The sequence below is a fragment of the Copadichromis virginalis genome, linkage group LG11, assembly GCF_057382275.1.
Source record: "Copadichromis virginalis isolate Kocher_CV1m ecotype Utaka linkage group LG11, C_Virginalis_male_GT1.1, whole genome shotgun sequence".
Classification (NCBI taxonomy): Eukaryota; Metazoa; Chordata; class Actinopteri; order Cichliformes; family Cichlidae; genus Copadichromis; species Copadichromis virginalis.
In genome coordinates, this window is record NC_140628.1 from 28,812,784 (window position 1) to 28,956,962 (window position 144,179).

At 38.3% G+C, this 144,179-nt stretch overlaps 1 protein-coding gene across 2 annotated transcripts; it reads left to right on the forward strand.

The window, feature by feature from the left end:
* The first annotated feature begins 18,645 nt into the window (after positions 1–18,645).
* On the forward strand, positions 18,646–115,613 carry grik3 (glutamate ionotropic receptor kainate type subunit 3). Of its 2 annotated transcripts, none has more exons than XM_085471877.1 (16): positions 18,646–19,489; positions 76,309–76,482; positions 76,670–76,927; positions 77,018–77,199; positions 80,070–80,123; positions 82,642–82,812; positions 83,405–83,548; positions 87,722–87,829; positions 89,839–89,952; positions 92,524–92,727; positions 97,786–98,009; positions 102,514–102,632; positions 107,873–108,114; positions 110,897–111,122; positions 111,370–111,620; positions 112,311–115,613. In XM_085471877.1, the coding sequence occupies exons 1-16, from the start codon at positions 19,375–19,377 to the stop codon at positions 112,674–112,676; spliced, it is 2,952 nt and encodes a 983-aa protein (XP_085328003.1). In that variant the 5' UTR covers positions 18,646–19,374; the 3' UTR covers positions 112,677–115,613. The 2 variants fall into 2 exon arrangements, with proteins under 2 accessions (XP_085328003.1, XP_085328004.1); XM_085471878.1 differs by having other exon boundaries at positions 107,897–108,114.
* Positions 115,614–144,179: the final 28,566 nt, after the last annotated feature.

Genomic DNA, 144,179 nt, shown 5'->3' on the forward strand with positions numbered 1-144,179 from the left:
GCAAAGAGACTTCATCTTATCCAGCTTTTGTTTGGTTACTCTTCTCTTCATCACCATGTAACACACTGAGCGAGCAACTGAAGACAGTAAAAAGTAATGTAAAAAGTTTGCAATGCTCACTATTGTTTGAGCTTCTGTTAACCTCCCTGGTGTGTTCCTAGACAGTTTGGGATATTTGCTTTCCTTGTGAACTTTACATTGTGGATGTTTACTAGCCAAAGCAAAGGCTTACTTTTGTTTATTTTTCCTGGCTCCTGCCTGCCTCACAGGATTTTTGTTAAATTCATCTAAACAAGGACATGCATGTGTGCCTAAATATTTTATCAAAACGACAGGGTAAACGTAACAGCATCATCACTTGCTATTTTCCTTGACAAAATAGAAATGATGAACTATACTCTAAAGACAGCCACGTAGTCTTCAATTAGCATTCACCACTGATGTGCAGGCAAGCAAGGATACAATCTTAGAGACTTGAAGGTCTTTTCCTTGGAATTTTCCAGACTTCATATGTAGAACAGGAAAGGAGAAAGGCAACATGAGCTTGTGAGTCGGCATTGGTGGTAATGCACCACTCTATGTGTGCAGTGATCCAAAACAGGGAAGGGATTAGATCAGGAAGTGAAAGTATAAGTGCTCCTTGCAAAGCTTTACAATGAAAGCCTGAGGTTTGACAGAGCTGCGCAATTTTTATACTTGTCAGAGTTTGTACCAGATGCATGACATGTAAATTGAACTGGCAACAAAACACAGCCAGTAGGCAAAGAAGGCAACTGAGGTCTGAAGTTATCCTAAAATATCTAGTAGTATTACAGAGAATAGATTTGGAATGAGAGCGCCTCTGTGGCTGCCCAAGGAGCTCTATTAATCTCCACAAAAAATGTTGGGGAGGGTTGAAATTCCAGCCTCACTTGTCTAACATTGCCAGTGGCAGTCAAAAAATCAATAAGTCCAAAATAAGACCGCTGTTCCACAAAAACCTCCATGATTACTCCCACGTCACCAATAACTTCTGCAAACACTGTCCTTAGACACCCTGCCTTTGATAATATGATATAAATTCCAAAATGGGCCACAACTGAACATGCAGTATTTTTAGAGACAAGTCCTCTCTTCAAAACATTGTTTTCATCATCAACAAGTTTCCTGTGGAATTTCTTGAAATATGCTGTAATACAAGGAGAATATAAGTATTACACATCCAGCCATTAACAGGTGACGTGTGTCTTTTTTTAGTAGGGTCTTGTGGCAGTAGGACGACTTGGTCTTGAGCTGAGCTGTTGTAGTCACACCACATTGTGCAGAACTGAGGCAGGTGTGGTTTTTATCATGCATATGTTAGCTGGCAAAACCTCTAAAGTAGAATTCTGTGGGAGGAATACCGCTGGCAGAGAGAGGTGGCAGCAGTTCAAACAATGTGGAAGAATAAAAACCTCAGCACCTTTAATGATCAACAGAAGTTACACAACTCCATCTCCTACCTGAAATATATAACTTAAATGTAGATTAGAGGTTTTCAGGGCATCATTTTGTGACAGGTTCAAATTTTTACCTCATACCCATGCCCGCTTTCTTTCAACCTACCCTTTGCAACATTTATTTTATCCATCCCAGAATGACTTTCAGCATATCAAGAGAAGACACCTTTTTCAGTTCATGTGGTTGAAAGGTCCATGGCAAGAAGTAAAAGTAATAAAGTGAGAATTTTCAGGTCACAAAAAGGTGAGTTGCACCCATTACTCAAAAACCTGCCTTTCATCTGTAATGGATTTCATCCAATTTGATTTCTGAACATAGAGGTAACGTACTTGCAGAAAGAAGCCCTTCATCTACAAAACACAGTTTGAAGCGTCAAAACCTGATGTTTACAATCTCGTTTCAGACAGCTAACATTTTTATTTGTCTTTTTTATTGTGAAACTTGGCATTACTGTACTGGAAATCGGTGTGCCATCACAGGTTGACCAATTTTCCCCAATCAAACAACAAAACTGGATGAGTTATGCATTTTCACAAAGGTTTTCCAAAGAGTAAAGATGTGTTTTCCTTCCAAAAAACATCAAATATACTTTTACAGACAAACATAACAAAGATTTGATAAATATGAAAGGGATATTCCCATTACTTGACACTTTTCCAGCTAATACAGAAAGAAATCCTCACAGAAATCCGCTTCATGTGAAAACTGAATGCTTACAATCATCAAAACATTAAAGCTTAGGAGATTTTTTATGCATTCATGGTCTCACCTAATCTCCGGTTTTTAAGACAGGGAGCACGATTAGCAAGTGTTCCAAAATACTGATTAAAGTGATCTGATACAGACATGCATTTCTGCCTGATATCTAATGATTGGCTGATCCAAAAGAAAATGGACATTATTTATTCTTTTTGCTAATGCAGTTTTAACATGCAAAGTAAAGACTGTAGATGTAGATTGGGAGGTAAGTGGATTACTGCTGTAGTTGGTACTCAGCCAGGCTTGGTGATGTTTTAAAATTACAAAATTGATGGAAAACAAAAACACCACTTAATACTTTATATATTTTTTTAGTTTGATATTAGATTTCTGATTTTGGAATGCAATAATTTGAAATAAAAATAATTTGGAGGTCACTGGAGATAAATATTTCAGTGCTGGGACTTCAAAAGTTTAGCAAACCTAAAATGACTAATTATACTTTTCAAGCATTGAATAGACAAACACTGCTCTGGAGAGGGCTTAACAACTGTCAGTTAAAACAACCTGGTACAAGTCCTTTTCTTTTGTTATAGTAAGAAAACTGATATTTACACAGAAGCTGCCTCTCCTTGAGAGTCCCGCCCAATGCTTCCCTATCCAGCATTCAATGGAAAAACAATCTGGGGAGGGGGGAGGGAATTGAGAGATTGATAGGCATGCAGTTCTGATCACTCAACCAACAGAAGCTCACTTTACTGGTTCTGTGCTTTATGCACATTTGTGTTTATGAAATTGCAATTGATTGTTTCAATTACATGCACGGCTGAACCATAACGTTGTCACAATTGATGTGCTACTCGGAGTCAACCTTCATGAAAATCGCTCAAGTTGTGAGTGGTTTTTCTTAAAGTATTGTTTTTTTTAGAGTATTTTTCATCATATCCCAATGCAGGTTGATGGGATGCAGGCTCTGAATGAGACAATGGTGGTAAATAGTGAAGATGTCTCATACAGTAAGCTTTAGCCTGCTGACCCTAATCACTGAGAATAAGCTTTAGGTAGTAACCATCAGAAAAGATCATGAGAAAAATGGGTTAAAAGTAGGGCTCTTGGTAGGCTGGCGAGGCTTGTTCCACATAACACTGTAAGAATCTCAGTGATCTGAAGGGACCTTGAAGAAATAGTGAACTGCCTCCAAACTGAAGTAAAAGCTGCATACTGCAATGCAGTTAGACTCTCGCTGGAGAGACTATATTTTTATAGAAAGCTCAGTGCAGTACATAAACACTGAATCCTCAAGCTGAATCATCAATGTCATTGACTGATTAAGTAGCTTTTAAAGTCTGAGCAAATCTCACTGGTGATTACTAGTGAGCAGCACTGTTGGCTAATTCAGACAGCATGTGAAGTATCTGTTAAAAGCTCATGGAAAAGTCTCTCAAACAAATATGATGCTGTGAACTTACTTGCTTTAGGATCTGAATCTGCATTATCTTATCTGTAGAAGTTATTTTTAATGTTGGGGGGATATGAAAAATAACAATAACAACTCTCAGTGTCAGTGTGCTGTTTATTCCTTGTTCATATCATAGTTTACGTTTGTAGAGACAACTGCAGTTGTTTCAGGTGTGCAGCCAACTTCCTGTTTCAAGCGTCATCATTTTTATTTTTTTTTATTTTTTTTGCCTGACTAAAAAATCAAATGTATTTAAATTATCTAGTGAAAAGCAAAACACTCATCAGACAATAGTTGATGGTTTCGAGATTACACTTCCTCTTCATATAGACTGTTAACCTCCACACACAAAGCCCACTCATAGTTGGTAAATAGAATTCCAACTACAAATGGAAAAACGGAAAGGTTCTAGTAACAAGTATTTTCCCTTCCCACAGATTCTTCATATTCAAATGTGGATATCTGTTTATACAGATTATTACAAGCCTGGCTGGGATGCGGACCAAAAATATAGATGGATAGCTTTATTTGGCGTTGGGTGATTTAGATCAAGTGTCCTATGCATAATAACTTTAAAGTCCTTTTGGTAAGTGCTTTTCCAAATGCTGCTGTTGTCATTTTATTGCTCTCTGCAGAGTGGATGATGCCGTTTGGGTAAAGCAGTGCCATCCCTCCTGAAATTAAGGATGAATAACAGCTTGAAAAGACAAATGTTTAGTTTTGTCTCTCCCCACTGTGCTAAAATAGGTGCTGCTGGGCTTTGTGTGATTGCACTGTTAAATGCAATCACTGCACCCTGTAAAAGACCACACACAACATTATGCATAGCCAACAATAGGAAGGCAAATAGAAATACATTTTAAAATAACAATAGACTGTATTTTTTAACTCTGTCAAGTAACCCGCTGTTAATTACTACCACTGCACCTGTGTTTGATTACTGTCTACTGTAAATAATCTCTAAATTCACAGATCAGGCTTAACAAAGAAATCTTTATAAGGAGAACAGTTCATCTATCCAACCAGAGTAGGAATAGTGAATATATTGGACTGCTGGCACAGTATAAGAGGTAGTGTATACCCTGTACTGCTCACCTTATTTTCAGATTGACAGTATAATGCGCAGTTTTAAAATGAATTGGCTTTATTTTTTTGTGTATGGCATTTTACCATTTGCAAAAAATGCCCATAAACTCCCTCCACCTCCAACTCTGTAACCTCACCAAAATGTTGTGGTGGGACAATAGAGCTCTTTCACAGGAGCATTTTGACAGGAAATAGTAAGTAAACAATGGTGTTACTAATCACACTAATCAAAGCTCTGAACCTGAATAGAACAGCACTTGGCCGTGCTAAAATTGCTGAAGGTCTATTAAGTGATACAAAAAAGTAACAAATTTTATAACTAACATTGGTTTGTATACTTTTTGTTATCTGTGTGTTTGTTTGTTCATTAATTAGTTTTATTCATTTGGTCTAACAGAAGACTACAGTTTGAACAAAATGAAACATAGCCAGACTTTCTTTGTGTTAGCTTGGTGGACAAAACCTAAAACCCCACTTGTAGAAAACGAGTATCACGACAGGGTTTCTCTATTAAGCTGGCTTTCTCTTTCAGACTGTCCCCACTCACATAAAAAGAGAAGTTTCAAAAGTCATATGACTTTTTTTTCCATACGTAATGATCCCTACGAGCGCCACCTATTGCAATCAGAGGCGCTATAAGTTGATGATAATATTAGAATGGTGACTGAAAAGCTATAAAGTACATTAAAAAAACCTTTGAAGTGCAGCATTAATCTCTCACTAGACAAGAGATTAATGCATCTGAAAATCTTTATTCTTGGATTTAGTGGAAAGAGAAGTAAAATAAACACTTTAATTCAAGTTAATTATTTCATGCAAGTTAATTATTTTATGCTAAGTGTGCTCTGATTGCTGATCGCTGTTTATTTTGAAGGTGATGGTTGAGGATTAGAGCTCTGAAGCTTTATACTTTAATGTTTGTGCACATAAAGATTCAATTTTCTACCCAAAGTCTAATAAAGGAGGACATGGAAATCTTCTTCAGATCAAACTGAAATTCATTTTATTGAATGAACAGGTATTGTTGGTGTGTGTTCCTGCTGTCTAGTTGCTACAATTTGAGCAGTAATCTAGTTAGCAGCAGATTACAATTGAGTATGCCATTTATGCATTTTCTGCATTACCAAATGAACACACACACATTCCTCTGACAATGCAATTAGTTTGTGCTTTACAGAGTGGTGGCTTAACAATTTCACATATAAAATTGATTCCCCTGGTAGAGAATATATTTTGCTTGAAACATGTCATAAATGGAAGTGTCAGGTAAAATGTGTTGCTTCCAGCTGCTTTTAAACTGAAACTATGAACTTAACCTGACCACGTTATCTGTTCAGCATCAGTTACCATAGTGATTTAGCTAGACTAAAAGGGAGACACTTCTGTGAAAAAGAAACTACGAGTTTAACCTCGACACAGCTTGCTAAGCCATTCATCTCAGTTCACCAGAAAGGCCTCCTGGGTAACCTGATGTCTCACTTGCTGTTCTATTTCTTTTACATATTTGTAGTAAACTAAAAAAAATCTGGAATATTATATGCACCTCACAGGTAAAATAAAAAACTAATTGTCTCCTCATTCCTCATTTGTTCTTTCCCACAGCATATAACTCCCCTTCTTCACCCAAAGTCTTTCAATTTACTCAGGCAGCACTAAGGTGTTGATTGAAATTTCATTGACTCCACACAAATCCCTGGGCTCTAATCCTCATAATTCTGGCATATTGTATTGTTGTTAACCACTCACCGCCTGGTAAATACAAATCCTTCCACCTTTCACTTTCTAGTCCATGGATAATTGCTGTAACTTCTCCTCAGAAGCATTCCCATGGGGAGTACCAAGAAGCACATGTGAAACAAACACAGTTGCGCTTGTCACTGTGATACAGAGATTCAGTATACTGGAGATCGCCTGGCATGGAAAGAAGAGGTCTGCCATCATCGACAGAGCAGACACAGTGGCTAATTAGACCTTTGCAACCTCCCAGTGGTGAAACACTTAAGAGTTGAAATTCTAATCTTTAAGGCTATTCCCTGCTGAAGCCAAAGCTTGTTATTTAACAAAATGGAGATTGCTTACTTACAGCTGGATCTCTTTGAGTAGATGCCATAATATATATTATTTTAATAAAAACAAGGAAAACTGATCAATAGAGACAAAATGTATGGCCGTAATCGAAATGACTTTCCTGTCTGAGTATTGGTCAATCCAATGAGCATTGTCAAACAAATCCTTTTTCTGCTGGCAAATACAAACAGTTGTAGTCAATCATGATCATTAATTAGAAGTTAATAGGCCTTGACCTTATTAAGTTAAAAGACACCACTTATTCAAAGATTTAAGGGAGTGTGTGGATACATTTGAGCCTGTATACTTTTAAAGTTGTGTGGATTAAAGAAAATCTAAAATAAATTCAAGCTCATTAAAGATGTATGCTGTGCAATCATTCCTCCCTTGAACAAGAACAGTTCAAAGAAATCATTAAACACCCCAATTTACCATGACACTCATGCACATGATGAATGCAAGTAAACTTCTGACCACAACTGTAGGTCAAATGCATCAGAGGGCATCGGAGGGCAGGCCCATTGGAAAGGGATTAAGGAACTTGCCACTGTCACCAAAAGAAGTCACTGGCTGTAGCTGAAATGAAAGGACATATTATAGGCTGCTGATTACCACATCGTATAACAAACCCAGGTCTGACTAGCCTGTGGCATGATGAAATGGTCAGAACCATCATCAAAGTCACCCCCACATCGAAGACATCTCCAAGTCTCCTCGACAATTATCATTAGGATATTGTGTTTCTAAGTTTTAAACATTACAGCTAATGTCAGTACAGGTATATCGGTACATCTCTAATGTTATTTTGTTTTATATCTTTATATCTATCCTTAGAGGTATGGAATCCAGATTGTAAAATGCAAAAATCTGGGACTAACAGATATGCACGTCTGAACTGAGTTTTCAAGTCATTAGGTAGCTTGAAAACTTGGATGCATCACTGATAATTCACTAGGAATACACCAGTCACTGTGTAAAAGGCCAGACATAAAAACAGCCAGTACTTCTCAAATAGACAGAGCAAAAGAGAAGTAAAAACTTCACATTCGTACATTAACTGAACCCAGTCATGACCTACAACAGGGTAAAACAGGTTATCAGTGGGTTAGCTCATATTTTAGACTGTCAGGGGTTCCTCACTAGCACTTTTCCAGCATTTAGATGCATCTCTTCATATATTTATGTGTCATTCACACATTGGATGACTTGTCTAACATTTTAGATAAAAGGGTTCACATTGTCTGTCTTGCTGAAAGAGCAAGAGAGGCCGCATGCGTGCATTTATGTGCGTCTCTGGCTTGTGCACCTGTGTGCTACAGAGAGAGAAAGCACACAGTCTGTGGCTGAGAAAATCATGCCTGATGAGTAAAATCATAAATACAGTCATTTATGTTACAGTATTGTTGATTCAGATCACTGTTCACTGCAGACCAAAAATAACCTTCAAGCCACTGGACAACCAGAACTGGTGTTCCCGATAGCCAATCTGCCACTACACGCCACCAGTTTCTTTAGTTGGACAGAGCTTGATTTGCCTTCTTGGACTTAACAAGTAAGAATCAATTATTTTTTAGCAAACAAAATATAATTGTATATCATGTGTCTCTGTGTCAATCATTATGTAACCCCACCGATTTTATCTCACCAATCCTTACGGATATTCCAAACCACAGGAGTAGCCTAGAGGCAAACAGTCATAAACCATCAATCAATATACAATGGCTTATTAATTAATGATTGGTCAAATGTTAGCACATTATCCTGTCATAACTGTTTGCTTGCACACTTCTATATAAGGCAGTTCTGCAAAATTACTGGATCTTGGCAATCGATAAAAACTGCATTCTAGCTGTCCACTGAGCTCAATCAACGTCAAACTGTAACCACGCTGGTATGTGAAAAATTATTTGACTAAAGCACTTTTGATGCTTTCGGCTCCACGCAGATAACATCGCATGCAGTGATCCACAAGATTGAGTCAGAGTGAAACTGACTCCTGTAACTCAATATGTAAATGTCAGCCAGGCAAGGTTCACTTGTAGCAATTATCCATGTACAAGATCTTTGATTAAGCCAGCACGGTGCAGTGTACATTGATTGAGAGAGTACATTTCTAAACGGCTGCTGTCTCTCATGATACTTTTTTCCTTACCCAACTCACTGATTACTAGGAGGTGTGGTGGTCATTCTTCCGGTGCACTGATGTATAAGTCAGTTAGCCTTTAAATAGGTGTTTTATATCTGAACAAGAGCACACTTTATAATCATCAACTTTTAAATATCTAAAAGATTTTCTGTGAAAAAACACCTTGATAGCAAATGTAAAACAGAATGTAAGATTTTTAAAGTTAATGTTGGCATCTCATTACACCTTTATGGTTCCATCTTCATCTTATCTCATCAGATGCAGTCCAAAGGTCTTTTTAATTCTCGCTAGAAAATTGGTTGAAAATCATATGAAATATTAATAAGGTGTAAAAATAGCATATTTGTGAGCTAGTTCTTTCCTTTCTTTACACCCTATCTGATAAAATATCAAACTAATCAAGCTCCTCTTGTAACATTTTTAATTGGAAGCAGTCCGCCGGCTACACGGCTTCACAATGTGAGCTGCATAATAAAAACGATTAAATGCTGATATTTATTTAAAATTTTGAATATATATACACACAAAGAGAGTGAAGAAGTGAGATTTTGCTTTCTACTTCCTAAAAAAAGATAAAGATATATATTTTAGCTCTTGATTTGTCAGTCGAAGCTGGTTGTGAAGCAATCACACCTCGGCATGTTCCTTGACTCAAGTGTGACAAGCGGGACTTGCCCAACATGAAACTGTGAGTGACATGCTGCTGGTTGGTATGTGCTTCACTTCACACTTATATGCTCCTGCAATGATGGACAGCACACACACACACATTCATCTCCACGGGGAGAGATGTTCCAGACATAGGCCATACAAGACATAAATGATCCACGGTGCCCGAAGAATATGTTACAGTGAGTTGATTCATTCACGTTGTCAGCAATCTATCTCTGTTATTCTCTTGCTTCAAAGGAGAGACTTCAGCTCCCCTGCTGCCTTTCAGCTTCTGTAAGCATTCCATGGCTTTGCTGCACATGATTTTGAAATTGCTTATCAAACACAACACAAAGGATTATCCCTGACTCACATCAACAAATAACATGGCGTGAGTTTATCTTATAAGATTAATAAACATGTTTTCACGATTTAGAGAAGTTAGACTTGTACAACACCAGTGAATGTAATTGTGCACGACTCCAGCAGTGATATTAATGCAGGAGAGCATGTGCACTTTGTAACATAATTAAAAGTTGTCCAGGGGAAGGGACTGCTGCAGGGTGCAATTACTCATAACTGCCAATGTGATAACATGAAAGTCTGCAAATTTCTATATTGTGCACAAATTTAAGCATGTTTCAAATTGGTGAGACACTTTCTTTCACAGGTTGTGTGAACGCGTGCGTGCACGTGTCAGATTAGGATCTATGGGTTTACACAACATCCATCACACATACACACATGTGAATGAATGGACTGTTTAAGCTGCTATCCTGTCTGACCCTTGTGCAGTGTCTGTTAACTTGACCAGTATTATCCATTATCATATTGTAATATGATTACCTTTACATCACATTCAGCGACCCTCATAGCCACTCTAGACATTCAAAACTAGGTGGCGAGTAAGCCCATTGTACTCTTGATTCATGACAAGCTTACAGCTGTCACCTCATCATGCCTAACATTAAAGCTAAATCAATAAAAGCTTACATGCCCAGCAAACACTTGTACTTTCATGATAGCCATTTCATGTTGTTGCAGATTTTTTTAACGGGCCATTGATTTGGCAGACGCAAACAAAAACAAGGTGGAATTGCATTTTCAACCGTTTATAATGTAGTTTTGAAGCCACTAAGCTTGTCTGGGTTGGATGCTGCATATAATTAATGTCTCATTGTTTGTGTTAGACAGGGTCATTGAGGTTAATTGAGTCTTACTTCAAAATACTGGCTGGGAGCCACACGTGCAGTCTTTACTGTATATTCATTTTAATTAATATAAAAGGAGTAGGCAGCAAGCTTTGCCAAGACTAATGATGGGCAAATGCTGTGTAAACAACAACAAAGGCTGGCCCTGTTCAGCTGCCTGTGCAATATTAGCAGACATAGCGTCTAATCGTACTGTGGCTGTCACCACTGCTCTCTTTCCGTCGCTGATAGATGGGCTACTCGAGTGAACTGAGTAGAGAGTAAAGATAACCTCCCAAACAAAGCCTTGTGGGTACTGGATGCTGGAGCGCTTGCAACGCACGCCACGATACCAAGCTCTCACACTGCATCTCTTTGAAGCACACTCTGGAGCAAGTAAACACGCTTTAAGGGTGCTTTGTAGATGACCTTTCTGTAACTCTTAACTAAAATACCAATAATTAGCCATATGTTTATATGCGCATTCTAAACTTAAACGCCTGATACATTGCAGTTTGCACGGATTCAAGTCCACCTCTCAGGACGAAAATCAGCGTTAGTGAGCATTCATCTTTTTCCATTATCCAAAAAGTATTCACTCTTGTTCACTATCACTTTAGAGTGACACTGTTGCCAACTGAATTGATCTGACAAGTAAAGAAGCTTCAACTTAAGAAAAAAAAAGCAGTTTTTGATAGTCAATGCATCACTTGATTCTTTTATCGAGATAAACGGTTATGATCTCTTGTAGGTACCTGCACTGTTGACTAACAGAGAAATAATCATGCATTTTTTGACTGCTTCTATCACCAGACATTTTCCTGTTATGTTTTTATTAATTATTATTTTTTCCTAGATCATCTGTGACATTTCACCCTATTTTACCCACATCTCTGCAAATCTCTATGGCTACGTTCACACTGCAGGCGAAAGCGCATCAAATCCGATTTTTTGACCCTATGCGACCCATATCCGATCATGGTATGACACTGTGAACGGCACAAATCCGATATTTTCAAATCCAATCTGGGTCACTTTCGTATGTGGTACTGAAACCAATACATATCCGATGTTTTAGAAAGCGACTGCTGTTTGAACGGTCATGTCGCATTAAATCCGTCTTTTACGTCACTGACACAAGACAGATGCCAATTATCAGCGCCGGAGAAGCGCCCAAGAAGACATCGCGAACACTTCCTGGCCAAAAATTGGAATTGAGCATTAACACCTGCAGTGTGAACGTAGCCTTTGTAAGGAAGGTGCAGCATTGCCTCATTTGCTGAGATGAACAGCAGACTTTCTAGGCTTGGGAGCCGACTTTGAATATTACTTGACTCTATATAACATCTTCTACAGTGTTGTAAACTGCAGGTTCTAACGTTTGGCACTTTTATTTGACCCTTAGTGGTAATACTTGCAAAATGTTTTGAGAGTGCCCTATAAAACCTGATGAACTACTGTTCTGAACCCTCTATATTTTTCTTTTATATAGCTAACAGTAGTTTTCACACAGAACAGTTGGGACTTTTTGGATATTGAAAAGTAGGAAGAAAATAGGATTTGGATAATCCTCTCTACACAGTGTCAGCAGTATCTCAGGAACATGAGCTCTAGCGGTGTAAGTCTACCAAGGATTTGATTGTTGCTTGTGGTGTTGACTGCTTCAAGCTCCAGTGCTCCACTGGATGGGAAATTATAATACAGTTCAGTAAAGTTAAAAATAAATAACGTGTAAAAACATGAGTAAACCTGAACATCTGGAAAAATCAAAAACATTTGGGGACTAATTTCTGTAGTTTTTAAAAAGAAACAAGATTTCAGGCTTCATTTTTAAAATATTTGTAAGTCTGAAAACTGTATATTTTGTTCAGATTTTATGGTGCCTTCACAGATGTGCAAATGATGCACCCTACGTGTATAAATGACTTCAGGCTGAGAGAAAATTTGGTCTTTCTGGATATTGATTTGCATAGCACGCTAACCTGGTATCATGGCAAAACATTTAATAGACACAGCGGTCCACAGTGTCCATTTCACGCTTTTCTTCTACAAAATGTTAAATGAACATGCAGAAAATGTGTTTCCAGCAGCAGGAGATATCAGGTACACAAAGCAACAATCAGTTTTTAAATTTCTGCATGACCTTTTGACCTTAACTCTAACCTTGGATTACATACATGCTGGTAACAGGAAAGTACATTTATAGGTTTGTAAAGTTTATTCAGGTGTTGTTGTTGTTGTTTTTTTAATTTGGATCATTTTTTTTAATTTTTAAATTGTTACATATTGATGAAAGGTGAAATATAGGGGCAACCTCAAACAGATGAGAGGACAGTATCTTACAATTTCTGATTAAATCTCATCTAACTATTTTACATAGTTTTAACATTTAAAAACTGAAGTATTTTGTAAATGGTAGCCAGTCAGCTATTTTGGTGAATTAATTGGATTCAGTACATCAGAATCCACCTGGTGACTTCTGAAAAATTGTTTTCTTGTGATATACGACTTAACATTGTATTATGTTTTTATTTACATATATATTTCATTTTACACAGCAACCCTACATTTTTCAAAAATGATTTATATAAATCTGCACAAATGTAAATGTTTACCCCATAGCTTCTAAGAATATACTGTGTTTAACAGCTACACGGTGTCAGATGAAACACTAAAAACTCAAAAACCATTACATCCACAGCATGGCACTGACCATACAAATAAAACAAACTCAGCATAAGAAAATGCAACACCCTGATGCTGACAGCATTCTGATGACAGCCGGAGTGTAGGCCCAGAATTGGTGATGCATACAGTGTACATAGGGTCAAGTGTAATCACAGAGAGTTTTACGAGAAAATTAATCTCTCCTTGATTGCACTCTATAGGTTTTCTAAGAGAAGTTGTCAAGTGTGATTGTAACTCTCCAGTTTGCTATCTTGACCTTAAAGGTCTCCTTGAATATCAAGGACCATTCACATGAAAACTAAATCACTCTGGGTTTTGTTATTGTTTGTAGACCAGTTTTTAGGCTCTATCCTGGCGACAACTCTGCCCACAGGCTTTAAGCGGTGTGGTCTTTTTTATATGTTTATCCCATCCTCGTCAATATCATGTCTCTCAGATACCTTAAGAGAATTTCTTCACACTTAACACAAACATTTACTTGAATTCAAATGTGAACTAATATCGTGGTCAAAGGTCAAGGTCAACCGCACACAACACATTTTGGGCAATAACTTAAGAATTCATGGAGTAATTAAGACATACTTTACACAAATGTCCAGCTGGATGAATAATGCCATTCTGCAACCCTAAAAATAGAGTGACTCTGCTCACACTGAGCAAAAACATTCTCTGATTTAAATTTGGCCACCATCCCAGGCTCTTGCTTCATGTGTATGCATGCTGCGTCTCCTCCCCTGTGTCAAAACTGCATCTGCACCTTAAATTTTGTTTGGGGAAAAGGGAAAGAAGTATTCAGAAGAAAAAAATTGAAATTAAGGCATGTGGTGAGAAAAGATTGTGTTAGGTTGGCCACAAAACCCAGGAGGTTACAGTAGAACTGTGCTGGTAGTCTGGCCCTGGTGGATGAATTCATGGCTACGAATGTTGGAAGAAAAAAAATACTACGCTCCTGGCTATTTTCCTCACTTCATGCACAACCCTTGGTCATGGACAGTGCAGACTCTTCCACTGAAAACTGTTTGGCTTTGTAGCAAGAGATTCAGCTTTCATCACAACAAGCTTGTATCAACATGCAGAATGGGACAGTTTGGCAGGGAAGCTGATCTTTGCTCTTTGTGCAAGCTTGAGATTCATGGTGAAATATATGTGTTCCCCCAAGTGGGTCAGAATCAGGCTTTGAGCAGGAGGACTGGAGGCTTTCCATAGATGCATCAATCTGACTTATGCAACCTTGAATTTATATCAGGTAATGTTTTTTTGCCCTCCCCGTGAGGAGTTGGGAAATTTCTTGTCCCATTTTGTAGATTAAAAGCGTCAATGTATGTAACTGTGCAGCAGAAAATTCTAGTCATCTTTGTAGCCACAACATTCATCATGCTTTTACTGAGCCTAAGCTTCAAATGTAGAGGTGTCAATTTAAAGGTCATGAAACTGTGGTATTTGTTTTTCTTTTTTCTTTTACACATTCATACTGCTTCACAATCGTAAGCTGGCATTCAGTATTTATTGAAGATAGATGATGGGGACAGTAAGGATGATAACACTAATAATTCAATTGATAAATCAGGTTGGTCAGGAATCTATTATTACCCTGTGCCTTTCTCATCTATAACCAGTGGCTGAACCCCGCTAGCAGTCATTTCCCATCTCACAGACTGTCTGGATGACTGATCAGGGTTGTGATTGTCTCCCTTCTCCCCAACACACCACCGCCACATACGTCAGCAGCAGCACATACGTCTTGAGCAGTCCGTAACTCGAAGCCAGAGTACTCTAAAGCTCCAGTAAATGTTGCAATCAACGCATGAATTGGGCCAATTCCTCATAACCTTGTCTTCACATGGCACCTCACCTTGAATTGTAAGAGTGTGAGACCCTAACAAGAGTTAAATCTGTCAGCAAAGCAGCTCTATTGTTCTAGTATGGTTGAACAGGGGAAACGGACTTACAGTTGTCTGTCTCCCCACAAAAGCTGCACGGGCATTGTTGACCTGATATGATGGGCTTGCCACAAACCACGGGAGCAGTATGTGCAATCAACAGTCAGTTGACATTCCACCCTATTTCATGAATCTTTTCTGATCTCTGGTTTTCATTATTAGGTTTATTTTTTATTTATTTTAGAGTCTATGTAGACACTTCATAATACACAAATGTGAAATTGCGCTCACAGGTGTACTTTCTTCCACTTCCACTGAAAGCCCAAGTACAGAATATTCATTCCCAAACATGCTTCTGTGTCTTCAAAACCATTTTTGATTTGTCACTATCTTTTCTTCACGAGATCAATACCACTCCCTCATAGTTTGAAAAGTTGACTTTGTGGACTTTTGGTGAAACAATTATCTTTTCTTTCAACAAAGCCAAAGCTTCTCCTTCAAAAAAAGCAAATCCCATCAAAAAGACTTCAAAAGGCAGCTAATTTATAACCACATTCAACTTAGCGATGAGTTCCAATTGACCATTGCTGAGGGGAGATGTTCGATCTTCAGTATTATGTTCAGTCTGGTGGCAGAGTTCTTTATAGGGTTTTTTTTTTCTAAGGAGAAAAGCAAAATCAATCATGAAAAAGCTACACATGACTCATTGTTAAGGCTCAATCAAAGCAGCCGCAATTTCTCCAAATAATTATGAACAATCTCACATCTTGGATTGCACATCTTTTCTAGCCAATAACAGAGTCGTGTAAATTGACCGTCCTTTCTTCTCTCTGAAAATCTTCACAAAAATAAACAAAATGTGTGCTGATCAATCCAGTAACATAAGTGCACCTCCTGTCAATGTCTCCAGCTTTACAATAGAGACTTGATGCTTGGAGCCATTAGTTATGACCAACTTGCCAGATGAGGAATTGATCGTTGGCAGGTTGTAAATGCAACAGCAATCATTTCTTAAAGAAAATAAAAATGACCCACTGTGTTGCCATATATGGATGTACGACTTGCTTAAAAAGCGTCAACTTAAACTACTATTAATTTACTCTGAGAGTGAAGTTATTTCAATGGTGGTTGTTACTATACATTTCACTCCTTAACAAAATGCCACTTTTTAAAAATTTCAGCATGAAGTCTGTTCAAACATACAAATGTTTCCAAGTGTGTGCAACTGCTTTTTGAACTGTATTTTGATGAATGCTCTCCTGCTGTGATGACTGACATAAAAGTTTAAAATTGCTGGACCTGTTTTTACATGTGTTTAAGTGGATTTTAAATGTAGATGAAAATATTTTGCCTTTATAAATTTAATTTCATCAAGGACATCTATGTGAGTGTGGTACTTTCACCAGTTTTACGTATCTGAGAAAAAAAGAGTTGCTAGTCCACCCGGAGGTTAAGCTTTCAACAAGTCTACAGGTTTTACATGTGATTCTGTTCTACTCTAAAACCGGATACTTGAAGTATATTTTTATTTGAATGCTTGTGTACTTTAATTTACTGATGTAGGATTTTGAATTTTTGACTTGTTATGGTGTATTTTTACATCAACACTTTTACATAAATAGCAGATTTGCCTCTTCCTCCACCCTGGATTAAAAAGTTCAACATAAAATGAAAAACGTGGCTGTGTATGACAAATTTGGAGCATTTCTGTTCACTCCCTTTGTGTTAATAAAGTGTATTCCTAGTACTTTTAATATGGGAGGAATATTGTAACCTAATGGCACTTCTTACAATGACAGGGAGACAAAACTGATGGTGGTATGAAGATTTACTGCCAGCTGCAGTAAGAAACAGACACAACTGATATCTGGTTGCCACAACTTCTGAAAGTGTGGAAAACTGACTGAAATATGCATTTTATATTTTAAATTGAGTATTTGTCAAAATGGGGATCTCCCCTGCTCTCGGGCCTGAATCAGCCGAAGTGATTGAGAGCACAGACCGCCATCTCTCTATAGAGGGCACCCACAGACCCAGAATGTCTTGTTTGCTAGAGCTGTGTACATTTTGTATTTGAAAGAGCAGCAAGTCAATGAATCTCGATAATGCGAGAGCCGGGCCACATAACTCACGTTGATAGTCCTTACATTGTGCCAAGAGGCGATAAATCTGCTCTGTGAGACATGAATATGCAGTGGCAGTCAGTTTGGCTTGTTCTTGCTTGCATGCCCCGTAATGCACAGTTTATTCCTCTCCCCCATTCCAAGCAGAAAAATAAAACCAATGAGCCACAGCACTATCTCATCAACAGCTTTCATTAAGCATAAAAGAGTAGCGGTGCATTTTTAAAAACATGCTTAATAGTTGCAAATCATTAATGTTAAAACAAAATATCAATTCATTTTTTTTCCCAGTATTGACTTGTCAGAAATCAAGCTTAAAAATATAATTTGATTCCCTTAATGTCAGATCCTAGTAAACGTTTCTAGGAAACGACACATCTATCCATGTAGCTATTCATTTTAAAGTAAAACATATATTTATATATGATTAATCAACTAAAAGCATGTTTAATTTAAACAGTTTTATTTTAATCCTGGAGAGCTTTAGCTTTAATCTTCTAAAACTTATAAGGTTAAGTTGCCTGTTTCAGTAAGGCATAACTCAACAAGTAAAATGTGTAATTTAAGCAGCAAATTCCATACATCTAGGCTGTCCAGGCTGTGGAGAATGAGACATAATAAGCACTCTGCTTATGTATATGCATGTGACCTGCAGTTTATGGTTGACGGCTCTGTTTGGGTTTTTTTTTCTTCTTCTTTTAATGGCAGGCAGGCGTCAAACAGTTGGGGGATTAATGCACTCACGGACACTGACAGAACGTCTCCAATAACAACGATAAAAAAAGAAGCCTGCTTTGTGAGTGGTCCAATCCTCACTTGGCACTTATTTCTTTCATGCTAATAATTTATCCTATTCACAGTGCTCTAGGCAGCTGGATGTTTTTTCTTCTTTTTACTTGGGGCAAAGAAGTATATTGCAATTTCTATCTAATTTCTATCTAAGTGTCTGAAAAAAGACAAGAAGCTCCAACAACAACAGATCGCAATAAGACAAACCCAAAAATACTGTATAATAAAAATGAGAAGATATTAAGAATACCATAATGTACGTGTACACAGCATTTGGGACAAGCAGTGAATCAAGTGATCATTCGGATCCCTCTCACCTCCATAAAACACTTCTTGGACATAGTTGACAACTATGCGTAAGGACGCGTGCCTCTAGTGGCACCGTGGAAGGAGGCTCGTCAGACGCACGCTGATGCACAGCTTTCAGCACTACCTTTCCATCCAGCACAAACTGGAAGATTTGTAAAATCAACACTGTTTAACGGGGGTCCCTTTGAGCAGATTGGACGTTCTTCGATAACCAGCCCTGTGCAATCACCGTGCGCAACTGGAGCGGAGCGTCACGGAGCTGCTTTCCTCCACTGTGTTCTGAACTGTTAGCGTTAATGGAATGAAAGACTGGAGTGACTAAACTCCAACAAGCATTTTATTTCGTGCCACTTAAGTGTATTGAAAATCCTCTGCGCTTTTTCTCTGTTTGGCTTTCGGACGGCAGAATCGTCCGAGACGACCCAAAGTTCCGCAGGCGCAGTTCTCCTCTTCAACAGAGGTGTTGGAGTCCGGCTCGGCTGTTGCCGTGGTACTTGCCAGCAGACAGATAGCATCGTCGGTAGGAGGGGATAAAGAGACTCCTGCAAGCTAATTGTTGCAGCCTGCGTTCGCAGGTGTTTCGCTGATCTGCTTGTGAGGGACTGGCGGCTTCATCCTGATCGGGTCGCTTTTAGACTTGTGAGAAACAGAAAAAAAGAAACCCCGGGAGAATGTTGCACCAAGTACAATGAGCGCTGATTTGTCGCAGACTCCAAAATCCATATATGCTCCGTCGAATTCAGTTTTGATGAGCAATTTTGACTCGTCTTTGGAATTTTAAAAAAGTGGATCCCGCGACTTTACAACCATGCGAAATACTTGGCTGTTCCCCCGGAGTGCGATTAGGGATTACTGGACATGGCTGATTGCATGTCTCTTTTGGATTCAGTACTCTTACGGGATGCCTCATGTTATTCGAATAGGTAAGTTGTCCACGGTTACATTTGCACACACACGTTTGTACTCTAACCCTGAAAGTTGATGCCTATTCAGTGCATTTCAGCGTTCCGCTTTCTCCGCGACAGCAAATAGTTTTTGTAGTAAATAAACAGTCGCTTTCATTTACCGCTCTCCACAGCCGGGTCGGATGTAAATATTAGATTTACTTATACGACGTGCAAATGGTAAGCAACAAGAGAGAAGTGCATTAAAGCGCACGCTGCCAGTAATATCGAGAAACACTCGGAAACCATGCAATGAAATATTGTGGGTTAGTGTGACCTCTATGCACCCTGCTTTGTCTGTTACATTTGCTACAGCCAGCATGTTGAGTCACCAGCTAAATAAGGCTCATTGCCATGCCTTCTGGAAGTAAGTTTTTAAAGACAGTCTGTCAAATTAAAGAACATAGTTATAAATCAGAAAAAACAAGCTCCATCCAAAAGTTTAATATCGTCTTATATAATATATTAAGGGGACAAGGATGTTCCCACAATATCAGTCAAATCACAGAGTAACACGCTTACTATATATAAACAGTAGCATTTTCAGGTAAATCTTGGTTACTTCATTTATCTACACCGACGGACCCTAAAAAAATGAAGCCAGGTGTCTGGTGGCTTTGTCTTTTTCTCATCACTCACAGTGGAACAATGTGCGAATTGTCATCCGGAGCTGGCAATGCGCTGAAACGTTTTGCGCGGCCAAGAGACAGAAACAGAATGAAGATCAATACGTTTTTTTGTCACAAGGCAAATCGTTTTTGACATTTGGCAGAGTGCAGTGCAGGACAATTACTCAAAATGGCACTGGTCCACATTAACATACCATTACAACAGCCTGAGTACAGGGAGTGAGAGCATCTTCCAGCTGTAAATGATGGGCGAAAGTGGAATAATGTTACAAACAGGGATAGCCCATGTGTTACACAGTAACAGCGGGTGAATTGCCTTAATAAACCAGTTGTCTCTTTCTATGACATATCTACAAATCATCAACATCCCACAGTGATTTTGTAATTCATAATTCCTGGCGAGCACTGTGGGTGGTCCCTGAAAAGCTACATTTAAAATAAAGTTATCAGACTCCAACATGAAGATGTATAGCAGCAGTTTATTGCACAATAACCTTGAGTGAACGCTGTTGACCTTCTGCATATTTAATGTGCTTTTTGAATTAAAGCCAAAGAAACACGATGCATACACTCAAGATGTGTGGAATAATGTTTACTGCTGAACATAATATGAAGATATCGGGCAGGCCTGTGTACCTGTGATTGACTACAGTGTTGTGAGGAGCCATGACTCCTGACATCACACTTTATGGACTTTGGTGATGTATTAGAAACTGCATAAATCCTCAGGCTCGCTTTCTTCTGCTCTAACCTGAAATTTTTTGGTTAAAGGGCATTTTTCCCTCTTATTTCTTTATCTATTTATTTATTTTTATCTTGACAGCAGCTCAATTGAAGACCCGAAATAGACTTGACAGCCTTTTATTTTTAAAAATGTCAAAGTGCTGACAAATTTACCCTGAAATGTGCTACAGTCCTACTATTGCTTTTTATAGAATCTATCATAGCTTCCAGTGCAGGATCAGTTTAGTTGCATGTTTTTTTTATGTTTCATAAGAGTAGAGACATACAGGAAATTGAGAATTTACCCGAATGCCAAAAATAGGGGAAGAAAAAAATCGAAAGGCTCATCTCTCTATAGGATCTTTTAAAACTGAATTTGTATGCATGATAGCTATGTGTGTATTCATGTAATTTGTTTACCTTACAGACAAATATTTGAAAGGTAAAGAAAAGAAAATATATCTCACCATATTTACATTGTGTAATTTTATTCATCATAGTAGCTGGAGTGTATGCAGCCTGCGTGTATTATTGTAAACATACCGCATTGTTCTCGGGGACAGAATGTTGGGTATTGTACAGAACAATTTATTTAGGAATGAGCGCTTTTTTAGAGCTGATGTGCAGCAGACCTGTTTTCCCTGTTTTTTCCTCTCTTTTTTTGCAATTTGATACTTGGTTTGGAAGTCTGTGCACGCACTCTGTGTCACAGCCACTCCACTAAAACCAACAGAGGGCTCTCTTATAGTCAGTGCAGGGTAGCTAATGTTGCTCCTCAACACTGGTTACCAACATAAGCGAACCAGTGAAATTCATCGAGGTGGGCGGTGGTATTTGAGCATGATACTCTCTGTCTGTGCTGTGTCTGCTCTTGGTTAGGTGGCCTGCAGTTCTCCAAGTACACCATCTGGGTAATGGTGGGCATCCAAGGTAGAGTTGTTGCCATTGATTTTAGTGCTTTTACAGTGCATTGCTCTAAGTTGAGGCCAGATGGTCGCTCCGTCTCATTCAGCAGCTTCTATTTGTTGGAGGGAATAAAAGACTACTCCTCCTGTATTTGTCCTCTTACATGCTGTGCTCGTCTTTAGTCTCCCTCTGCTTGCTTTTCATAATTCTTTTTCTCTTTCTGACGTGTTTTGCAATCTCTCATCTCATCTAGGGACCATTTCAGTTGATGATGCAATGTTTTTATAATAAAGACAAAAGTGCTCAAGGATGCGAGTGCAGTATTTTTTTCCGCCTCGCTCCAAAGATAATGTGCGTCCTTAGATAATTTGCATGTTTGCCAACATGGAAAAAGATGGTATACAAATGATTTTATTGGATATGGTAGCAGCTCTTTATGCCTTATTCTGTAGCCCGAGTGCGCGGCATTCTGTCTGCAATTTGCTAATGCTCTACACACACTGCTTTCTTCCCAAGACAGGGATCGCCAGATTTGAAAATGTGTTCAGATGAAAATATATTCATAGCGTTCTTGAATTATAATATATCTACCAGTGAAGCATACAGTAATGACAGATTAATATACGTTGTCTCTTTCATCTGCGGATTGATGAAACTAATTTATCATTTGTTGTCTCTTTTTTTCTCTCACTGAGATTATTCACTGCCTGACAGGGATTTATTGAATAATCAATTACTTTATCTACCTAATACTTAAAGCACTTAATCAGTGTCAGTTAATCAATCTCTTTCATGATTTCGTGTTGATTTCATTTCCTCGGCTCCACAACACCTGGTCACATGCATTTTTCACTTAGGTTTCCTAAAATGCTTTGGGCAGGCAAGACTCCAAATTTAATTATTGCCTGGGAAACAGCCCTGACATTAAAGCTCCGCAGCACTTGAAGCTGTATGCAATGTGACCACTCCGAAACTTGAGTGGGATAAATCGGGTTTGTGGTCACCACTTTTGGTTGAATTCTCCAAACACAGAGCCACTTCAATTTCTTGTCGTTATCCCTGCACCAGCAGCAGAGAGAGACTGAGAAGTTTTCATGTGATTAACTCTTCTAGCGAGCTATAGAGTGTGCAGTCTCCTCTCGCACGCTCCCTGAGATCCTTTTTCGCTTGGGGTCTGTGTAAATGTCTCATCTGAAATGACTCAGACATATTTCAAGAGAGCGCAGAAAACCGTAATGGCACTTTGCAATTCTACTTTTAACAAAGTCAAATCCAAAAGAAGGGCTTGTATCGAGAATTACCCAAAGGAGTGTTGCAGAGAATTAAAAAGTGTTTGGTAATGAAAAAGAACAATAAGGAGATATTGCATCAAAATATGTATCAAATTAAGATGGCCATCAGTTGCTGAGTGGGAATGAATATTTCATTTTCATCTAAATTTAATCCCTCCCTAGACGCAGAGAGAGGGAGGAAGCAGGGAATAAGTAGCCTGCTGGCGGAGACTTGGGGCTGGGAGTTGTTGTGGTGAATATGAACAAAGGCTTGTAGAGGTCACAGAAGAATTGGATACAGAGAGTAGCTTCTTTGATGTGTAATTCCATTATCTGTTAGTGAAAGCAGAGATTGAAATGGGAGGAATACAGCGGTTGTTTTACCTGCAGTAACACACACCCCTTCATCCGCTTGTATAAACATGGATGGATAAACGGACTGCAAAAGAAATAGCAGAGGCCTATTTTCAGTGTCTTACACTCTCGGGCATCTGTATCTTAGCTTACACACACGTGCGCGAACGCACGGACACACACCATATAAACCCATATTCTATCCACAACATTTTCTAAAACATATGTCTGGTCTCACTGGGGCTCTTGTACACAATCCAATTCCATTCTCTCTGTCAGCACACTCGTGGCTCATCATTAGCTTCAATCTCGCTGATGAGAAACGGCAGATGTTCGTTTTGTTGAGCAGAGTACCCGTTTCTGAACGTGCTGCCTTCTCTTCGTGTCTGTGATCCTGTTTCACCGCTTTAGAAGGAAACATGCTTCCACAAACAAACATGTGCTCCAAGCGTGCCGTAATCTCTCTCTTCTGACATGCAGAGCACGTTTTTAAGAGAAGTCATTGACGGCAGTAATCATGTATTAAACATACAGCACGAGTTCAAGTCAGAGAATATTTGGTAAATGGTATGTGTGTGTGATTTTATGTCAAAGACAAGGTGCAACGAATGCATAATGCTACGAAATGTGTTCACAGTGTGTATTCTGATCACATTAACAAGAGTGAACTGCAAAGGAAGTGCAGGTACTTAGCCCTATGTTCAGTCACACACAGTAATGATCATCCAATAATTCAAGCCACTAGGGGCTAATAGAGTGGATCTACCAAACAGTAAGATAATCCTGTGACACAGCAGGGCCCTATCTAGCCCCAGCTAGCTTAGCCTAGCTGCTGCTCACACACCAGATGGTGTTTTCATATCATACTACAAAGTGGGTGCTCCACAGTGAAAAGTCTGCTGCAAGCATATGCTTCTGCCTATTGAAATAAATAAGCCGGCGAGTTCCTTATGGCTATAAATTTCCTCATTTTTATTCAAAATGTGTCGCAAACACTTAAATGTTATATGTGTGTTTGATGTTAACTTGCAGTTTAATGTTAAAAATCACTGGTTGTCATTTGTAATCTTTTATGGATAAAACATAGGGGTCAGTGCACCCGAATTACCAAAAAGCTAACAAATAAAAAAAAAGATTCTTATTTATCGCTGGATTATTTCTGGATTAAAATATTAGAATGATGTACTGTAAAATGTAAATTATACTTGAAGAAAAAAAAGCAAAAGGAAGAAAAAGATGTGCCGCTCGCCTACAGTTTAAGGGTATAACAAGCAAACGGTGACCTTGTATTCTTACACTGAATTATAAAGATTATTTGACGACCATATAAATATTCCTGTTAGTGTATAATATCAGGCTACTTCCCAGAATAATTTCCCATTAGGGAATAAATGTCATCTCTTATAAATTTTACACAGCTTCTCAGGTTTGTTGTAGTTCAATAGTAGCTTTTCTCGATATGTAGCACCTAAGAATAGTCGGGAACCTCTGATGTCAGTGTCTTTCTTAGCTTACTGCTAAACTCTACTATCCATACCAGCATGGCAGTTGTGTTGGCAGGTGCGTTGCGTAACTGTTACGCTGAAACTTACACCTATCTAACCACTTTATTGCTGAAAGCAGCAACTTAATTAACCCTGTCGGCATGCACTTCACATTGGCTACATGGATTTAATGGTACTTCTTACTACACACTCGAGCTGATCATTTCCCGCAACGCTGCACCTACGTAGCACAGGGGTTAGACTGAGGCGTAGTGATACAAGAGCATCATTACAAGTCAGGTTTCTGCTGCTCTCATCAGCTAATGTAGGGATCTTGAACTGGTACTTTGAAGCACTCACCTTCAGGGGCTGCCCTGCCCCCCCCTGTTAATTTGGATGATAAACCTTTTTAAAAACTCATCACTGAACTCGGTGTCGAGGTGTCAATCAAAGAGAATAACTTGACTGATTTTTTTCCTTCAATTTGCCTGATTTCGCCTGTGGGCTCCTCGGGGACTCAATGTCACTGTAGCACGATGTGTGCTTTTTGGACTTGACAGTGTTTTGAAATTCATGGCATGTCAATGTTGGCTATTTCCTTGTGAATGTTTCTGTACCAAGGCAATGAATTAAATTTCATGCTCTAGCCATTTGTCTTTATTATGTGCCCTTGTCCTTTCCATTTGACTCTTCAATCTCAGCCCTCCTCGGGGCTCTGCTGGAAAAAGTCGAATAACAACATCAAAACTGTTTGAGGAGAGAGCTTGATCACAGGGCATTTCACTTTCAGGGTCATGCTGGTAATAAAACATAGTTAATTAGAATGATCTTGTTGGAGGTAATTCGGTGATTATTTTTTTTTATATTTCAGCACGGGGAGCAATTTGTCTTCACTGTTCCAGACAGACTGTATATGTTTGCAAGCCACGCACACGCCATAGGCACACAAAATACTGCAGGAGGCGGAGGAAAGGGAAAAAGAATGAGGGTGGCTACATAGATGAAGCTAGGGGACTCTTATTTAGCTGGTTAATTAGCTTGAACCTTTTGATCCCAATTTTAAAACTCACCACAATGCAATGCTGGCTTCTTTTGTGTGCTGCCCCAAGCCAGATAAAACGCAGCTTTATTCTTGTGCCTTTTTAACACCAAGGCTTTCACCAGAGCTGTATTAGCTTTGCTTTCCCTTCCTCCAAGAGCGTCATCCTTATCTGTTCCCAGACGCTCTGTGTAAAACCTGGTCACCTCTGACACCTCAGTTACATACAGTTATGCACACGTATTGCAATAACAAGACCTTTTCTTCCCGCAGCTTTAAAGCAATCAGAATTTGACAGTGGAGGTATCAGCCACATTGCACAGGTTTAAATCCTATTTGACTTGGGCTAAGGACAATGAATGGAGGGTGACACTGTTTCATTCTGCCCTTTTAATCAAGCTCTCATTGTTATAGGTGCACTGCAAATGTCAGGTCTTGGTTGTGTGATTCCCTCAAATTGCTGTTCCATGACTGTAGGGAGACGTGAGTGCACGAGCACATGTTTAGGAGGGGGAGAGAGTGAGAGAAAAAGAGGAAGTGTGAGTGTGTGCATGACAAGGGGATGTATAAGGGGAGCTGGCATAGAGTCCCTGGAGCGTAGGGGTAGAGCAGGAGTTACTAATCAACTGTGAGAGAGCAGGCTAGAGAAGACTCACCCTCTATTTCCCCCCAGATAGAAAGTGAAGGAACAGATAAGACAAACCTCTTCAGGCCAAAAACACTACAAATGAATGGCTATCACCAAAAATATCTTCGGGGGGGGGGGGCAGAAATCCTTTCCTTCACACTCTGCCTCACACATCTGTTTTCACCCCTTTCCTTTTCATCCCAGCAATAACAAATGCGAGGACTACCACTACAACTGCATAAGACTCAGGGGTTACCTCGCTAGCCCCTCTACTCATCCCTCCACTGATGGATAGCCAGGAGGTTGGAAGCCAATGTCGATTTAGTTAACACAGCCAATACCCAGAAGATTCCACACAGCACTCGCACTGCGTGCAGGCGAGACAATCTGGGATAGTCTGTCCTCCGTCTCAGCAAGTGTTTTACCGGCTGCCGATCTACTGTCCAGGTCGCCCCCGGAGAACAGTGTGGTTAACCGCAAAAATGTTCCCCTGTGACTCATCTGAAGACAGCTTGTCTGCATGTGACCAACCTCAGATATATGGAATGAGACAGAGATTATCATTGACAGGAAAGAGAATGAGAGACTGTGGGTGTTTTGAGGCTGGCAGGACGTTTTAGGAAAGCTATTAGTGATGCTTGTATGAATTGCAGCTTTTAATGTAAAGCCAAAAAAAACCCTAGCAACTATCTGTCCCTGAGGGTTTTTTTTATACCCTTTTAGATGAGGTTTGAGAAGTACAGATGGCTGTCATAGTAACCACTTAGTTGGCGATCTAGATTGATTAGTGTAGATTATAGCTTGTGATTAAGCAGCAGGGTTTTTGTTCAAATCAATTCTCTATCACAGAGAGTTAATGAAGAATTAGGCTTCTGATTGTTCCTAAATCATGTTTTTCAGTTTCAAGTGCTTCTGTTTTTAGCCTCAAATATTGTTTTCCTCTCTTCAGTGTTGCTGTTGCACTGTCATTGCATCCGCAGTCAGTGTTATTTATATCAGGTTAAGAAGTTTGTTGATGTTTTTTGATGTTGATGTTGCAGCATCTTCTAACTACAGGACATTCCACTTTTTGCTTTAAGAAATTTCATCTGCTTTTGCCCCCCTAAACTTTCCTGCTTAGTGGTTACAGTGTTTAAGAAAATGCTGCTTAATATCCCATCCGAATCCTCAATGTCAGAGTTATGTTTTGACTCGTATAGAGAAATAAAACAGAATTAGTTCAGTGAAAGATTTCTAATTTCTGAATAAAATCAGACAAACTGCCAGCTATGTTCCTAATTGCTTTTCACCAAGACTGAATATAATACCATGGAATTTGCCTGCTCCAAAATAATCTGCAATCAGGAAGCATTATCTGGTTTGATGAAAAGGATCAATTGAAGTAATGCTGCAATAATCATATGCAAATTTAATGAGGCATCTGCAGTGTATTAGTCTGATTATTTTCACTGCTAAAGCAAACAATGCATGTCCTTCTTGCCTGCCATTTTAGTCAGAAATGGCATAAAAACATTAGCGCTGAATAAGATTAGCAGTTTTTAAAGCACAGTTACAATTTCTATTTACTATGTAAAATGTTGCATTTGCCTCTATGCGTTTGCTAAAAATGGCATCAATCCTCAATTAAATGTTGCTTGTAATTTTAGTCCATGGCATCTACATGTAAAAACTGGGACTTGGAGAAGAAAAAAAGAACAATTTACTTTAATAACATGTCTAGGGTTACAAATCTAAGCTTACAAATTTAAACTGTAACACTGTTTAGAAATGTCAATGTTACAAATGTCTTGTAAAGTCTATTCTAATATCACAAACCGTAGGGAAGTGGGAATGATGATGGCAATAAAGATATGCAACTATGATGAGGCTTTTATGTCTCTTGCCTTCCTTTTCTTTTAATTCCTGACAAATACGTATATAAATAATTTTTGTTTAAACAGCCAAACTGCGATTGCAGACATTTGCCTCTCCCATTTACACCAATATGTTTTTTCAGCTATATTGTTGCTAATAATTTTCAGAAGATTGACCACATTAAAAAAATAATTGGCTGCATGCTGGCATCAGAGATTTAATGTTCAGTTAATATCCTGCTCAGCCTCTGTCTGCACTGCTCACATATGGAGCGTATTGTCTGCCAGAGTGACAATTCTTTTAAATGTGGTCAGGTCCATTTAAATTAAATAAATCGATTTAAAATGTGCTAGTTCCTTCTTGTCAAATGTGCATATTCCGACATATATGAAAATTTGAGATTAGATGGAAAATTGTGTGTTATTTTCTATCGGGACCTGGTGCAGCACAATCCACAGGTTTATATTATCTACTAGTCTGTAACATAGCTTGAGCTCCTCATCAATATTCTAACTAAGCACAGTCAGAGGCGACAGGATGAGCGTGTGTGTGCGCCAATGATTTTTTGAGTGGTGGCTATTAGTGAAGGGAAGCCTCTCCAGCCACTGTTAATCTTGAAACAGGACAGGAGGAGCTATTACCTCCAATTATGTGGTGTGGTGAATTTTACAAGTGCGAGTCCCATCTAGCTGTACGACAGGGCTCCAGTTTTTTGTTTTAATTACACATACCATAGTTAAAGGGACCCCAGTCTTCCCCTTTTCTGGTCCTCTTTCTTGTCTTCTTCTTTCCCTCATCTTCTCGTCCTTATGAAAAGATTAAAATTACCACTTAAATCTTGTTCTTTTTAAGGTGGGTAAAATAAAGCTTATAAGTCGCATTCATCGCTTCACTTCTCTTTTTCACCAGACAAAAACTTTAACATATGCTCATTGTGGTAATTCCTTGCCAGAGTAAAATGAGAACTCCCTTCTCTCACCTTTTTGACCCATACACCTTCTGTCTCCTTAGCACACTGTATTACAAGATTTGCATTTCAATTTGCAAGCCCAATCATCAGGATCTTATAAGCCTGCTGGTTGGAAAGCAATTGAGCCTCATTCAATCTGCTCCCTTCGTGTTTCCAATCCATTCATGATTTTTTAAAGATATTAAATGGCTTGAAAAAAATCTCTTGCAGAACCAAAAGTTTCTTGGTCTTTCGTTTCTTTTGTCTTTTTTCCTAACCGTTGATTGCACCCTCCAGCCACCTTTGCTTCCATCCAGTACTTCCCTGGTCATCTGTGCACCTTGATTTGAGAGTCGAAGGTTTGGGGTGGGGGTGGAACTAACATGGAAATAAGCTGGTGATTGCCTTCCTTCCAATGTGGTGATGGAATGGATGCTTGAGTGATCGTGCCCCTTGAGCCCCTCCTTGGTGGCTGATTAGCTGTGGAGCCCTGGAGATCCAGAGTGACACACTGGCTCATCAGACTCTACTCAGCTTGTCAGGGACCACCTTGATTACATGGTGCTTCATAATTGTTCCTCATTCGGCTTCAGTGTCCAGTGTGGTGCAAGCTCATCATCATATGAGAGAATGCACCATATGAAGCTTGACATTTCTTATTGCTGGTCAAAGAAGAAAAAGTTCAAAAAAATGCCATCCAGCCAGGACATATGTGTTGCTAACATACGACAATGTTCTTTAGGGCTTTGACTGCATTGTCTCAGAGTCCTGATCTCTCAGTTACAAAAGATAATCAATGGAAAATGAAAAGTCTATCCAGATGCCGGTAAAAATAAAGCATTGTTATTCTAACTGATGCAAGGTTGCACTACACTGCAATCGCAGAAGAGGTTTATGTGAAGGAGTGCTTGCTCCAGATACTGGTCCCTTTCTGCCAACACCAGCGATGGCAAATGGGCCTGGTGTAATGTCTTTTTTAGTAAGGCAATTGAAAAAGAAGAGAGTCATCATGGCATTTATAATCACTGAGTTGGTAGACATGATTGAAAGTTAAAGCAGTCAGAACTGAGAACTCGAAGGACTCTGACCCGGGTTATTGATTCATATGGCTTATGTGGGTGAACTGCCCGAGGTGTGAAACTCATCAAATCATAGACTGTATTAATTATTTTTATGTTCTGGCATTAGCCTCAGGTGACACTTGAATTCCTTAAAGTTGAGAGTTATGCCCACGCAACAGCAATCAAGCTGTAATTCCTTGGCCAAGTCTAGTATGAAGCATGTGCAGGGCATAGTTCACAATCCTGATGGCCTGAGGAAAAGAGCTTTTTCTTTGAGCGTAGAAGCAGATAGTCTGTCGCTGTGGTTTATAATCCTACTAGTTGCGGCTCTGTAGCGTCAAGAGTGTAGATGCAATGGTACACTCCACTTGGCTGAACAAACTACTTTCTCCATGATCTTAGGCAGAGCAGTTTGATTGATTTTGCTGGCATTCAGTAAGAAGTTGTTGACCTTGCATCACAGTGTTATGTCCCCCATCTCTTCCAGGCCTACCTAGAATTGTTGGTAATCCTGCCAATCAAAACTGTGTTAACTTGAGAATGGATTCTGAGCTGATCCTGCCGCAACATTTATCGGTGTACAAATATTGCAGCAAAAGAGCAAGTAGATAACTTTGGGGGCCACCTGTTTTAAGGCATTTGGAGGTGTTGTATATTTTCTGATAGTATTAGAAAAGGGTATATTTTAACCCAAACCATGATCTTCAAATACTTTCTGTACTCAACCCTAAGTACTTGTGCCTAATTGAGATAAAAAAAATTGTAAAATGTCAATTAAATGTTGAAATTGTCCCAGTTAAGGCAGGAAGTCCAGTCTACTGGTGTAAAGGGGGGTGTTTTTGTGCTACAAGTGCTGCTATCTCACCCTCCTCGTAACAGACTTTTTTATCATTTTAAAGTGGAAGTTATGTTGTTTGATTAAATAACAAGATATGGTTCAGAAAAAAATAGCATGGTAATACTCAAAAGATCATTTGTTCAGAGGACTTATGGTTAACCCCAGGCCCATTAATGGGCTGTTGCATGCTTTGGTTGCTGAACCGAAAGATTAGACTTTACATATTCGTCTTAAGCTAAACATTGCATCCCATGCATCAGACAGCTCTGTTACTCTGGTTATGCTTTCAGCTCCCTCGGACCCTTGCTCTGCCTCTGGGGACAGACACAGCAGGACTGCTGTGTTCCCACATTGCGAGTTTTGATTCAGCAGATAGCTGGCATGACCTCCAGTCACTCAGCCCACTCAACCAAGATACATGAAATGACATATCCGTTGTTTTGGCTCCTGGAAGCTATTGTCCATGTTCAAGTCACAAATGGCAAATATGGAGTATGACTTGAAATGTGATAGATGGCTTCGTGTTTTGTAGAATAACTTGCTGACTATTTTTGATGTGTGCAATGGCATTTAAGACCATGCCACTTTATATCTTATTTCTGTGACCACATGCTTGTTCATGTCGAAACTCTTCCTTTACTCCCCAGTTGGCTTTTTGCAGCTGTCAATCTTTGGAAAAATTCACTTGCTAACATTTGCCAGTGTCCTTTCCTTGGTTTATTTCCTGTCATCATTTTTCCTATAGCAAAAGTAATTGCAGAGTTGTGCCTTACCACTGCAGTTGCTTTTTCTTGATCACCTGGCTTTCTGTGAACTTTTATCTTTGATGGTACATTTGCTTCATTCATCTATTATAATTTAGGTGATTTAAGCGGCTCTACATTTACTAGATGTGGAGTATAATACATCCTTTACTTATAGTGCCGCAGCTCCGAAATATGAAAAAAGGCCTCGGTATAAGGGTGATAGACTTCACAGTGCTTGAAGAGGCTTGTATTGAAAAGTAAAACCACCATGACACTCAGTGCAACCATTTACATAAGAAGCACAGCTGCAGCAGATGACTGAGTCCTAACATGATTGATTTGTTCAGTCAAAACATAAAAACCAGTCAAGGTGTTTGCCATCCACTAAAGACAGAATATCTGCTTCATCAGGTGTCCCTGAAGAACTCTGTAACCATGGTATAAATGATATGTGGGTTTATATCACTTTTTAAATGGATGTCTGTGTTTACATATTTCTGAGTGGTCACAGGAAAGATAATAAAGATACATTAAGTGATAGCATGACGTTTTTTCCCCCCAAACCGACTATGCAATTATTTTGATCACGTCACTGATGCATAGGAATCATTTTAACTGCTTTTTTCTGCATTTTGTTGTCCTTTTCATTTGATCTCTGCTCAGTTATTTTTACATAGGAGCACTTCACAACGTAACTCTTCTCAGGGCATGGTATATTGTATGATAAAGATAGAAACCTTTTGTGAAAAAACATTACATTACTTGTCAGTGCTATTTATTTAGCAGAGCAAGTGACCAAGCTAAGTGTTTCTCACTAGTGATTTTGATGAAAATATATATATATATTTTTTTTAATCTGAAACATTTTAATGCTTGCTATAGAAATGCACCATTGCTGTATATGGTCTTCATTCTAGATTGTTCTGAGGGCATATTAAGGAGAAACGTATGTCTTACGTCCTACACATTTTGCATTGTCAACAAGATGGAATAAAGAGAAACATATAGACTAACTGGTCAAGGTCAGAGGTTTATACAGCGATATCTGTCAGCCAGAGCTATAATTTTGGTAACCAGGGAAATGTCAGGAAAGCTTGTTGCGTGTCTTCTGGTTGGAGCACATGTGAAGTACTGTACCATTCGTCACCTTACTTCACTGCTAATGAAAGATATTGGAGGTTATTGTTTTTCCTGTTCAGAAAATGTAACTTAAAGGTTAAACCATTATTTGGGAACTTTAGGCTAAGAATACACTGATTGGATTAAATTGTGGCAATAAAGGATTCCTGACTACATTACCTTTATATTATAACAGGTCATTCTTACAAAGTCAGTGGCGACTGAAGCTTGGAGAGATCCTATCTACTTGCAGGTCACACATTAAATAGTATTGTTTGTGCTTGGTACTGCATGTCAAAATGAATGTGCTAAATAAAAAAAACACAACAGGATTATATCAGATGTGAAGGTGCATTATTGCTATATTAGATTCTTTGGCCAATCTCTTTCCTCTTGGAGGTCATCAATGTGGAAATGATTTACTACTGCTCAGTGGTGGAAGTCCACCAAAGCTGATCAATGCATGAAAAATGGGGCCGATTATTTCTTTGCTTAGTATCAACATTTTATGTGCACATGTGCAATTCTCAGATCTACATTGTCAAGTAAGGTAAAATTAACTTGAACATGCCATCCTACAGTTTATACCAAAGAAAAATGTGCATGGCTCTCATTTCCATGACTAATCTACAAGTGAAGTCTGTGTGATAACATAATTAATGGTTCATGGAAATGTGGACTCTACTGTTAGTCAGTGGCAGACTCTTAAGTGCACGCTGTAACATGAGCAAGAAAAACACAGAGTAAGAAAGACATACTCTCTAAAAGAAAAGCAATGGACTGGAGAGTTGAGACAGTCTATTCATCTAGTACCAGCAGTGATGGAGTCTCCTCCTAAATCTGACTCAGTTATTTTACACTCATACTCGGGGTGCAGGCCACCCGAGACCAAGAGAAATGTAACAGCTGCCTTGCTGCTCTGTCTGGCATTCTTACAACCCTTTCTGTTAGAGCCCCTATGCATCTCTAGTCTACAGCCAGAGGGATAGTGCAGGTGGGTCCATCATTTCTCTGTGCACCAGTTTTCCCACTCTCCCATTTGCACTACGCAAAATGGGTGTGACTCTGCAGCCCTCTACTTCCCTGGACAGACAGGATGTTGAAGAAAGACAGTTTTTCCAGTTTTTGCCTTCACCTCTTAATGCCACACTGCCGTTCCGTCAATATAACCAAGAGGGGCGATGGAGGAGGAAATAACCTCAGTCCTCAGGAAGGAAGCAAGGAATAATGACAGTCCTTCAGTTGATGGCACAGATGGGCTTTGTCTACAGTGTTTGCCACTGTGTAGCCAATTGCATTGCATTAAAGTTCAAATAAAAATGCTTTTTTTTAAAGCACAGTGTACATCAGTAATAAAATAAAATTTCAACATTTAAATTTAATCTTATCTTGCAGCTCTACATGAAAGCATTGCCATTGGGCTAATTCGTTGAGGGCTAATTGATCACTGATTGAGGCTGATATCATTTAAATTAATTGATGTTAGTGTTTTTTAATCTCATGTTGTGCTTGAATTCTGTATATCTTGGTATCATTATGGAAATATATGTTTTCTTAAATACTGAAGGTAATGCCTCTTGAATGATACTTCATAAATGAGCACAGAGTGGCTGTTACTGCTTACATCACTCATTTGATGTGTTTTATATGTACTGAAAAAGGCAGCAGGTCAATAAGGTTGCAGGAAGCTATGGAAAGAGTGATTGTTTTTCCATAACCTATATTTAAATGCATCAGACTATCTTACAGTTCTGATCAGACTAGTCACTAAAAAAGTGAGAAATCTCTGCCGTGGCGGATGCTTGATGTTTTTCAACCATTGTTGTGTAATCAGATTGCTTTATATGTATAAATACCTAGTGTTTTTAGCATCACAAAAATGATCTGAACTTCCATTGTTAAAGGGTGAAACGTTACCCCCAAGTCCACTGTCTATTCTCAGTGTATTTCTTCTGTATTGGCTTAACAATATGTAATGTCTCTCAGCGCTGCACAGTTTCCTGGTTATGCGTCACAGCTGGAGACAGAGACACTCACCTCAGTTCAAAGTACGGTATGTAATTTTGTTGACAAGCTGTAGCTGGGTGCTGGGGAGTATGCTTGGGAAGACATTTTCTGTATTCCCTCTCGGAAAAATCTGTATCCTGACAGTTTTTCAGTGTTCTGTGCGAAGATCTTTTAAGTGGAGCATCTAGATATGGTTGAAAATGTAAGCTGTGTTAACGATAGAGCCAACATAATTAACTGCTTATGTACTTATGACTACTTACCACATGACGTTAACTTGTCCGCCAGTGTGGATGTGAGACAATCATGGTGACAAAGTAGGATCTAGTGAATAAGGCCCCAGTCACCCAGGCCTTGATACTGGTCTGCAACCACTGGCAACCGCTGGTCTTGAAGTAAAAATTAATATTTCCAACTGGTGGCAAGTGGTTGCTGGAGGTTGATGCAGCTCTGAGCCACAACTTTTACTTCGGTAGTAAACCTTCTCCACTTCCAATTTCTGTTGCACTTTCTCAAGTTTTACTATAGCTATGCTAATGGTTAGCAGAGGTGTGGACTCGAGTCACATGACTTGGACTCGAGTCAGACTCGAGTCATTAATTTTATGACTTTAGACTTGACTTGAAAAAATGTTCTAAGACTTGTGACTTGACTTGGACTTTTACACCAATGACCTGGGACTTGAATTGGACTTGAACCGGTTTACTTGAAAAGACTTGATATTTCACCCCAAATATAAAATTTAACATACATATTATATAGAGATTGAAAATGTGACGTCATTCAGGGGTAAAACCGCAAAGGATTCTGGGAACTCGTGGCAAGAGGTACTAGCGCACGCAGGCTTTCAATTGAAATCACAGCGATAAAAAAGAAACACAAAAATGTCAAGAAGCTGTTGTATTATTAACTGCAATAGCCGGTCGCATGACAGCCACGGGAAGCCGACGGGTAAAGAGATCGGTTGTTATCGGATTACGTCGTTGAAGAGAAATTGTTCGAGCCATGTTTCCGAAGTAACAAAGAGGCGACGGGTGGCCTGGATTGCAGCCATTCAAAGACCAAATATAACGTCCCAGAACACTCCAGCTCACAGGTTAGTCTGCTCCAAGCATTCCCACAAAGGTCAGTCTTCTGTTGTAGTTAATGCGTCATTTTCATAACATAATTGGTGATATAGGTTACAAGCAAGTCTGGCGCTGAACAGAAATTGTCGCTCCTTTGTTTGTTGTGCATAAATAGTGAATTGTCCTGACACAATATTGCATTTCGCTTCTGTTATTATGGTACATTGACAAAACCATATACTTTTATTCACAGGATAAAACAGGTTTTTTGTATCACTAATTGCCCAGTACGATTACAGCATACAATATTATTGTCACTGCTACATTTCTGTGATGCTACCAGAAATTATTTCCACTGCTAATTAATTACCGTTGAGCTTAAAGGTCCTATTAATAAACGGTTAACGATTGTGTATTTATGAAGACGATTTGTGAGACTGGTAAACTTATGATATGTACGATGGTCTTTCGTTCTACACAGTGCATTTCAAGGTCCTGCACCCATCCGTCGGTAAACTGTACCTGGGCTTGTTGCAGTGACCTGAAGTTACTACTTTGGCACGACACCGGTCCTACAACCGCATCCAAGAATAACATGCAGCTTAGAACTGTCAGTGAAAATTATCCTTGGAGCTAGGTTTAATTGAGCTGCATTTTAAAGAGGTGCAATTTCACAATTTGTGTATATTTTCCAAGTTCACTATTTTGTCATGTGTTGAGAAAAACACAGATTTAAAAATTACATGGTCTAATATTTACATTTAGCATAACTGCAACATTATTTTTTCGTTTTTTTCTTTTTAAAGACTCGAAAGGACTTGAAATTCAAAATTTCAGACTTGTGACTTTACTCGGACTTTTACACCAGTGACTTGAGACTCGACCTCTGACTTGCCTGACATTACTTGAGACTTGACTTGAGACTTGAGGATAAAGACTTGAGACTTACTTGAGACTTGCAAAACAATGACTTGGTCCCACCTCTGATGGTTAGTGAGTATCGCCACACAAACATGAAAAACTATAGGCAACCATGGCAATCCGCTAGCAACCAAAACATTTGGTCAACTGATTTCAACCAGCAACAACCAGTAACATCCAGGAACCACTGCCAGTCAGCTTGGGAATACATATTTTTTTCTAGCAATCCATGTTTGTATCATGTCCAATATAGTGGAGAACTCTTGAAATGTGCGCAAGACATCATGTAAAAAACCTCAAGAATGACATTAAAGTTGTAGCGTTAATGGGTACCCTGTTGAAGGTATCGAGTTGATAGAACCTCAATACCTTAAAAAAGATTAGTATTTGAGATAGTTGTATTTCAGCTTCAGAGATGGCCTTTTGTCATGTAAACAATGAGGTGTACTTGTGTTGAAAATCAGAAAAAATGCTATATATATTTCTTGTTCATGTTTTTTTCTGGACGTAGTGCATTATTCATCTTCGATGCTCCTTGGTTGCTCATTAGCTTTTGTAATGGTAAAATACTAGTGATCAAAACTGGTTGTTCATACGTCTGTGAAGGTTCTCAGTCATCCAGGTCATCGTAGTCTAAGGAGCTTGGAAAGAAAAGCGTCTGGACTTCTTTAAGTTGCTTGAAGACGTTTCACCTCTCATCCGAGAAGCTTCTTCAGTTCTAGGGTCAAATAGTGGAGAGTCCCAGATTTAAACCCCGTTGGAGTTTCCCCCCCCAAAGGACCCCCTGATGATCCTCTACCTAATCACATGAGCCAAGGTGTGAAAACGGGTGTGGGTCACAATCAGCCAAGATTTCGGGTGAGCTCATTGTGAAATCTAGCCCCACCCTATCATGTGATTTCCTGAGGTCAGATGGCCCAGGGTGTGAGTGGGTGTTAAGGCGTCTGGGAAGGGATCTCAAAACTGGATTATAGATGGCAGACAGTTGGTGTCGTAAGTCACCGCCTCTGTTCAAAGATGGTCGCCATTTATGTCCACTGTGAGCGACCATCTTTGACCATCTGTGAGCGACCATCTTTGAACAGAGGCGGTATCTTACAACACCAACTGAGAGAGGATCATCAGGGGGTCCTTTTGTCCCTCTTTGGGGGCATACTTCCACGGGGTTTAAATCTGGGACTCTCCACCATTTGACCCTAGAACTGAAGAAGCTTCTCGGATGAGAGGTGAAACGTCTTCAAGCAACTTAAAGAAGTCCAAACGCTTTTCTCTCCAAGCTCCTTAGACCGGTTGTTCATACATTCACCAGTTATTTCACAACTGCATTGTATTGATTTGCGATTCTACTACATGTACTGTAGGCAGGTTCAAACGTGCACAAGGAGAGGACCTTCACGAAAAGATCATCAAAATTAACCACCACTAACAAAATAGAAACACCATAGGACAATTCATTGTTCTAGAGATGTACTGCATTTTGTGCTTTGAAAAAATATTTGTCATACCACTGGTCCTTGCTTTTATCTGCTTGCTTTTATTTAATTCAGTTTCAGCTATAGTATGGTAGTTTTTTTTTAGGATTTTTTGAGTGAGAGATGGATGGATGTATTGGATGGAGTGAGATACAATATTCTTCTTGCTATATCAGGGACCTTGTGATTGCTAACCTGGCTACCCTCATCTTTGGGCCTTGTGAATGCTAAACAGCAAACACTGCCTGATGGTAATGACTTGCATTATGGCCTTGGTCCGTCAAAGGCAAAAGATCGATGTTGATGCACATATTATATTGCTCTACTTAGTGTTTTGCCAAACACATTTTAATTTCACAAACTCTCTGGAGTAACAATGGAATCAATAAGGTTTCCTGCTGGCACTGTGATTAAGTTCTCCACCGGCTTGGGATACAACACTCTTTAGGTCAGGGAGCCAATTGTTTTCTACACAGAATTTGGTTCAGGTGCAAAGTCAGTGCTATGGCTACTCGTTATTAAGTTGTTGTATTTCAGCATCTTTTAAAGCAAGTCCTACTTTTTAGCCCTTCGACCTTTTCCAGATTAGACAATGTTCACTTTGTTATTCTGTTCATATCTAACAGAGTGTAAACATTATAGGTTGAGCGTATGTTTTATTAGTGTAATTACACTCACTATTTGAGACTGCATGTCTCCACCTTCAATTAAATTTCTGCCAGTGTATCTGCAAATGTAATAAGTGCAAAGTTTGCTCAAGTAAAAGTGATACTACTCCCCTCTTTGCTTTTTCGTTAATTAACAAAAGATGTGCCTTACGTTCCCTCACATTACCTCAAGGATGTCATGGTCTTTGTTGAATTGAAAAAGCGTGTCTGTAAATTTGCTACCAAGTTGGCTGTCAGCATTGAACATAATGTTAATGTGAAGGGAAACTCAGGAAATTATGCTTAATTCAGTGCTGTGTTGCTATTAACTGTCCATCTATTTGTTCCATTCATTCCTATATTGTGCAGACTACTAACCACACACACACACGCACACGCACACACACACTCTGATAAGACCTTTGTTTTCCAGGCCACATTCTATCACATCAGGCAACGATGAATATGAGACAAGTCATCCATTATAAGAATTTGATTGGTTTTGTAGTGGCAAATATCATGGCACCATTTCATCCCCACACCATGGACATTCACATCCCTACAGCAACAGACACATATCCAGACACAGCGTTGCCCAGCCCATCCTTTTTCATAATTTTCTTGTCAAGCATAGCAGCCAGTGCAACGTGAGAAGGAATGCACCAAGTAAACAGCAGACAGAGTCTAGCTGTATCTCTGCAATGGAGCAATTACCTATCAGTGAGGGAATGCACATTGCTGCGTTCCAGAACTCTAGTTCAACAGAATCAAAAGGAATCTTCAAATAAGCTATTAAAATTTGATTACTAGTATTTTTGCAGTCTGGTTTAACCCAGACCATTTTTAGCCTTAATATTAATTCCCACTGTATCCTCAAAGCCTCTTTTATATACATAGATTTTAATGCATTGCCTGATGATATAGATATAATCCTCATGGTCATGACACAGTCATAAGTTTAGAAACTACAGTAGGCTAACTGATGCTGTCTTTTTGGTTGTCTGTGTTTTGTGGGTTCCAGCTGAATGTTTCGAAGCTTGTCATTTTTACTCTTGTCTTTATTAAGGTGAGTGAGAATATAGCTCAAGATGGGGATGGCTGTCATGCAGAAGACTTAAGAGCAGAGCAAGCTGTGTGGCATAGTAAGAATCTGTGGCACAGGGAATCATATGGTTAGAGCATCATTAACACAAGGAACAAAATAAGCTCAAGAATTTGTCTAGCTACGGTGGTGGGTAATGGAAAAATCTGTCAAAGACAGATAGGAAATTCAGCAGGTAGTGCAGAACCAAAAGGAAGTATGGTCAAGGACACACAAGAGACACAAACAGACAAATAACAGGACAAAAAAGGGCTCCTTTGAACTATACTCCTCCCGGTTGATCAGATATTGGAGGGCATAGCCCTGGCAGCACGTAAACAGTATGTTTCTAACTGTATATGCAGACTAAGTAATAGATAGTGGAGGAATTTCCAGCATTGCATAATGTACTGAAAGACAAATGATTTAACTGGGGGTCATGGAAAGACTCGTGAATACAGATGGTTTAGGAAGCTGACGTTTGACATTTGAAGGACTAATGATCTTATTCGTGAAGAGTAAAACTGGCAAATCTAAGGAAGTGCTGCAGCTGTTTCTAGATAGAGGGTCTTGGACACACAGCTACTGATTTCTTTCTCGGTCTGTCTTAGCCTGCCCACTTTCATTAATATAATCCAGCAATATGACAGAGCTTGCATAAGCCATGCATTTAGGTCCTCCTGCGTCTCTCCTGCAGCTGGTTGTCTAGCTTGATAGCCAGCTAAACAACAGTCCAGAGACAGCTCTTTTATCATAATGCATGTAAAATACACACCCAGCAAAGATTCACCATTGTGCTCAAACTCAGCTAGAATCCCAAGCTCTTCAGAATAGTGGGGACTATTAGATATTAAACAGTCTTTTAACAACTTCACAACTGCACATAGCATGATCAAATACTTCCTTCTTAAACTCACAATAGATACAGCATCAGCCCAATTTAAAGGGTACTGGTAAGTGGCATCTGGTCACACAGATGAAACTACTACCTCTGCATTTTCCTAAATCCCCAAAATAAGGTTTAGATGGTGTGGTAGACAATTTTCTAAAGTTGGGTTATGGAGGAGTAGGGGCCTGAATGGAAATCAGCTGTTAGCAATTGTTGCCTCTGTGCCTATAGACTGAACATGAGGCCCTGGAGAAACTGATGAATGAATGGGGAGGGTGCAATGAATGGGAATTACTTCCTGAGAGTCAGACACTGCTGGGCCACTGGGTCCTTGTGGCCAGATTGTTCTGTTAATTGGCTATAACAAGTGGACCCCAATGCAGCACAGTAATTAAAAATAGTTTAAGGAGTTTATAGTAAAACTGAACTCTTTTTGTTGTAAAAGCATGCACATGTATCGTTATAGATACTCCTATTTAAATGTGATAGGAATTGCATACTGTATAACTGATGGTATGAACCTGGGATTACTAATCTAACCATGTATTGCAGAGCAACAGCCCACAAGTCAAGAAGCAAGTATGAAACATACTGTCAGGATTTTAGTCAAAACAGATCAATATGGAAAATGACAAAATGGTGTTGAAGATGAGAAGGATGGAGTTAGAAACCATGTAGCAGTTTTTTATATTACCTTTCCAGTGTGAAACACAGACTGGGAAGCATGGAAGCTCTCTGGTGTTCAGTTTGTGGAGACCACTGTACTGGTAAGGGGAAAAAAAGAATTATTAAATGTAATAGTATGTAGGAGAGAGAAAAGCAATGAATAAATAAGAGGTTATATAGTGGTGCAATTCAAATCAGCCTTGGATTCAATTTGTCGATAGAATGGTAATAGGAAGGCCAGAAAGGAGGCAGAAAATGGCATGTGATTTCCCCTGCTCGCTTGCATCACACCATGCTAATTTGTGTTTCATGCTCTACAAATGCAAGCATGAAAAGAAAACCTTGGTGTGCAATTAGATTTTTTGTTGTTGTTTTAAATACTTTTTTATTTATTTGTTTATTAAGTTACCTTTAAAATATTCAACCAAAGGCTAGTTTTTGTAATAATCACAAGAGCTGTGCAGCTGTTAGGTAGTCTTTCACAAAAACTACTTTCAGTCCAAGTGGTGGCTCACGTTTCATTTCCATGATGTCTCCGTAGCCTTGTGGCTCTCTTCAAAGACCACAAAAAGTGTATGAATAAGAAAGGCACAGTGTAAATGGTCCTCCTAATGACTCTCAGCAGGACTACTCGTTGTGTCTTTTATGAGCCAGGAAGAAAGGCGCGCATCATTATACAGTGCCCATCTGAAATCCACCAGCAGCATGATGCTCAACAAAAAGAATCCCCTCCTGGCAAATCGGGCGTAATGGGACACATTAGCGTATCGTTAGCCTGTTAGCATGCCTGGAGGTCACTTGCTGCCAAATTCCCGCTGCTCTAGAAAAAGAAAAGCTGACTCTAGACGTCTGTTCATTCATTTGTGAACAGATAAAACACTAGCGTTCTTACGAGATACTAAAAACGTTTTCAAGATTCAGTAAGGATAGCAATTAATATGTGAATTCAAACCTAACAACAGGGATATCTTAGCTCATCAGAGAATGATATTCATAGACGGTTTAAGCGCTGATTCTATTGTAGCAGCTGTGCTCAAATGAATGCTAAGAAAATTTCCAGTATGCATTAGGAGTAAATGACCTGTATTTGCATAGCGCTTTACACATCCAGTCATCCACCCATTCACACACACATTTACACACTGGTGATGGCAAGCTACAGTGTAGCCACAGCCACCCTGGGGCGCACTGACAGAGGCGAGGCTGCCGGACACTGGCGCCACCGGGCCCTCTGACCACCACCAGTAGGAAACGGGGGAAGTGTCTTGCCCAAGGACACAATGACCGAGACTGTCCAAGCCGGGGCTCAAACCGGCAACCTTCCGATTACAAGACGAACTCCCAACTCTTGAGCCACGATCGCCCCAATATAGTAAATACAGTACCTTGTCGCTCACTTGAAATACATTCAACATCCTTTTGAGTCTTTGGCAATAATGTTAGGTCATAAAAAAAGGAGGAGAAAAATTTTAGTTTTACCAAGTAATTTGCTTTTTTTCCACTCGATCTCTTCTTAGATTTTGGAGGGCGTATAAGAATATGTGCTTATTTAAAATGGCACTGTTACAAAACACAAGAACATATTAAGATAAGATAAGATAAGATAACCTTTATTAGTCCCACACTTGGGAAATTTGTTTTGTCACAGCAGGAAGTGGACAGTGCAAAAGTTATGAGGCAAAAATTAGAATACAATAAGAATAAATACAGTACACAACTGTACAGAATAGAATAAAATAAAATACTATATACAGTAGAATAAAATAAAATAAATATACAATAAGATAAAAATAGAATACAAATACAAATACTATATACAACTGAGTAAAAATACAACGATGACAGAAAGGATTATTGCACTTAGTATTAATTAATTATTACAGCTGAATTAATGATAGGAAAATGATTTAAATTTGCAGTTGCTACCAGAGAGTTCACCTACAATACTGTTTCTCCTTGTCATGAGGAGATACATATCCTCATTCTGTTTATAATTGCATTATAAGACAGTTAATAGCCCAATGAACTTAATGTCACTGAGGTAGACTACATGACATCAAGGCAGAGATTAATAGGCAGATTAAAGGAAAGCACAGCTGATGATTAAGATGATTGGGGAGAAAGATGGATGACTATGGTCAGGAAGAGTTTAATAAAGAGAGGGGAAAACACGAGGGCTGTGACTGTGGCTATTCACGTGGTGCCATCTGTTGCCCACTTTACAGTGCCCTCTTGATGGGATTTAAAACCAAAATATATCAAAGATTTGCATCACCTTCAAAACACACCATCACAGGATCAATGTATTCTGCATCACAGGAAAATGAATCTTAGATAGTAAAAAATGACCTTCTAGATCCTGCAGCACTATCAACAGTACGCAGAGGCTTCGATTTTCTAGAAATGATAAGTGACATTTCAATGCATCACTGTGCAATCTAGTTAGGGGCAAAAGGTGGGAGATGGGGGAATTGTAAGGCTAAGAAGTGCAGGGGCTAGTCAGCAAATAATGGGAAAGTCATCTGTGAGAGATGACTATCAATTAACGGCACTTAAAGCACTAATGATCAGCAAAGGGTTCCTAATGAGAATATGTGAAGGTGGGATCACATCTCTGGAAGTCAAGTGCAGTGTTAAGATTCCAGCAGTACGCTGAAAGCCATGGCTACACACAGTCCCACTCATCACACTATCAAGGTCATTAGATGGTGTAATCAACTTAGCTAGCATTGTTTCAGGGAGAGACAAAGTTACTTTGTTTTAAAGCAGCGACAGGAAACCATGCGCCATGGTACAGCAGGTGATTACGCTAATTAGTTCCTTCTGTCAGCTAGAAGGCATGCTAATCAGTGAAATCGCCCTGTGCAGTGTTTGGGTGAAATGAAAACCTGCACACTGTGGGCTATTCCCTGTCACACGGTTGCTTATCCCTGTGTTACAATAGAGAACTAGAGACTGTGAGCTCAGCCAGACTGCTTCAAAATCTAGGCTACAGAGTTAAGAAGTTTCAAATAATTAGCTGAAACAATTACAGTTACATGAAATGTACGGGGAAGACTTTTATTAAGCAGTAATTATTTATTAAAATGCCTGTAAGACAATATGCCGTGTACCACGAAATGAAAAATAAACACCAGTTGTGATTTCTTTTAAGTAATATAACCGTTAGATATTTTCAAGGATGCATTTTCTGCTTTATGCGTATGTTTTAAGCTTTAACAAATTAACTTGCACTTGCTAATACAAAACCGCCTAACAGCAAGCAAATACAAATGCCCCTCAGCTCAGCGGCACCATCACTGCCCATACCCTAGAGTTTTGTTAGCATTGTGTCCAGTTTACATCTATCTGCAGCATCTTATGGTACTCCCCATATCACCTGCTGGGAAATGTGAGGGTAAGCAGCAGGTGTGTCTGGGCCATTTCCAGTGTTGTTGTTAATTTTAGATTTTGAAAGTCCCATTCTGTCCCCCTTCACCTGTGCCTTTGTAATGCATGATGGAGCATCACTATTGTGTCAAAATAGCAATTCTTACCTTTATTTATTTGTTGATTAAATTCTTTTGGGAAGTTAAAGATGCAGGGATGCAAATTAGATGAGTGGGGCGGGCTGGGAATGAAGATTGTGTTGATTTTTTTTTTTTTTTTTTGGGGGGGGGGGGGGGGGGGGGTAGTTTTTTTATTTACTAATTTTTATCCTATTCCCATTTTTTCCCATGTGAACATGTGTGCATTGTCCTCACCAAAACCCCACGTCTACAAGACCACTTACCTTCAAAGAGGGCAAAACACACCACAATGAATCCAGAATCTGATTGTTTCTCAAGCAAGAACAGAGAAACAACATGCAGTGAGGACACCCCCACTCCTATCAGGGCCACTAGGGCCTGAACATCAACACACCGAGTGGCCACATGACTGTAACTTACAGCGAAGACCAAGCTGAAAGTGAACACGTGTGTTGAGCCAGTAACAGGCAAGAGAGGCCAGTGCCCAAGGCCCCAGCAAGACCCAACAAAGGCCAGACAACACATTCTGGTCCCACCCAGGCAGCTCAGACAGCCAGACAAAGGAGCCTACTGCACTCCAGGAGCTGAGGGACAGTGAACCGATCCAAAGCCCCCAGTGGCACAGGCTGACCCAGCTCCACTGGGCGGCCACCCGATCCCCCAAACCCCCCTCTCTATCCCGCAACAGAGCAAAAGGCGCCCATGCTGCCTTGGATGGCTGGACACACAAGCCAGGCACACCTCCCTCTGGGGGCACTGCACAGTTAGCACAGTGCAGGGGGTAAAAACAAAAGAAAGAGAAGGGTAAAGGGTAAATGAGAGATTGTTCAGTGTAGCCAGAAATATTTTAATGCACCATGACTGAATGAATGACACTGAGGGAGTTGTACCTTCATGATGCCACAAGTCAATTCACAAATTCAACATTGTTTTCTGTGAAACACACGGCAAGGCTTAGTTTCTAAGTTTGAGGTCCATAGTGGAATAATAGAGCTCACCGTTGTTGCAGACATGAACAAATAGTATTTCAAATGACACATCTGTGAAGTCTGCCTGAAAGGCACATGTGTAGTTGTGGAAGAGTCATTTAAAACTGAAACCTAGCATACTCATGGCTGCAGAAACTATAATTCACATGCAAGTGGTCAGAATGGGAGTTCCAGGGAGTGATTTGAAAATAATGGAAACTGTCTGGACATGTCCAGGAAGGTGGCCTTGAATGGGAGGTTGGCCAAATCTTTTCATTTTTTACGTACCTGTTCTTGTTAATTTTTTAGCTACCACAGACAGCCATTTTGCCATCACCAGGTACGAATGGAGCAGAATACAAATCCAGTATTAATCAGAATACAAAACAGGGTTTTGTTTTGTTTTTTAGTTAAAGAGGAAGAGAAAAGTCAAGCAGCTGCTGTTTGTCTGAATACAGAGACTGCCACTGAGAGAGCACAGATTGGAAAGCAGTAGCAAATACCGATTAAACTGTAGCACACTGCTCTACAATTATTTATTTAATTATTTATTTTACCTTAACTGTTTTTTCAAAGATATTTTTTTTATTATGTCTGTTGTTTTCTGGAAATATTTTAAGTAGACTTTGTTGCATCAGGAACAGGAGACCTACATTAGCTCTAGCTACTAGCTCCTTCACCAACACACTTTGCAAGCCTGTTGCCGATATCATACTGAATGTTAGTTTCTCAGTAATGATTGTGATTATATTTGGGTTTAGGAAACCCATAAATCAAAATTGCATTCAGATATTTACATTATAATAGCTCATTGATGAACATTTGGATTTGTGTTTAATCTTTTAAAACTGAAAATGTATATTTATATATATTTTTTGCGTCAGTGTCCAATGTTACAAACAGTGGGATCACTGCATATCCCTAATAAGACGATTTTTTTAACAGTACTATAGTATGTTAATTATTTATATGACCACATGTATCATTTAAAACTTCATCTTGCAGCTCATAAAGTGAGCAGGTCTAATGCACATAAAAAAACAACAACTCAAGCAAAGGAAAAGCGTGAACTGAGCTCAGCTTCAGAAAGAAAATATTGTTTGGGGTGGAAAGACCATGATACTGCTGACATTGCACACTCTCAAGCACCTCCAGGTATTTTATTATCTCCGTGGCAACCGGTTCACTGATGACCCCCATTACATACCCGGCACAGAGGTCAGGCACACACTGTGTCAAATAAAATGTATTTCCTGACAATCTCAAGAAGCCACATAGAAAGAAAATGGAGATGCAGGTGCAGTTTTACATAGTGTTATTTATAAAGCCTGTCTTTAAATATTATGCACAGTTGTAAAATAGCATGCAGATTTTCTTTTTTTTAAAAATCTATTTCTCATTGTTTACCTGAGCAAATAAATAAATGTATATGTAATCAGACAACAAAGGGTATGGTAGTACTGGTTTTGTTAAATTAATTAAAAAATGACAAAAGCAATGTGGGGTGTATAGTTATATTTTAGAAACCAACCCAATTTATGTGTAGTTGAGGTGAAAAATATTTAGTTTTATGTTTATAACCAATATACCAATATATCACTGTATTTATATTAATGGCAAGACTGTAGTACGGAGAACTGTATATTTGTTCTTGTAAGTCTAGCAGGCCAAACACTGCAACACATTCTGTCATCTCTCAGAGTTGATAGAACATGCTTTGTTTGCAACAGTCAACATGAACAACCTCTACAGAGTGTAGGGTTGGCACACAACCATAAGGAATGCACATGGAGTCAAGTTTGATAGGTGGACATTTGGTTCACCTCACATAGTGACATTAAAAGTATGTTTCATGGATGGAACTATGGTAGAGTACATGCTTTATACACACAGTTGCTCTGAAGCACACAGTTCACAAAACCTGAAGTTATGACCTATGATGCACAGTCATAACTCAATTACTTTGCAGTTAATGGAGTATTGAAAGAAGCAATATACATATATATACGTAATAAACCTGTACAATGAGCCATCTTGACAGGTTACATAAAAATTTAAAGGGTAAACAACACAACAGGAACAAACCACAACCTAAATGTAACCAACTAACTGCAGAATATGAGCCTTGTGATCATGTGATATTTTTGTTTTCTGTTTTATTTATTTAACAGGGACAGTGCAGTTTAACATAGTCCAAGTACAAAACATGAAACTGATGTAATGCACAGAAGTTTATAGCTATTGCTAATTTTCAACCACTGTCCCTTGTTGGGCTTAGAATCACAATACATACATACATACTTACAATAAAACACACATTTTCATAAAACCAAAATACATCATAAATACAACTACAATTAATAGACAATAAATTTAAAACAACAACAACACCAAAAAATCTGTAATTAATACATATTAGTGGGTGCAAATGTTCTTCAGTGTGGAACAACTTTTTACTTGTGGTGGTACAAACACCATTGGTGACACACAATGTGACACTCCTGAGTCCTAAGTACTTTGTAGTGTTGTGTCAGAAGCTTTCTAATAGTCAACTTTTCTAGGCTGCTGTTTTTTTTCCTGAATTTAGAGATAAAGTGTTTTTCCAGATTCTCCAACTGCAGCCTTTGTCAAGTTCATGATTGACTTTATTGTTGTTATATCCAAAACTGTCTTCTTCTGTGGATCGGACACCTTAAGTGCAGTGGCCAGCTCGGTTTCGCAGTCATTAAAGTGCAATATCTTCTATCCAAGTACACGATTCAAGGCACTGAAATGCACTCTCTGTAGCTCAGTTTTGTCACTTCCCCTTGATCTGATTGTTTCTTCAGCTATATACGTGGTGTGTTTTGCTTTGGTTTTATAGGAACAGTGGTTTATGTGCCAGTGGTACTTTCTGTGTCCCAGAGTGTCAGTCCATTTAAAAGATCCATTGCTTCTTCTTGTTCTAGCTGCATAGTCAAATAGCAGGAGAAGCACCAGTGACAAGGTTGGTGTGACAAAAAAATAGAGTCATGAGGGAAATAAAAATGAAAAGACTATTTCACTGTAATACATACCTTGTGAAGCAACTTTGCTCTGATATCTCTCCTAAATTTGCTCTGATCTCTGATTTGCATCTTGAGGCTTGTGTAAGTTGTGTTTTGACAGATCAGCTTGACAGTTTGACACAGCTGGAGGACACGGGATAAGAAAAGCCCACCGCTTCCTCCAATCAAAAAATACTTCTAATATAGGCATCTGGTTGGGAACTAGTGACTCTATGACAAAAATATAATTAGAAGTGCTGTTTTTTTTCTTTACTGTGATAGGGTGAAAACATGAATAACCTCTTTTTGTTCCAAAGAGACATGAGGGGATGCTTCTCAAGGTTGATTTGCATAAGCCCATCCACTCCCAAATCATCGGGGCAAGTGTCAGACTCCACTAGCTGCTTAAACCTGAGAGCATCCGTGTCCTGAGTGCTATCATTACGTTCATCACCGCAGCCAGTCAGGATCAGGTGCAGTGGTAACTAGACTTATATTTGCCAAATCATTAGCTTGAGTTCCTACTATGACTGACTGCACATATTGCTGCTGTTCCAAACCATATTCTGATGTCTACTATTGGCCAACTTGCACTTCAGTAGCAAGTTAGCATCGATTCATTTGAAAACCAGTCCCATTCACCTAACAACCTCTGTTACCCATCATGTAACAGAGGCTAACTGGCTTGCCATTAAGTGACGATTGTTGTTTTTTTCAATTCGCTAGGCTATACAGGGTTTGTGATCATAAACTGTACATGGTTGTCAGAAAAGAACTGCTAAATTGAAGTTGTTTATCTTTTATTTTGCATTCCCCTGTTAGCCCCTTTATTAACAATTTGTATGATTTCAGTTCAATTTAATAATAACATTTCTCAATGTTATTTTCCAAGAGTGGCGATCGTGGCTCAGGAGTTGGGAATTCGCCTTGTAATCGGAAGGTTGCCGGTTTGAGCCCCAGCTTAGACAGTCTCTGTCGTTGTGTCCTTGGGCAAGACACTTCACCCGTTGCCTACTGGTGGGCCCGGTGGCGCCAGTGTCCGGCAGCCTCGCCTCTGTCAGTGCGCCCCAGGGTGGCTGTAGCTACAATTTAGCTTGCCATCACCAGTGTGTGAATGGGTGGATGACTGGTTGTGTAAAGCGCTTTGGGGTCCTTAGGGACTAGAAAAGCGCTATACAAATACAGGCCATTTACCATTTACCAAAGTAATTGGAGTATGTCTGTGAAGGTTTTCAGTCAATAATCAAGTAATTGGAGATTTTATCATCTACAGCGCATAATATTAAATTCAATTTATTATTAAGTTGCTATATCCACAAATGCATATTAGAGAAAAAGGAGTGTATGTGAAAATATCGATGAAATGTTGCAAGATTCCATTTTTTAAAATGTATTAATTGTTTTGTAAAGGTCTTACTTATTCCAGCAAAACAATGCCAAAGTACATTTTGCACATAAGTATAACTAAACAGACACGTCTGCCTTTTAGGCCTTTCAGCCACTGAAAAGATTTTAAACATTATGAAAACAAAAAAATATATGACAGACGAGTCACCAAAATGCAGCCGAAAATCCAGAAACAAACAAACAGAAACATTTTTAATTTCTTCCTCAAGGAAGAATTTAAAAATGTTTAAAACTGCAGCATATGGGTTCCACAGTTTCTACACCCTTAAAAAGTGCATAAATGAAGAGGTGATGCAATGTCTTGGTAAACTTTCCCACGTTCCAGCTTTTTGGAAAAAAAAGCTTGCATCAAATCAACACGACCATATTTGTGTACTTCTCAAAAACAACGCAGAAAGCTGTATAACCCTAGCCATTCCTCAGTACAGGGGTAAATTAAATAATTTACACGGCATCCTCTTTTTCTCTTTTCTTTTCTTTTTTTTTTTTGAAAACATGAAGTAGAAAGGCTTATCTAAGTACTGGCATCACTTAAAGGAGTTTGTTAACAAGACCACTACTGTTAACAAGTGTAACCACCTTTGACAAAAATAGAAAGTGAGATTTTTGTGCATGGCAGAAACTGTAATTTTTCAACTGTGAATATCATTTTAATGGAGGTATTATTCACCCCATTTCCCTTGGCAGAGTAAAAGTGTGACTGAGTATGTCTGTGTCATTTGGCCATGTGGGTGTTTTGGAATAGAGTGTGAGCTTTCACATATCTTGCAGGTTATTTTTTCCAATCACTCAACTGTGTTAAGGAAATGGGGAAAACATATGCTGTACATCAGCTATTATAGATTTTTTTCACATTAAATTATTTTTAAAATGCCCTCTATAGTTGACAATGGATGGCGTCTCTCTTGAACTGCAAAATAAAGTCATGCCTGCCTGTGTACTTAATACTAAAAAAACAAACAAACCCCAAAACAAAACAGTTTTCTGTGGAGTTCATTTAATATATTTTTTTCCACTACTGTTAGTTTCCTACCTGTGACTATTTTAACAAAAGACAAAGCATATCAAATTCTTCTATGCTTTTGGATTAAAGTCACACTGCATTGAACTGAGGTAAATGATTGATAATTCAACAAACAGTATACTGGCAGAAAGGAAAAAAGACTCTGGCTCTTGCACTATAAAAACTAACACTTTATCTCCCCAGAAGCACTACGCATATTAGCCCTCAGTTAAAATAACCACTGTATATGGAGCGGCTAACCTATAGCGTCACAAATTATCACTGGTGTGCTCAAATGTTTGTCTCTTACCTAATCAATTGCCCGTCTGCTAAACCTTTAGTGCTCATGAGAGCAGTTTATATTCTATGAAGTACACTTGAGGATAAGTACTGACAGTGTAAACTTAACTTTTTCAATTTTTAACTGACTAATGTTTTTTAGAGCAAAGATATAGCAACTTTAAATCCAACTGTTGTTTTTCATTGTTGTTCATTAGTGAAGTCAACATTTAGTTGCTTTACAGAAGCTTTAAATGACTAACAGGGCTCCAGAGGTACCATACATGTACAGCAAACTGAGTCCTGGCGCCTACTTGATGATCTCAGGAGAAGTCTCTAGCACCTTCCCACACCTGCCAGGGAGAGGCCTTCCTGTGGTTGCCTCTCCTCTTCCTCCTCCCACTAGCAGCAGGGCAGGCGGTAATTAATTTCCACATTTTAACTGGGAGGCAAAACGCTAGCATCCTGGGACTGAGGCGCACGCCACCAGCCTACATTCAGGATTCATGGGATTAGGATAATTAGCCCCCGGAAGAGTGGGCAGACAGATGGAGAGAGAAGATGGTGGCACCTCGTGGCCGGGGAGGCTGATCCCCCCCAGTTTTTTCTTCTGTCTTATGGAAGCAAAGAAGCTGTAAACAATAGTTTTCGAACTTAGTAAAATCTAAACACAAACAGATTGCTAAATACTTTTGCCACAAAGCATTTTTTTTTTCTCCCCGAGAACATATGGTTTCAGAAAGATTTCAATCTAAATTCCTCTGCTGTGGGAAACTGCTGACTAGTTGCAAACATGCAAAGGAGGCAGTGAATCTGTGCATGTCTGTATGTGGGAACAAATGTAAGGAATCCCTGTTATCTTTCAAAATGGTGCCTGCTAATGTGCGTGATGGTTGGGCAGGGTGTTTTGACAGCATCTCTGCTCTCTGCTCTGCTGGTCTCCAGGATCTCTCTGTCTCTTAATGAAAAAAGAGAGTGGACTTGTTGCAAGTCACTGGTGCAGAAAACAGATTAACTCAGCTGGGTTGTATAACAAAAGCATCACCTCAAGTGGTGGACATGAGCAGACACAGTATAAGAAGGGTGGATAACAGGAGTGAAGTTGATGCAATGTACAGCATTGTAGTATATGACCCTAATAGACATAGACATAAACTGTGTTTGGAAAATGTGGAGGCTGTGCTATATTTGAACTCTTAATATTGGGTATTGTTTTCAAATGACGAGACTACCTGCATAATGCTGCATAATGGCTTATTTTTCTTGGTCACACTCCTCTTTTAGTCAATCCAGATGTCTTTAGGCAGCATAACAGGTTATGTCGTGGTCACGGTTTATATACGCATAGGTAAATATTGCTGGGTTTAGCCCATTTATCAGAGTTAGTCAGCACTAAAAGTGTTTGGATTTTTTGGGATCAGTTCAACCTACAGGCGATTCTGACGGTTCATGTAACATGGCTTAATGTCACAGAGGAAATAAATGTGTGACAACTGAAAAGGAGTTAATAGCACCTCTCGACATTACGGCAGAAATGAAGCAGGAAGAAAATCTGTCAAACAACCTAGAGTTATGGCTGTCACAGACGATGAGCTCAACAGCACAGTCTGAAAAATACATTGGGCCCTAGAGCTTTATATGGAGGATAGGACTGATAAAATGTACTGTAGATAAGTGATAAGTTTGAATATTTTTGATATAAATATCTTTTTTCCATTCATTACATGTACTGGGCCAACCCCCTTCTGAAATGAGGCGTTTTTAGTCCCATTGCCACAGGTGTAAAAAAATCAAGCACCGAGCCATGTAGTCTGTCTTTACAAATGTTGGTGAAAGAACGAGTCAAAGTTGTCAGTTGACTCACTAACTGCAGACTTCCAAACCTTATCTGGCATTAACATCAGCACAAAAACTGTGCTCCAGGAGCTTCATTACATAGGTTTCTGAGCAGGTCCTGTAGGTTTGAGGTATAAGATATAGAATAGCATACAAGGGATAACATTATACACATACAGTACAGCATACACAGGCTTTGTCTTTGCCTCCACATTCTCCCCTAGTGTACTGTAGCAGCATCACTGGCAATACTAATGTTACATGGCTCCCAATATGTGTATGTCCTAATGAGTTCTACCACTGGCTGACAGCTTTGGTCATATCTTTTCTTTCTGACTGTGTTTCTGTGCTTTGCGCTCCCCCTCCCTATTAAAAGCACTGGGAAAAAAATAAGTGACAGTTAGCTCCAGAGACTCCAGCGCAGTGGTGCAGCATGTCTGTAGCTGGCATCTGACAGACCACAATAGGGGGCCTGCGGTTGTGAATAGGCTGGAGTAGCAGGGGGTGTGGTGGGCTGGCAGTGAAGGAGGGGAGCCAGCAGTACAGTGAAGCCTTTTGACAGGTAGACAGCAGGTGTGAGTAAAAAAGATATACTTGTACCTGTGCAGAATGGGCTGTATCACTCCAAGTGTTTCTGCCATCACTTTTTTTTTTCCTTTTCGGTTGGCTGTTTTTAAAACTGTGGCATTCAGTCGGCAGCTGCTACTCTCTTTGTTCGTTTCATGTAAAGCAATAAATCTCTCCTTTCTTCCTATTTTAGTTATGTGCTTTGTAGATTTCAAGTTGCACTTTTAAAATGTCAGAGAAAGGGTTTGTTTTTTAACAGTAATTACAGTGACCTGGTGCAATAACTCCTCAGTCTTTCAACTTTCAACAACTTTTTTTTGTGTGTGTGTGGAAAAAGCAGTGAATAAAAAAGCTGCCTTTGAGGTCACTTCATTGAAGTGTTACTCTTTCCACTCTGTAGACTGTTATAATTAGAGAACACTCTATAGTTAACAGCATCACATGAATTAGTTCCTGCCACATCTGAATCCCAATCAAACTGACCTTCACTTTTACATGAACTCATACGTAAAAGCAGCCACCTCTGTGTACGGTCACAATAGTGTTTGTAAGTTGATCTTAAACTGATATTATTTATTTTATAAACAGTAGCTCAATGGTTTAGGTCTTTAGTCATATATTTAATTTTGACAGACAATAAATATATTATCCTTTCATTTGTTGAATTTGTTGATTTGTTGAATTCTTTTGTTGCGGAGGAATGTTTATAAAAGCAAATCAATTCTGTTGTGTGTATCAAATGTCATACTGTAATTCACAAGAGACAACAAAGCTAGATGTGGGTCACCTGGAGTAGAGACAGGTGGCTAGTGAGCAAGCTAAACGTCTTTGTATCTCTGTAGGTTCAGAGGAAACAAAAGTAGAATGGTCCTCCATGTGTGCAATAGATTAAAGCCAAATAAAGTTACAGAACAACATGCTCACAGCTAAATTTTATCAGTACATATTGCAAAAACATGATCATTTAATATCCTGTGTATCATACCAATCATAAATCTCTTCCAGGGAGACGAGCAACATCTAGAGCACATGCATCATTTTATATGCTCCAGTCTAAACTTAGCTTTTTTCATCTTTTGGGAAATGAATACAGACTGGCTCTTTGTCTTAACAACAGCACCTGGCAGAGAGAACAACTCTGTAGATTTTGCACGGTAGACCAATACTTGAAAGAAGAATAATTATGTCCAAATTACCTGGTAAGCAATCATTTAATTCTCCTTGTCACATTGAATAAGGATTAATTTGCAGGCAAATATTACACAATGAATTATTGAATAACTCATCTCCCAAGCCAAATTAATCTTGAGGACTGATGGTGTGGATATAACCTGTGATCGGAGTAACATTTCATGAGTCATTGCTGGTGTGCTACGCGATCACGAGGGCATTACCAAGTGATGACTTGATTTCGACTGACTGTCCCCGTTTGGATCTAGGTTATATAAACAAACGGGGGACATGAGATCGGGAGTAGACGGAATTACAATCGCACTGAGCTCTTTAATTAAGTATGTTAACGGATTATGACAGTGCCTGAAACATTACGCATCACATGTAATGACTCATGAACCATTCCTTTCTGATTCCTCCAGACACCCAAAATGATTTAGCACGGTGTCCTCTAAAAGTTGAGTGAGGCTCCCTTGATGTCTGGGATTGGGACTCGGTGATGCACAAACAGCTACGCCACTGTAAAACGTGATTTTCTGCAGTCTGTCATCCCCCCTCAGAAAACTGTAATATGGACAAGGTAGAGTAGGTCATAAGTTTCTTCAAACACCATAGTGCTTCAGGCTGACTCTGCTTTGAATGACAAAATAGGTCCTTGACTTCATCCGCTCACTGGCTTTACAGCATCTCTTTTTTCACGTTTGAAGCACTGGCGTTGAAGTGACTGTTACTAAACTAGTGCTGTGTGAAAGTCCTTAAGGAAGCAAGTGTATTACAGTTGTTTCTCTGTGTGATAGTCACTTGCCTCGCCATGCTCTTGGCTCTCTTTAGGTCAGGCATTATGTTTGCTTTCGGCTCTTGATCCCATAAGCACCCTTGAGATTGGCCAGGCGGGTGCAGTAGTTGCCTCCTGGCATATGGCCTTTATTATACTCTGTTAGATTGGCAAAAGAAAACAACTGCACTTTTTGCTTTATGTGTAAGAGGCTATGGGGCTATAGGGAGGGGTCTCAGCAGTTGTTCAAGGGTGTCAGCAATATACCCAGCAGCATTGTTCAGGCTCAAACTGCACAAACTCTCCCTAAGAAATTACATATACTCTTTGCTACTAATATTTTCTGCCAAATATGTTTTCAGGGGTCTTTGTTTTGCTTGTATGGTGCATCCACACAGGGAACCAAATGCACAAATGTCAGCATGCCTGCAGTGCAATTCGCATGCTGCTTGTGGTTTAGTTGCACAATTTAAAAAGAGCTTTTTTTTGAAGAAAGGAATTCATCTGACATGATTTGCTTTACTTCTAACAGAAGCGCTATAGGCCTCATTCACTTATCGCTGCAAAAACTGCACACAAAAACTTACCATTGGATTCATCAAATGTGCGCACCACCCAGTTACGTTGATGTGCTCATCAGAATCACCGTAAAATTAGTTTGTACTCCCCACCTGCAGTCTGCGTACTGCCCTACCCCCTTTTTTCCTTATAAGAAAAAGCAGCCTGTAAAAAATAAAAGCAATGTCCGACTGCACTGATGAATCCAGATGTCACAGAAATATAAAAATAAAAAATTAACCGCTGTGCTGAATATTGTTTCCACTGAGACACTCACTGTCTCAATAATTGCCATCATATCAGCTTTGACATCAAACCTGATATGATGAAAAACATCTATATCATCCAGGATCCAGGAGCAAATCTTTATTTTTTTAAAGAATAATAAGATAAAAAAAAAAAAAGATGCCTATTAGAAAATATATACAAAATTAAAGCCTTTACCATTTCAGTTAGATGTAAAAAAAATATATATATATATTATTGTTGAACTTAATTTTAACTATGAGAGTTTGTGGCTTGTAGTGCTTTGAAAAACTGTTAATAATATAAAAAATATTATTATTGTGTTATTATTATTAATATTATGATAATATTATCATATTAAAGTGACTGAAAAAATTACTTGGATGAGTGATGAAATGTTTCACCCACTGAAAACGTAACATCCAGAACAGAATCAGCTTCATAGCAATTATGATACTACTACTTGTATTAATAAAAAAGGTAATTATTATGTTTAAAGCTTAATGTGTATTTAAATTTAATAAGACAGACAGACATGACTTCATTATTTATTTGTATGCATGTCTGAGGCACTTCTAAATTAGCTGGTAGACTACAAACTAATTCAAGTTAGAAAATATTGATGAATCCCACATTTGTGAGTAACACTGCATTGTTTTTAAATGAGACACAATGCTTTTTGACTGCAAATTTACCTACAACAGATTTGTTTGAGTATTTAAACATTTTCACATTTCTTCACATATATGTAGATTCTTGGTCAGGGTCACTCATGTCCTGATATTTGAATGAACTGTGCAACATAAACGTCATTTTTTTTACTTGCAGCAAATACATTTGAATAAATGACTCGTTTCCTAAACCTAACCATATATCTGTGGTAGCTAAACCTAAAAGTAAACAGCAGGCTAAGTTCAGTTAAACACTGAGTGAAATTTGAGTTAAATTAAGGGAAAATTAACCGTGGAGTCCATGGTAGTTTTTTTCTTCTTCTGCTAAACAGTGTATTTTGCAAAGTATATTTTTATAGTGTTTCTAAATGTGGGAAACAGGTTTGAGAATTGCCATTCATTTGGGGGGAGCACTGTGGAGTTTCCCATGGCAACTGTTTTTCGTTAGGTTGTTTATTTAACTTCTTTGTGTCGCTCTGGAGTGTGTGTATTTTCATGTCAAATCTGCCTGATTATTTATAAAAACCTTAATTTAGATTTCAGTAATATTCACCGATAGACATTTTGTATTTCACTGGAGAAGCTGCAGCCTCCTAAGTTAAATAATGAAAGAAAAAACGTTCTTTTCAAGATGTAATAGGAGCTACAAAAAAGCTTGAATATGTGAAAGGAATGTATGGGATTAAAAACATGACCTTGACTTGACACCAACCCACCTGTGTTGTTGTGGTCAGAGAGAAATTGCAGCATGTGCAGTTATTTTTGAAACCTTTTATTAGTAAAAGCCCCACAAGAAAAGCTGTTAGCTCGGTGGTTTCAGTGGGTAATGAACTTGTCAGCTCTGAGGTTTTAGAGTTTGTTGGCTTTGTCGTTTTCTGTTATTATTCAATTCAGCACCTTGGTCACACTTCTCCCCCTTCTGATTTCTCAAGTCTCCACTTGGCCGCTTGTTTTGCACGAGGAACACATTTTAGCTTCTCTCTGTGGACCCAAGGTATCGAATTGCCTCTCTTTCAAAATAAATAATCTGCCCCCATAATGCCCCTACTGTGTATTCCAACAAATGCTAAACAGCCGAAATGCTGTTCTAGCAAAGGGATTTTCTGTTCTTTTTCAACAGCCCAACAGTAGTATTAGACCTGCCAGATAAAAGCACTGAGACCTGACTGCACAAGATGGTGAGGTGAGTATGAGGTATGGATTTGCCTAAGTCCTTTCTCACTCCATCTGAGATTTCTTGCCTTTTTCATTTGGCAGAGGAAAATGCCATCGGCTCAGGTAGCACACATTTCTCTGTAGTGGGTGGGAAGAAGTTTTTCTGATAGCCCATATGGCCTTGTAATATTTTGCAGCAGTTTCTGGGACAAAAGGAGTATAGCATCCAATTATATAACGCCCGATGTAATAACTTCTTAATCAGGTAGTAACATTGGGCTTGAACAACACAATGTCTCACAATTTCAGAATAAAATGAGCTAGGCTGAAATAACCTCAACAAGCTGTAGATATTTCCTCAGGTTTGAAATCAAGAAATTCAATGTTGACAATATTTTCAAAGCTGGTAAATAGGCTTTAAACTCTACAGTAATATTACAGCTCCTTTATCATTATAAATAAAAAGTGGCAACATGACAACCTCCCTTAGTGTGGTCAGTTGGCAAGCGTGCCAGTCCCGAGTCGCTTAGAGTAATGTGCACTGATTTGACTGTCTGAGCATAAGAGGCGGTGCAAATTTAAACAAGAGAACCAATTAAAGACCATGCTTCCAATCTGAAACCATACTGCCAAATGAAAGTAGCCCGTGATGACAAAGAAACAGCTTCTTGGACGCCGTCCTATCCTGGTGTCGCATTCAACTTCCTGTTCCAGCAGCTTCGCTGACCTGCACTGTCTCTCTCTCTAACACACACACACAGATATAGTAACCAGCATTTTGATTAGTAACTGTAATTTAATTCCATAATATAATCGTGAATACAGACTTGTGATCTAATAATTTCGCTCTCTAACTCTTCCAGTACATTTGGCCTCATTTTAAGTAACATCTTTAAATTTAAAAGGAATTCATTTTTATTAAAATTTGTAACATTTGGTGTGCTAGAATGTAAGACATGTAATTGTTAATGTCAATGTTTAACATTTTACAAACCAAACCAATAATCAGACAATCAGGAAAGGAACACCACGGCTTCTTTTTTATTTCAAAACATAATTTATAGTTGGTGAAATAAGGACGTAAGAAGCTGTCACTCACATAAGAAACATTGTTTGCACTGATGATAGACAGCCCTGTTGCAGGGTTCGCTGCATGATGAAAATAACAGTGTGGTGGCAGTTTTAGTAAGAGCTATAGGATTAATATTTGAAATATTACAAACTTAAAGAGCTTAAATGCTCTCTACAAAGTGTTTCCCATAATCTTGATCTTGTTTAATTATGATTCCATTAGTTTAACAGAAACTGTACTGTAAACGATCATATCAACCACTCTTGTACCAGTAAATACAGACTAAATCAGGATTCCACTGCTGCCAGGTCAGTATTTCCACTGTATTTTTGGGTCAGTGATCAGACATGATGCACAGCCTGTTGTATAGGCAATTCACATCGTGCACATGTTATGTGTTCTTTTAACAACAAAGTGTCGGATGATTGTCAGTACTCCACATGGAGCTGCTCTAGCAGGGTGCCTTGTGCATGTCAGGGATCAAAGCAAATAGTGAAGACAATTTATGCTGTGCAGCCTGTGTGACCATTGCTCAGTGGGCGAGTAGGGAGGAAGTGATGTGAGAAAGGAAGTTGTGGTACTGTGAAGATGTTGGCAGAAAGACAGTGGTGTTGTTAGGCTGCCCGTTACCTTTTAACTCTGCTGATGTCACTGCAAAGCTCTCCCACCTTGAAGCATTGATCAAATATTGCCTGTGTATTGTGTGAAAAATATGAGGGCACCACACTGTTCTTAGTTTAAAAATGTAAACATTTAATGGAAAGCTTGAGCTTTGGTCATCTGGGAATTGTTTGGATGTATCACACAATGTTATGTGAGAGCTGTAATAGCAAGGCTTTTCAAATATTGCTGTGGCATGATGAACTGTCCTCAATTTTAGATAACTTGAGTGACCTTCAGGTTAAAATGTGATAGAGACTTAAAGTGAAGCTGCATTAAAATATCTGATTTACGTCCTTTGAAGTTAGTATGCTAGAGGACTCCAAAATAAATACACCATGCCCATATAGCTGACAATCTGATATTTCTGATTAACTTAATGGAGAAAAACAAACAAAAAAAAAATCATACATTTTCCAGAGGATTGCCCGTGGTCTTTATCAGTGCCTGTATAATGAAACACGTAGTTAATGGGTTTGTTTAAAATGGTCTAATGGTGTTCTTGGTCTGTGTCCAAAGATACTCAGAAAAGCAATACAGGAATAATTTTAGACATTTAACTTTAGGCCGTATATTTTTGTCAAGGGCACTGATCTCATTAGAATTATTCCCATATGCCACAGACTGACGTTTCTTTTGTGCTTTGGCTTTTTGACTCACAAGTGTTTGCTTTGATTTCGATTTCACTGCAATCGGTGGTGCGAGGGAACTTGGCACTATGAACAAAGATCAGTGATGAGACTCGTTGCACCTGTCAGAGCTGACCAGATCAGGTAATGAGGAAAGTCCCTCAGGATGTTAACGAAGCCATTAAGCACTCATGTGTGAAACTGCGAGGAAACCGGTGTGTTAAATCGTAGCAACCAAATTAAAATTCACTGCACATGGCACTGAAATGTAAATATCCTGCCTTTGCAAGGATGAGCTGGCCTCTTTCTTCGTGCTCTAATCGGCTTTGAAAAGACGGTGCAAAGTGCTTAGGAATAATGCTTGTGCTCTGTGATAAAAAAGGCAGCTTTTATTATAAACCTACAATAGTCGAGCCATGTTTGAAAAAGAACTAAAATAAAAGCTTTGTGCATTTTGCATTTAGAATAAATGCCTGTCATTCTGGATTTAACATGTATGCAACAGTTTGCTCGCACGGTATCTCTTAGTTATCGGTGTTTCATTGCAGAGGATGATAAAAAAAAATCAATGGCTGAAACTGCACATCGATACTTTTTCACCAAACAGAAGCAGAGATTATAAAAATAAAATTAATAAACCTCACTAGCATTATTTGTTTCATGAAACTGCACAACTTGCCACTGAGAATGTGTTTACAAGAGAAACTTCATGTAGGCTGTCAATCACATCGCGCACTCAAACAAGTTGATTTACATACAGTCATGAGGGAAATGTGCTTTGAAGCGCATAATTAAGGCGATATTTTTAGAGGGTTTTTTTACAGTTATGAAATTTTAATATGATGAGAGTTATATTTGACCTGTAATACTCTAAATTTAGATTCTATAAATGCTGAAAATGCCACTCAGAATGTATAAGTTAATATCCCTCGGTTCACTGGTCCTTCGCATCTGTTGCTCCTTGCTCTCTGCTAATCCCCATGAGTACATATCCCACTGTACACGCCCTGAGGGGAATAATCTCAAACCTCATACCACCAGAAGATTTGGAGAACGTGGATAAATCATGTGCCTAGGGCTTCAATTCAGATGTGTTAAGATTGGTCTTGTTCCACAGGATGCATACACTCTAACAGACACAGTGAACTTGAATTTCGATTTGAGTGCCTCCTGTCCCAGAAACTAGCCAGAGGTGTCCCATATGATCTGACCCGCACCTCCTACTCATTTGTCTGCATTAACTTTGCATGTGTGGTCCGTCCAATCTAAAGTGGGGCAGATTTATATTTAGACGCACCTGCAGCCTGACTTTGAAAAGCAGGGTGACTCTTGTCTTCAGACCCTAGTCGAAATCACAGCTCTAGACCAATATGGGTTTATTGCAAATATTGGCTTTGACTGCTACTTTCGCATAAGTTGCGCTGCAATCAAATTCCTTTTTTTTTTCTTTATTGAATAAAAATGCAATAAAGTATGTCATAGATGTTTATTGCATTTTGGAGAAGTAAAGCAAGAGATTATAAAAAGATACTTACATCCTGCTTTCATTATGCCACTGGTAAAAGACACTAATTTCTGTGGGTGGATGGGTGGGTGAATGACGATAATAGCACTGTCAAAGAGTTTTATATGAAGCTGAACTCAAACTCGTGTTCTCATTATGTTAAGCATTAAAGCAACTAAGTGGTTGTCAAAGCTTCATGGTAATAAGGTGGCCTAAATTAAACAATTCCTTTTCATTTTACTATGGACTTTGAAGCAGCTTGCAGGGATAAACACAGGCCTTGATATTAATTGCGCCGTCAGTTGCAAAATCAATGTCAATTACAAAGCGCAATTTTTGTTACCCAGAGTAGTTCTCTAACCTTCCACTGTGGAAAACTATACATCTAACCCCGTGGTGTTTTTAACCCTAAGGATAAGTCAACTGGTCTGCAACAGGTTTGTGACAGTAACAGTAAAATGTACCTTCAAAGTGCCGCTAATGAAAATGAAGCCCCGGAGCCCCAAAGTGACCAGACACAAAGAATATGAACATAAAACACCACAGTGAAGCCTTGAGGTGGAAAGTTATCACGTTCAGCCTTCCCTGCTGCTCTTTTGCTGACGCTCATCACTTTATATTGATTTTAACATGAAATATAGTATGATGGAAGCTGTGTGAGAATAAAAAGTGATTGTGTTTGTGCGGTGGAGAGCATGGCATGCATATATAAAGAATGCAAGAGGCTACATTTGTGATGGAATACGATCAATAGAAAGGGAGGTGGTGGGGGGTAGATGAGTAATAGAGGCTAAGAAGGTTTCAGCTGTTCATATTATATCAGAAATGCTTTTACAACTCTGGAAAGGTAACAGGCTAGACTGATTTAAGGTAATGCTCTGTCCTTAGGAGTCCCAGGCAACAAATGTAAAATACCATCATCACATTTTAAGGTATCTTCTGTACCAGGAATTGGTTCCTGTAGGTTTTTGATTGGTACATTGTTGCAACATGCCAACCCCAAACACACACACACACCTTGCTTAGAAAGTGATTACGTTGAAATGAATTTCAAGACTGTGTTTTTGTCACACACTGCTGTCGTCTGCCTGAACACTGTCTCACTCTGCTGCAGCGGTTGTTGAAATACTGTTGAAATCACTCTATTTTGCTTGCCTGGCAGGTAGAGCCCCCTTACTTCCACACTTACTGAGATTCTTTTTTAAAGCAATCAAACTGAGAAAGGAAATTTAGCTATGTGGTTATGGGTACACAGCCTGTATTTCCAGATCTAATTCTAAACAAGTGGCACTCCACTGACCTGCAAAGGCAAATCCTTATACATGTATAATACCTGCTTGTTTGCATTGCGTAGCAATATTCACAACTCCATGAATGCTACTGATGACATACAGCTATTGAAAAAAAAACAACAGAAAAAGCTGGAGAGGGCAAAGACAGGCAGTGGAATAAGTATGGGGTTTGTGTATAAGCTGGTGTATGTGAAGCAGCATTCCCTAGGCTCAGCATCATATTGCAGTCAGGATAAACAGATTAGTGTAGGTAAAGAAAAGGCTCAAACACAATAATATAGCTAAAGTGCAGCTATTATTTTTGTATTACACAGGTCTATCAGCATTTTCATCTGTGACCAGTTGAACAGACACAGCAGTGTTTGTACTGTATTTTGCACTCAGAAAAGAGGAGGCAGCCAAAGCTTCCTGGTGAGTAAGCTTGTTTAGGGTCACGATCAAATTGCTTATTGACAAATTTAGCAAAGGATATAAAAGTAGCCACATTCTGTATTTATCTTTACGTAAGTCAACTTTAAAAACACACACACAAAAACACACTTTCAAAAACTGCATTCACAGTGTGGCGCTTTTTGTGCTGTTGGCCACCTTAGCATCCCACTGTGACAAAATGCCAAGGCTGCAGGTCTGCGTAGTTTCTGCCACCATATGTGGACAAAGAGTGGCTGTGGGTGAGGAGATGGATGGGGTAGGGAAGGTGATGGACACAGGTAGCTTGGCACAGCTCAAAGCCTACATCCACCTGGCATTAGTTACCATTGTCTCAGTCCCTGTTTTTCTGGCATAGCCTTTGATTGAACTGGCTGTGAGGTGAGGATTTGGCATGGGGAAGGTTTTACCTCCATGATAACAATAGACCACAGACAGGGGAGGTGGCTGTTTGTATCGTGCATTGTGGAACAGCATTGTCTAATGGAGGTTCACTGTGCATTGTGCAGCGTTTCTGGAAAAGGATTTGCAGTTTGTAAAAGGGCATCTGAGCCCCGCTGCTCGGTTTGGCTAATCAATTCAGTGTCCTCGCTGGGTTGTCCCACAATTGTCCTCATGCAGTATGAGGCAGTTTCTCTTTGCTAAAGAACCTAATTGACACAGCCAAGATTTTATAGCACGCAGGGAGAACCATATATCCATTACTTTTAGTTTGGTTTAAAGGGAGGGGAAAAAAATGGTATTTTCATTGCAAGCACGCCCCAGCACCCCTAATCATGACCAGGGTGCCCTGTACGGTGCAGAGCACAGGCTCCCGCCCTGACGGATTATCCGGTGTGAATGTTTGGGAATGATAATGAGATCAAAACACCTCACTAAGCTGGAAAGAGAGGGTGGAGACTGGAGAGGGAGAAAGCTAGCAGGAGCAAGCAGGGAAGAAGGTGAGCGATAGCTGCGATAAATTGCAGAAGCAGAACCACTTGAGCATAAAATTAGATTTTACAAATGTGTTGTTACCTGACAGTTCTCTGACAGAGGAGATATCACAACATTATAGGGCTGCATGAGTACTACTAATCGTATCAAATAAATATGAATGCCTCTCAGCTGTGATAGAGCTGGAAGGGGATTCAATGTGGACAGTGATTTACAGGGAGAAATAACATAATTAAAGCAGCCTTTCTCATTATGGACTCAAACATTAGAAGCCCAAATTCAATTTATATGGTAATATACAGTATTGTGCTGTGTGAGAGCTGTACATGTTATTGCATATTTGTCCAAATGTTTTGACACTTAAAACATGAATCTTTTTAAATCTTTTCTAAATTCAAAGATTCAAGATTTCTCGTCTTGATTTAAAAAAAAAATGAATGAAAAATGTTTCTATATGATACAGCTTCAAAACATCATGGGCAATATATATATATGAGGATACTAGAAACTGCATCCTTTACCTGCCATCACTGCCTGATATGTAAACATCATAAGAACTTTTCATGTAGTCATTTGGTGAAACGTATGGAGGACGCTATTGCCTTTTAATAGTTAAATTGATTCAATTTCACAAATCATACTATGTGCAAAGAAATATAAACACGCATTCTACATAATGCCATTTGACAAAATAATTGTTTATAAGTGGTGGTTACAATAGTAAGTTAAATGCATCATTAAGGCAACAATGGAGTCTGAATGACTCAGTTTGAATGACAAATAGAAGCTCTAATTCAAGTCGGCTTCACAGAGACACAACGTGTGTGTGAGAGACGAATCACAGAAACAAGCTTTATTTACAGTATGCTTCAAGGAGAAAGAGTCTATGAGTGTCAACCCATTGCAATATAAATAAATATAATGAGAGTTTTCTATCCCCGAGGTGATAAATCTGTGGGGAAATATTTTACCGCATGTTTATTGCATGACATTACAAACAGATAAAGATTATCTTAGCCATTACAATCCAAAGGTCTTCACAGTCGCTGAATAATAATGAATAATAATCCATCAGACATTAAAGTCTACAATTTAGTTTCAGTTTTTATTCGTTTTAGGTTAGCTGCTATTTTCAAAGAGAGTTAAAGCCCTGCTGTCAGATTTACATATATTTTTAAAATCTTTTAAACAATGTCAGATATTAATCCAAATTTTGATTTCATCTTAAAATATCTGTTTTTAAACACCAGGAATTTTATACATCTTGCTGTGTCGTTGTTATAGTACCTGCTACTTTCACTAGTATCTCAAATACTGTGGCAAGTAAAACAAACGTACTGTTGTGGTTTTAAAAAAAAAAGCAAAAATATTACCAGCTCAGTGGCAGAGTTGCTAATTTTTTCAAGGTTAACAGGTTGATAGGCTAATATTACTATTGTTCTTTGATGTCAAGTTTTATTTACTTACATTTTATCCAGTCTTTCTTTTGCAGAAGCTTTTTATTTTAATGATTTTAGCACACAGACAAAAAATGACAAACTTTTATTTTATTTTCTACATTATGACTTACAGTTCTCTGTGTATTAGTATTATTTTTATTAACGGTAACCAGTGTTGGTCAAGTTACTTGAAAAAAGTAATCAGTAACTAATTACTGATTACTTCCCCAAAAAAGTAATCCCGTTACTTTACTGATTACTTATTTTCAAAAGTAATTAATTACTTAGTTACTTAGTTACTTTTTAAAAACACGATTTACAACCTGAATAGGTGATAAAGCGATAGATCTTTCAGCCCAATTCTACTTTTTCTGCATAATCCATCATACAAAATGTAATCAAATGGAAAAGTCTCTTTTTTTTAAACTTGTTTTTATTAGTTTTAATCTTTTAACTTTATGCATCAAGCAAAAATTAAATTATATGCAACATTCTCTGACTGGAAGAAATTAGTTTAACATTTAAACCTATTTTCTGCACATTCCAGCACATAAAATAAAATATTTTTTGTATTTACACTCAGTCTTTCAAATAGATGCAAGTAAAACACAGCAGAAAATAAATAAAGTCAAAGACTAGCGGTCCTTTTGCTCTATTTTCACCTGTAAAGCAGGAGTGGGTTAGGCGGAGGTTTACCCTGGTGCAGGTGTGCCGCAGCGGTCAGTGGAAGAATCCGCGAGTTTCTCTCTGAGTTTTCCATTACATCGTTGCCCACGAGCTTATTTAGGGTGTTTTTCGGTGTAAAAAGAAGTTTTCTTCCCACGCACAACGGACGCTAATGTTTTTGTCACTTTTTATGGAATCAAACTCAAAGTAAGGTCAGTACTTCCACGCTTTAAACGCTGCATGCTCATACTCTCTCCAGCACTCAATATATTATCCATTGTTGATCTGCGCACAGCTGTTGTCACGAACGTCGCACTCGCTTACGTCACTGTCATGAGACATTCTCGCAAAAAGAATCACGGTTTTAGTAACGCAGTAACGCAGCGTTCCTACGGAAAAGTAACGGTAATCTAATTACCGTTTTTGCAATAGTAATCCCTTACTTTACTCGTTACTTGAAAAAAGTAATCAGATTACGTAACAGACATGAATAAATAAGAGTATAAAGCCACTGATAACTAGAAGTGTTGTGATCCATATCATCTTCCTTTAAACCTAACTCCATAACTGTTGCTGTTGCTGGAGATAAATAATTAGTGGCCAAGTTTAACAGATGTTTCAGATAACATTTTAATAGCTAATTTGTCTTTTGCAGTGTTACACTGTGTCACTTGTGGCATTTTGCACTTAATGTGCGTGCCACTCACATGCACATCACTATCAATTACGCTCATCAGTTTTAATTCAACACTATCAACAGTAATTACTTTTAAAATTGAACTGTCGACATGTTGTTTAGCACAATAAAGAGCCTCAATAGTCGATATTCTTCCGTTTCTCTGCTGCAAACATTTAAACCTTTTGTTAATTTGGTGAGTTTGTTAATAATTACTTTATCGACAGTTCTGTAAAATAACTTACACCACTTATTTCTGATAAAGATTAGAGAGGGACTAGCGCATTAGTGGAAAAAGTAGGGAAACAGATTGAGAGGGTTGCTGATGAACTGCTGCACTGACACACATGCTCACACTAACACCTACAGGTGATCTAAAGTCTGATTCACTTGAAAGCCATTTGTTTGGACTGCGAGAGGAACCCTGAGCAGTGAGGTTAAACCCAAGTGAGCATGCAGAGGAGAACCATAGCTAAGATCAAACCCAAAACTGTCTTGCTGTGAGGTGACTTTGCTAACTAATGAGCCAACATGCTGCCAGACATCATTAATTAACAAGCGCCCTTAATTTCCTCTCGTGATACTCATCATTGATTAAATGTAACAGATTCCTGGCCTGATTTATTTATTTATTTTCTGAATTGTGTGTTATAAAATGGAGCTTTGGCTAAGTTAACAACTGGTCTTGGTATTGTGTAACAGTTGGCCTCTAGTGTTTTTTGTTTCTCATAATTATGAACGAACATGTTCTTCCTCAAATTGGCTGCATTTCTGAATGTTCATGATGAATTGTGTGTGTTTTCTTTATGCTGGTCATTGTTTGCTGCCACCATTGTGAAAATGAGTGTTGCGGCACATCCAGGGAGACAGGAAGCTATTCACAGGGAGATTGGGAATCCCACCAGTGAAGAGAAAGTACAAAAGAGCAACTCTCAGAAATCCAGTGGGCGAGCGCACATGTATCCAAGAGCATAATGAACTAGTCTCATTGTTTGGGTTTCTGCATTGGTTTGTATGTAAGCAAGGGATTTTATTTTAACAAGCACAACATATCCTGCAATATGGTCTTCATCCTACAATCATTTCTATGTTCTACTATTTCTACAATGGTATAACATCGAGAGTGAATACACAGTAGACTAACCTTCTTTACTTATTCATTTTAAGATTAGTTTGATTTGGGATCAGGGAAATTAATTTAAATAATATCAACTTAATATGATTATAGATAAGGTTAGTAGGTGCCTGCCTAGACCTGTTCAGTGTTTTTTTTTTTTTTTCGTTTTTTTTTTTCATTCTAAACAATAATAAATAGCAACCAGGATTATTTAAAAATCCTCCCGCAGTGCATGTGAATACATTCCTGGAGTCAAAACCCCATGAACCTTGAAAATTGAGCTCTCTAACATGTCTTTAACCTTCTAGTTTGTCATCTATTCCTAAGTTTAACTGGGTACCGGTTACTTACTGTAACTGCTAAGGTTTTACCTCTGTAGTTAAAAGATTCTGTACACACACATCTGAAAGGGAAAAATGTGTGTTGTTTAAAGATAAAAAAAATCCTAGTGACATTTCAGTTAAAAGTAAAACTTTGTGATAACTGGAGAAAAATGCATCTAAGCCTTTGGTTGTTTTCTGCAAAAAGACATGAACACTGATGTTAATTTTGCACTGCAAACAAATCTGACCCCAGTCACTAAAAGAATGAAATTACATTAACACACAACAACACAAAAGTGTGTCCAAGTAGTCCAGCTTTATCAGATGTGGGGAAATTGGTGCAGTCGGTAGAAACACGTTACACTCAAAACGATTTTACTGCCAAACTGGACAATGTGAAACTTCCACTTAAAAAATTGGCAAAATGCATCAAACCAAAACGAAAAATAGAAAGCAGACCTCTTTTAATGTATTTGTTTTGGCAGACTGTTATTCTTCCACTTATATCACATTATTAAAGTCAATAAATGCAGTAGATGATGAAAATATGTCTTTTCAGTGGAACCCAGATGACAACTAAGCTGGTTTGCAGGCAGTCTGCCACAACACAACAGCAGAGGGTGGGTTTATGCTTGTGCATTTGCCCACATTGTTTGTGGGCACATAACATGTGTGGCTTTCATGCTACAACATTGATTTTTGCAAGGGCATGTACAGCTAAAATGTGAAACCTCTGATTCTGACACTGCACAGCATGTCTCTGTCAGATCCTTTAGGCCCTGCAGAAGCCGCTGTACCCATAGCTTCTGTTTATGATTAATTCCTGAGCTGTTTTTGCATAAAGGCCAAACGATTAAACGCTTACGTTTATTTTTTTAGTCATCAAGCCCACAACAACCACCAGTCACTAGGGAAAAAAAATGTGCATTCCCTGACTGGCTGCCGAGTGGTTTCTGGAGGTTACTGGAAGTTGCTAGTGCTGCACTGAAAACCTGTTTGCTCAATAGCAGATTGCTGCAGACACACCAGAAATGGAGAGCCTCCACCTTCAAAGTAAGAGATGGACCTTTTGAAACATGTTGGTGGCAACGGTAACGCACAACTTTTACTTTGATGGCAAACATTTTCTGTTCAGCTGAACTGAATTTTCCTTCAGTGGTCTTTAAAAGGATTTGGACCTATTATAACATAATCTCTTTTAATAAGATAAAAATGTTGCTTGTTGCAATAGAAGCTAATAAGAATCTGTAACTTAAGGAAGCTATTAGAAAATAACTTTCACACAGTGCCACTAATCGATGGGAATTAATAAGAATATAAGTGATTCAGATTCCATTATCGATATCACTTATTGATTTGATTCCTTTATTGATTCTCATTGGCTCCGTTTTGAGAGTCACCACCATTGCTAAGCAGCAGTAAAGAAATTACATTCGTCTAAATTAACTGCATGCTGCGGATCAAACGTTTGTGCGTTTTTGTTGAGGTATTTCCCCTCTTCGCTGTGATTACTGTTACTCAAAAAATTCATTTGATACACATAACACACAGAACACTTTTCTTAAAAGTAATGCAGTACGTTACTCCTGGGAAAAAGTAATTTGTTATACTACTTGTTACATAACTTTCATGTTGCCCTGTTAAATAGCTGAAACACATTATCTCATAATGACCATTTCCTAACATAAACCCGAGGCTACAACCCCACACATCAACACAAATCCCTAATGAGGACACGCATCTCCAAGATCTTGCTCTTGGTAGAATACAAAGCTGACCGCACAAAGCAAAGATGAAAACCAGACAGATGAAAACTGACTGCTCATCTGCTTGTTACCTGTTGAAGTTCAGGGTCTGGCTGCTGGGGTAGGCATTCACTTAGCTTTCACTCTGGGTTCTTGGCTAGCTTAGCATTAGCATGCTGTCTTGGCAGGTAGTAGCAAAGAACCGAAGTTGTGTTACCAGTTTGGTGCGGTTGTTTATGTCCTGGATGCAGTTTACCACTTTACTATTTAGCTGGTCCTTTTGTGCAATAAAAATAAATGTCTATATCCACGCTCTAGACTGCGTAACTATTTATGCCCTGACATGCAAAATGAAATCAGCTTATTGTAGCGCAAGTACAAGAACCGATAAGTGGGATCAATAGGCAGGCAAGAAATTGGACTACCAGACAAGTACAAGAACCGGTTCTCAGTTCCCATCTCTAGCGCCACAGATGAAACACTGTCAATCCCTAAACTTGCTTTATTTTTACTTTTTCAGCACCACTGCTAGTTATGCTTGTTTTTGCTTTCAATACACCACTAAGTTTGGGTGATCTAGTGCCATGTGCATTTTGCAATTTAAGTTTGAATCACTAGCTACAAATACATAATCTTGTGGCTTTTCAGTGCAGCTGATCCACAAAGTCCTCAAAGGACAAATTATGGAAACAGCTGCAATTAGTAGCTGATTTATATATTGTGATAGGACCTTAGAGACTAATTAAAGGCTTTTGTGTTCTTGTCTATTGGAGACATGCTAATTTGAAGCCTTTTGACTGAGAATCACAAGAACAAGTCTGAAATTCATGCATCTCAATTTGCACACGCCCACTGCAATAACGAACATTCAGTGTAGTTGTTAAAATGGGAACTTGCAAACATGTCCCTAATATTCGGATGCCTGCATCATTAGAGTAAATTCTGTATGATGCTAAAAAGAACTGCTTGTCCCTTATCTGATGGAGTTGTGGGAGGTCTTGTGCATTAAACCTTGTTATTGTGGTTATGGTAGATTTCTGAAAACGGGCAAAACAAATTATCTTCTGGATTTTCCTTCCAAGGAGCAGGTTTTCCCCTGTTTATTAAATTTGTTAGAGTGCTTCTGAGCAATGCACATTTTATCTTCTTTACAGTCAAATTACTATATACTCCAGCAATTACTTAATGTACTCTAATGAGATTTCCCCATGAAATGGAAGGATTCATTTATTTTAATGTGACGCATTCTACCGGGTAGGTTTATGCATCACATCCCCTTGCAACTCACTGAAACTTTGTCTCATAACTAGTAAGATGAGCTTGGCTTTCAGAACTGCCACTCTGGCCACAGTAACAGAACTATATAATTGTGTGATCCAGGCACTGGGGATCTTTTCAGGGGCATCAGTGGGTCACAGGTACCATTTCTAAGCTAAGCTCTCTGCAGCCAGGTATTCTCTAGGATTAGTAAAATACCTTGTAAAAACAAGCTGGCAGGCAGCATTTGTGTGATAGACGAAGGGAATCCAAAATCTCAAACACATGCTGCAGAAAAAAATATGAGGTAAAATGAAATGTATCGCTTTGTATTCTTGGCCCACTGGCTGAAATCAGCGATGTTGCAATATACCGGTATGGGCGACAACTGGAAAATACAAAATGAAAAATTGCTATGAATAATTGATTTTCAAAGAAATAATTGGTACTGGAAAAAAAGCATATGATAACATCGTAAATCATTCAGTGTCATTATGGTTATGGTTGCAGACTCAGTTTGCAGTTTATCACAGCTCTTTTTTCAGTAACTACTCTTCTGCACCATCAGCCTGTCTATGCAAGTTATTAACAACATTCATTTTTCTCCTACACATTGGAACAAAATTAGTTCCAGTAACAAAGCCAGTACGCTAAACTGGACCACTTACACTACATTTGCTCTGCTGCAGTCAGGCTGTTGTTACATTGCTGCGTGAAGCACCCAAGATGGGCAACTGTTAACGACTTTTAATTTGATTACTGATTTTCTTTTTATTTGCTCTTGCTACGTCTCCCGCTCTCTCCATTCCAAGTGTTCTGAGCATATGCTAGCTGCTTCATTAATCTGTGCTACTGTGTCTACATTTTATGGATGGACTGAGTCCCTGCAGTCTGATATATATTTACACTACCATTCAAAATCTTCTTCTTATTTAATGATTTTTCTCTATTTTTACTACTTTCTATATTGTAGATACGCACTGAAGAAATCAAATATATGATGCAAGATATATGAAATTATGTAGCAAAGAAAAAATTGATAAATAACTCTAAATGTGTCTTTTATTTTATATTTTAAATAAAAAACATTAAATAAGAAGGTGTTTCCAGACTTTTGACTGGTAGCATGGGGGACTCAGTCAGTAAGAATTTGAAAAAAATAAAATAAAATGTAAAAATTTTAAAAAAGCTATAATTATGATATGAATTTTAAGTGCAAATCAGAGATCATGACAGCCCTAGGTGGCCAATTTTAAACTTTGTTGTATTTATTTGTTCAGTGCACTGTTAATAAATATTAATATTAATGTCATGTTGTGAATGTTGTAATGTATGTGAATTGAATAACGTATTTATTGGTAAAAGTATTTCACTGTTCAGCCCTCGTACTGAATGCTAATCATTGTGTTTTTGAATCTGTAAACTGGAATTTAACTATTCACAAAATCTGTTTACTATTGTCAGACTTCGTATCTTCAACACTGGTTAATAGTCCCTTATTAACTGGATATCTTAAGGGGTTTGACATTAGCACGGACAAATCCAGCAGCTTAAAGAAATCCACTAAGGTATATTATTTTAATACAAGCATGAAATAGAGATGTATAAAAGTACAATAAAAGAATAGGAGGAAAATAATTAGGCACTTTCAAATGCTCTGCGGCATCACACTAACACAAAGCAATTTGTTGTTCCTCCTATCATTTCCTGATTGAATTGGAGCGTTAACATAGACTGGGAGTGATTATTAACTGATATCAATATGAGCCTGAGCCTTGACTCATACACCCTATTAATATGCAGCAGAAAATACTTTAAAGGCATCCTCTATTGGTGTTTAGACGTGTGTGATCCCGGTGTTTAAAAAAAGCAAAAAAAGACCTGGTTTTGAAAGGTTGTCTGTATATCTGAGATAATGGGCATAAAGTTAAACTTAAGCACTGACATTTGTAACTTTTGATGGTGGTGAGCATTTTTTTTGTTCCAGAATTGACAGAAGATGGCAGAGACTTTTCGCTTTGTTACTGAAATGGATAATATGATGAGAGTGGAGGTGGAGGAGCCATTGTCTCCATAAGCTGATGTTCCTGCAGGCATCTTTGAAGAAGCTGTCTAAACTGTCTTCTTTAAGGCTGTAGCCGAGACACGAAGGGACTTTGCTGTCTTACATTTGACAGTTCATGTTTGTTACTGTACCAATTACATATAAATTGAAACGCTTAAACTATTTAACATTAGATACGGCATGCGTCAGCTTGGAGGGGTGTTGAAATAATGTTTTAATGAATCCCAGTTAATGGAACGCAAAACACAAATATTAACTTAATAAAATGAGTTTACAACAGAAAGACTCCAGCACCAGCTTTTTTGTTATTTCTAATTGTGTATTATACAAGGAGTAGTGAAAAGGTGGATGAAAGAGGGATTTCAGCTTCAGTCTATCATGTACATCTAGGCTGCCATAGCCTGCTCTCCTTCAAAGCTAGGATATCGTTCCCCCTCTGCCAGCATCAAAGATCTTAGAATACCTTAATTGCCCATATCTCCAGATCCACTTTTTTGCTGGGAAAAACATTGCACAGTTTACAGTGCATGAGAGTAAATTTACATTGGGTGTATAATTTTACGTAGCAAACTGTGATTTGTGCAGGTGATGAATGCAAAACATAATTAAGTTCTGAACAACTCCCACTTTTCTACTCCTTTAATTTCAAAGGTGAACATTAAAGAAACATTTATCTTTACTTCTGCCACTTAACAGAATACAAAATAAAACCCATTGGTTGATAATGCATGTTACTAAAGGCAGAAGCTCTTTCTACATTTACAACCAGTTTTCAGGGGACTGGTATTAATTTTTAATTGAATGATTATATTTTTTTTTCTTTTTTAACATGTTTTGACACCAAAAATCCATCCTGATTCTATCAATCATATCAAGAAAAAAGGTATTCCAAAATAAACAAAAAATACATAATATACAGTAGTGGATGTAGTACAGGATTACCTGTCTGATACACCACCGTCTAAAGCAATACTGGACTTTGATGTTCATACAGACATGTTTGCAACTTTAGAGCAGTGGTCCTGGCCATCTGAAAATGGGAAAAATGCTTTCCTTTGAATTGTATGTAAAAGAAGAGTGCCCAAGTCCAGTTATCTGCACCAACAATGTGGTATTCGGGCGAAATAAAAGGATATCTTAATGGAGAGACAAGAGCCTGAGATATTCTGCTGCCCTGATGAAACAGCCAAACACACACACACACCTTAAATCCATTATGGCTTTGGACTTCAAACAGATATTGGGTTTTTTGCCCATTTCCTAAAAATGGAGAGAGTTGCTCCATGTTTGCTGAACAAAATTTTATATCTCACATAATGTGCACTTCTCCCATCAGTATGCGTCCTAATATTTTCTCCATTTAGTCCTACCTTAATTTGTGTCTGTCTTCCTGCTGTTGTTTTTTGATTAGATTTCAGACCAGTTGTTGTGGTGCTTACCCGTCTCTCCTTTTTTGTTTTTCAGGTGGAATTTTCGAACAAACAGACGGACCTGTTTCGCTCGTCAGTGCGGAGGAACTTGCCTTTAAATTTGCAGTCAATAACATAAACAGAAACAGGACTTTGTTACCAAACACAACATTAACTTATGACATACAGAGGATTAATATCTATGACAGCTTTGAGGCATCAAGAAAAGGTGAGTAACTTGTCTCACATTTATTCAAGGATTGTGACCACAGTGTGGATGAAGGCAGGAATCTGGTTTGTCACACTGTCATTAACTTCATATTAATCTGTGTTTTTGATTTGAGAATTCCCAAATTCTGCTGTGACAGGACATAAGTGAGGTTCTTCTCAAGCTCTTGTCCCTTTCTCCTCTTCAGCTTGTGACCAGCTGTCTTTAGGCGTAGTTGCAATATTTGGGCCCTCACATAGTTCATCATCGAATGCCGTGCAGTCCATCTGCAATGCACTGGAAGTGCCGCATATCCAAGTGCGGTGGAAACATCACCCTATGGACAACAGAGACACCTTTTATGCCAATTTATACCCAGATTACTCATCTTTAAGCTATGCTATCCTGGACCTGGTGCAGTTTCTCAAATGGAAAACAGCTACAGTTGTATATGATGATAGCACAGGTAAACAGACTGGTATATTATAACATGTTACTTCAGTTACTTGGGGTATATGTTATATGATCATTTTTGTACTGTTTCTTGTCTGATAAGGTCTTATAAGACTACAGGAGCTGATAATGGCCCCGTCTAGGTATAACATCCGACTAAAGATCCGCCAGCTTCCTCTCGACACGCAGGATACAAGGCCTCTTCTCAAAGAAATGAAGAGAAGTCGGGAGTTCCGGATCATCTTTGACTGCAGCCACCACATGGCAGCACAGATTCTCAAACAGGTTAGTGTATTTATAAATGGTCCTACTGTCAGATCTCGGAATGGGTAGAGAAATGAAAGGATGTGGTCCTGTTCAATATATTAATTCCCATCAGATTGGTTTTGATTTAAGTTACAGAGGATTACACATGGGACCGGGATTGAAGAACAGTAACAGAAAATGCACCACTAAAAATAAGACAGCAGCAAGCTGCTAGGGAGTATGGGGATTTCCGCAATTACATTATTTCTTTTTTACATCAGTGTGATTCTTGTGCCCAGATCGCTGGTGCTGGTTCCAAAAGGGAAGCACAAAATGGACACAGCACTGCTAAAGTGCTCGTCCAAAATTTGGAACCGCTGATATGAGAGAGACTACAGGAATTTCATCAGCGAATGAAGCCCACAAATTCTGTCTGCAATAATTTCCTTCCTACAAAAATTACCCCAACTTCAGATATATGAAGGTACATAATGTTCACTTCTGAAATCTGTTGAAGGTGAGCTGGTTCTCAATAGGCACCAAGGCAGAACTGACTCGGCCTGCACCAGCGTAAAATTGGTAGAAAATAGGTGAAATTGAGAAAACTTGGATATTCGTTTCATTTGGAGGACATTTGGAATGATTTTCTTGTAATCATGAGCGGAGACTGTCAGTGTCTCCGAATTTTGGTTTTGCCCATTAAATATTTGCAAACTAATACGACACTGTGAATTCCACAAGGAAAAAAGAACAAAATCCACATCCACATTCTTATTCTGTTTGCTAAACTTTTAACTACTCAGACAAAAAAAATGCGATCTGAGAAGTTTTATTATCAAAACTGTATATAGTGTGTTTTGATTCTAATGATTGTCAGTCAACAAAGAGCTGTCACTATGATGCATGGAGCAGAGAATATGTAGGTGGTCTGATGCTCTTTGGATGTCAGGAACAGGCTGGTGGATCCCTCCACCCCCACCCCTCATTCAGTTTGCTGTCAGCTTCTGTTAACATTTTGCCAAATGCATCATCTCCTCAAAAGTTATTTGAATAACTCAGTCCACCCCAGTTATTGAGATCTAAGGTGACATATATTCGCTCTTGGCCAGTCTGCACATCTCGCTCTAAGAAACCAGTGTCCTCTTGAGAGAAGTGGTGAGAATGCTATAAGGCAAAAAAGCTCCAGACAGTTGTCTTCCATGACTGAGCCGGCCGGCCAAAGCTTTTACATAGAAATAAGGGCAAACTACATTCATTGCTGACTGCCTTTTATGTGCCATGGATCAATTAAAAAAGCTCCTTAAACGTGCATCTGTCAAAGTGTGTGCTGTACTGTATAGTACTGTGACCTTACATATAAAACGTTATTGTACTTTGCTGTGATACATTCTACAATAAATTTTTTGTGAGAATTTACTTTACGAAAAGTGCATTAGACACAAGTGCATCATATTAACTGTCAATCCCAGGTATTCATCCAAGCATTATGTTCAGTATCAATTACATGTCTGATATTTTTTCTTTAATTAATAGTTGGGCCTTTAAAATATCAGAAAATAGCAAATAATTGCTCATCGTAAGTGTCTCGAGACATTAGTGATATATTCAAATTGCTTGTCACATCAAAGAGAACAAAGAAAACACTGATGAGATATAATTTAAGACATTTTTACTTGAGAAATTACTAAAATGATCAGCTGATCTTTTTTTTCCCTCTTTCATATGTTGACTGACTGGCTAACCATTTTACCTTCGATAAAGTCAGCTGTGCATACTGTCAGTTTGGTAAATCTTCTTTATTTGTAATGCATGGAACAATTTTTAAATAGAATGCGGTGTGATTGTCACTTAAGACTTGAAATGCAAAATTTTGAATGGATACCATCTGTGCTTTGATTAGCTGGCAGCATTCACTGTATTTATCAGCTACTATTAAGGCAGACTGGTCCATTTATACATTTACAAAAAGGTTGCTCCAGACTAAGATAATGAGTAAAAATGAAAAGCATTGAATTCATTTGTAATGAGACTTGCATCAGGCTATTCATCATTGCAATCTGGATGATGCGACTGAATTTTACTAAGCTTTACACTCTGACATGCTTTATTGGAATCATTTCTTTTGTCATAACAAAACACTCAGTCCTGTCTTTCTTGCAGCATTCTCAGATTTACAGGTTGTCCTGTCGTCACACTCGTCAGACTGGGCAGGCATATATAATAGAAGATTACCAAAATAAAGAGTAAAATAGAAGGCTGACAGGGTTACGCAGCATCGGGAAAATTACAGTTATTAATGAAAACTCCTTCTTATACTATAAAAAATAAAATAAAATTTCAATGTCATGTGTTTAGCTGTCTATAGATGCAGAAATAAATTTGCTACCACATGAGCATAACGTCTTATTTACATAACCTTGGCTGTTTTTTTTTTTTTTTTTAAACAACAGATGGTACAATTAAATGGAAAACACAGCCACCATGGGAATGTAGTGCCTTTGATGGAGTGAAACAAGTGGCAATGATGGAGTGTTCAGATATGAGGCAAAGATTACCGAGCTCTTTTGATTGAAAGCTCTCTTGTCTGCTGGGATAACGTCACATGCCTCGAGGCATTCCAAACCATTTAAATGCATAGAAAAGCATCAAGCCATTCTGTAATTCTGTGGACCACATATGGTGCAGAAATCCCAGCAAACGGCAGCAGAATCTCACCCGCAAAATTAACAGCATGTTGGTCAACATGCTCGTTAAAACCTCTGTCTTTTCCTGCATTCCTTTAGCATTGTTTACTCTGACAATGCCGTTGATTCTAAAATGCCCTGACACGACACAATTACAGTCTTCTCTGTCCCGTCTCTACTCATTCACACCTTTCTTTCCCATCTTCTGTCTTCATATCCTTTCAGGCCCAGACCATGGGGATGATGACAGAGTATTACCACTATATCTTCACCACTCTGGTAATGTACCATGCTTGTTAATGCAAATAGAGTCTCGTTTGTTCTCATCTTCCCACCACTTGAGTTTTTGATGAATAGTGGCTAATTGCCAATGGAGTTTGGATCCAGTCCATAACATCAATTTTGTTTGACAAGCCGAAGGCATAATGGAGTCTTCTGTTTGCTGTAGTAAACACTTCGCTTTATAGTAAAGTCAACAGAAGTCTTTGAGGTAGCAGCATGGGGAGGAAAAAAAGGAAAACAAAAAAAGACAAACAAACAAAAAAAAAACCAAACCCAGCAGATTGAGATTTAAAGCTGAATGTGACTTTCAAGTTGGTACAATCATTGTATATATTAAACACACACACATATATATCCTCTTATGTACTTGCAGTTTATGCAGTCAAGCAGCCAGGTGATAGTCTATATCATTTATATTCAGGCACTCAAGAAACAAAAGAAATCGCTGCACGAAGAAACAATGAATGACTGACTGAAAGAATTTAGGTTGATCATTTAGATATGTTTAACAGCTTTTGAGTATGTAACCGTTTCCCTCCCATCATGAGTATTTTTAGCTCCCGCTCTGATGAAATGATCTCATCTGACTAATACTAGCAGACCCAGCAGGGTACCATTGCTGCTCCCTACTGCAACCCTGACTATCTGAATGAGAATGAATACCAGCGTGTTCGGTGTTGTTCCTTTCATTCCCTGTTATTGTCTTTGTTTCTGCCTCCCTTGTGCACTCCGTCTCTCCGGACTTGACCAGTCTGTTGTGATAATGCAATATGACATAGCGGTCCAGGCGTGATGTGTGTCATCTTTCATGCTCAATAGCGTGTCAATGACATTGTTCTGCTATGTGCCATGTTTGTATAGCAAACTGGTTGGTTTAATAGGGAATGCAAAATGTCTTTTCATCGCCGGTGCACTAGTCTGTGTGTGTAAGTGCAGCAGTTTCCTGGCTTGTTCTCTAGCAAGATATTTACTTGAGGATTAACTGAAAAACTTTTATTTGATATGATTTTTTGCATCAACAATATTTTTCACATAAAGGCACTATATCTTTATAGAATCAGAGTGCGATATCTATCTAAAGCTGCAATATACTGTCATATTGACAGACACCCCATTAAGAAGATTATACCTCGCGGCTTGATTTGATCCAAAATGATGAATACTTGCATGGTGTACATGGCAATACAATTTCCTCTCGATGGAATTCACTGATGTCTGTGTTTTATCTTCTGAGGTGAGGGAAATGCCGACTTATTAGAGCATGAAAAGGTAACAGCAGAGTGGTATCGGGTAATAACTTCCTTGTCCTTTGAAATGAGTCTGTCATAGCTCCCGCATTGCCATAGCTATCTCTGAGAACCTAAAGACAAGAACTTTGTTATGTTTGGTACCTGTACAACACTTCTGTGTGTATATAGATATACATTGGGGTTTTCTGGTAAAGAGATAATTGTACGGTTACACAAAGTTTGCATAGCATATGTGTGCGTGGAAGGCAGCAGTGCAAAATTCAGACTTGTAACAGATTGCTTTTCTGGCATTGCAAAGGGGCTAAAGCAACCCCTTTTCCAAAAATGCAGTGATGTGTAAATCATTGCATTGTGTGCTTGTAGCAAAATCAAAATGAGGGCAACAATAAAATCTCAGCGTTTGTTGTCATTGTTAAAAATAAAGACGTATTATACTAAATTTTCTATCCCAGTATTTTTGGATACATAGATTCAAAGCTAAAAAACCTTAAACCTGATCTGCTGTACTTTATTGCTGTACTGCTTTCTAGTGGGAAGGGGGGAAAAAGATGAGAAATATTTCAGTGATTCAGAGCAACGACCGTTCTTTAGTAAGTGTCTTACACGCTCTTGTTCTCCCAGCACTAACCCCACAGGGTGCTAATGAAATATCTATGTTCATCCAAATGTCTTTTCCAAGCCCCCTGGCCCATTCTGACACGACATGTGTCAACATGTGACTTCACACTTCAGCTACAATGGCTTCCCCAGAAATTGCAGTGGCTCAAATTGAATTGCTTTTTGCTTATAAGGTACCAAGGGAATGCAAGTGTTGAATTATTAATATTCATTTTTTTTCCTTTCCTTGTTCTTTAATTCTTTCTGAGCCACAAGCAATAATTAGAGTCTTGCCAAATTACAAAAGTACCTATAGAGATCTATTCACATAAAAAAGCAAAATACATCCTGAGCTTTTAGCTTGTGCACTTGGTTCATCATTTTGTAGGAACTAAAGCAACAAAACAAACAAACAAAAACAGTTAACAGGCTGGCTTTAAAAGGATTATCCAGCAACAAAAGCTATTTAGGTCTTTTGAGGTTTGCCTTATGATACAAATACCACTTTCCATGCCATACTTAAATCCTACTTTATTTCACCTTAATAAAGTTATCGCTTTAATCAGCTGCTGTGACATTATCTTTATGTGTGGGATTGAATAAATACTTAAAGACGCTCAGTGGTACTAATTAAGAATCCACTCTTCATTACTTCTGTCCCTCAAAAGGACCTGATGGCCATCGACCTTGAGCCCTATCGCTTCTGTGGCGTCAACATGACTGGTTTCCGCATCCTCAATGTGGAAAACCCTCAAGTTGCTTCCATTACAGAGAAATGGTCAATGGAAAAGCAGATACCACCTAAACCCGATTCAGGCCTGCTGGAGGGCATCATGACGGTATGTGGTATATACTTTTGAAGTCAGTTTTAAAAATCTTTAATCTTGTGTGGTTTGGTACGAAATTACTCTTTACCTCAGGAATTATCTCTGCAGTAAGCTCTTTATTTTGGTCTTGTGCTTTACTGCTAGGCTTCAGCAATGACTGAAAAAAAGACAAAGAAGTTCATCTTACACATGGCTATCCAAAATTATGTGTATATAATAAGAACCAATTATCCTTTGAGATGTATTCATCACTCTTGTTCAGTTTAGTTATTGGGACATTGTACCTTGATACATAGTATATTTTTAGGAAAACAATAGAGATGTAATCTTAATAAAGCTCTTTTGGGGTAGAGTGGAGCAGGATGCTTACAGCGTGAGTGCACCAGCCACACACACACATAAAGGAAACGGAGACCATGTTTATTTTTTACTGTTCTCATCAGTAGTATAAATAAGGCAAGCAAATCAAGGTTGAAGGTTGAATTATTAGTTAGTGTATAATTGATGTGAAAATAATAATAATTAGTAGTAAGACTAACGGTGACTCAACTGTTTATGTCTTTGTAGAGTCTTTAGCTGAAACAATGTTCACCCCTTATTCCAGACAGATGCAGCTCTGACCTATGATGCAGTCCACATTGTTTCCGTCTCATACCAGCACGCTCCTCAGATGACCGTAAACTCACTGCAGTGCCACCGCCACAAACCCTGGAGATTTGGAGGCCGCTTCATGAGTTTCATCAAAGAGGTGATGGGGCATTGGCCTGTTGATATTTGATATAAGTGTTTATATAGAAACATAGTGACTGAGTGGTGAAAAGGACTACGGTGAGCAGAGTGAGAGCCATGTAGTCGTGTGGGACTTGGATATTTACCCAGCAAAATCAATCTTATCCACATACAAAGTGAACCAAGACTTGATAGACACATCAAAGCAGCATTGTTGTCAGCTTTATAAATTCCCTGTATTCATAACCTATTTTCCAGAAAGCATGTACTGTAACCTTTTGAAAACACAACTTGTGTAATCGTCTCTTATTTCATCTAACATGAGGCCCTGACAGTGCCTCAGAATTCAAAGACGAGTCTGTGCAAAGTGAGAGATTAAGGGTGTGCAGAGATGCTACTATTTGTATCTTCATTTGTACAAACAACAGAATCATTTGTATCTGTGTTTTTCACGGGTGTGGTCGTGTGTGGTGGGGAAGAGTTGAAAATGTCAAGTTACATTTTTCTCACTTAAGAAAATAACTCCAGTTAAAGCAAATTTGAATGACTGTACACAGGCTTTACTTTCTAAAGAAGATTCTACAACTGTGGGAAACCTTTTTTGGTTATTTGGCAAAATGGATGTGTTGGTGGTGTTTGATATATGGTCAATATTTGTGACCAGTTTGTGACTAGTCCTGTGGTCAGCTTTGGTCACTTTTCTTGTAGGAATCTCAAACACCACTATGATAACGGAGAGGAAATTTTCTATGTACATTATAATAACTGACCTGATACCCATTCACTCTTTTATACAAGAAAAGTATTCTGTTACGTAGGGCTGTTCGATATAACGATATATATCAGATGACGATATAAAAACGTCTATCGTTTCATTTTACGCTATCGTTTGTTTCGTGGTGTTGCAAAATAAACTGTTTAGGACAATATTTTTTCATCGTTTTGATGGTCACTGTAGTGGCTATATTAATTTCTTAAAGTTCTCTCTTTCTCTTATATTTAATATAACCACACTACGGACGGAAAAGCGCCTGTTTTATGCATTGTGGTTAGCAACAACGATGGTAACAGCACCGCGTGTCCGCTTGTTTATGTTCCACATAAACCTTTCACAATAAAGCTCAAGATCCTGTTGAGACTTTTCAAAATAAACTGAATCACGTGAAAGAGCAGATTATTTACGGATGAGAATAAAAAGAGCCACCAGGTGCTAAAAAATAAACTTTAGACTCAAACGTTAGAACACGCTTTTCCCCGCAGCACGCCGTGTAATGAATACTCACAAAGAAAACGGCGGCCGTTACAACTTATGTCTAAAAATGTATAGTTTCATGCATCTGTTAAAACACTGGACTCCAGCTACATGACGCGCAGCTGGAAACACTTCACGCAAGACGAGCTGCCCGAGATTCGCAGAATTTACAGAAAATGTTACATCTGTGTGATTTATAACGTTATGGGACAATAGAATTCTTATATCGGGATATGAGATTTTGGTCATATCGCACAGCCCTACTGTTACGTAATTACTTTTCCTAAAAAAAATGCAGTATGCTACTTAATTACTCCTCAGAGAAAGTAATTCAATACACTACTCGTTATATTACAGTCATATTACTCTGTATACTGACTTGAAATGAACATAACTGCCAGTTAATGATATAATCCTCAAGTTACAGTCCTACACAGCGACATAAAATGAGGACGTACATTATGTTTCTTTGAAATTTGTTAAACCCAACGCTGAAAATAGGTAGGACAAAATCACAATAGAGCTGTCATTGTGGATGGTCACCTTCACGTGTTCCCCCCCAAAAAACAAAAAAAAACATGTTCCCTGTGTCATGCTGTTTCACTTACTCCACTTTGCCTTTAATAAAAGCAGCAAGGGAGCAACGAGTAAACAGTCTCTCTCATTAATGTATGTCCACTGATCTGTATCTGCAACCAAGCTGCAAAGAGAGGGAAGAGTAGACGTGTCTATAGATCCTTGTGTGGTCCATTTGTTGGGCAGGACAACCCCAAATACAGAGTATCAGTTGCCACTCCCTTTCTAGTCTAGATTACCAGGAAAATTAAGTGCAGAGAAAACATCATCTGGCTTGCAGCCTTGTTCAGTGATAAGCACAAGTGGAATTGGGGCTCCAAAGGAAAATAAGTATAACCTTTCTTTGCCCTAATGCATTGCTTTCAGAAAGAAAGTGGGGGTGTGTGGGAGGTTTTAAATGGCCACGACTAGTAGCTCCTCCAAGACTTTGCTTCACCAACAGATGGCATACTTGAAAGAACAAATTCTGGTCTGGTCTTTCTATAAATGGTAGTAGACTCCCAGTAAGCATTCAAATACAGTGTTATAGCCAAATCATCATCTGACTTTGCTGAACAGGAAACACTTTTTTTTGTTTCAAGTGAAAATATAAGGTGGTATGATTTTTGAGTTGCCTGGAGATGCCTTTTTCTTAGTGGCAGGGATAGCAGTGCATGTGCTTATGTGTCTTGGACTTCCCAGCAGTACACTTGAAGAGACCTGAAATTATAAAGCACACTAAGACTGTATTTGCAGTATTTTATTTTCACAGATATCTGAGTTCAGTTCATTTCATTTTAGACGACTCTGTAATTAGAAATTGGATCATTTGATTCATAGAACAAAGGAAGACGGGTGAAGATGGGTAAACTGATGAGTGAAACATACATAAAACGGTGTAACTGTATATTAAGCAGTTTTAATTAAAGCTAATTAGTTTTAATTAAAGTTTTTTAATTAATTAATTAAAAGTTTTTTATTGATTAACAGTACTGTATTATTACCTTTTACTCACAATGTTGCTGTTTTTAATCATTTAACAACACTAGGAATTTACTACATATACTATGCACTGAAATGTGATATATATTCTGTTAGTTTTTGGCTACACGTTGCCAACTGGAACAGGAGCTATAAAATCCCGCTGCTGTTTGAGATGCAGTAATAGACACAATTCTCTTTGCCTGCAAAGTCTGCACACCCTATATCTTACAAACGTCTGGTGTCTGTGTGTGTCTGCAGTATTTAGTTTAAAAAAATGCCAGTGTTAGCCATCTTGAAAGGATTAAAGTAAATTCAATATTATTACATGATTGTTCTTATGCAAACATCGTAAGTCTTAGGTTATGAAAGCTTAAACTCAGGCCTAATTTACGCTTACTTCAAGACAGGAGTGTGACATATTCTGAAGGTCGACTTCGCCCTTTCGATGTGATATGGCTGACGCATTTATGTCACTCTCTGAATTAGAGCTGCTTGAACATACCACCCACCTATATGGCAATAGGCCAGTGGGAATGAGGTATGACAGTGTTTGGAAAAGCAGAGTGCCACAAATTTTTCCTTGAAGCCTCAATATTCTCATGTTCTGGCAAGCTACATGGTGGTTGGACAGCTATAGCCTGTAGTGTTGTCACAGTTTAGATTTTAAACATCAGAAAAGTGTTTATGATATGTAAAGATTCATTACCATGTACAAAGACCCTTTAAAAAAAACCTTACAATGCTGTGGTGTACACACTGGGGTGCAATCGCAACCATAAAACTAAAAGAGACAAAAATAAAATGAGTAGAGTTACTTCCTGAGTTTTTTATGATTGCTGCAATGGTCTGAGGTATGTTCGTGTATTTAGTACGGGCCTGCATGTATTTGCCTGTGCACACGTCTGTGGAGGTGGCAGGTATCAGGGAATCATAATAGGGGGCAGTTGTATGTTTTTCCCCTCATGGGGAATCAAGCAAAGGGAGACGGTTGTTAATTAACTCCATAGTCTGAAGGGAAAATGCGTTGGAGGCAGTGAAATGTAAAATGTAATTAAAAAAGAAAATGCAGCCTGTGTGATTTGTGTTTGTACTTTTGGTTCATGTCTGCGTGGGTGTGAATTTGCTTTCCGTGAACGTCAAAGTATGTTGTAGTGTGTTCTGTTGATAGGACTTAAACATCTTTCTCCGGTTTGTTGTTTCTTACTGTTGTTGACGTACCTTGCACCTTCTAGTTTTTGAAACATGTAGGAGCGGTACAATCAAAATATTATATACAGGTATATGGGTAGATGTGTACTGTATATAGGTGTCAGAAAGTAGGTATGCAGTAGCACTAAATTCTGGAAACATGGGTAGTTTGAGCTCATGCTGGGTAAAATATGTAGATATTTTGTCTTTCAGTCCCACTGGGATGGTTTGACGGGTCGACTGTCCTTCAACAAAACAACTGGTCTACGTACAGACTTTGACCTGGACATCATCAGTCTAAAGGAGGATGGACTTGAAAAGGTAACTATTGTTTAATGTAAATCCTTGTTAGATGAGGTGAAACATACAGCAATGTTTCACGGCAAGGAGTATATAAAATGTAGAATTTTCATCAAAAGAATATATAAAATTGCTCATTAAAATATATATATATATATATATATATATATGCATATTTCTGATTTTTTTTAATGTTGAATACACGCACACTTGGCAATATCATTTACCTCCTAACAAGGAAGCAAATTGGCTGTTTCAACATAAGCATAAGTTAGTGGATCATAAAGCAAATTGGATTAGGGTACACATTAGGGTGTTAATTGCTGCCTCTCTTAATGATAATTTGAGGTGATGCCCAAAATGCTGTTTGGTGTTAATGAGCTGTATAAACATGTTTCACACAAAAAGGGGGTGTGGGGGACTAAAAGGTTCCTACTGTAGAACTTATTTTATTATACTGGAAGGCCTCTGGATTACAACAGCTATTCTCTACTAAAAGGCTTTCATACATTATGAATACATCAAATAGGGATAAGTCCCATTATGACTTCTTCAAGTACTCCCTAAAGGCTCAAGAATATATAATAGCAGGGGCTTTTCAGCTTGTAACTCCTCTGTTCCAGAATGAAGCTTGTAATACTGCAGCTTTGAAATGATTCTTCTTCCCTCTTTTATTGGCATCTTGTCCTGCATGTGGTCAATTAAGTTGAAGCGCAGTCATCTCCTAAAAGTATTTGATGCCATATTAGTGCATTCTCATTGTGCATCTGACAAATCCCACTCTAATGCATGCTAGGGTTGATCCGGCAGCATGCTGCAGATTGCTGGAATTTTTTTTTTCCCCTTGTATATCCGTGGAATCGGCTTTGACTGTTTGAGCCTATTAAGATGTGGACTTTTTTCTCAACTAATCCATTGTAATTGAATATTAGCCTAAGTTTGAGCTCACGCTGGAATTATGAACAGGTTCTCAGACTACCACTTTCACTCAACACTGGCATGCTCAGGAGGGTGAAATAAATGTAATGCTCTCCGTGTGGATGCATGAGTAAATAACTTTTGAATCCAGTCTTTTGCTAATCATGTTTAATGAATTGAGCTAATTTTAATTGGGTACAATTAGAAAGAATTTTGCAAAGCGGAAAGCATTCAGATATTTTTAAATCTCTCTCCTGGAGTCCTGTTTGGTTGTGTGACAAGCTGTAACTAATGTGCTTTTCAAATTAGAGCATATGCCTTTATCTGGATTAGGCAGGGAGGACATTAACAAACATTTTTCATGCTTTTTTTCTGGGGTGGGGGTGGGGAGCAAGTTTTTAAATGGATCCACCTCAAGCACAAATCCCAGTGAATATTAAAAGCGCTGTCTCTAGTAATAGAGAAAGAGGGAAGAATGGGAGGAGGGTTTGGTGGAGAGCTCGATTTGCAAACAGAGATTGTTACCGACAGCCACAGGACTATTTGTGCTAATGATATGTTCCAGAGAGTGTCTCTACAATATGCAGAGTTTTTTTGCTTCAGGGCTTCATGCATGTATAACTCCTTTTATTTGTTCAAATCTCTTGGCTTATATGAGGCTGTACAGCAAAATTACTTTCACAATGCAGTCCTAATGGCATCCCCATTCTCCAACTTCATTTAAATTTACTGTGAGCTTGTTGTAATATTTGAAATATTCAATATTTCTATTGGTTTAATACACAGTCGTTTCTGTACACATGTTCATATTACATAGATTCTACATTTATATAAAAATGTTTTGATGTGATTTCATTTATCTGACTTATCGCATTGCAGTTCATTGTTCCAGTTTCTTTGATTTACCCATAATGCTTAATGCTTAACTAACCCCCTACTCCCCAAAATATACTGGCCTGCTGATAAAAGGTGACTCAGCCAATCATCTAATGCTGCCAGAGATGTGTTCAGCCTGGCACTAATGTGGGAGATGGTTGCCGGCAGAGTCTGCTAAGGTCATTGCTGATCAACAGAAAAAGAACACTTAGCTACACACTTTTCCTTTTGCACAGGTGGGGAAGTGGAGTGCGTCTGGAGGTCTTAACATCACAGAAGTGCCGAAGCGAAAAGGGATGAACATCACGGATTCTCTGGCTAACCGCTCCCTTGTCATCACCACCATCCTGGTAGGTCACCTGTGTTAGCCTGGCGTAAAATATGCCATACCCTTCATACCTTCCCAGTTGTCCGTCTTATAGATAACACATTGCAATCCAAGCCTTGCCATATATTTACTTCTTTTCATTCTGTTTGGTTCACTGCAGACTAGAATTCTTCAGGCGTGCTTTATACTGAATATACTGCACTATAAGGAAGAGAAGTGGCTGCTAGATACAGTAATATGTTGTACTGACAATTCTAAAAATAACACAAATACTGACACAAATCATAGATATGATAGTAGATTTTTTTTTTTATAGCAAAAGCAACTACACAACACAGACCTGTCAGTTTTGAGAAGCCCTGGGGCAAAGAAAAAAAAAGGAAACAAAAGAGTCAGTGCTACAATAAACTATTCCTGAGAATGCATTAATTACATGTTCAGATAGAAAGAACTTGGCAAGCCCTCCGCCAGATCCACATTACCTTCATTTGTACAGTATTGTAGATTCCCAGTGGTATGTACTTAACACTGTCACTGGCTGTTGGGGTCTTTGTATAGCTATCAGGAAGGTGCTTGCCCAGATGTTCGCCTGTACACCCCTTTGGGACAGCTACACAAGCTACAATGATAAACACTGTTATTAAGCCTATATTGGACTACAAAGCTATAATTATGAGAAGTGAGGTCAAGGTGGGATATAATTAATGCCTATCAGGTGGCATCTATGTTAATACTGTCTTATACAGGAGACATGAAACAAGGATTTTAGTGCTATACTAAAATATACTAGCACTAGTAGTTACAGACTCATTTCTGTGAGAGTGGTGTAGATTTTGGATTTTTTATCTGCACTTCATTTTCTTCTTAAAGAGTATTTCTAACATTTTCCAACATTTTCCTTAATTTGCTTTTTCTTTGGATATCATTTGTTTAAGATCATAAAACTGACTATTTTCAAATTGCCGAAGAGAGCTCCAGCTTTAATATCAATCTCACGTCTTAGTGTAATGGCATTGCATCAAACTGATTCCAGTGAAGCATGGAGAAGACGTCTGACAGCTTTATAGTGATAACTTCGTAGAAGAGATTAAGGCACTTAATGTGTTTTTCCCCTTACATTAATTGTTTGCACTCCATTGCCTGTAATGTCTCTGCGCAGGCCCACCTTCCTTCCCTTTCTGTTATGCACGCCCATGCTGCGATTGTGAGCATAGAACTGGTATAAACACTTTGCTTTGAGTTAAAACCTTGGGGAATAGCAAGAATTGGAAGGCTAGAAACAGATGGTAATGACTTTCTCCCTTAACATGCAAACTTTTTGATCAAGTTAATTGGACAACTTGAGCAAAGTTTGCTGCTAAGCACTTGCTCTCGGAATGCATTGTCATCAAGTATTCATAACTTATTATTTATTTAAAAGGTCATCCCGATTGTAATGTCCAAGTAGCTTCATATTTTGTAGACAAACAAAGATCTTGAGCATTTACTGAACACTTTTATGGGCATGTAAGTTTAACTAGGATGCGTAAAATAAATTATTGCCTGCTTGATACTCGGGTTGCTTTACACCTTCTTTTACAGACAACTGAACAGAATTATAAGTGTAAATTTTTATTTTTTATTTTTCCCACCCCTCATTTTCTCCTAAAATAACTTTCTGGGGGACTAAAAGAGTACTGTGACTTTTTTTTCCCTCCCCCTTCTTGACTACATCATTTTCTTTAGTGCTCTACCAGCTACAGCTGAGGGAAAAAATATAAAGAAAGGGGTCACCTTCGATAGAGAATCAATTACCCTACGTCTGAGCTCAGTTTGTAAATTATACATCTTGCTATTGGAGGCAGTAAATTGTATTACAGCTTTTGCATAAACACACCAACATGTTTTGAAATGCACAGTGAGATATGCTCGTCTATCTGGCAGAGAAATGGTAACAGGCACTAAATAAAGGAAATCATTTATGAGCGGTTCTGCGTTAGTCATTGTCACTGCAGGCATCAGCTCAGTTGCTCTCCCTTGGAGGTTGGTGACAACTGATGAAGGCAACACAGTGGCTATGTTCCATTACACTGCTGCATTCTGTTCCTAATCAAGCTTTTATACAGCTTAAATTATGAGCATCCGGGCAGGATATTACAGGCCAGTAAAGAGTGTCAGCTACCTGACCATAAAATAAACGGTGCACCAGCTATATAGGTCAGTGAGTGGGAGACAGTAGGTTTAGCTATTTGAACACTAACTAAGCTCATTGGTAATATAAATATTCCTTCTGTGTGCATTGCCATCACTATAAGAATCACTAGATGCTGATATAAATACCTGCAATATAAATTTTTTACTTTACATTACCATCTTGTTTTAGCTCGGGTCCCGTTTCTTTAATACTTCAATGTAGGAACAACCTCAGCCTTCTTTCATATTTTACCACTGCCTATATCCACACTGTGTACTTGAATCTGCTGTCACTGCCTGTTAAATGCAACAGCGACTCGTCAGCTCAGATCACTTTGCTTCAATTAGGTTCATGTGCTGAAACAAATTGAAAAAGCTGACCTCACCATTGCTTTTCATTTGATCTTTTTGGTCTGAGCAGGAGGAGCCATATGTCATGCTTAAGAAATCTGACAAGGCGCTGGTTGGGAACGACCGTTTCGAAGGATTCTGCATCGACTTGCTAAAAGAGCTGGCCAACATCCTGGGCTTCACGTATGAGATCCGTCTGGTGCCTGATGGGAAATATGGCTCCCAGGATGACAAGGGCCTGTGGAACGGCATGATTAGGGAACTTATAGAACATGTAAGTTTTACTCCTTGTTGACGTCTTTTTTTGACCAGAAGCATTATATGCTCATATGTGCATAATAGATATATAGCTGTAATCTTTAAAAGACAAAACAAAGCAATAAAAAAAAAGATACGCCTACCAGAACCTCCAAAGCTTAAGACAAAATGAGGTATGTGTTTAATAGAAGCAAAAACAATCAAATTTGTAATTTTATAGTGGTTATGAACCAGACTATTTTTTATTTGTAGGGAGTTTTTAACAAGAAATCATTTTATTATCAAAGTGTAATGATTTAAACTTTGATTTATATGCTCCAAACAGTCTTTCGCATCATCATGCGCACTTACAAAAGCATGCCATTGAGCTGAATTACAGGTTATGTCCTCCATGTGGACAGTGATATAGTTATGATTGAGTACAAGTCACAAGGAGCCTACAAAGCTGTCAGTTACATTTATGGCACAATTATGTCAAGGTTGCCTAAAAGTTACAAGTGTGTTGATGTCATTTAGTAAGACAGGCCATTTTGTTCAGCTGGATAAACCACAGATCTAGGATGAGCACGTAGCGCTGCATAGATTCAGGGAAACACAATGGCAATCATCTTTCTGAGGGATAGCGACCAATCGTAGCTGTCTATGTCAAACTCAAAGCCTCAGTGGCCATGAAACTGCTTCGCATCGAAGCGATGGTGGCAATTCTCTGCTGGCATTTCATAAGTGTCCCTGTCAGTGCTCTCTCTTTGTCCTCAGCCCCATCGGGTCAGCGCTGTACTCAGCTGAAAACTTGTAATAGCTTAAGTGGCATTTAGTGCAGGGAATCGTATGGCAGGAGTCAATGGCTTGGTGCTGAAAGGGTTGGAAAAGGTGGGCTCCCACTGCAGCACTTTATTTCTCCGTCCAAGCTTTTTGCTAGATCCGTGTTGATAACAATAACCTTTAGAGGAACAAATAGATTACCAAAGGGAGAGACAGCTGGCACGAAAAGGAGATGCATGACTCCATCATTAAACAACACATACGTTATTGGTGCATTCTTTGGTTTCAAAGAGAGGACTCACAGGTGGCCACAGAGTCTGTTCATCTGCTTCCAGCCAAATAAAAAAAAAAAAAATAATAAAAAAAAAACAGTGCAAAACTGTGGCATCTGGTGATTACGACCTTTGCACTCAGCTTAAATATGAACATAAGCTGTTGAACACACATAAACAGCAATGTAACACCATTTAGTCTATAGCTACAGAAAGTGAGAAATTCTTAAGTAACAGAGTTTGGAAAAAGGAATAGATTTAAATGCTTTTATGATGCACACATATGGTCTATTTTAACCTTTTTATACCTATTGCTTTTGTAAATAGCAGCAGAAGAGGAGATTGGAATCTATACTGCTGGTTATTGCTTTTACTGCTTCTTATCACATGGCCAAGGATGCAAGACGATTTTTTTGTGGATTTTTAGTCAGTTCTATTTTGTGGTCTAGTGCTTTCCTTACTCCACTGGTATGGATAAGCTGATCGTAATTCAGCAGACCTGAAACGTAAACGTTAAGGCAAGCTCAAGAGATCTGACCCTGAGATGATATGGGAGAACTGTAAGGATACAGATTTCTTCAAACTATACTGCAGCTGTATTTTTTCTTTGCTTTGGGTCAAACTGAGACATGCTGTGCAGAAAGTTTCTGTTTTTCTATACATGCATTGGAAGGAGGATATTTCTATAAAACAGATAACAACAAAGAATGTTTTCACCTCTTCTGTTTCTCTCTTAACAATGAGATACAGAAGGTAGCTGACATTTTTTATCTTTTCTCTGTGTATTTATAATTACTTTATGTTAGCCCCCCATTGCTTCCCCTCTTGTGATACAGATAGATAAGCTGTATAACAGTTTATTGCGGCTTAGCGAGATAGGGTCTTAGGTAGAAAGCAGGGAAAATAGTTGGTTTTGAGTGATAAAAATAGTCCTGAAGCATGAGACTTGTACTTTTATTGCTATCAGCTTGCCCACTGTACCCTCAAATCATCACTGCATTGCATAATTGCACAATTGTCTGTTTAAGTGAACAAAATGCAAGTTTTAGTGTTAAATTCATTCATCCCTGTAGCTTACAGAGATTTTCACACTGATAGCTACATGTGGCAGAAATAGAATAAAACCCGTATATATTTTTTAGTATGAAAATGAAAGTCAGTTATGATTTACTCGCCACAGAATTGGAGACTTGAATGAGAAACTGCAGTGTTGCCAAGTGCAACGATTTAGCATTGTGTAACATGTAGCGCTTTATTTTCCTCTGTGCAGTCACAAAGCTCACTGCAGTGCCAAAGGGCATTGTTTAGAAGGTGCTAAATGATGCAACAGGCCTTGTTAAACTTGATTTAGTCACAATAGATGATCACTTTAATCATGCTGTGATGCAAATGTTAAAGGCGTCCTTAACACATCATTTGTTTCTGTCATGGCAATTAATCTTTGCTTCGACAGATACACTGGAAGATTATAGTCAGCCCACTTCCTCTTTGTCTACATTGCTACACAGTTGATTAGATTTATTGCACAAGAAGTAGTTACCCTATTTTCAGTTAAATAGCACATTTTCCAAGGCCTCAAAAATCTTATGATCAGCATATGCTAGATGGACAGGTGTCATTTTGATTGCTAGTTATTTTTATCTTTAGTTTTGTATTTATTTATTTATTTTTTATGTGAGACAGCAGCGTGATATGGTGGTGACAGTGACAGACCCATAGCTGCAAGGACAAAAGTTCAGCTGCCACAACAGCAAAAACATGTCCCGCCTGCCAAGGCACCCTTGAGTAAATCACAGTTACACGCCACGACACTCTGAACCTTCAGCTGATGCAAAGTGACAGTTTCTTGATTACACCATCCCTGCCTCATAATTAACCCTTTGTATATTTCGAGACTACATTGTATAGTATAAGAGGTACATCTATGCTCATGTGCTTTGTATGTATTTCACTGTGCATTTATTTTCCACTAGCGGTTTTTTAAATGCATGTAAAAGTGGCTAGGCATACCGTATGTGTTATCTTCCCTCAGCATTCCTATATCAGAAATTGCCGCCTGTTATCTTCAGTAACCATTGCATAGTTCAGAGGAGGGGGTTTCTGCAATTAGAACCCACTCTACTGAAGCAACACACAGTATGCACTTCTATCAGCTCTAAATATTTCATAAAAGGCAGAGATGCACCAGCTGTGAAATTCAGAGCCCATATTGATAGTCACGTTTGAAAAAAAACCAAACAAACAGTTTGACCAGAAGCAGACATGGATCTATTTATTTTTCTCACTTTTTCCATGCACTGGAAACAAAGAAAACTTCCTGATGAACATAAATCAACTTTTTTTTAAAACCCATTCAGCTTTACGCACTATCTTTAAAAATACAGTGAGCGTGAAATTGATGTGACACAAGAGATAAACATCAGCCACTGCCATCAGAAAACATCATTTTGTTTGCAGATAGGCTGGTGGCAGCTAACAAGGACGTTTGCTGCAACCAATTATCAGTGCATCCGTAATTAAGAAAAAAAAAAAAAAAAAAAGGTCAACATGCCAGCAACATATGTCCATCCTATGCAATCCTTATAACCCACTATAAAATGCAGATATTTGGTACTAAAAACTACATCCAAGTGTTTCATCAAGAAATAAAATGTTGGTTGTTCAGTTATTACTAGTTAATGACCTTTTAGTGTGCTATATTTATTCATTTGCAAAATACCGGTAATAAATAGCTACAGACTAAGACTGTTATGCACTCTGCGTTCTGTGTACATTCAGTGGGCTGTAAACATGTAGATCATGATGGTTGTAACTTTATGAATCCTCGAGGCTGTTAGGTACAGAACACCACGATGCCCACCATCTGCAAACCAAGATAACACCAAGCCATGTGGCACATAGCAGGGCACTATCAGGTTATCTTGCTTGTGCCCAGTTTGTGTTGGTAAGCACAAAGCAGAACAAGGACAGGCGGCATGTATATTAGCCCTCCATAGGGATCTGTGGAATCGCATGCTGGCTGACTTTACGGTTGAGTGGCAGGTTGGTTCAAGGCAGTAGAGAAGAGAGGGAGCAGTGTGTGATCTACAAATTTGAATAGTTTAAGAGAAACAGCCGATACACAGCATGATGCGCTGGTTTTCCCATTTTTCTGTCTCTTCAGAAAACGCCACTGTGCATTTAACTACCATGGCGTGGACTGCAGGAGTATGTAATCCGCAGTGCCACATGCAAAGGGAAAATGTTGTCATTCGAACCTTTATTTACTGCGATGTGGTAGTTACCATACGAATCTGATAGAAGAGCTGCCTAGGACACAGAGAAAATGTAATTCATGTTGAGAACAGCCCCAAGATCCTTAGAGGACAACTTGGAATAAAAGTTGTTTTATGGTATCAACTATCAGCAAACATAGAGTATGCTATATAATAGATGAGTTCCAAGAACAGAGAAGTCGAATGGGTGAATCATTTGGGTAATTTTCATTTCATTAGGTTTGCGTAGGTTTAGCAGGTTTAATTCACATAGGACTAGGTCTTGAAGTTTTGCATAAAGTTCCAAAGCAAACACGAGACCTAATTTTATTTTTAAAAAGCTGTACGGTGAACTGATGTATGAGCAAACTCTGGTTCTCTCCCACTGCTCACTATGTAGAAAGTAAAGAAAGCCTCCCCTTGTGAGCTGTGTCGTTTCTTGGAGGAAAGAGGTATTCGAGCGTGAACTAAGCAGCTGGTTTCATTAACCTCCTGTCCAGCCATGGTGCAGGGGAGCAGTGGGGGCTGTCAATACAAATGGTAACATCCAGAATATGTAGTCATACACATATAATAGGTGAATGCACCTCATCCCGACATGTTCAGCCTTGTTCACTGCATGACGCTGTATGGTGTCATATGTCATTCTTGTGACACTATATAAAGCCTCATAAATGGGACCCCATTTCATCTATTGGGAAAATGTGTCTACTTTGATATAACTTGATAACTTGATATAGTCAATAAATATCTATATAAATGTTGTGTTTTTTTCCCCTAATACAGAGAGCAGACTTGGCAGTCGCTCCTCTCACCATCACTTATGTACGTGAAAAATTCATCGACTTCTCCAAGCCTTTCATGAGCATGGGCATCAGCATTTTGTATCGCAAACCCAATACTACCAACAATGGCTTCTTCTCCTTCCTGAACCCCATGACTCCCGACATATGGGTCTACATCCTCCTGGCCTACCTGGGTGTTAGCTGTGTCCTTTTTGTCATTGCCAGGTAAGTGCAAAAGTTACATGCTATTTCTCTGTGAGGTCTTCCAGTAGACATAGTAATTTACTCTATCATCACAGACTGGGGTTCGAGTACCCAAGCCAGTTCATCATACTGCGTTAGTTGCTGGGTAGTGATCAAGGCAGTTTTGTCTGCATGGGCTCTCTTCAGCGCAGCAGTTGGGGAGGAATACAAAAACCTCCAGTTGAGTTGCAAAGTCCTATTCAGAGGGCAATTTCTTGTTTCCTGTGTGCTGTCTTTGGAATTGGCAAAGCATCTTGAACTAACCCTTCAAAAAGTACTCATTTCGCCTCGAGCTAAAATAAGAAAAAATATATATAATTGTCATATTCAGCCATGCAAAAAGAAAAGAATATATACACCTGATGTAAAATTGCATCAGAGTAGGCTATTTATAGTTGATCACCAGCATTCACATATATTATAAATAATGAACTTCCAGGCTGGTACAAGTCAGTCACAGTTTTAATGGAGGGAGATTATCTGTTTGATTGGGTGAGAAGTATCTCACTTGTAAATTATTTTTTTTTGGTCATGAATATGATGAATATCTTTTTAGTGTCATTGTCTGTATTTCCTGCTGCTTCTCATGCAAAGTGGTGCTTGAGGAAGTTATAGAAAAGCGAGCACTGAAAGGAGTTCAGGGGCTTGAGAGCAAACAGCTGCACTCTATCCTCATTTGCTGTTGTGAGACCAAACAAATTCTGGAGTGGCTTCACATAAGTGCAAAATCATCTTAAATTGTTGCATCAAGTTTTTGAAGGCTGGCCTAGATAGCTGAGTCGCATCCCTAAAAGTGCGTCATAATTGAGCATAAAGCAGATGACAGAAAACAGAGAGGGGGCTACTCCAAGCACAAATAGGCCATTTCAAATGCTGGACATTTGCGTCAGTGTATTGTCATCGATATTAGGCAAATAAATATAACAAACATATTAGAAATATATGAAATACAATATTTATGATTTGAAGGATCACTTATTTATCCACAGATAAATAGCATATAAACTATGCTGTAACACTGTGCTGGAAAAATCGCCTATATATTAAAATTAGAGATGATTTCTGAATATTTTTGCCTCACACACACTCATAACCTGAAGATAATACATCCGAAGAAAAAACATTGCCTCACCAATAAATCTGAAAATCTCTGTAACTTGTTGATGTGGATGAGCATTTATACTCTCACTGTCTGTTTAACACGCTTAACACACACAACTAAGCAAGTGTGTGGTTTTACACAACATATTCAATATGTAAAGATATCGTGGCTTCTTGATCCGTTTACATTTATTATACAGAGATATCCAAAGGATCTGAATAGTGATATCCATTCAAAGATCCACTAAGACCATTACCTGACAAAACACAGATCCTACTAAGAATGATTACCTGTGTTTCCAAAGCCTTTTATAGTTTATTCCTCTGTGCTGAGGAGCTCTGTTGTTTTTAAAGAAAACACATTTTTGCACTGGGTGACCTGTTCCTTCATTTCCATGAGCCAGTCTCACTTTCAAAAAGAAATATCCCCACCAAATATACAATTTACTTCTGTTGCCTAAAAACAAATCTCTAAACCACAAAATCCAGCGTTTGCAGGCAAAGATTGGAATCAACACTATATATGTGTTGATTTTAAAACCGTTAGATTTTCACTAAGAACTTGGTCCTTTTGTGGGAATTAAATAAAAAATATAGACTGTTGTTAAAAAAATGTTACAATCCTTAGAACCACAAAGGTGTATTTAGATTAAATGTGCTACATTAAATCAGTTTGCAATATCAGCGCATTTTGCCTTTTTTTTTTTCTTGTCTAGTTAGTCTTGGTATTTGTGTGCTTCCTATGAGATCAACTTTATTTAGAGCTAATTGCAAGACATGTCTTTGGGTAAGCTTTGCTCGCCACATCGAATAAATCACAGATGCTGATTTGGTCCTCCAATGATCCAGACTGAAATCATTCACAGACAACAGGGAGTGCTGTTATTATAGTCTGAAAATAGATGTAATTTAATAACTGGCAGCACTAACATTTCAACAGAAAAAAATTGACAAAAAAGTTAAAAACTGTGCCGAAGTAGTATATATTTAGCAAGCTAATGTTTGTGAATGCAAAAATGAGGCTTTTGCTTTGTTACGTTTAATTACCAAGCTGTCTCCAGGTCATTATTTCTATGGGCATGCAGTTGGTCTAACTATATTCTTGGTCGTGTAGAAATGAAGTTTATTTTCCCTCATAGCCACATTATCAAACACTGTGGAAAGCAGAACCTATAGTCGCTTTCTGCATTTGTAATGGTGGAAAATTAATGGTTATTTGGGACATGTGCATTTAGCTAAAGAAGGTACACGTATAACAAAGTGAGACCAAAATCTCTAATACTTCAGCCACTGTGTCATCCGTACACTTTTGCTTGGCTACCTACCAACTACAGCGAGAAAATATGATCAAAAAGTCCACATCAAGTGGAAGTATGGCCACAGGAGAATTTACAAAAAAAAATGTTGTATTAGAGTTTCCCTTTTTACTAAAATCACAACTAGTAAATCTAATAACATATATCAGCAACACATGATGTATTGAATGAATCCAAAAAACTGTCGTTTGCAGTCCCTACCCGGGAGAGTACCTTGTTCCGCAGCATCACTCTACTGCATGTAGGCTGCTGCATGAAGTCTGAAACATGCTTATGGCCCTGGTTGACAGCACAACCTTTTTAGACATTAGCAGAGAAATCAGGAGGATTGAATCAGTACTCTCACATTGCCTATGTAGGAGATGCTCTGAAATAATGAAAAAAGGCATTCTGGTTTTCCTCATTTGTGTCCTGTTTAAGTCCTGTTCGTGTGTATTTTGGCTGCAAAAATCTCTCCTATTTTCCAAGCCTCTATCACATATTACATGGCCAAGGCTTTCAATTTAAGATTAAAGTAAAACAAAATGAGACTGAAGGAATTCATTAAAATGTTAGAGAGCACCACATTTGTACAACAGCTGCCCAAGGCCTCTTTGATGTCTGTACATGTTATTAAGGGCAGATGAGTCGCGAATGCTACACTTAAAGATAGTAACACTGGTGAGTATATGTGGCTGTTGTCATTTTAGTCTATGGGAAACAACACTTAGGCAAGATCACAGTGGGCAAATACAGTCTTTTAATGTTCATCAGTTCATATATCTGGATGCCTAAATAAGACTAGAATTAATGAATGACGCCTGGAAAAGCCTCTGTCTATTTCATGATTACCCATCGGTTCAGTTCGCCCTCAGATTAAAATAGATTGCTGACATATTAGAAAATATTTCTGCGCTGTGTAATTAGATTGAAGTCTATTAGTCTTTTCATAATATACATTCTAGTTAATTCAATCTTTCTAGATTATTCCTGCCATATCCCTTCAGAACAGAAATATGCAACCAAAGATTCAGTATAGGAGAGTCAGTGGACTGTTTTAGTAACTCATTATGTCTAATGCCATATTCTGCCACATTAGCAAATAAGACACGTCGGGGTAATGATGACACAATTCTTGCCACGAGGACGTCAGAATAAAATATAGTTAATATTAATACTTTTTCCCAGCCTCTGTCCTCCTGTGCAGTAAAGTTGCATGGGGTGGAGGGTGGGTGTCACAGATATGGAAAGTTGCACAGGGGTCCTTATTCCTCACATTCTCAAACATGACATTTTACACCCTCTGAAAAATTGTATTTTAATGCTTCAATCGTCACCTTTAACTACAAAGCATGTTGGAATAAGTCAAGGGGGTTTCCAGAGGTAAGGCTTAAAAAACTAGGACCAGTGTATTTAAATTTTTGATGTGACATTTGATAATAGTTTGAAAATTTTTTTGCACCTATATAACCATTCCAGCTACTGCATATAAACTATATTATACATATTTCACCCAGACGTTATGGCCATGTTCGTGGCCAAAATAACCGACCGACTCCGGAGTCCCCCATAGTGACTCCCCTTTGTTTTTGTAACTCATTGTTTTTGTGTTAAAGCCCACAAATCTATTGCTTGCATTATTCCTTTGTATTATTAAAAGACTATCAGAGAGCTACTCTTAGTGAAAAAAGGCCTAAAACTAGCTGTACAGTTACTACCCAGAATTAAGGCAGATGATGGAGACAAAATTCTAGATTAATTACTTAATTGATTATTGGTGTTGATCCTTAGCTTGACAGATGTTTGCTTATATGTTCACCAGATCAACTGTAGAGGCTAATAATCAGTCCAAGGTCGTATTTACAGCTTAATTTGCTGCTAATAATCAATTAATCGTGCTTTAAGTAGTGCTTGTAGAGTTGCTGTCTAATGCATCATTATCTCTTTTACTCTAAACCAAATATGAAACTCTGAAATAGCAGTGCTATTCAACATTGTTCAAGAATGATGTAAAAGATATAATACTATTGTTCTTTGATCTTGTGACTGGTAGAGGTTTTTGACTCCTTTCCAACTTCTCTTAATCCCAGATTCAGTCCATATGAATGGTATGACGCCCATCCTTGCAATCCTGGATCAGATGTGGTGGAGAACAACTTTACCCTGCTCAACAGCTTCTGGTTTGGAGTTGGTTCCTTAATGCAACAAGGTAAGGCGGCGCACACATCCTCTTTCCTGTCAGAAACAATCCTGTCACCCCCACCCTCCTTTTCTCTTCACCACCACCTCCCACTTTCTGCCTCTTTAACTGACAAGCTCCATGATTTCCATTCCGTGACTGTTTCATAAGACATTTACCTGTCAAGAACAACTGCCGAGCTCAGTCTTACATGACAAAGGGAAGCTGTTGTCACCTACCTGCTGTTTAAAAAGGGAAGAGTATGTGCCAGACACTTGTCAGAGATTGGCGGGTAAGGGTGGAACACATCGTTGCATTTATTTCCATGTTACACAGTCACTGGCCCTGCTCAAGAGCTTTCTGAATGTTGAGGACGCAAAGGGTAAGTTGAGGAACATGTTTGACAAATGCCAGCTGTCAGCTATGCTCGAACTGGCTGCTGTGACGTGTTCAGCACTGCTTGGCTTGTGCTAAGAGTGGCCGGGTGTAGAGAATCCATATGTTTCAATTATAACTGTCCAACAAGTAGCCCACCAACTTATGTCACTGTTGATGCCTTATAATTTTGAACTCAGTCATCATATATTTTAGTGTCAGATCAAAAAGCGTATTGTCGATGTAATATTATTAAGTAAAAGCAGAGGGATATAAATAAGTGTTTGCTGTTAGGCCATTGCTAGGTGTCCCTGAAAGGGATAGGTAGGCAAATAAAGGCCCAGAAATAACATAATGAAGTCAACTGTGGAGAAAAAGACCAACGTAACAAAAATGTTTAACCTCAGTGTAACAAGACAAATCAAGGAGGCTTAGTGAGACTCGGCAGTGGATCTTTGCCCGTAAGGATAGCAAACACATTCAGCAATTCATTAAGCACAGAAATTCGGCGGCACTCTTGTGAAACTGCATAGCAGCACTGCCAATTTGCTGGTGCAGTCAGAGGGTTATGAGTATAGCACCAGTGGGCTGGAAGGGAGAGGAGAAAGAAAATCAAAACAAAATGAGCTAGTTAGTAGCCTATATTATTAAACTAAACTGGGGAGAATTTTTCATTATAATTCATAGAGTGTTGTCTGTAAATGCCTCAGCTCCAGTTCTTCTTATTTAGCCTGCTGGAGCTGACTAGAGCTGCGTCTGCTGCTAATCAGCTCTTCATAGTTCATTGAATAAATTTCTTCACACCAGGATATCAAGTTAATATAAGGTTAGTGTTCCAATAACTGTTTCTCCGTGAATTTTTAAAGAGGTACAGTCAAACGTATATTTCAACATTTAATGCATCGACGTGAAAAAAAGCAACGACGCAGACTGATTCTGGGATTCGGTGACACACATTTGTGCTATGGTACCTTGCACACATGCTGCACGGTGGGATCTGCAGCGAGTTATATTTTGTCTGTGTCACATAAACAGACTTCCCTTGCTTGTCTGCCAAACACAGTGACAGCAGCTGAGACGGAAGCCATTTCCTTGACATGTTTAAAATGCAAATGGACGTGTTTGAGAAAATCCAAAAAAATCTACCAGCTTGTCTGTGGGAGGGAGGTGTCCTAGACAACACAAAGAACATAAAATATGAGGAGGTGCAAAAGCAAACACTTTGTGTGCTTCAGATGTGTTCCTGGGGTCTCGGTAGGTTTTTGCTCACATCATGTCTGAACGTTTCTTGCAAAGTGGCTTCTGCAAAATAAGCACTGCAATGCAGTTTCTGATATTTGTGATGACATCGTTTCTTTATTAATTAAAGCACATCTCCCTGCATAATATAAATAGGATTGTGAATGTATGTTTACCATGATTTTTTTGTTTTGAAATTTTAAATATAGCATTCTTTATTTTGTTATTTACACATTATTACATTGAGGTGGGTTTCTCTCACTCTGGTTGAGAAACTGGAGCAGTGTCCTTGCTTTTTTTTGTATCTTGTGTTTTTTTAGAATGGCATCAAAATTAACTTAGCCTACTTTGCGTGCAATGGGACAAACATTTCCATTCACAAGTGTCCTTATTTTAAACCAATTAAGTAAAAGTAAAAGCCTCAAGCTTGGAAAAGGAGTTTTTGTCTGACTCCGTAGAAGAGAATGCTAAGTGCAGGTAGCTATTCTCATGGGAAAGCCGAGTGCTAGTGTTGAGGTGAGACATTGCTTGCGGGAAGAAACACTCCAAAAAACCAGGTGCATCATACTTAGCACGATGCATTTCTAAATTCAAAGAGAAACTCTTACTCTCCCCCCAAAGGATGACAACTCAAAAGGCATTATTAGATGCAAAGCAATCTGTTCGTTTATTGAGAAGAAAATAACATCATACTGTCAAAGAGACTTCTTAATTATTGTGTTTTGATGAATGTATGTTGAGATGTTAGTAGCAGCTATAGAGATGGTATATTTATCATGCATTAGCTTACAAAACAAAGGAAAAATCCTTTTACAACTCAAACAACTATTTCAAAATAGATTCATTCAACATGATATAGAACTCGTAACATTATAATATTAATATAGAATCAAAATGCCTCTATAATGCAGACCTTCAATAACAAGTGAAAGATTTCTAGTTCCATTCCGGCAGGAGATGCAAATCCCTGTAGGGTTGCATCAGGAAACAAAATAAATCAAAAATCCGGAGCCACCTGCTGTGGCGACCTCTTGTGAACAAGAGAGCAACCGAAACTAGTACTGCATAATGCATAATCTTACGACTTAAAAATGCAACACTACAATTTTTACATAATTCAGTTCAAATTAACTTTCAAAAATCAGCCGGGCTATTTTTTTTTTCAATATTAAGCGATGACCATAGTTTTTGAAGCATTGTTATTGCTCACATTTAAGTGGAATTAGCAAAGTATAGCAAATCAAATGCTGTAGTGAGAAAGGATTTGCTTTGCTGTATCGGCGATAAGAACTTTATAATGTGCAATAGGAGAGATCTGATGCAATGGTAAGAAGACACAACTGTGACATGTTTTAACATTTACAATTGTAGGCATCATGCTTGTTTGTGATGATGACATACCTTACCATGAGAAAATGAAAATATTTTGATAATATACATTTAAATTTAATTTTTTTTTATTTTATAATAACAAAAATATATCAATATAAATGCTATATAATGCATTACACAAATAAATACATCCAAATGATTGGATGCTGTATTGTCAGTTTATTTTAATTACCAGATTAAACATCTGTAATGTCACAGTCATCAGTGTATTTCAGTAATACATTTTTACCTTGAAGTTATAGCTTGCAGTACTCAAAATCTATATTAAATTGAAAGTATATAGGCTAAACATTTTTTTAAAGATAAATTATTATAGTACTACAGCAATGTAATTATTTTGCTGACTACTCCTGTTTGAGACAAAGCCTAATGGGTTAGTTTGATGTATTTTTTTCAGTGGCCTATAGAATTAAAATATTATAGTCATGTCTTTATTAGTGAAAAGATATCAACTTCACCTTTAGTTAGTGCACATGTATGTTAATTTTATCAAAACATTGCTAGTGTTTTGGAAGCAGTCTGTGAGTTATTAAGGAAAATCTTAAACATTTTTAGTCTCTATCGCCTAAAAAGCCCTTATGAGTTAATTTTTAACTCGTAAAATATGATATTTTCTTTTGAGAGTATGCAATATAATACGAGAAGTTTCACCGCTTTTTACTGGAAAATGTATACATCAAGGGACAGTGAATTTTTATTTCAGCTAAAGATTAATAGGCTATTTTAATATTGCTTTAGCTAGGTTAGCTAACTAGTTTAAAACCATTTTTTTTGCTTGTTAAACATAATATATACACTGTTTGTAATATATATTGTATATATTTTTAGAAATACTTTAATTGGTTATGGAAATAACCATATCGACATTTCTTCTGAGAAAGTTTAGAAAAAAAAATGCCATAATGCTAATTAGCTTAGCATTAGATATATACTGGATGCAAGAGAAAGCTAACCAGAAGTAAAATGTTTTGTTGCAAAATAGTAAAATATTAATCAATACACACATTGTTTCATCTGTTACTTTGTTAATTGATCACTAAAAAAGGAAACATTTCTGAAATGTCAAAAAAGGCAGTGTAGCTCCTGGACACCAAGATGTGAACCGCTGGCTACTCATAGGATCTGTATTGTTCTCCCAGAAAGTACTTTGTTATTTCCTCGGTTTACAAGAGACCTTCAAAGAACTGTATGGTATATTGACACCATTTTATTTCCTTGGCACTACATGACTGATCTGCTTTTTGTATTTATTAGAGTTTTCTGATACAGCACCATATACTGCTCCCTGCTGACAGCAGCGCTTTATAGTGTGGAATTCAATTGAGTTACACGTTGCTTCACTTCATTTTTAGTGCAACAAGAGAATGCATCTGGATCTTCCATCTCTGAAGTCATAGTGAATTAAAGGATGCTACTGTCTTCCCTTGTTTGTAACCAGGCAGAGTCTTTGTCAGACCACAAAGGACAAATCCAATCAAATTTGGTAGAAGAGGTTAAAGAGGTGACCACTCTGCCCCTCTTCTGTGGGCTTGTTACTCTTCAGAATTGCCCTCGTAAATCTTCTCAGTAAAGTAACAGAGTGCACAAAGCACAAGGGTATTTTAAAGGTTGTCAGAGATGAGATATAAAGTAACTTTAACACCAGTCAGTGAGCCATTGTAAACATAGTATTACTCAGCAGAGGACCACTCAAAGTCGAGGTTGATGCAGAGGTGCACTGTCAGTCCGGCTAGGTATTATAGCTTACCTTTATTTTCTTCTCATTTTTATACTGGTGTTGATGATTTGACACAATACCTCAATGTAAAGAAATGATAAGTTATGAAATGCCATGAGGGTATAAATAAATAAGCTTTTCATCAGATTTCACATCCTATTTTTTCACAGATTAAGTTCTTTTGCAGTTGCTTTACCAAAGCTGACTTTAAGAAAATATTGATGACTGAATACAATCAAACACATCAATTATTTCATTTTCATCTTGCTTGAAAAAATAAATAAATAAAAATAATGTAAAACTCTAAGCACCATACAGTTTTACTGATCTGATCTGCCATTTTCGAATTCTAAGCTTAGAGTGTGGCTAACCTGGCAAGCTCGCATCAGTTTCCATTTCCTCATTGACAGTACCTTGATCAACACTAGTGGCACTGCCAAAAACATTTGCAGACCAATTAACAAAAATGCATGGTCATGTCACTGCATTTGTTTTATTCAGTTACACTGTTGGCATGTACAGTTTTATATAGCTAATTGTTTAATAGTCTCTCACTCTACGTTGCCTACAGGCTCAGAATTGATGCCCAAAGCCCTGTCGACCAGGATAATTGGTGGGATCTGGTGGTTCTTCACGCTCATCATCATATCATCCTATACAGCTAATTTAGCAGCTTTCCTCACTGTGGAAAGAATGGATTCACCTGTGGACTCAGCTGACGACATTGCCAAGCAGACCAAAATCGAGTACGGCGTGGTCAAAGATGGTGCAACGATGTCTTTCTTCAAGGTACAAATGGTAGTATTATTATCAGAATTATATTACACATATAAATTCAGTTACATTTTAATTCCCACAGCAAAGGCTTTTTTTCTTTTTAGTTTCTCCACTTCTCTACACCGTTTGATGTGTTCCAGATGATGTTTTTTTTATTCCGAAGTTTCAGCGATTGCCTGAAGGGTCTTGACTTTATTTCATTATTTTGAGCTTTGCTTCAGATGCTTCTGCTGCTGTGGTGCTGAATAACACATGTAACAGAGTTACAGTTTCTCAGAGTAAGAAAATGAAAACACTGCACATTTCTATTGAAGACACATAAGATTATGATATTCAATTGGAATAAAGAAAAAAAAAACGAATACTTTTTCAGGGCCTGCCCTAGTTTTTTTTGTTGCCCTGCAAATCCTGTATTTTAGTTCATGAATACTTTAGTCTTCACTGTCGAGTTTGATTTATGCATATTTTCTGTTGATAATGTTTACATTGAAAACAATATTGATGTGCTGATGATTAATCGAATTGCATTTTGCTTATGTAAAGGAGTATCACCATAATCGCAGTTTACCATGTATGCAGAAGTAATCTGTATTTATGTTACTTTTTCCAATGTAAAACTGTTATTTTTGATCAGTTTCAATACTTTGATAATCACGGTTGTGATTATTGCATCATAAATAGGTGTATAATTATCCAAGACTCACGTGCCCTCTGCTCCTACTTGCTCTTACAGAACGGCTTAATGATGTTAACTCAATGAGGCAGAGAAGCATGATAAATACTGATGAGACCAGGGAGCAGATAAAGCCTCTGCAAATGGATGCATTTGGTCTTAAACTTATTTAGAAAAATATATTCAACTGTTCGTAGCTTTGCTCTGGATGGAGTCACACGTGCTGTGTGCTGCACATACAGAGGACTGAGGTCAAAAAAGCTACCAAAAGATTGTGATACCAGATGATTTCTGTTACTACCATTTGGGGATTAAGATTGTATTGAGATTGTGTATAATTTAAGCCACGGTGGCACGGTGGTTAGCACTGTTGCCGCACAGCAAGAAGTTCCTGAGTTCAATTCCACCATCAGGCCGGGGTCTTTCTGTGTGGAGTTTGCATGTTCTCCCCGTGTTTGCGTGGGTTCCCTCCGGGTACTCCGGGTTCCTCCCACCGTCCAAAGACATGCAGCTTGTGGGGATAGGTTAATTGGATAATCCAAATTGCCACTAGGTGTGAATGTGCGAGTGAATGTGAGTGTGAATGGTTGTCTGTCCCTGTGTGTTAGCCCTGCGACAGACTGGCGACCTGTCCAGGGTGTACCCCGCCTTTCGCCCTATGGTAAATGGCCTGTATTTATATAGCGCTTTACTAGTCCCTAAGGACCCCAAAGCGCTTTACATATCCAGTCATCCACCCATTCACGCACACATTCACACACTGGTGATGGCAAGCTACATTGTAGCCACAGAGGCGAGGCTGCCGGACACTGGCGCCACCGGGCCCTCTGACCACCACCAGTAGGCAACGGGTGAAGTGTCTTGCCCAAGGACACAACGACCGAGACTGTCCGAGCCGGGGCTCGAACCGGCAACCTTCCGATTACAAGGCGAACTCCCAACTCTTGAGCCATGATCGCCCATCGCCCTATGACAGCTGGGATAGGCTCCAGCGCCCCCCGCGACCCTGAAAAGGATAAGCGGAAGCGAATGGATGGATGGATGGATGATTATTTCAACACATTTATAACACAATCTAAGTCTAGTTTTACATTTATCCAGAATAAGACAGCTTTCAAATCATGATCGTGAAATTATAATAGGTTTGTAGCACATGTTTCGTTTCTCTAGAAAAAGAGTCAACCACTATAGGCCAGAACTTATCTTATGAGCTGCCCATTGGATTAAAACAAGTGCACTAAGGAGCCTGTCTATGACTATTACCACCTACTAATGATAGGCTGAAAAAATGCCTGATGTAGCTCCCATTGTTCACTGGGGAAAGATGGGGAGACGTTCTTTATTATGAGTCATTCGTAATTTACACACTGCTGTAACAGAAATAAGCCGTACTAAGCTACCATATGGTAAGATGCCAACTTGGCAGCATTTTCCATACATCTTAATTGGTACTTTAAAGTTTTAATATCAGACTATCATATCTCAGTTTTAAGCAGCCAAGATTGTGCTTATACTGCAGTTAACAATAATAGAGGGCTTCTTATAGTGGCATCTTTCACAATTTGAAATGGCTTATACTCTTTAAATAGTAATTATCTAGGATTAGACATGGCATAAATGTGACCTCCTAGAAAATTGCATGAAATACCACATAGCCCGATGTAACACTAATGGCAAGGCTGTCTATTATTGCTGCTTCAGTAGCACTTATGAGGACAGATATGTACAGAGCTTTAATTTACTGTCCTTTAATCTTGTGACAAAGAAGATATGGGTAATCATTTAAATCTATTTGATCACAAGCTAAGAAACTGTATTGTTAAGTGCTGTAAATGAACAAGTGTCATCTCTGACATTTTCTATTCAATTTTTTTTAAAAGAAGGAGAAAAAATCCCCCTAAGTTTTTCTTCCAGAGGGACTAGAGAGATTTTATGGTTAGCAGTATTTTCAGATTTAACACCTTGGGGCATCTAACATCTGAAATTTATTTATTTAAAATTGATTTTTTTTTTTTAGTGGCAGAAGCATTGTACTTTTTTTAGCTACTTTCTCTCGCCTGCAGCTAGGGAACTGTTAAAATGAGTCACTTTTTAAAAACTGCATCTTTTCATCCTTTACAGAAATCTAGAGTTTCTACTTTTGAGAAGATGTGGGCCTTTATGAGCAGCCGGCCAAGAACTTCACTGGTGAAGTCTATTGAAGATGGTATTCAGAGGGTGTTGAAGTCAGACTATGCCCTCATTACGGAGTCCACCACTATTGATTACATCACTAGAAGGAACTGTAACCTGACACAGGTGGGAGGACTTATCGACAGCAAAGGCTACGGCATCGGCACTCCCCTCGGTAGGACTTTTAAATGGCTAACGAGTATATTTGAGACTAGAAGTTATAAAAATTGAAAAGTTTTCAAAAGTTATGTGTTACTTTTTGAAGAAGGAGGTTGAGGTATTACTATTCAGATGTGGCAGCAACATAAAACTTTTTTTTAAGCTACTAGTGAGAGTGTGTCACAGCATGTTTATGAACCTTATTATCACAGAGTCCAGCTGGTGTTTCTTCCAAAGTAAAATAGGCCTTATGTTGCTTCCAGGCTCTCCGTACAGAGACAAAATCTCCATAGCAATCCTAAGCATCTTGGAGGATGGGCGCCTACACATGCTAAAGGAGAAGTGGTGGAGTGGGAGCAGCTGCCTGGATGAACGGCATCGCGAAACAGGCCCCATGGGTATCCAGAACCTGGGTGGTATATTCATTGTGCTGGCATCTGGCCTAGTGCTATCTGTTTTTGTGGCAATTGCTGAATTCATCTACAAACTACGGAAGACTGCGGAACGTGAGCAGGTATATGTCCTCATAAATTAACAGAAGAATATATTTTTTTAAGTATGCATGGAAAATTACTTAGAAATTAATTTAATTACACTGTACTAGCATTTGATTCACCTTTTTGCTAAGAAGTTGGTGCATGTGCCATTTTGTTATTTTGCTGCGTTCCATATAGCCGCTAAACCAAAGCTGTGCTCTATTCATGGCTTTTTCGTTCAAACATGTTATAAAAGGATTTGCATGCCTTTGGCTAATCCCCAGGAGGACTTGGCCATAACACCACAACATTTACTTATTTTAACAAGCATAATTGCAAATTGGAGCATAGAGACGTAATCCATTATTAGTCACTGGCGATGTCAGAATATCATGAGCGCCTTTGCTGTTGTAAATCATTAATTTGAGTCATGTTAAGAAAATAGTTGCATGTTCTCACACCAAACTTTTTTGACACAGAAACAATGAATTGTGTGAACTCTACGCGGGGTGGTGTTGCAGTTTGATATTGATGACAGCCATGCACATGCACACAATGCAAACATACCAGAATTAACCCAACATAAATGTTTTTATCCATTTTGTGCTCCTTAGACTGCCGACACTCTCTGCTGTCAGAACAATTTAAAGCTAAGGCATTTACCCCCCGTCCCTTTCCCCTCTTCTCCTTCTCGCTGCCCTCTCCGCATCCTCCCTTTTTGCCCAGAGGTCTTTGTGCAGTGCCATGGTGGACGAGATCAGACTGTCGTTCACCTGCGAGAGACGGGTGAAACACAAACCTCAGCCTCCAGTCATGGTGAAGACGGATGCAGTGATCAACATGCACGCCTACAACGACCGACGACTCCCAGGAAAGGACAACATGAGCTGCAGCACTGGGATGACTCCTGTGTTCCCGTGACAATGTGTTCCCCACAGGGCAAGAGCCTGCTGAGCAATGTTTCAGGGGCACTGCCAGTGACTAGAGACAATGGTATAGATGGGATCACCAGATACAGCATTAACCACAGTGACATGGGAACACTAACAAAACATGGGCAACTGAAAATGGCAGCATCAGCCACACAGGTATGACAACATTCACCATTGTAATCCAAACTGAAAGAGGTAAAAGCAGGATTCAGTGAGGTTCTAAGAAAAGAAAAAAAGCCCATTCCTGAGAAAGGAAACAGTATATACACTCAATCAGTTTCAAGTCTGATGTTTACGTGCGCAACATAGAAACACAAGGAAAAAAAAACACAATGTTCAAGGAATCCTGAATCAGGCTGAAAAAACTTAGCAGAACACAGCGAGAAGAATGGCTCTATGGACAATGGCAATAAATGAAAGATATACAATACAAGAACGGAAGGAGATCTGATTGAAGTTCAGTTTTGCCACATGCAAAAATTGAGTTTCTACCTTTACCCAATTGATTGATTTACACACTCCTAAATGGCCTCAGACAGCAAAAAATAATGTTACCTCAAACTTGTTGTCTGGGCTTTAATGGTTGTCATTGAGTCAAAAGGTATAGGAAAACTAATTTAGTATGTGCAGTATTGTTATTGGTGGACGGCTAGTTAAAAGTTGAGCAATTAAGTTAGTTGTAATTTGTAATTAATTATATTGATAGACACAAGCAATCATAGTCACTGATGCAAAGTGGATTGTTGAGATGTATTAAAAAACGAGAGATACAACCTTGCTATAATGGTCCTAGTAATACCTTTTGTGTCTAATAATTTTGTACATGACTAAATTTTATTAACTTAAAATGATGATTGCCAAAGATATGATGATTCAGTAGAAGCATTTACATTAGCATATGGGGCAGAACGGTTCACTTAGGAGCACAAATCTTGCATCCAATGAAAAGTCCAATGAAAAGCAAATTGGAGCGTTTTAAATTTTGTTGTAATAATCTTGTTGTAATATTTGTTCAAACCATGCAGGGTAATAGGTATCCTAAATACATTATATTTTATGGTTAAGCAAACCAACTTAGATTAAAAAAAAATGTTTATCAAAATGTAATGTAAAACAATTATTGCACAAACAACACAGGAAAACTTATTGATCAATTTCCTGTTCAAAAGTCAAAAATGTCAAACAGTTTTAATAATAATACTGAAAATATTGAAGCAGTTTTGACTAGTTGTGGCAGCCTGCAGTTTTTCTAAAATCTCTAACTCTTGATTGGGCTGAAGGGCATTAGTTCAGGCATTTCTGTTTATATTACAACTGAGAGACAGAGTTTGTTTTGTTTGGGTTTTTTGTTGTTGTTTTTTTTTTTCAAGCATTTAAGCATGACATATTCACTAAAATATGTGTTTGGTCTGTGTCTGAATGTGCCACAGGACCACTGAATGTCCCAACTGCTTCTGACATTTTAAACACTCCATTCATCTGTGTGATCTGCAGGCTTTTTGGACAAATGATTGGTTTGCGTTATATATACTGGGCATAAGTTTGGGTTTAAATGAGCAAAGCAAGATTCTGAAGGTCATCTGCGACCAGAACGTCCGTATTCTTCTTTTCAATTACCTGATGTGGACTGAATTCATACGTGTTGTGTGTGAACATACTGAAAGACAATGTGGTGACAGATCACAGTTTTGTGTGCTCATATACTGTATGCTATACTGTATCTAAAGCGAGTGTCGTGCCCAAGAAAGATTCGAGGAGTCTGTGAGCTGCTGTCGCCTGAAAGCTGAATGAACAGCAAACCTCTGTGAGGTTTAAATTGTTGATACGCAGAAACAACATCAACAACAACAACAACAACAAAATAATAATTTGTAACTATCTATGATTCAAGGAAACTCCAGTCTGTAATACTAAGCATTGATTTGGTAGAGATTGACTGTATTATTGTTTTATCAATTCCCTCCTGCAAAGTAGAATATGTAGATAAAATCAGCAGGAGAAAATGTATTTTGCTAAATTTATACTGTTATAAATGAATTCTGTTAACAGGTAAATATGTTCTAGATGCTATTTATTTCATTAGAGAGGTCAATTTTAACTACTTCCTCACTTTACCCCAAATCCATAGCCCCACACCTTTTTTAAATTTATTTAAAAGAAATGCATTATATGATATGGTATATTGGATTAATATCATCCGGATGGAAAAAATATACAGTATGTAAATCTTCTTATATGATGGCGAGAATATTTCTATGAAGTGAAAATGAAATGGAAATGCTGAGCTTTCCTAAGAATTTGGGGGACGTTGTTTTAGAGTAGGATTATATTACGTAACCCTAACCCGGACCTTCACTCTTCATGAAATCCTGATGACAACCTGGTCTAAGGTACGGCTGTGGTTGATACATGGTTCTGCTACGTTACTGTTACCCTCATGTGAACTGTAGCTTTTCATGCAGGTTATTGAAAGACAAGATTGCTTTTCACGTCTGTAATATGTGAAAGTAAATCAAAATGTCATCCGATTAGTTGGAATTACAACAGGGTTTCGGATTTGGCTGATCCAGTCAGTTTGATTACTGAATATATATGTTTTTTAAGAAATAAATTAATGTGAATAATGTCATTTTACACAAACTTGTAAGAAATGTGGGAGAAAAGTGTGTTCCATTAGCAGTGTGTGATATGAATTTTGATTTTCTAGCAGTCATGATGGTATGCCTTCTTATGTATACCTTTCTTTTCAGTTGCAAAGCTTCTATCATTTGGCAGAAAACCTCTCAAACAATATGATAAATATGTTGGTGCCAACCAGGGTTTTCTTTGTGGACATGCAGAATTTCTATGAATATAGTTTTTGTAAGGTTTTGTAAAAAAAAAAAGGAAAAAAAGATTTTGTTTTCCTAGTAACTGTATGTGTTAAAAGAACATTAGAATAACCCACAGCCGAGTAAAACATGGGGAAAATCGACAAAATACTATATAAAAGCTACTGAATTATTTTCTTTTTAACACACTGTGAATAATTCAATTGTACAGTTTGCTGTATGGGTTATATGAGGTTTTAAATAAAAATACAAACTATTTATATCTGTTGATCTACTGACTGATTAGTGATGTTCCATCGTGCTAAAGATGTGGCTTTAGCATGTTATCACTGAATATCTTTGAGCTTTCAGTATCAACACATTCAGAGTTGCAGTTAAACGTTTTGCAGCGAGTCTCACATTCAAGGTACTATTTGCATTTCTGTGATTTTGGTTGCTTCGTGTTAGAAAGCTTGCAGATGTGCCCAAAATTACTGGATTAGATTCAATTTCCTCGAATCAGATTTTGATTATCATTATGAAGAACCTGTTAGTGACTATGCATTATGCCATTGTGCAGAATGCATAAGGAAACATCAAAGACATAACAAAAATGTATAACAGCAAGCGATGATGATGAAAATATATTGTCTAATTGCAAATACAAACAACCATGTGTGGAAAGAGAAGTCAGTGCCCACTGTTTAAGGACTTTGACTCAACATCTGATGCTTTCAGGCAACATTCGAGGATTTGAAATCAAACTGAAAGGCTGCATAATAGGATGGCATAAAGCAAGTTATCTTAGCCAAATGCCTTCTATAGAAAATAAGATTAATATTCAAAAATATATTCACTGGTATATTCATTAGTAGGTAACCTTCTTACTAACAGGTTGGTCCCCTTTTGCCAACAAGATGCTGGAAACATGCTTTATGGATTTTGGTCCATGCTGACATGATAGCATCACATGCTTACTTGATAAATAGTATCTTAAAGGCATGTCCCTAAGAAATATGAAAAAAATCCATCAAAGACCAAACTCTTTGGCACTCCCTTTGAGAACTCTTCCTGAAGACTAAAAGAAATTGCAGAAAAGCTTGCCTAGAAGAGTTCAGGCTTTGTTGAAGAATAAAAGTGATCATTATCTTTCAAGCTCATTAAAATTGTACACACTCTGCCTTATATACTATATTTTATAACATTACCAATTTTCTTAGCTGAAATATTTCCAATTTTCTTAGCAAAGCATAATGAGGGGTGGCTCAGTAGGCTGTGGCATTTAAAGAATATTCAACCCTAACACTAAAACTTGGTTGTAACAAGCGGTTATTTGAGTTACTGTTGGCTTCCTATTTGCTCAAACCCTCTAGCCATTCTCCACTGACCTCAATGAAGGATTTCACCCAGAGAAATGCCTCTCTCTATTTTTTTTCTTTTCCAGATTCTCTGTAAATTCTACATATGGTTATGCGGGGAAATCCCAGTAGATCAGCTGTGTCTAAAATAGTGAGAGCAAATGGCCTAGCACTAACAACCGCGGCACTCTAAAAGAAAAAATAACCTAGTAAAGTGGCCAAAAAGTGTATAATTTGCAACAGTAAAACAAAACTGATCATATCATAACAGAACATAGAAAAATGACAACATAGATTATACATTCTTAACAAAACAGGTCTATGTGCTGAAACTGAGACATTTTGAAACACCTGAAGACTTGACATATTCTATAAGTATCCATATTCTAGATTGTTATATTTCCTATTTAGTTGAAGATTTTGTATGCTGGTCTTTTTTCAAATTCTCTAGATTGTTGCATTTGCATACAACAGCGTGCACATATCCAAGCTTCTCAACTCTGAGAAAAAAAACAAGAAGAGAAAGAATAAATAGACATGTGTGCTTTAAATGGCTTTCATGCATGAACAAGTATGTGTCTTGAGAGAGAGCCAATCTGCTACGATAGAGAGAAAGAGATTAACCTTGCTGGCGTTGGGATGGCAGATGTGTGTGTTAAAAAAGCCGGGGAAACCCCAGGCCATGCCGTTGAGGAGCAGCAGGTGCATAATGAGCGATGGGCAGGGGCCTTGCACCTAATGGGAAGATTTATTATCTCTCACTATCAATTAATCCCTTTGGACAGACTAGGGCCAGCAGGAATGCATCAAGGGTATGTAAAAGAGAGAGGGAAACTTAGAGAGAAAGGGAGCTAGACTGATGAAGAGAGATGTGAAAGGGCATCAGAAGTGAGGAGAAAAAAAAGATTACGAGACTATGAAAAAATTAAATAAAGAAAATGATTCTAAAACAGTTGGGTAGCCTCAAAGATTTGAGAAACAGAAGTGAAGAAAGAGCAAATAATGAGTAAAACTCCACTAGATAAAAGAACCCAAGTCATATATGAGAAACTTAGAGAGCATAAAACAGAATTTGGGAGACTGATAAATACTTTTTGAGATCATCTTGGAATCTGGACTGGTAGTGCAGCACTCTGGATTATCTCTGGAAGTAGTTCAACAGATGTTAAGAAATTACACTTTCTGAATAAACTACACAATCACTAAATGGATTTAATAAAAAAACAAATCAATTAAAAAGCTGTTACATGCAGTGTTGTTTAATTATGTTGGAGAGGCTTTTAGGAAAAATTACATTTTTTTTCTATTTTTTCATTCTGATGGATATTCTGTGTTCAAATTAATGTTAATGGCCTGCAGCCCAATGTTGAGCCATAAATTATTTATCTAGAGGAGGGTTTGTCGAACTCGTTTTAGTTCATGAGTCATATTCATACAGTCCAATTTGATCTCAAGTGGGCCTTGCTGATAAAACCATTGCAACACTCTATTAAACAAACCTTCAAAAATATTATTTCCCTTTAGTGTTTCAAAAGTAGAAAGGTATTCTTTATTGAAATTATCATGTATAAGTCAAATGTGCTTTAACCTGAGATAGCTTATGTAAATATGTGTTTAGGTTTTTTTTAATTCGGTAATGTGTTTGTTGTTGGACCTGCAGGGAGAAAATGACATCCTGGACAACTACTCTTGTGTCATTTATATACAGTATAATGATTTAAGAGACAGTGGTTCCTGGTGCACAATGCAGCGAAACTGATATCATCCTCATTAACAGTTTTTCACTCTACAAAACAGTCCATTCTGTTGTGTGTCAGTGCTGACATCTCCGATCTAATTTTTCATACTGGTGTCCATGTTGTGACTAGCTAAGCTAATAAATGACATTAGTACTTTGCAGCACCTTTTCAATACCATGTACTGTACAGAGATCATTCTCAAATGTCTGCCACAACAGTAAAACCAAAGACAGGCAATGCGAATGTCTTTATGCAATGATACCTGCCAAGGGACGTGATATATTAGGCAGTTGGAGAACGGTTCTTAAAGTCAGTGTATTGGAAGCAGGGAAAACTGCAAGTGTAAGGATCTGAGCAACTTTTAAAAGCGCCAAATTGTAATGACAAAACGACTGGGTCCAAGCACCTCAAAAACAGCAGGTCTTTTGGAGTGTTCTCGGTATGGAGTGGTTAGAAGCCAACATACTAAAAATGGTCCAAGGAAAGACAACTGGTGAATCTGTGCCATATTCATGTGCAGCCAAGGCTCATTGATGTTCATGAGGACTGAGGGCTGGCCAATATTCTGAGTCCACTCTTAGGAAAAATGTGGAAAACCTCAATACTACAAATGTTTCAGTTCACACACTGCATATGAGCTTGCTCCAAAGTGGAGTGGAGCTACAGACCAGTAGGGCAGCAATGACCTTGAAAGGGCCGTCACTGGATGACGTTATGCTTGACACTCCAGGGCAATGTGCAGTCATTCAACCCATTTCGGCACCGACCCGTGCCATGCCCATCTCTGTGGACCCATGGGTGAGAGACCCATCTCAGCTGAAGCTGAACCAGCACCAGAGGATTGGCTTGATAGGAAGGCCAATGTGCGCTGAACCTTATTATAGGCAATGTGAAAACTGAATTCCCTCCAGGGAATAAAGGTTATATAGCTGTAAAGAATGAGGCTGAATAAAAACTGTTCTAAAGGAATGAAAAACATGAAAAAATATTACTTTTTAACACAAGACAAAAAACAGGGCATGAAAAGTAAAACTGAATCTATGTTCCCTAAGATTTTTATGAAAGCACGCTCCATATTTGATGCTATATATGGTCAGCATTTTCCCATTAGTATCTGTTCAATGCATTTACATTCTGTAATTACTTTAATAACTTACTTCTTCAAATACATTCTGTTATTCTTGTCAGTTGTACAGTCTGCTTTTCCTGTCTTGAATTCAAATTGTCTTCACATAAAACGCACACACACATGACTCATACGAACAAAAGTGGCACAAAATCCACATAGACTATATAACAGAGCTGTGCATCGCCACCCTGTGGTTTGTGGATTACTTTTTGGAAAGCTCAAGTCTGACATCATGTCCACTGCCACCTTGATGTGACCATATTTGGGTGAGTAACACCTGAAACCACATAAGGGAAACATAGCTCCAAGTCCTAATATCTACCTAATGAGTGGTACATTTAAAAGGCAGTTTTGCATTAACGGGACCTTTCTGATCTGTTGGCTACACCCATCCATTATATAAATCTATTAGTGCTGTCAGCGTTAATCTCATTAACATGACGCTGGACGGGGTCAACGCGCCACGCACGGAGCGATCCCCGGTAACTCGTTAATGGAGATTTGTTGTGTTAATGCAGTTTTGGCGTTAACGTCAGTTTAACGAGATTAATGCAGACAGCACTGAATTCTATAGCAATCAACTATTAAGTCAACTTTAGTTCAATGGACTAAGCTTCACTGTTCACTGGCTACTCAAATGACTACTAAATCCTAATCCCACTAAAACCAGTTAGCAAAACATGGAGCAGCTATTATTACAATGTTGCTGTGTGTTTGTTATAGTCATTATTCATTTAATCAGCATCTTTCAGCAGATCATTTAGTTCTCATTGTGTCACTACTGCAACCAGAAAGGAAAGCCACAATAAGGTATCATCCAGCTCCTAATGAAGGTGAAGTGTATCTAGATATCACCACTACCAGGAGCAAAACAAATTTGCTGTCACGTCACATGATAAAATCTGAATCCTTACAATCACACGAACACGTGAATGTTACAAGTCACACGTTGAAACTGTACTGACATTGCTACGTTTCCACGTTTAGTTTTGGACAGTGCGCCAGAGCAGAATTATGAGACTAATAGGTCGATAGCCGTGACCGTCCCTATAGCATTAAAAATGATGAACAATTGATGAGAGTGTAATTACAGAACATCGTAATGCTCTAATGAAGTGATTCCACAGTGGGAATACTCATGCATATTCTGCATTCCATAACGATCTCTGCATTGCATTTGTTGTATGTCACAATGAGACAAGGCCGTTGTCTATTCCAGACCTAAATCACTGCCACCGTCACTACGAGAGCTTTATCTCGACACCATCGTGCTGAATTATCCATTTGAGTTTAGGTGAAATAGCGTGATGGAGACGTTGCCCGTGAAATGCCTTAGCGAATTGCTCTCTCTATTCTCGATCTTTGACCCTGATAATGACTGGAATAGAGGCTTTTCATGAATATAAATATACATGTGCATGAAAGGCAATTTTCTCCAGTGTATAACACTCTTGAACATTTAATTTAGAGCAGTGTTTGTCAAGAAGGTGCTGTGTTGTGCACATAGTGGCCACTCCACCATTTCATTTTACATGAATCCGTCACGTCCCTTGAGAAGTCATTTAAGCCTAAACATTTTGTGATGCTTATTTACACAAAGTTGATGCTATAATGAAATGCTATTGTTTCTGAATAAGGGATAACTGACTGTACCACCATCTTAGACCAACAATTATAGTGGGTAGCTGATGTAACACACACAGCCGGCAGTGCCAAGAAAAAACAAATTTGTTCATGAGAGGTGTCAGAAACGAGTGTGCTGACAGATGGGCCACGAAAGAATAGACAAAAATGTTGTGCAAAGGGAATTTCATTAAAACACAGTTCACTGAACCTTAACCTTGACAGGTTATGGTAAAAAAGTAACTATAGGGGTAGACTATGATTGAGCAGTGGAGCTCTACCAAAAATAATCGACGTTTCTGGTTTGACATGCTGATGGGCGGTTGTGTGTGTTGTGAACAATATGGAAGGAAGAACAGCGATGGACGTGCATTTTATGCCAATAAAACATCATCTGTATGAAAAGAATGGTGGTTTAGATTGTGCAAATAATACGCAGCATAAAATATCCACGTACCAAATAAGTGTCGCAGGGTAACAAGAAATTAATTCAATTACAAAAATATAAATCTGTATTATGATTAACAAATTAATTGCACTATTCTGTCACATAAAAACATTTCACAAATTAGCAGAAGGTATACACTTTCAAAATAATTGCACTAAAAGTTATATAGCAAAAATATTGATATTACTTTAAGAAAAAAAGAAATTGTAGTGGGTTTTTTCTACCCTAGGATGGTGCCAGGAACATAAGACTCCACCAGCCTTCATAACACTTTCAGTTTTTGAAACACCTGAAAACTTGAGTTTTCAGTTTTGCTCACCTGTCAACAAAAGCAACCAGGTCCTACTAAGGAGAATATATCTGGGGTGACTAAAAACCAAAATTGTGTGTCCAGAAAATGTTGTTTTTCAGCTACACACTACTACTACCTATTAGCTCGTACAATAAATCCCCAAACAGAAAAGGACTTTGAGATGAAACGTTAGCTGCATGAATGTTTCACTAATGTCACTTTAGAAAATCCTGGATGTTTTCCAGTCATCAAAGACTGGACTCCTTTGAAAGCGTCTTCTCCACACACAGAAGAATTCTGTTTGTTCTTGATGAAACAGAGACAGCTTTGCATCACTGTAAATGATGAAAACCTCCTAAAGGCAAACCTCATCCCTGTGCAGAACTGTAAAGTGCACTGCCTGCAGAGCTACATTTACAGAAGCTATTGCTTTTCTTGCCCGCAGGTGGCACATATAAAAGGGTTTTAGCAATGACTGATTACTTCCTCTTTTGGTTAATACATAGTCTGCTAAAGGCAAGTCAATCTGTGATCATGACTGAATTGCAAGTCACTATACTTTGAGTCGCTTTGTTTTCTACACAGAGTCCCATTGAGCTCATCTACAGTCAGTACAGTTAATTCAACACTATGAGACTTAAATTCAACTTGTACCTACTTTTGACAAATATAGGATTCTCTTTAAACTGTTTTTAAGTCTTAAAAATTACTTAATCTATCACAGAATTGCACACAACAGAATAAAGTGCACAAAATAAGCACTTTTGCTTAAGTACCAAAACTGTATTACTTTGAATAAACCTTGAAGCTGTTGAAACAGATCTTTCCCCAGAGACTCCACGATTTGTGAGTATAAAATTTTTTTTTCAATAACTTGCCTGTTATGCAAAAACAGTCTGTTTTTATTAGACAAAGTTATTATCCTAATTAATATCAAACTAAATTAAGGACATTGTTAAATAGTGCTAGTGCTAGTCTGCTCTCTTGTCCAAATATGGCCACTCCGGGCTTCAAATTATACAATATTGTCACACTTGATGTTTTAAAATGGTCCCCGTGGCTATTTCCATGTGTTGCATGATTGTACCATTAACTCATTAGTGATGTCCTTGAATGCAAAGAGAAAAACAAACACACAATGTTGTGCCTACAAGTGAAATTGCAGGTCATACTGCAACATGTCTTCCTCCACAACATTAAATGTGAGCTAAGAACATTTTACAATTATATTGTGGCTCACAAATAACACAAATAACAGTAGTGATTTACTTAAATTTATGTCCAGCGAAACATTGTTTTAGAAAACTCACGTTTGACAGAGAAACTCATGTTTGACAGAGACACTAGTCATCTTGAAAAATCAATACAGTGTGGAAATGTTTCCAGAATCTGACACTCAACTCCCCGTGTCAACAACTCAACTGTTTTTGAGGAATAATTCACTTGCAGATCCATTAAATTATGTTTTTGTGACCAACTCTAATACTGAAAACGTAACACTTTTAGACATGTGTAATATAACCTAGCTTGGTTTACTTAATAAAAAGTTAATACTGTTTGTTTTTTCCATCATTAGCCAGTAACTTCAAACCGTTTTGCTCCATCCTGAAGAGATACTGTCAGTGTTTCATTCCTGAGTTGCCTGAAGCCTATAGCAAAACAGTTTGAAGCTGGATCTAGACCAGACCCCATCGGTTCCAAACGGAGGTATAGTTCACCAGCAGACGATTTGCTATTCTCTAACAAACTCAATCCCTGCATCCCCATTGAGAAACCAGCAATATATATATTTTATATAAGCTGCCACAAAATTTCTTACAGTATACCAGTCGAGACTGTACAAACTCAATATCAAAATCAATATAACGGTTTGACATGGACATGAGTGACAGTCAGTGCCTGACATATTCTTGTCAGTTGAGTGTTCAAATAACTTTTTATTTTTAATAAGTTTAGAGTTTGCTAGTAGCATATTCACTATGACTAGCACGTCAATAATTTCATTTTCTTTTAGTATGAAATCATTTGCTGCACAATTGCTAAGATAAAGTAATTATTATTAAGCTAAATTCTAGTGTGTATTTTTGCAAAAGCTCTATTTGCCTATTTATTAAAAAAATCTTACTGGTGAAAGTCAGTCAGTCTCTATTCTCTCACTTTTTCTCTTCCATAAAATACATTATATGACCAGTCCATTGGGAAAGTGCTAGAAGGTGTCTGACTAGCTGGGGGGACATTTATGGTCTGTGAAGGTCAATTTAATCAAAGTGCAGACTAAGAGCTGCTATGGCACCTCCACACTTTACTGTTTTCCAGTAGAACATTATAGAAAAAAAGAAAATAACTTACTTTAGGTAATAAGACTGTTGTCGAATAGTTCTACATTACTTGATATTCAGTCAGTGGCATAGATATCAGTTTGTAAACAGCTCATTAATATTAAACAGGAAAGTGACAGTTGGGGGGACTTGGCACACATTCTTGGCAACTTTAGCCAAACTGCTAGTGCAGTGAAGGCTGGGTGCTTTGTTTAACCCAGTGGTTCTCAAACTGTGAAATTAAGCTAAATGAATATTATTATTATTGTTGATATGTTTTAGGAAAAAATAAGTAGGCAGGATTTTGCCTGTGGACAGTTCTGAGGTTCTGAAGTGGGACATGCTAGAAAAAGTCTGCGAACCACTGATTTAATTCAACATGTTGAAGTTGCTTCTCGGACAAGTTCCTGCATGCCTAGTCGAGATATGTTTTCAGACTACAAATCCTAATATTCGATGATAATTTTACAGAAGGTCACATCTGCATTGTAATAAAGTCCTTTCTGCACTGGTTTACAGTATAGTGGTCTATCAAATGCAACGTGTTTTCTTGAATAACAGAGTGGGCATTTAAATCAGAAGCAAAGTAATTTTTTCACTGTTATTAATTCATTCTTATTAGTATTTAAAATTCTGTTCTGATGCATGGCTATTCAAGGTCTTGTGGATCTATTTTCTATAACAGACTCAGGCAGTGTTAGGCAGTTAACTAACACCACCTTATGTCACACACTAAATATGCAGTTGTAAACAAAGCTACACGCTGCTGCCACAAAGTGAATGAACAACACGTATGTCAAGCTTTCAGTTTTTATGAGAGATGACTTTCATTTTGCAAGACTGACTAATATCAACACAAAGCTACAAAAATGTTAATACGTAGCCACTGAAAATAACAATTTATGCCCTCTATTGCACTTTATTTGTGTGGCTCATCGTTGCTTGTGTTTACGAGTAAGGCCAAATGTAAAGTCATATTTAATTACAGACAATTATTGCTCAATGAGGCTTTTTTAATGCAAACTTGTGTCTCAAAAATAAAAGATAACGAGTCAGCACCTGTAGCCAAACATAAATGGGGTAGTACACTACCTCTTTCATGACACTATGTTAACTAAGCATTTGTTTTACGACTGCATTTTGGAGATATGTGCAACATATAATTCTAAATTATATATTAATTTGATGAAAAGTATGAATAAGTATTGTTGGTTTCTTAAATGAAGGAGATTTGGATTAATATGTCTTAAGAAAGGGACCTTGAAAGCAGCTTAGAGGTATTCCTCCTAAAAGTCAAGTGGCATTTCAGCAATAAAAAGCCTCCAGATCTGAAAGAAGATTCGGGACCCCCACACCACATTCCAATTCCATACCGTTGACTTCTGCAAGCAAAAGACCGTTAGGAAACGCTATTTGGCATGAAGCGAGTGGCACAGACTTCGTTGGCGGTTTGTGCCATTGCATATGGGAAGTCTTTCAAAGTCAGCCGTCATGCCGCAGGCAGCATTCTAATGAGGTCATCAATAACCCGCAACAGCTGCTCGGAAAGAGAGACCTCATCTGTTGCGCTCACGCCACCAGTGACTCTGCTGTAACTGAACAAACAGCTCCAAAAATAATGAGAGGTATTCTATGGAACATACAGCAGTACTTTACTATGAATCATTAATTGGTGCAACTGCAGTGAATTTTATAAAGTGACAACAATGAAAGTGAATGAGCAAATGGAAGCAAATCCCTCAGGGGCTGTCACCTGCTCCGTGGTTATACTGGAAAAATGAGCCTTTAAAAACAAGTCACATGTTTGGGCCAATTACAATTTTGTCCTCATAGTTTTCAGCTACAGATCTGAATGGAAAACTGCCAAGGGAACACTTCTTTAAATGATATTATGTTAAATTTAAAGATTTATCACTATCAAAAAGCTGGGACATTTATTACACGCTGATGTTTAAAACAAGGATTAGCAGTGCCAGATATAAAGGATCATTACTGAGGGATAGGCGCAGACCTACATGTAGCCTACCCTATCGTTTGCTATTATTCACCAAGGGAAGCACTTGTTGGTTTCTTGTTCATTTTTTCTAGGTTGAAAAGACCATAGTGGCATCCACGTTTTGATATTGGAGGTAACATTTGGGTGAATGACAGATTTTCAGTTTCCCACCTTTTTCTCTTTTTAATTTTTAAAGTAATTAACTAAAAATGTACCCATTTTTTCCACACACAGTTTTTAGTTTTAGTTAACTATCATAATTTTGGTGATGAAAAATCATGGCTCAAACTACAGTTCAAGTCCTTTTTCATTGATTGTTCTGTCTCAGAGACCTTAGTATGTTACAGTAGAACTTTGTGTTAACAGTCATTGAAAAGAATAAAAGTGAGGCGTGCTTCTGGCCTCACTCTTCACCAGACACATTGCTTCGGGCTTAAAAACTGTGAACTTTTCAGCTGAAAACTGCTGAGGATAATGGTGAAATCATACAGCGTACAGTGGACTTGCAGAGAGCAGATTCCTAGTAATTGATCTAAAAATTATGCTGGAAGTTCACTGGAAGACATGCCTGAGAAGACGACCTTGAATGGGAGATAGACCTCATCTACAAAATCATCATTTTTACCGGCCCATTCCTGGACCTTTTTGTTGACACCTCATGTTTGATGAAACTTTATAGTTTGGTCAGTCATTCAAACATTACTATTCTGCTAAATATAGCATCTTATTCATTTTCCTTCAATCATTTGCTGATACATGTGGGTAACAAATAACAGTACAAATCTGCAACCTTGCACTGTAAAAATATTTACAACTGTATTCACTTGGATTACCTGTACGTGTGGATTTCAAGGTCAAATATGCACAACTTTGCAGTTCCTGTTATACTGTTTCCTGAAGCTTTCACAAAAACAACCTAATACGATTCTACACTTTGGTACCTTTGCCGAGAGAGTTGTTAAAGAAAGATGTGTTGTAGCAATCATGTAAGTAGCACTTATTAAATAAATTCTATGGATTTAATTAACCATAGAGCTAGTATAAAGATGCTCTAGTTTGCAGGACTTGAAAATGCAAAACACTGCCGTTAAACTTCTGTTTTATGTGCAAATTTTACTCATGATACTTATAACATGAGCGTGAGCAAGGCTTGGTGAGTAGGTTTCTGTGTGACATTGAGTAACATGAGTAAAATTTCTGATAAGCCTGCTTTTCTCTGTAGTTCTGCCAAGATGGCTTGCATGCAGGAAGAAGTAGGGAGGTGGTGAATGGATTAGGGACAGGTTATATGTGAGGCTCAGCTGCAGTAGGGCACACTAAGGGGTGAGGATAGAAGTTCAGCAGATGCTGCTGGAGCCTGGCCACGCAGTCACAGATATACAGGCCCAAACTAAAAACACACTAACTCACTGGAGCTTCTTTACAACAGTTATATAAATTTAAAAAGCTGCTATTGAAAAAAACATTGTAAAATACATATTTGTGCTGTTCTTGTTAATTTACCACTTGAAAATAAAATAACAAGATGCTACCTATGCTTATATGTGGACTTAGGGCTCTTCAAAATTACACATTTTGGCTTATACACATTTACGTTAGCTTGTCTGTAAAGCAAGTTGGGGCATTGGAGATTGAGCTATCATTTGTTACAAAGTTACATTTGGCAAAACAGGAATTAGCAGTGACTGCCAAATTATGCACATCACATAAGAGGTAAGTCAGGTGGGAAAGGATACCATAAAGGCCCCACATAAGAGACACTGGATGTATTTAAGGAGGCAAAAAGTGAGAGTAACATGGAGTCTGACCTCTCCTTGTCCTCTCTGTAACTTCAGCAATAGTTAACATCATAATGCTGCTATTTATGGCACCTGTTAAATAAGGCAATATCTCAGGATCGATTTTGCTGCAGCTTGCTCTCCCCTTTGGCACTCTCTTCTAACACACGTTGGATTTGATAACTCAAGCTCTATTGATTTTTATATAAGTAAAAATAGCCTGTATAGAGGCATAAACAAAAAATATCGGTTGTGTCCACATGATTTTTTTAAGACAAATATTTGCATGTTTTGTATTGTTTGTGTGGGATACTGTAACTTTGTATCTAAATGAGAAATGCACTGGCAAATAATGAAAAAGATGTACCAAATGAGATGTGATGAGATAATTCTTTAGTATTCCCACAGTAGGGACATTTAAGATGTTATAGAAGCAAAGATATAGCAGCATAGCAGCATAAACAGTCCCATCTAAAGGGAGAATGATAATAAGTAAAAGTAATAAGTATAAAGAAAGCAATACTGAGATGATAATAAAAAATAAATCATGTTGAAGGTAGGCACTGCAATGGCTTATATTATTTACATAAGGCACACTGTTTTTTCAATACTGCAGGAGTGATTATGCATATGTTAGCGTTTAATCTAAAAAGCACTGTTGGTCGTACAGTCTAACTGCAACAGGGACAAAGGGCCTATGTTATCTCTTCTTCAGTCATATTGGGTGAAGCAGCTCATCACTGAAGGAACTATCTATTGATTAGACTTGTCTGACCTGTCCAGTTCATCGTTCGCGTGGACACCCGAATATTTATAAGCGTTCACAATCTCAATGTGTTTTTGAAAGAGAGCAACTGATAGAATGGTACAGATAAATTGCTTCCGTTGCGTAAACAGAAATGCAGTCTATGCAGCAAATGTAGAAAAGGGTAAAGGCGAGGCAGTGTCTGAAAGATCTTACAGGCTGGGGTGAAAAAAAAAATCTAGCGGAAAAATAGAAAGAGATGCACCATAACATTCAAATACACGATTGCGATCATGCTTCCTGAGTCGGGGAGAAAATGACAGAGACTAATGGACTTTTGTACTTGTTGTGATTAAGAGGCTGTACTAAACCTTAGATAATGTGCTGATATCTGCTGGGAGCTGCTTGACGCTGGCCGATCATAATCAGTGGACCCAAGACAGTCTGCGTTGTTCACCCCTCTGCAGTATTGGGCTGGCCCTGCATGTCTGGTCTGGTTCTGTCTGATCCATCGCCTCTACAATCAGTCTCTTTTCAAATAATACAGGGCTAATTTGTTTCAAAGTTTTAACACTTGCAGGTCATGGCTTACTTGATTCACAGAACAAAACGGATGCATAAGAATGTAGGTCTAAAAAAATGCTAGTGAGTAGAGAGCTAAACCTCTTGTAAATATTACTTGTTGAGAATTCACAAACCAAAACCTCAAGTTTTGTGGAGTAATTGCTTGCATTAAGCATTGCTGACATTCTTACACATGCTGCTTGGGCCTCACTGTGCTGTTGTGCATTTTAATTGTAATCTTAATCAATGTTCCGTGCTCTAACGAGAGCACTGGTTTTTACACGCCTGTTGACCTGACAGATGAGGATGTACTAAATGTGATCAGAGTCTTATTAGCCTTGGTAAGGTAAGCGATCTTCTTACAACCTTACAGCACCATAACAACTACGCCAACCAATGCTTCATTGCTGGAATTACCTTGCTTTTTTCAAAGGAATAACATTCTTTGATAGGAGAGGGTATCATAAACCAGCGGTCCCCAACCTTTTTGCGCCACGGACCGGTTTATGCCCGACATTATTTTCACGGACCGGCCTTTAAGGTGTCACGGATAAATACAACAAAATAAAACTAGTACCGGTACCGAAAAAAAGAAGATTTATTCATAACACACGTGAAAAGACCCAGGAAAACCGAGTTAACGATAAAAACGATAACGAAATAACGCTGAAAACCGATAAAAACCCTGAAAACCATACATTTCACACCTGAGCCTCAACTCTCGCAGCCCGGTACCGGTCCGAGGCCCGGGGGTTGGGGACCGCTGTCATAAACCATGAGTGAGTCTGTTATGTAACATGTAGAACTATGACTCATGTCCATCCATTCCTTACTGTCATTACTACTTAACTGGTCCAGTGGGAGCCCTTTATTGCAGAATAACAAGTTTCTGCATTGCAACAACCATATGTCCAGGGATTCCCTGGGGAAGATGCCTCTGGCTACTCAGATCCTGTTCCCTTGCTGTCAGCTGCAGACAGGAGAAGCCTGACAGGTATATATGTTGTCCAGCCAAGATGGATTAGGATGTGTTACTGTGCTTTCAAGTGTTAACAGACATCTTTTACAATATAAAGTCCATGTTGATTAATCTTGTGTGTGTTCTGCCCAACTGTAATATTTTTGATTGTGTCTAAACCAACATCACAGGCCTACAGATAAGAACCTTTATTTTTTGATACAGGTGCTGTGCACCACATAACTAACTAAAGAAATATCACGCTTAAGGTCCAGACCCTTTGAGACAGTTTCTGGTTGATCATCTTATCTCCCCAAGAGTGAAAATTGATAAATCCACATTGAGATTAAATTATCACTCTGGCTTGTTCTAGATAAAGGTGAATGAGAATAATGATAAGATGAATATAGCTTAAAGATAGATGTAGGAAAAACCTGGAACAACTGTACTACCTCTGAATATATTTAAACAGAATTCTTTTTAATGCTTATTAATGCTGCTCTGTGTACTTACTGGCATTTTAAGAGTGAGCTTTTAAGATTACTAACTCTCCATGCACTGACAGTTAACAATATGATTCGAATTAATTGCATAAAAACGTAGAATATCTCATTTGTTTATTTTTTTCTCTCCCTTTGTTCATTATTGAATTAAATGACACAATCCAATTAGTGGTGTGCATTACCCTTTCTTGCAGTTCGATTAAGCAAGTAAAATATTAAGCCTGATGCTCAGCCAAATTATGTTGCATTACAAATCCTCAAAACCACAGCGCTTTCATTCATGTGCAAAGATATAATTCTACAGAAAGTCTCTGAGCTGCAGGATTAGAACAAGAACGCCTGCATCTGTTAGCGGTTTTGGGTTTATGCTTTTAGGAGTGACCAGTCCAAAGACATCGAGTATAATGTGGATTCCATCAATGTTAAGAAATGGATGTTAATGGATTTTCTTACATAGAAAATCATTTTCTTCTCAGTCAAACCCCAGTGCTACATATATATATATATATATATATATATATATATTTTTTTTTTTTTTTTTTTTTTTTTTTTTTTTTTTTTTCCACAGTCATCACAGTGTATGTGTAATATCTCTCCTCCCCTCTTGGATTGTCAGGACAACAAATATCTGAAAAGAAATTACCTCAATTTCGAAGGAACATTTCATTTGGCTGGAGTGCACGTTATACATCTTGAGGAATGGCAACATGTCAGGGCTGCCAAGCTGATTCCTCGAGTAGCTAAACATGACACCGCTTACAGCCAGCTGTCTTCACCACACGCGTGTGCTGAGTATTTTGGATGTCACTACAATTATTTTACAAATCAGGTGCAGAGGACGTTTTGTTTTGTCTCGCTCTTATTCACCCACTTCCTTCCCTTCCAGGGAGTGCTGTGACACACACAGGCCATGTTTTCATTGTCAATCAAAGGATCACCTGACAAGGTTTCGAGAAAACACCTTTCCACTGTGCCCGAACACATTACTTTGACGGTATGTCTGCTGGAGAACAACAGCTGTTGGGATAGTTGAAGGTTATCACTTTTTATTTTCAAGAAAACATGGCAGGTGTCATACATAATCCACTGACACACTGCAGCTGGCTCTGTGGAGGAATCGCTTCAGCATAGGGAGAATTAAACACTTTATTCATCCAGTTACTAGACTGAGTAAGCCACCAGAAAATATAATGTATGACCCCAGTTTACCAATGGTTATGACAGATGTATTTTCTTGGGTCTGTTAAGAGATTTATTTTCTCTTTAAACCAATTTCAAGGGTTAGAACAATAACTGACAAAGCATGTGATATCTGTGTCTCATATTAAAGCTCTTAGCAACAGTCTATGTCAAAACTATGTGATAAAAATAATAGACAAAAGATAAGATAGCAGTTTAATGATTATACAACTCTTGGAAAAAAAGGATGAATGCCTCCCCCATACTTGCTTTTAGTTATAGTTGTATGCTACATATTGAACGACCAATTTCAGGGCTTATGATTACCAATATTAGCAAAACATCTGTATTTGCTTTGCACAGTCTTAAATCGAAGCCAGCATGACCAAACTAAGAAACCTCGATTGACAGATGTGCAGGCTTGCAGCTCAAAAAAGGAAGCAAATATAATGACAAATCAAAATTGCAGTGCCATAACAATGCTTTGTCAAAGGGACATCAACAAGGAAATTGAGTACTCATGAAACAATGGAATAGAAAGGGAGAGCATCTATTTGGAATAATAAAGTGCAAATACAAGCAACCAGTCCTTAATGGAGCTCCTCGCTGTATTGCTCATTGCCAGGGCCCCCCAAGGCTTAGCAAGATTGAATACACCATATGTTTATCTGGAGCTTCTCCCCTCGTAAGTGGCACTGACGGCACGGTTTTGGCAGTACCCTTGTCCTTCCCATAATACATCAATCCAAAAGCTCATTTAGCCAGTCACTTCCCAGACACCACACACAGAAAGGGAGTGGAGCATATATTTGGTTTTTAGATCACAGCTATCCATCCACTAGGATAATTTGTCTGTTGAGAATATTTCCTTTGCCTGACCACTAGAAGTTTGGCATATAAGTAACTCCTATTCCTTGTCAAATTATGTTTATTATTAGGTTTTGATTTCAAAATGATACACTATAGCATATTTTTTCTCAGCGTAACAAGACTAATATTTATATAACCTGGTAAGTTTTCACTTGTCAGGCCTTTTCTGGTCTGATGATACAAAACTCAGTGTTTGTTTATTGTTTTATTAAAATTTCAGCCACCAAGGCAATGGTAATGTTAATTATGAGTAAGAAACAAGTTGTAACCTTGTTGTAAAGCTGTCTCTGGGATGAGATCTGAATGAATGGATGGATGATTAGTCAATAACCAAGGTCATTTGAACATGTAACACATTTCTCTTAAAACACATTTGCTGTTGTTTATTAGTAAGATAGAAATATAATTTCTGGTAGAAACAAGCTTATTATGCCATTGTAGTTTTTTCAGTAACCCTCCAATTCAGTGTGCTAATCCAGGTAGTCTACCTGCTCTTTCTGTGTGAACTGCGCTCTGATTATTATTTTGTGATATCCATATCTCACATAACCTTGTAATGATATTCTCTTGTCCTGCCTGAGCGGCACTCCCCCTCTCCCCAGTTACCCTGCTGCTGCCGTACGGCCATTTTTAGCCCCATAATTTCCTTGGCAGTAAGCTCCTGATGAGGTTGGTCAGGGATGAAGACTTCTATTAACTCAAATGTTGTACATGAAGGGAATTGCAGACCCATAAAGCAAGGTCTTGTCAGTCTCCCAGGTGAGCTAAAGCATGAAGAGCATAGTCTCCCTCTCCTCCCACTGGCAAATTTGCCTTAAAAGTTTTAGCGCCTGAGGGGGAAGGTGAAAACTTTGGGAAAGCTGTTTGATTTCACTCTTCGCTTTTCGAGCATGCATGTTTATTGCATGAAAAAAAAAAGAAGTACAGTACATTTAGAGTATATAATTTAACAATATGGGGAAATTTTATGCTGAGGCCCCAGCCATTATGGAGACGTAGCATAGTTAGAAGCTGATTAGTTTTGGCTTAAAATGTGTACAGACAGACAATGCTGATGTTTGAGCTTAAGACTTTAAAAAGTCTTTCGAAAGTATTTTGAACTGAAATCAGTTGAAACTGAGGAAACATTTCTAAAAAGCTAAAATATCCTGTGTGATGTAAGCACATGATACAGCTATTTTTAAAAGCTTCAATGAAGCTCATTTTGGATGCAACTGATAATTTAGGAACTCAAGATCCATAATGAAAACTGTACGCCAGACCACAAGGTCATATTTTCCTTTATAAATGGACAAAAAATAACTCCACTGAACTTCAATTGTCTTAAATCTAGATCATAGGACAGACGGTACTTAAAGTCATATTTTATGAAGTTAAATTGCTGAAAACTGTAACAGCGATTCAGCTATGTTTTATTCATGGCCAGCCTGATTAACACTATTGTGTCAAATCAACCCAAATGAAAATGAAAAAGTCAAACTACATTAGATAAAAATGCTGTGAACATTTTTTTTATCTATTTTTTTTTTATTCAAATTTCCTTTAATAGAACTTCTTAGAAAGCTGCACATTACGGAATATGGATGTATTATCCTGAACACTGTAAGGTAGGATATTGTGCAGACAGCATAAATATTAATGTTGTTAGACAGTGTGTAAAGTAAAACAGTCATGTTAACTCAAATAGCTACACATTGTTTCAAAATGATATTTTAAGAGAAATGCCAAATCATGTGGGCAAGCATTATTTTATCAATGCCTTAATGGGGAAACATTTTCTACTATAGCTATTGTTTACTATATGTAAACTCCCACCATTTCTTTTCTCGAGCTCATGTATCAGTGTTGTAACAACCTTGTACAACTTGAAAATGTGCAGCCTGGTTATCCATAGGCATTCTGCCCACGTAAAGTACTGAATGAACTCCTATAATTTGGTTGATAACCCTCTGTGTTATGTCAGCAGTATAACATTCCCGGCGAGGTGCAATGCAGTGTAAACAATAGTGATTAAAGTGTGTTATCTATACTGGCATTTGACACTAGTATATCTGTAGCTAGGTTATGAAGACGCATGCTGTCAGGTAATAAATCTCAGTTATTTCCCCAGGTTTAACCATGTTTACATTTAAAGTGTTGCCTTCAGTCTTGTGAAGCATAATATCTCAGCTAGTCACATCGGTGTTTTGTAAAGTTTTCATTTAAATGTGTCTTTTAAATATAAAACAAACAAACAAAATACTGGAAATACACAGCTATTGACTCATAACTACTAAATCAAATAATAAGATTAATAACAATAATAATGATCAGGGGCAACTTTTCTGACACGCCAGCTTAAAATTCCACCGTGAAAATCAAGGTCAAGCAAGCTATTGTTTTTCTGCTCCACGATACATTTTTCTCATTCCTGAGTTTGCCTTAAGACACTTGTGTATTGCCCATATTTCCCACTAGCACTGACCCCAGTGGGTACCAACCAGCAGCTTCACACCAAAAGTGAGAGCCCACATAGAGCTTGTTTCCTCAACTAATCGATAGGTGAAATTCCTCTCGTTTCTCTTCACAGTGCCTGCGGTCACCCAGAAGACCCAGGTGAGTGTCAAGCTCACCAAAGTCTTCTTTTCCCGCTGATTTTGTCAAGCCTTTCCCCTCGGCTGTGATTTTTTCATTTAAAGGATGCTTAGCTGGTACTAAGGGACCCAAAGTGTCCCAAGAAAAGTTCGCTCACACCATTACACCAACACCAACCGCATGAACTGCTGATACAAAGCATTGGATTGGATTGAATATTTTTTGCCCCAAATTTGATCCTACCATCTAAATTTCACAGAAATTAGAAATCAATACTCATCAGATCAGGTATTGTTTTTCCAATCTTCTTTGTCCGATTTTGGTGCGTCTGTGTGAATTGTAGGACAAAGTTTCCTGTTCTTACCTGACAGGAGCAGCACCCAGAGTGACCTTCTGCTGTTGTGCACCATCTTCTACAAGCTTTGACATGTGCATTCAGAGAGGTGATCTTCTGCATACCAAGGTTGTAACAAGTGGTTAATTGAGTTATAGCCTGAAGCAGTGTGGCCATTCTTCTTTGATCTCTGACATCAACAAGTCTCTGTTCATTCTCCTCAGTTGAACTTCAGCTGGTTGTCTTGACCATTTCTGCACGCCCAATTGCACTAAATCGCTGCCATGTGATTGTCTGATATTTGCAAAAGCAGTTAAACATGTGACCCTTAATAGGTCGGGGGGTGACTATGTATATAAATGTGTGTTGTATCCTGCTGAATTGTCCCACCCAATGTTTGTGAACTACCTTATTTTACTTGTCCATTTCAGTCAGGTCTATAGTACAGCCTAGACAGCTGGTTTTCAAAATAACAACAACAATATGTCAAATATATTACATTTAATATAACATATAGAGAGATTTTGTAGGTAAAAATGCACACAATACACAACTTTGTTTGCTGGTTAAAAGAGAAGAAAAGAAAACCCAAGTGCAGTGAAAGTGGAAAGGTATTACACATTCAGAGCAATGCAAGAATCTTACGTCACTGCAAAATATGTTCAGCCTACCAAGGTGTCTGCCTGCACTTTAATGAGAATCAGGGTAATGGGCTGTTTAATCTGGCCTCAGAGCATGGATGGATATTATGATTAAGAATACGACAGCGCCACTTCCACACCTTGAGAAAGTGATGATTGTACACGTGTTGGTTGTCGCCTTGCGTTAAATGGTTGTTTCATCACTGTCAGTGACAGATGCCGCGATCCCTTTGCTGCCATCCTGAGCTTCTGTGCAAAAGCTTTGTTACAACACCCTAACGTGACAGGTGAAGAAATCATTCACTGGTGTGTATTATTCTGTAAAGAATATCAATCCTGTTATATGTGTTTATAGAGAAGATATTGTATCAAACTCGAAAACAAGTGCCCTCCTGATACTTGCCTCAATTTGGTGTCATGAAAATGCCTCAGACAAGAAAAGGGCTCATTTACTACCAGATCCCCAGATGGAAAAGTAACATTTGCTGCAATACATCACCTGTTTCAAGGGAGGTGCACTGCTGCAGGCCATTAAGACCACTCAGGGTTTAACCACACCAGCAATGAGTTGTAGTCATAAACTACTAAAGTGTAATTGTGTGGCTCTCTGTGAGCAGGTTGTACATAGTGATGGAGTGCCCAGACTTCAATGAACCTATGAGTTGGCCAGTGTTGGATCATTTGAACGTCATGCTGTTGTAGTGCAATATAAATATAGATTGTTCTGCTCTCACTGGGGTAAAATCCATAACCATGACCTGGGAAGCTTTGATCTCGGGTTAACATATGACCAAGGCCAGTTTTGTTTGCTGAAGGTAAACAAGGCAATCTATAAAGAAACATAACCTCTATGGATTACTGCAGCATGCTCATGCTTTTGAGAAGATTCAGTAGGGAGAACGATTGATATCCTTCTGTCTTTTTGGGTTCAAGTGAATATCAAACTGAAGTATTATTTACAATAAAGACAAATAAACTATTTGTTAACTGTTAGTCATTTAAAATAGAAGCTTACTACTTAAAGTCATCAATTCCTTACAGTACATACATTTTTTTTTCATTTAACTATAAAGATTAAAGAATCTAGCGAGGGTATAATAATAGGTAAAAAGTATGTGATTTTGTAGCATTTTACTACTTTTCAATTGTTTGACCAATCTTTGTTGTATTTGTTAGATCATCAAAATATGTATCCACACACTATGGACTAGTAGAATAAAAAGAAAGTTTCCTCACAATGTGATCACCAAAGTTATCCCTAAATTAGGGGTTTGTTTTGTTATTATTCAAATTATTTTCTACTAAGTTTTGCTTTTCATTGAAGCATGAATAAGCTTGTTTGGGTATCCACATTCAATGAAGGGATCGTAAACACCAGAGCCAGGGAGGTTAGCCGAGTTGTAGGTTTAAACAAGACCCTCTTGTTCTACAGACTGAACTCCCTGTGAACGTTGACATGATGATGGAGGGAGTCCGGATGGGACCTTGTCAGTTTGCCATCCTGCAGTGCAACACTACAATGGATAAGGGTGCCACGGCTCTGTCGGTTAGCATAGAAAAATGAGAGAAGGGTAAGCCGAGGACTGTAAAACAGGGTCATTGGGGACTCCCTTCATCTAGTCCCACATCAAGGAATGAGAGAAGACACACAAGCCCTGCTTTTAGAGAGAACACATTCACAGAGTAAGCAGTGAATGGAGCTCTGTCAATTTGCCAAACTAGCTTGGGTGATTAACATTTGAACTGTGGCACATCAAGAGCCCCCTGTGGATGAATGGTCATTCTATCAGCCTCATTAGGGGAAACCTATTCAAGGATGCCAAGCACAAATTGCCCAGGCCCAACTGTCAAGCATGGATAGGGAATGACAATGGCCACCCAAAGTAAACAGTCATGTCTCGCAGATCGTTCAAATCCTCCAGTAAACAACATTCAGAGCCAGGATTAGCAATGAGCTTCTTAAACTGACGGAGTGTGTCATAATCATAACCTGTGTAGCGCCATAGTAAATCGCTTCAGTGTGGTCGTCTGCTCAGAGTAAATAACATGGACAAGCAGCTTGGTGGGCAATCAGCCATTTACTGTCACATAAACACACACACACACACACACACACACACACACACACACACACACACACACACACACACACACACACACACACTTTTTAAATTTATATTCCTGTGTTGTCAACTATCCTTTAACATTAGCAAACAAACTTCTGCTGCTTTTGTTTTCACTTAGACGTGCAGATATCAGTAGATGTCAGTAATTATCACCATACAACTCCATGGAACAACTGTGTCAACATGCACGCCTTCCACTAATGACACAAAAATCAGCAAGTAGCTCCGATTTGTTAACTGCCAGATTTTTTTGAGACGCAGCATGGTCATGCCAGTATTTTAACCCATTGTTTGGTTTTCCTGACTTTTGCAGATGCATAATTAACAATTGCTGAAATTTACAGGGAAGCATACACACAGAGGCCAAGAAGAAGAAAAAAAAGGTCAGTGAAAGCAGCTGCACAACAGTTACAATTACCATACCTAAAAAATACTTTCAAATCAGCAAATGCAAACGCTTTGTCAAGAAAGCAATGTGTGAAATTCCAATTTCCCTAAGGCATGCTGGATCATCTGCCTTGCACCGAAAGTGGATTGTCTAGTTACACAGCTACACAAAGCACATCTGTACTCACTGTTTCACCACAGTCCCCACTGAAACCACTTCACCAAACCACTCATCTGAATTTTCACCACCTCTGTATCAACTTGGTATTTTTTGCCTCCATTCAACGCCACCACTCACACGGCTCAGTCCTGAGCTCAAAATCCCTCTGATTGCGATTTGTAAACTCTCAGTCAAAGGGACTCACTCCAGCCCTGACTCTTCCTTTCTCTGTTGCCCTCTCCTGTCAAATCAGTGGCTTTCGAACTCTGGTTATCAGCCCCGCTGCCCCGAAGTCAGGGCAGTTGTGTGTTTTTTTTTTCTTTTAGAAAAATAAACAAGAATTTGCTGATACTGCTGTGATGACCTTTAGCTAAAGTTCTACTTGGATCCTTCTTCATCATTAATGACTACTGAGGACTGTGGGATGTAGAGTATGAACTTTTCTTGCCTAGTAAAATGGAATCAATGCCTTAGACTAAGAAATCACACCTCTGCCCTCTACTTCTCAATCAACCTCTGCCATTTAACCAAGAAAGGTGCCCCCGGAGCGTCTGTATTTCTCCCTCTCTCGCTGGTCAGACTTTCCCTTATACAAGAAAATGAGCTTTTTTTTCTTTTTTTTTGGTTTTGTTTTTTCAAACAAACCTAAAACTTTATCCCTGGTCTTCTGTGTTCTGCACCTGGGTTATGGTTCAGGCCTTATACTCTCATGAACATAACAAGATAGGGGGAATAGGTCTTAGGGGTTGGGCTACCTTCGTGTTACCTGAACAGCTTTAATATGTCTTGACACTGATTCTACAACTCTCCTAAACTCTCCTGGTGAAAAAAAAAATCATGTTATGTTTATACTCAAATACATCAGAGTCCATTTGTGCCTGTGGGATAGGTGTCCTGATATCCCGGAAGAAACCGGTTCCATCACAATAATACCTCATGATAGGATAAATGCAATAAATCTTCATTCATTAGTAGTAAATCATCCCTTTAACGGGAAAACTGGACCCAGATCATGCAAAATGCCTATGGCACAGCATAACAGAGCCACTAGACCCCTCACTGAAGGAATCAAGCTTTCAGCTGTTTCATTTATTTTATCAGCCCTCTTTACATCTAAATTTCACTGGGACTTTAGAGAGAGAGAAAGAATAGAGGGGACATTTGTACAAGCAAAATGAGATCCAAAGCTTTCTATTCATGTCTGTGTTTAAAGGTTTTAGGAAATGAATCAATGAACTGTCTCCTGACCAAGCTGCCCAATTTCCCTACTTACCAAGGCAAGTTAAATGCACCCAAATCCATAGTGGAGCTACCAGATCCCTTAAGTATTCATGTTTGTTTTCTTTTTATTTTGATTTGTCCTTTGAGTGTACGTCTGGGGATTAAACATTAAATTCGCTTTGCCATGTAATAGCCATGAGAGGATGCAACTGGTATCAGCTTCTGATGCAAAGGATGGAAAAAATGTGGGTAAAATAGAATTCTTTTTCTGGAAATGGTAATATTCTAAAGTAAATTAATTCATACGAGTATTTAGTTTTTCAAAATAACAGTGCACTATTACACCAAAATTTGTCTCTCTCCTTTTAGCAGCAAATTGCTGCTATTACAGATATAGAACCGTCCCTCTTCCAAATCCTAAGTGGGAACTGCAGCCATTTTGGCACAAAAAATGTTCACGGTTAATGATTGCTCTCCCATATTTGTTTTTTCCCCCCTTCTCTTCTCTCTTTAGTTAAAAATCAGCATGATCTTGTTTGATAGACATGTTTACCCAAGCTCTGGATGGAATTCATTAGCCATAATTAAGCGTTTACTTGATCAGGAGGGTAAAAAAAAGGATTATGTGAAGTCAGATTAAAGGGAGCTGAGTGAAACCAACGAAGAGATTATCAAGCGCTGCCAGGCAAGCAGCCTGCCTTTGGAGATGGGCCCTCTCTGATCGCTATCTCGTTAGTGCTTTATTCGTCAAGCGTAAGCTAATGCCTAAAACAAGCTTGGCTTTATCCAGACTCTTCTGCAGGAACCCAGCTCTAAAGATGTGTTATTGACCGATGGTGGAGTGTGTACGCTAAGACAGACATGAGTTTAAAATGCCTATAGAAGAGAACAACCAGCCACCTCAAACTTGTCTATGATTTAGAAAGAAGGGCGCAGTGGCTGGGTCATCTTTGCGGTCCTTGCTGGAAATTGTAAATGCTACATGCATTGTCTTTCTTTTCCTCTCTTCTTTTCCGTCTTTGTGTTGGTCACTGAGTATCATTAAATCACACAACCTATGTGTTATACATTGTGATGGACCGTGCAGCGAAGGAAACTCGGGCACAGGTTAAAGTCTAAAAAAAGGGTTTTTATTTAACCCCAAAACAATTGATTCAATTGTACAGAAACATCTAAATCTAGGGCCCATAAAAGAGGTCAAAATAACAGAATTCTACTCAAAAGTTAAAACCAATACTCAGACAAACTGACCTACCTAAAAAAGACAAAGGGGAAACATAAATAGTGGCTGATCAGCCCACAAAAACACAAAAAAGGGGTAGAACACAAAAAAACTAACTGAAACTAACATTACAAATTCCAAACCCCCCCATCATGATCCAGAGTTATGGTATGAGCCAATTTACAGTTCTCCATCTAGGCTTGCTCCGCCCCTTTTCCACTTAAGGGACTGGAGCAGCTGCAACTGAGGTAACTCAGACAACAAAGAGATTAAATCATACATAACAGTTTAAACTAAAATGTGCACACTTATTTTAGAATACTGTGTTATGGGAGTATGTAAATTAATTTTAAACCAAAACTAGTTAGTTATTATCCTGTATTTAGATCCAATATTTTAAGAAAGAAAAATGTGAGTGTAGCGTTATGTGTAAGCCTTTACACTGATATTTAGTGGATATTACCACTGTTGATATTTTTATTATTTTTACACTTCTATTCATTGCACGTCATGAGACATGACTATGGTCTTCATTTAGTTATTTGTAAAACTGTGAGGTATTTGATCCAAAGACAAATACAACTGATGCACGCACATATACTGTCTGCTTACAGATCAAGTTACACGTATAAAAATACTCTTTTAAATGCCAACTACAGCTATTCGGGTTTGAAATTGTAATTGTCAAACTGAGAACTCAGTGAAACGTGTCCATTGCTGTGTGATGGACTACACCTGATGTTACTCTGCGAGAGGTTCTTGAGTTCAGTAAATTTCAAGGTCATCAACATTTTACATTCACTATAAATTACCTTGCAAGTGTTTCCCACTAAAATTGTGCAAACACACAGCTAAAAGTCTGTATAAGTGACAGGAAGAGCTGCCAGCTCCTGCAAATACATCACTGGGTTTAGATCCTTTCTGATTAGCAATGCTGATAGTTACAGAGTTACTTTACACGCACACTCAGTTTTCAAACAACAAAGACCTGAAAAATCTTGTGAACCTCAATACTACCACAGGTAGCTGGGAAAACAGGTTTTGCTGTTGTGATGTTAAAGAATTGACCTTTTGGAAGTAAATTAAGTTATTTCACATCAACTTTTCTGCATCCCATCTTTCCATTTATTTTCTTGCACATGATCTTTGTCAACAGAATTCCGTATCAGAACAGAAATAGTAAAAGACACCATCTCATTCTCTTCACACAACTCCTTGTAATAACAGGTCAGGAATGTTAAAACACTCCTGAATGTTAAAACATTCCTGACCTGTTGATTTAAGGACTGCAAAATATACCCTGTCTGATTTTTCCTGGAATGCTGAAAGAAAACAGTAATGAGACCTGTGAGAGATGCCAACTGGTTGGAAACCAAAGAATACCTGCTGCTGGCTGAGATACAAGGCAGCCTAGTAAGCCAGACGTAAGGATTACTGGCTTTTCAAAGAGAAAGCAAAACTATGGATTTAAAGTTTACTGCATGAAAAATGTTTAATTTAGCTTTTTTTTTTAATGTTTTCATTTGATAAAAAAGGTTGCCAAATTATTTGAATTATCTAATCACGGCATGGTGCATCTCAAAAAAGTAAACATTCATATATTATATTGTATGTGTGTGTATATATATATATATATGGATGGATGGATATATATATATATATATATATATATATATATATATATATATATATATATATATATATTATATGTTATATAAAGTGAAACACTGGAATTTTTTTCTTTTATTTTGATGGTTATTGCATGCAGATCATGATCAGACATCCAGTATAGCAAATTATTACAATCATAATACATGTCAAAATATTTGAATATTTGATTTCAATAGTAAATTGACACTGAAACAATTTGTATCATATATATTGAAAAGGTTGCTGACTTAACTGGTATCTAGATCACGATCCAGATCATCATAACCTAAGCCAAAGATGTCCATTGCTGGTTGTTCGCAGCATATTAAGTTCAGTGGAAGTGAAAAGTGTGGCAGGAAAAGGTGCACAACCCACAGGAATGATCACAGCTTTGACAGGATTGTCAAGAAAAATTGAAGAACTTGGAAGAGCTTCTTAAGGAGTGTACTGAGACTCGGGTCAATAGCCTCCACACACACATCTAATATAAAGGCACTCCAGAACCAATGTCAGGAGCATCTTACCTGGGCCAAGAAAAAGAACTGGACTGTTGCTCAGTGGCCCAAAATCCAAAGTTAATAATGCATTTCAATTGGAAATAAAGGTCCAAGAGTCTGGGAGAAAAGTGAAAAGGTACGAAGTGTTTGAATTCTGGTCTGTGATGATTAGGGGTGACATGTCATCTGCTGGTGTTTGTTGGCCCACTGTCTTTTATCAAGTCCAGAGTCAATGCGGCCGTCTGCCAGCAGATGTTAAAGTATTTTATGCTCCTATCCCCTGACAAGCTTTATGGAGTTGCTGATTTCCTTTTGCTTCCCCAGCAGCAGATCGTATGCAAAACTGAAGTGCAGTATACAAGTACACTGAACACATTTTAACTGAGTCATTAAGATTGTGGAAGAATACTGGTACATGGATTTGTAAATGTGCAGTTCACATTCCCTGGGCTCTTTAAATCCAAGAGTGCAATTAATACCACTTATTGCACTGACACATAAATGCCAATTGAAGTTAAAACTTATGCATAGAAAACGGAGAAA

Bases quoted from the DNA above. Each gene is read 5' to 3' on its own strand.
- grik3 (XM_085471877.1), top strand. From the start codon at position 19,375: ATGCGAAATACTTGGCTGTTCCCCCGGAGTGCGATTAGGGATTACTGG. The intron at 19,490-76,308 runs GTAAGTTGTCCA...TTTGTTTTTCAG, and splicing joins GCCTCATGTTATTCGAATAG to GTGGAATTTTCGAACAAACA. The intron at 83,549-87,721 runs GTGATGGGGCAT...TTTGTCTTTCAG, and splicing joins TCATGAGTTTCATCAAAGAG to TCCCACTGGGATGGTTTGAC.